The sequence below is a fragment of the Psittacula echo genome (genome assembly GCF_963264785.1).
Source record: "Psittacula echo genome assembly, chromosome: 2".
In the NCBI taxonomy this organism is placed as follows: Eukaryota; Metazoa; Chordata; class Aves; order Psittaciformes; family Psittacidae; genus Psittacula; species Psittacula echo.
Window position 1 is genome coordinate 138962463 of NC_137737.1, and position 119286 is coordinate 139081748.

The following is a 119286-nucleotide window of genomic DNA, read 5'->3' on the forward strand; positions in this document are numbered from 1 at the left end:
ATTCTGACAAAGCTCCTTTTTTTAAAGATAAAGCTTTTAAAATACCCCAGTGCCTTCTTTGCACATGTGATACAAATGTCAAACTCACTGGCACTGCAGAGATAGCAGCACGAATGTTGTTCTAATGAAAATATTTCTCAGGTGTAGATTAACTGAAAAAAAATAAAGGGTTTTTTTTCTTGAAAAGTGTAATACTGGATTCTCTTTCCTGGTTCTACACTCTTAAGGCTTGTAGTCCTGACATGTGGAGTATGGCAGAAGTAGAGTGCCGAGAACAAGGCTTTTAATTCCTAAAACAACTTAGTTTTTTTCTTTTTACATGTCCTCTTTTTATGAGGCTGTCATGTTCAGGAGAGATCAGTCACTCACCTGTCTGTGTGTGACCCATGGTACTTAACCAGCAAAGGGCCAGTTTCAGTTGTGGTGGAAGTTACCTTCACTAATTTCTGTGTTAGTGATTGCAGTCTGCATTTAGTATGTTCAGAGAACATTCATGTGTGCAGCTTACTGACATGATTTAGAAAACTTAATCCATTTTCATTTAGTAGAATTCAAAGTGCTTTTAATAACAGTAAGAAGTTGGAGGATTGTATTAATAATACATGGATTAGGAAAAAGTTACTTTGCCTAAAAGAAAGTATAAAACCCAGCTATGTAGTTCTAATATAGTTTCAGTTGCTTGGAAACTGTAGTTGAGTAAAAGCCAGTGGCAAGAGCCACCACATCAGAAAAGCTCATGTTGAACTTAAGTATTTTTTCATGCCACCCAAACCACCAAGTATTAAAACTCTTCAGATATCTTCTGAGAAGCAGCCCTGACTGCTGAAGTTGGTATCTCATATGTATAGTTCATTTTGATGCTGAAGACAAACATCAGAATGGTTGTAGCAGTAAATCATAATAAATAATTCAGCAAATCTAGGAGACAGACATTATTAGAAATACAAAAGATTTTTAAATAGAGTGTTCTTGATAAATCTTTTATCCATGAAGAAAAAGAAATGTGTTGTCATAGATGGGTGTACAGTATCACAGTAAAGCTTTGGTCAGTCCCTAGCAATTAAACTAGAAACCTAAAAGTAATTCAGGGAAAAGTAGCCCAGTAGTCCAGGAAGATACCTTTTCCTGTAATACCTTTCACTTGAATGTCAGCTGAACCAGAGGTTAACTGAGTTTGAGGTGGAAATGATGGAGATGAGCAGATCAGGAAGCTAAAATTACCCCTTGGTAAGAAGTCCTAAATGAAGAACTGTGGCAGTGCTGGTAGGAAGGAGCTGTTGCCAGCTGCAGGCAGGGCTCTGTACCCACATGTCTTGGATGTGGTCATCAGGAGATTAATAGAAATCCCCTGATTCAAAAAACCAGCACTTTGCTGTGAAGTCAGCCATCTCCTACAGCGAAGAGCTGATCAGGAGCGTGTCTGTCTTCAGTAACAAGAGGGCAGGATTTCCTAGAGAGCTTAAACTTGGCCCTAACAAAACAAATAGGTTTTCATTTTCTGTGTGTGATTAAGCCTGATCTCCTCAGTCTTGAGGCAGGCCATAAGCTTTGGCTGGTTGAGTATTTAGACAACCTCCAGCCTACCCCAACCACTCTATGGTAGATATCCCCTTTCCTAGAGCTTGACACTGATCTCAACCACCATTCCAGTCTGTTCCCAGCCTTTGTTGCATACCGGGAGCTGCTTTTTAAGGTGTTTTTTAAGCTCATTCCAGTCCATGATCCCAAAGGGAGAAGACACATTCTTGAAGTCATGAGGTTTTGAAACTGCCACCAGGCCGGGCGCACACTCGCAGCAGCTCCAGGGCATCAGCTGCAGCTTTGAGAGATGTCTGAATTTCCTCCAGCACCTTATTCCTCACCTCACTCCAAAGTGAACCTCTGACACAGAAGACCTTTAACAGCCACTGATGCAGTAATTATGAATGCCCTGCACTATGAGTAGTAGGCCCTTAAAGTTGTAGCTGTGCTAAACCTTTGCTATGTCTATTCTTAAAGTATCAGGTCAGCTGTATTACCTGCAAGCCTTTTTTGTCTGATGTTCCCCATACCTGTCTCAACCAGAAACTTTTGGTCTCAGCTTCTGAAGTTAAAGAAATACATAAACTACAGGGTAATAAAGAAGAAACTGAAACCTTTCTTATTTTAATAGCAGAAAGACTAAGTCAAATATGTATTTCTTAAATAAGTTAGCAACTCTCAAATATAAGAAAAATGGCTCAGTTTGCCAGTTGAGCTGTTTGTCTGTTAACACCAGCAGTGGGCCAGCTGTGGTTGCAGTCATTTTGGTGATGGTCCTACCTCATTCAGGTTTCATTGAGATTGGCTGCTTAGTTCAGGCTGGGACCAGGAGGGCTGGACTGACAGGCAGAACGATTCTTAGACATAGAATGAGCTTCCAAGAAAAGTCAAACATCTTGTTAGAGCCTGTACTGATTTGGCCTGAACAGAGCAAGCTGAGGCCACCAGGCTTCCAAAGCCTGCCCCTTCTGCAGGGCAGGGTTTGACTGCTGGAAGTCATTCTGAGGGCACAGGGGGTGATAACGAAAACTTTCAGATGCTGATGTCTTAAACCCACTTACTCGGCAGGTAAGGGCTGCCTAAACGTACCTCTCCTGAGGAAACCTCATCAAGGCCAGAGGGAGGAACCTCTGCAGCCCTGAACAGCTGAGGCCTGTTTTGAAGCACTCCTTTGCACGTGGCTACAAACCCTGTTTTTAACACCAGTGGAGGCAGCGAGTTTCTGTAACTACTGGAAAGCCGGGTGGTGTCCAGGGAACAGAGCCTGCTGGAACCAAGGCTTCACTGCTGTGGTTTTGATCCCCTCAAAGCATTTCTGAAATCCACAGGGAAGCAGCTCTGGGTGGAACCGCTGTTGTCACCCAGAGAGGTGCTACAGGGGATGAGCATCATCACAGCACAGTTGTCACTGGCCAGAAAGCTGGTTTACTGCAGTGCCCTCGCCACCACTCCCTTCCACTCTTCCCACACAGCAGGGAGGCAGCAGAGACCTGTGAGAGCCCAGTTACTGGCAAACCACACACTTTGCTCTTGCCTCTTTTTCCACTCACCCGAACCTGCTCTGCTTTATGTAACGCAGCTGCACAACTACAGAGCTACTCCCCGTGGCTGCCAGGCCTTTCATGGGCAAACTGAAGTATTTGCATTTGTTCATTACAATAAACAAAAATAAATATTCGTGAACAGCATGGAACCAGACTCCTTCCCCACTTGTAAATGGAGGTGTGTGACCTGAGTCAGTGTAACTGGTCACTGCCTGCGAGCTGCAGATAGCCAAGGATGAAGGGCAGGCACCTTGGAGCAGGTTCAAACCCCAATGCCTGGCTGAAGGAGCAGTAAACATCACTTCTCCAGGAGTGCTCCCTTGCTCAATGGGGCTCTGCCCATTGGCACTGTTTTCCTACCCACATCCCAGTGCAAGGCACATCCTCCAGCTGCAGCAGTGCAGGGCACTGGTGTCAGTTCCTTGCAGCCCAGTGCTGTTTCTCAGTTGCTGCTTGCTAAATGCCACCCTTGCAAATAAATTCAGCAACATGAGAGTGTTTTTGTTAGGAAGCAAGAGGAGTTATAGGGGAATAAAGTTCTTGGCTCAGAGTGGTGGGTTCAGAAACAACTTGAGCACACAGCCTGTGAGGAAAGGGTAGCTTGAGCCACATAAACCCCATCATGCTGATGGTCTGGTGCCTAAACCCAACCGCTCTAATTTAGGCTGTTCTGAATTTTCATTTCTTTATTGTGGCAAGCAATAACAGTCCTTTTGTCAAGCACACTCACCAGGATCTGGTGACGGGAGAGCCGTGCCTGGTCAGATGGATGGCTTTGCCCACCAGGATGACTGCTGCTAGTACCTGGTGTGCAGGCAGGTGCTGAAGCAATCATGTCTCAAGGATATTCACTGACCCAGCCTGGCCCATGAGCGAGGTGTGACAGCAGCTCCATGTTTGTGGTTGAGCTTCCAGCTGCGGTGAAGTGGCAGGATTCTGTGCCAGGAGAATACCTGTCCCCTCTGCTGCCTCATCCAAATCCAGAACATCTCAGGGGAAGCCGAGTGCAGCAGCTTCATCACTTGTAGGTGTCAGCCCAGAGGCTGGCAATGGAATGCTCTGACCCTCACGTGCTCCCAGGCACTGCACCTCCCCAGTTCCCACAGAGCATACAGTTGGAACATCACATCTGGGAGCTGCTGATGGGGCAGCAGTGTTGGCAGGAGCTTCACACACATCTGCCTGTGACCGAGGAGCAGCAGGACAGACTTCCGCAGCCATACAGTTCACGCACTTCAGGCCTTCCCTGTGTCACTGAAGTGGCAGCTCCACGTTAGTGTTGACACCAGAACGGTGCTCAGCCCTATCCCAATGCTCAGCATCATCAGCACTGGATGAGCACTCCCTGCACGTGGGCACCTCCTGCCTCACTTCCCATTTCTTGAAGCCACAGTGCAGCGAAGGCTGGGAGCCACAGGACACAGACACCAAAGACAGCAGACCGGGGAGTATCAAGCAGTCCCTCGGCTGTGCTCAGACCAGAGCCACTGACACTGTCAAAGCATCGCTATGCAGTGAGGACCAAACCCCCAGTTTCCAAACACTGACAAAGGACAGGGTATTTTACTGGTCTCAGTTTCTGCTCAACACTTTTTGCCCCCTTCTTGGTATGATTTGGCTTAAATATGATTGAATAATTTTAACCAGACAATGCCACAGCATGTGACCTGGTATTTTGGGCCTGGGGTTTTTGTGGTTTTCAGTGATGAAACTGAAATCTCTCCCCACAGCACCTGACTCAAGCAAACTTTTGTTAGGAAATTACATTTCATTTAATTAATTCAGTTCATATTTTTCAGCCATCTGCTCGGTTACCCTTATAAAGCACTGCTATCCACAGGAGTGATGCCATCACTAAATAGGCAACTATTTGAAGATTTGGATTTGCAGATGGAAATGACTGCAAGAGATACAAGTCAAGCAAAAGATGCTTTTATGCCACTAAAAAGTTTCCAGCTCATTCACGGAAAAGTTTGACACTGATTCAATGAAAAGGGATGTAAAACTCCAGATCCTTTACTACCAAAAAAGGCAGCTATTGCATGAGACATCAGATTCAAAACTAAACTGAAAATAAAAGCCAAAGGGGAGGTTCACCTCCTGCTGCATGGCATGGAGCAAAGAACATCTGGCTTAAGACAACAAACGGAAGGTGGTTGTGTGAGACTGAAGTTTGACTTACTTGGAGGTTTAGAAACAGGCCTTGCGGGACATTCAAGCAGCTGGACTGCCTGTCACTGTGCAGACACAGAAGCACAACTGGCTCACCAAGGCACATTTTACTGTGTTCCCTAGCCCCTGGCTAACAATCAGTTAACACTTCAGTTCATGACTAACACACATTTCTGTACAGGCCTGAAAAATCAGTGGAATTCACACACTGGTGCTTCATTAAGTTAATGTTGACCTTAATTCAATACAATTAATCTTCAGTAACAATGTCCTTTTTAAAAGCATTCAGATGGGGGGACATCAATCAAGAACAAAGCCCAAAAAGGAGCTGTTAACACAAACCTCCCCACAGAATAAAGCTTGCATTTGCTTCCAGTTCAGAGTGCCTGATGACATGGCAAAAACTGCCCATGTGCCTTGCTGCCATTTCTAGGGCACACTGTGCCACTTACTTGTTACATCTCTTTTGAGCTTCTGCCATTGGAAATGGAATAGACAATACTCCAACTGTAGCTTCAGACTTGACCCAGCATAACAGTTGTCCTCTTGTTATTCCCTTTGATATAGATCTTACATATGGGTTTGGGATGAGGTAGATTCAGCTGTGTGTTCTGTAATGCATCCCAACCAGTTTTAGTTTCTTACTTTCTAAGCCTGTCACAATGCAGTGAGAAAGTAAGCCTAATGAATAATAGGCTGTTCAGCCAAGCAAGAAGTACCAGTTGTCACCCAGAAACTCTGGCCAGCCTGCAGAGTTTCACATGTAACTTCACACAGCCTATGGAACTGAGAAGAGCATCACTTTAGATGCAGAAAGCAGAGTCTGAGTTTAGTTCCACAATCTCACCACAGCTTGTCTACTTGTGCCAAGGCAGTGCAATTTTGTTTAAAGAGTAATATATTTATGCCTCTCAAAGCCATTCACTGTCCTGCCTGCCACAGAGGCTGCTCAGATTGCTCTTCTGTAAGAAGAAATCAAGTTAAAGTCTTCTACAAAATGCAACCTTAGATCTTGTACTTCAAGGTATCAGAGCATTCAGCTGCCAAAGGACACGTAACAATAAAAACGTTTGAAGGTAACAAGAGATGTCAGCAGTCAGCACCTTACAGGAAAGGAAAAACCTCACAGCTCCTTCTGGGAACAGACACATTCTCATACAGCAAATCAGCACAGCAAGCAAAGGACCACCAGAAGTCAGTATTTAGACATTTATTTCAGATACGCAGTTTACACGCATATTATTGAGGAAATTGAACTGCAAATATACAAATACTGTAACAAGCATTACCAAATAACAGAACTGGCACTAGTGTTATAAGCGTATTACTGAAACTGGTGAGGATAAGTCATGGAAAAGGACTGCAGCTCATGGCATGTTCTTTGTATCCAACCAAACTTCCAGTAGCACCATAATGGCAATACATGAAACACAAGACAGAACATTGTTAACTGTTATTCTGATATTCACAAGGGTTTTTCTTTTTTTTTTTTTTTTTTGTCTTTTTATCTTTTTTTCCTCCATATTAGTGAATTACATAGCAAAAACCAATGTTAATGGTGCGGGCGCTCTGGACAACTTCGGCCTGTGTTCAGCTGTACAGCTTCCAAATGCAAAAGGAAAGTTAAAAGCCAGCATATTTGGAACCTATCTTTGCACTCAAGCAGTCATTGCACTGCACTTTGATGCTGGGACTGAAGGTACATGTCTTGCAAAGAGGTGTCATGTCCACTAAAGCCTGAGTGAGTCTTTGGTAGGCTAATACTTCAGTAGTATTATACATTTATCTACCACAGTCATTTTATTCACTAGAGTTTTCTTTTGAGATCCAAGGTGGCCAGAGAGGACATTCTGGAAAACATTACAGTAACATCCTCAAACGACCAGGCACTTCAAACCCAGTCTTTTCCAAAGGCACCAAGAATGGATGGGGCACTGTTTTTCCCCCTAATGAAAGGTGACTGCACCTGCTTCTCTACAATGCTTATAAATCACTGGATTGGTATTTTACAGTTTTTATACACTATATAGTAGGCCTTATCTGCTGTGTGGTTGGTTGCATGAATAAATAACCCCACTGTTCTTCACAGGCGATGTCTCCGTTGCACCACATAGTTAAGTACCAATTGCTTCTGGTTCAAAATTATGTAAAATGCCATAACCTTGCTCAAAATGTACACACAAACTTGACACAGGCTACATCCATCTGAAGAGACACGGTTCCTTCTACATGCATTCTAAATAGTGTGTCCAGTTATGAAACAAAATTGTCATTACAAGTATTCACTGTAGAAATATGTTTGTTCAGGTCTCTGCAGAACCTTTGCTTCCCTTAAATAAGACTTCACACAAGAATGGTTTTAAGTCACTTGCGCTCAGCTAACACCCATTTAACCCAAACCCCATATTTTCCAAGTGAACAACGCAGGACATATTATTCATTTCATTATTTAACATATTAAGAATTTACCAATTTTTATCTAAATACACCAAGTATATGCTTTCAAGCAAAGTTGTGGCAAAAATACAAAACATGGACGTATTTGTACTGCTGTAATGCACTTGGTTAAAGCCTTCATGTCTCTTCACACAGGTCTAAGATCAATATTAAGTATTTTGCCTTATCAGACAAGTATATATAAAATGCAGTTCTATCAAAACCTCGCTTCTGCTGGTCACCGGAAGCTTACAGAAGTCGCATGTAATTCAACCAGCTTTCAGACAGGGTTCTTTAGTGGTAAGTATATATTTACAGCACTTATAGACTTAAATTTCAGTCTGAATAGCAGTGCTTAATTCCACAACATGTTGTGAATGGTTGTTGTTTGTCTCTTTCAGTGTTTCACCAACACCTAAACCTACATCTGCCGAAGATCCATTGTTAATGCTTTCCTCAGCAATGTAACTCAGCTGTGGAACATCAGTGCTTGGGGCTGTTGGAACAGGCACAGGGATTCCACTTGGCTGTGGAGAGTTTTCCAAGCGATCATTTTCCACCTCTGGGAGAACACTGACTGTGGTAAAGCGAGTGTGATAGTCACTGGAACCATGGCTACAGGAAGTTTTCATACTTTCCATATCTGAGCAACTAAACTCAGAAAAATGACTCGAGTGCGAATCTGCTACAGATGGAATACTATCGCTAAGAGAGGGAGAGTCAAATTCACTGGAGTTTGTGCTTTGCTGTTCCAACAGCTGAGCATCCATGTCCTCTCTTGTCTCGTTTATCTTCATGCTACTCTTCTTTCTCAGCTTACCTTTACTTTTTTTCCCTGCTGTTGTTTCTTTGGACCACTTGGTGGCACTAGATTTACTTTCCGGCAAGCAGGCGGACGAGCAACCGGCATTACTACGACCTGCAGCGCTGCCGTCATCAACACTACTGCTGCCGCTGTTGTGTCTGAATTTGGCTGGCTTTGATTCAATGTCCACTTGCACCTCCATACTGTTGCCTTCCCTAGAACAAGACACACTCGTGAGTTTACGTGTTAATCTAAGACAAGCCAGCTAACACAGAAGAACAAACTCTCACTACTCCAAGGTGCATATCAAAAAAAAGTTAGAGGGCCATTAATTTATTTTAGAAAAGTGTTTAACCAAATAAATAGCCCGAAGAAAAACACAAAGTCTGAAGACCAAACACTTCACTGTGCTGCCGTGACAGCATCTCTCTCTGGAAATAACCTTGGCAAAATGTAAGCAGTCACATGTAATTCAGTTTGTAACAAAATCCGCAGTTTCAAAGGGTCATAATTGAAGCAGAGCAGCTGAGTCACGCTTAGAATATCCTTTAATAAAAGCAAGGCTTATTAATCTGCTGTTTTCATTGCATTTCTTTTACCTGTCCAAAGGGATGTAGGAGTTCAGAATGGATCCTGCCATTGCTTTGGTACTGGCATTGTCACTAACTGTTCCCAAGCTAACAGTGCCAGATTCTCCACTCAGACTGTATCGTTCTTTCTGCACATCTGCTTGTACTTCCAGTCTGGGAGAGAAAGACAAAGACTTGCATATACTGTTACTGCAGTTAAAGCACACTAGGTGAAAATTAGCATCACCTTGTAGAGTTTCTCCACCATTCAGTAGTAAGAGTTTTAGTTACTCCAGTACAGATGCACATATTTACCTTACTGAAACAGGTTCTCTCTTCCCACTGTCAAAAACGACTGGTTTTTGACTAAGAGGCAAACTAAAACAGCTCAAAGTAAAACCAGATTTACCAAAAAGCAAAATACTGTGTGTTAACCAGAGCTCCTGGATTCTTTCCTCCCCAAGCTTTACATGAACAACTACAACTCTTTTACAGGTAAAGCGTCCTGTACTTTAAAGATGGAAAAAAAATCAGAAGGGTGTAAGTTCAAGAAATGACACTACCCATGTTTCTCCAGCTGCAAAATTATTATTAACCAAATAACAGACAGAGAACTTGTGTTCTGTACTCTGCTTTATACTGTACTATTATCAATTGCAACAGGAATAATAGAAACCTGAGCAATCTTACGTTGGGCTGAGCAGATAAGCCAAAAATCTAATCACAAGCTTTTTTCCCCAATGCCTTGTTTATCTATGCTGTCAGTGAACTGGAAGCAACCTTTTGTTCTGTTTTGTTTTCCACTGTCAGCTCTCTAAAGAAAAGGACAGGTATACTTCACTCAGCAGTCAGAGCTTGGAACACTGTCCCAGCATAAGGGATCTCTTGATGCCATCCTGCACTCCTGAGTGTGCCTGGATTTCCAAATTACTCAAAAAAAAATCAGCAGCGTTAGCACCTCATTTAAGGAGCAAAATCCACCCTGAACCATAAATGTTAACAATCCTTTCCAGATACTCCCTTTCTCTCCAGGGTGCAGAACAGCCAACAAACAGGCCCCAATTCACAGGAGGCACTGAGCACATAAGTGACAAGAAGCTGCCACCTCAGCAAGGCCAACTGCCCAATTGTCTCTGTCTATTCTGAACCCACACTCCACCCAGGTGTTCTGAAGGCACAGCTTGGTACTTGCAGACTACTGAACAAGTCAGCAGTTCTGACTTCAGGGCGAGATAGATCAGAAAACACAACTGTGTTACAGACATGAGGTGCTGCCCTCTGACTCCTGGGTAGAGGCTGCTCTCCTGGGAAGCAGGAACAACATCTCACATCCTGCTCACCCTGAAAAAAATGCAAACGCTCTTTTGAGCCCTGTGGTCTGGCAGGATCTCCTGGAAGCCAGCAACTTTATCAGAGATGAACTGTCTCTATCTCCCAGACACAGCTCCTTTTAATAGGAACCAATTTTAAAAAACTAAAACCAAAAAGCCTAGTAATACCATTTTGCCTGCTTCCATGTAGAGAAGGATACTGTACAGTAAGAAGCACGCCTCTTACCTGTTAAAGCAGTTAACCATTGCACTTCCTGAGAGACTCCCAGTTATACTGGCCCCAGCCAGGGCCATGGTACTAGCGGTTTCGCTTAGATTGTCTCGAATGGCTCCGATTCTATCCATGTGGCTACCGCTTGCACTCAAGCTGCCAGTCAGGCCTCCAACACTTCCTTCACCTATACTGGGGTTGTGACGTGCCTCTGCTACTGAAGTGGTATCTAGACAGAAATAAAGGAGGCTTCTCAGTTATGGAAGTAGAACATAGTAGTTTCCAGAATGTGACCATGGAAAGTATTCCTGAAATTATGCTGACAGGAAGGATTTAGTAAACATACTGTCACAAAAGAAGAGCTTGGGGGGGGGGGAAGGGGGGGAGAGGGAGGGAGAGAATTAAAAGAGACTATCACATACTTCAGGTTCCAAACACCAAAATGTTAACCAGGGATATGACAGGTAAAATGCAGTAAAGGAACACAGAGACACCCTATCACAAAGGATATTGCCATATAATTAAAAAATAAGCTATCAGATCATGATTCAGTTCTCTCTATTGTAGCCAAAAAAGCCATCCAGCTTCCACAAAACCAGGATGCTGAAAAAAATCCAGCATTAATTTAACCTTAAAACTTGCCTGTGGAAAAGATTTGAGCCTGGCTTTGATTAAAATGGGCAAGAAAATTCATGATGTTTGTATTAACAGCACAGCGTACCTGAAGACATTCAAGGAGAGGCTGGATGTCGTTCTGGGCAACCTTGTCTAGTTGGAGATGTCCCCGCTCATTGCAGAGGGGTTGGACTGGATGACCTTTGAAGGTCCCTTCCAACATGAACTATTCTATGATTCTATGAACGCAGAGAAGCTACCCTCATCTAGAGGTGATCTTCCAGCAATGAGAAGTAGTAGTCCTAACTGCAAATAAGTACTCTAGTATCTAAGGCCAAATAGAAGCCAAAATCCATATTTATAGAAAATGAAACACTGAATTTTCTTACCTACAGCCGCATTTGTTCCACCAACATTTATATCATTTTCATCATCGAATTCTATCCTGACACCTTTTCCATTGCCTGCTGACACACCACAGCCTCCACTTCGGCAGAGTGAAATTGGAACCACTCCATACACATAAGCCAGCATAATAGGAACACCAATACCTACAGAGTAAAATACAGTCTTTTATTAAATGTGGTATTTTAGAGCCTTTCATAAAAGCAATTCCATTTTCCATGATTACTTAATATTTCACACTTGAAAGAAATCAGGAGGAAGCAAGATTAAGATACATTGGTAAATCACCAAGGTGAAATGACAGAAAAGTACTTCCAGTAGGCAGAATGCCTTCTATCAGCATTGGCAGGTAGAGAAGCTTAATGCTTTATGAATTAATACTGCCAGTACATCCATAACAACTTCTACAAACAAAAGTACTTTAAAGGTTTACATAAAACTCCACTGGTGCCTGTGTAATAATGAGCCACCTGAGAAGCAGAAATAGCAAAGATCTATCATAAAAGTTGTTCAACTAAAAACTTAGTACCTCTACTAATTTAATACGGGGCTTGATTTTGCATCCACTGAAGTCAGACAGGGCTTTGCTATCAATTTACTAGGACTTAACATTAATATTACTGTGGGATCTTTCATATTTATTGTATCAGACTGATTCAATTTGAAATTTAATTATGCAAGTTTTCCTTAAAAGAAAACAATTCTGTGGAGCAAGATGGCAAGAGCTAAGGGAAACCAGTGAAAGTGCACACTGTATACACACACATCCATCCCACCACTGCTAGTCAACTGTCAAAGTTACTCCTTTCGCATATGAATTACAGCGTTCTATGGTTTTGCAGATGGAAGTACACAGAAGGTATGGAAAAATGGCAGACTTTAAACGCCAGGGTGGAGGCAGACTCAATGCAAAGGCTCTGCAGTCTAACCTAAAAGAAGGGTTCCAGTTATAGGGAATCCCCTTCACTAGAAATTCCACAGCGTTCAAGGAGGAAATCCATAGTCTCAAGGCCATTATTTTGGAAGCCATATAATGCCCTGAGACTGGAGGACACATGTTAATGGCAATGGGCCAAGAGCAAAAACTTCACAAAATAAAACACAACTGCTTTCCCTAAGAAGACTTCTGGTCAGGAATAAGAAACAGCTTGAAAGAACAAGGCAAAGCAGAGCCATAAATACATCTGAGACTCTGTGTCCCACTACCTGTTTAACAGGGATCTGACACCACAGCTACATGAGGACAACGCAACCAGAGGCAGTTTTGACTAGCACATCTGCATTTGCACAGCGGTCCACCATTGTTAACAAGCAGTTTAAAGCCACAGTTTCATGGCAATTTAAACTATCGCTTGCTAAAAGAAGCACTGTCTTCCTGAGGCCACTCATTCTTCTCTAAGCATTACTTCTGACACAAGGGGGAACACAACTGCATGATGAATTGGATCAGGGGACTGAGCCAGCTTAAAACTAAATGGTGAATCGTAATGTGAATCAGTCCTCCACGGCAGCTTGCTGTGCAACTGTAAAGACGCCTCTGCTGCAACAAAGGAGGAGCAAGGCAGCGCTGGGCAAGTCCTCAAAAAATCAGGGCTTGTTTACAGTGATCTTGAAATTACATGGTAAGATGAGACAGGTATTTTGTAACATACAGCCACCAGATTTTCCTCAAATGCTATTCTCAACAATATCTATGAGAAAAAGTGTGACAGAATTCAAACTGATCCCTAGGGCATAACAAATAGTTTTTCAACTACTGTAACATTAAGTGTAAGAGACTGTATTTGTCTCCTGCATTGAGAAAAGTTTAATATGAAGCTATTAAAACACAAAGACTCTGTGGCAAGTTTTTTCTTGGTCAATCATTTAAAAAAAAAACAACTTTAAGTACTTCAGTTTTAAAAGCCAGATATGATAATGTGATAACTTCAGTTTGCAAGATAAAAATCATATTTAATATAATTTAATATTATTTTTCTCCAGGAAATGCTGCATTCAAATTAAGTACTGAATCTTCCATTTTCCCTTAATAAATGTTTAGTCTCAGACTCCTCGCTGTCTTGGTTCCTTCACCTGTAAAAGGAAACTACAGGACTTCTCAGCTGTTTTATTCAAAAGTACTTATAGAATTCTGGTTGCAAGGTGTTACCAGTATACAAAATAATATTTGCTTACCTACAGTTACTGCAGCTACAACTGGAGAAACAATTACAGATAAGGTTACACCACCCGCGATAGCCAAGTTTCGCTTGTGCTTTGAAATGTCTTTGCCTTCATATCGATTGTGAATCTTAAGAAAATAGAAAGAGGTTTTAGAGTATTATCATCAGTAACACATTGCTTCAGGTATGGAAGAACTGACATAGTTTGGAACCTGTACCCTGCTCTCTTCCAGAGAGATCACATTCTATGCCACAATTTATTCTTTATCTCAAAGAAAAGAAAATGTCTTCATTTTAGGCAACTTCTTAAAAGCTAGAAGTCCTCCCATCCAGCAATTAAGCATTTACTTTCAGCCTCAAGTTAGAAGAGCCAAATCACTGAACAACTGGTTTTGTTTGTTTAATCATTACTCCAGCTTACGTGGTTGGGAAAAGCAAGCTATTTTCAAGATCAAAGAATTACCATGTCTGATCACATTGACACTTCTTATTCCCAGCCATCTTTCCCCTGAACAATAGAGAGTGAAACTTTCTCAGGTTATGAGATCTATAAAAACAGAGGTTGACATAACAGAGCCACGAAATCCTTGTAGTAACACATCCTTCACCAAACACAGCCTGGGAGGAGGGGAGAGCAAGCACTCCATTGCTTTGGCACCCCTCATGACAACCTATTGACACAAGAAATATTTCAGCAAACCTGTGTCTTTGCTGTGCTACTATTTACCAAGGAATCTGCTAAGTAGCATCCTTACTGATGGCTCAAGCCTGCAGTAACTCTGAAATGTGACTGCCTCAAACTTATCTGCCACAAATCCCACGTGAACCTGGAAGGCCTTCAAAGATCAGTGTTTTGGAGGGATTTCCCACTTTTTGTGAGCTTCATTTACTCTCTCTGAGAACGTGGTTTTCCAGGGATATGCGCTTCATCTGTCATCATTCTTGGTTAAGACATAATTACAAAGGAACAACAGGTTGCTATCTTAATGGATGTCATAAAGCTAAATTAATCCTCACCACATCTCAGGAGGAACATTAAAAAAAAAAAAAGAATAATTACAATATTTTGTATCAATATGCTACTACAAAAAGAATGACATAAAATCAGTGGAAGTCTTAAGTATTGTGCTTTCTAAATTAAAATTTTAATTAGATATTTGGTAGGGTGGTCTTCATTTTGGAATAAATGTAAAGCATTTGTATTTGTTCAGGCAAGACAGTGAAAGAAAGGGCAGAGAAGACACTGCATTCGATATAAAGAGAATGCATTTACTTGCTCTGGGGTATATTATGCAGACTGAACATGGAACATAGCTACTTGTGGATTAAAAAGGAGAAACTGAACAGTACGAGTGTGTAAGAGTTTCAAACCCAGGGAAATGAGGTTTCACGGGGCTCTGAGCAATTAGCAGGATCACCTCAGGCACTGAATTTTACTGTTAGGTACAATTCTAAGTACCAAAACAAAAGGCATACAACTATGTAAAAGGCTACTAGATTCCTTAAATGTAAAGCAATACAAAGGAATGGAAGGGAGAGGTTGCAGAGAAGAAACTGATTGAAAATATTGAGATATAAGGTTACACTGGTAGGAATGATCATGGAATAAGACCTCAGACTTTTTGACTTTTTTTCAAATTTAAAAAAATAAAACTGGGCCAGAAGAAGAGGTATTTTCAATAAACGTAGCAAACTGGTAGGTTACAAGACATATCTATCAGAAGAAAGCACTAGCACTTCCTTAACAAAGCTCCATGAAAGCACAAGCACAAACTCTTCCAATGCAAAGGACAGACAGAATGTTTTAAAAGAACAAGGAAGCTTCCTTTACCAAAGCAGCAGCAGCATTAATAGAAAGTAGGTCAGATTACTATGAATGGATATAAAGGAACAGCATGAAGGTGTCAGGACAAAATCAGAAAGGTTAAAACAGAGGAGACAAAAAGCAAGGGACATCAAAGTCGACAAGAAATTATTCTGCAAGTACACTGCTAGTAAGAGGAAGACCAAAATGGATCAATTCGCCATTTAACAAAAAGGAAAGACAGCCAGCAAATGAAACTGGAGCCCTGTTTAGTTTTTTTCCCCTCTAGTTGTCACTGAAGATCAACTGTGAGCCAAGCAACTAGTGACAAAGGAGTAAGATCTGTAGGAAAACAGCAGGTTAGAGTGTACATACATGAGCTGATCTAAAAGACACCTCAGCAGGCACAATTTCAGAGACATTAATAATAACTTTCAAAAATTATTGTCCACAGAAGATGTCCAAAAGGAAAAGGAAAAAAAAAAAAAATCAGTTAAACTGCAATGAGTCTGTAAAAAGGTGTAAAACAAGAGGCTGGGGAATTAAAGACCAGTGAAATCAACTTTAATTTCCTGAGAACTAAAAACTGAGAACTTGTAGACACCAAAGCAAACACAGGAATAAAGAGGCAAACCGATTTATTTTTTTTCCAAGCAGAAATCATGATGATCTAATTTTCTTCTGTGACAAGAAGCCTTGAGGATGGGGAGAAACAGATGTCATGCACTCACTTGAACAAAATTTTGACATTTTCTTGTATTACACTCAAACATGTTATAATAGTCCAGACTGAAAAACGGATTAGAGAAATCTATTAGCTTCAAGGAAAATTGACAGAAAACATCTGAGTTGTGATTAGTTTCTTTTACTCCCCTGACTGAAACTATTCATTCTGTATTTTTCTTCCCCAAGAAATATACTCTGGATCCAAACACATTAAATGCTTTCATTAACCAGGAATATGGAAGAACACGTGTGTTGAATTTCAGGTCAATACAATCTGGCAAGGTTGCAAGAATGCCAGAGTTCATACTAGCCTTGAGAAGCTGAAAAATGACTAAGATGCAGCACAACGGCAATGAGCTCAAGCCTACGCTTAGGAAGAAACCAACAGCCTAAATTACCAGTATGGTGGGGAAGGGTATGTGTTTTAGAGTACACAAAATTAAAATAGCATGTTGTTGAGAGAGAAAACTGGCAGGATCACCCTTTCCTTTCACTCAGCAGTAGTAATGCTTCAGCTTCACTGCTATATTCAAACTGGACAAAAAAAAAGGCGGTATGAACAACTGGAAGGAAATCCAGAAAAGATGAGAATCGGAAGTCTCAAACCATGTGGTTTCTTGAGAGGTGGTCAAGAAAAACTGAAAGTGCTGTTTGTTTGGACATAAGAATTAAAGTGGACTTAAAAATTATCAAATACGTAATGGGATATTGCAAAACAAAAGGATTCTTTATGTCAACTGAAGATAGAACAATAAGAATTTCATGTAGGAAGACAATGTTAGACCTATCTCAAAAATCTAATGAGCAACAGCAGAACACGCAATAGCAATTTGAAACACGTAACTGCTGCCTTCTTCCTCTTATCCTTTATACAGTTCTAATGACTGTATGTGACTAAGATAAAACAGAATAAAAGGGTCAAAAAACAACCACAGCAGAAGGTAGGAGTACTTGCTTGAAAGTAGAAAATAAAAAGAAAACAAACAAAAAAAAAGCTGCATCTCTGGCCTTTGGCAGCAACAGCTCATATGAGAGAAACACCATCCCCTCCACCCCAAATAAAAGTAGAATTTTATGTGCCTGTGCCAGTCACTGTGAGAATCCATGCTGATACAAGCAGAAACACCAATCTGATTATGCCATCCAGGACATCTAACTGAACACTCAGCACCTATTAAAGTAAGTCATCATTTCAGAAAGTCCATTTCTGAAAGACTTGAATAACTTACTTCTTTATCCTAAATAGGAGATACAATTATCTTTTCTTCTTTTTGCAATCTGTCATTTATTTTATCCTAAAAGCTGTTCTATTTTTTAGGGGAAATACATCAACTACCTTCTGATTAACATGGTCATTCCTAGCTGATTCCCACAAACAGTAAATGAAGATAGATGCAGCCTAGCTACCTGCATGGAACATTGCTCCATACGGCAGACTAGCTCAAGGCAACCAACAAGCTGTTGAGTGTAAATGCTTAAATGTGCACATGCAAACACCTATACTAGCAGAACTTCGTACTAAAATACTGGTAACTACCTGCTTTTAAGAAAAATAAGGATACCTTTTTTGCTTTCCTTCTCCTCTATTGTTTAATTCTAAGGGGCACAAGGGAAAACAGTGATTAAAAACACAGCAACTCTGAAAAAGAAGCATGCAAGAACTTCCATGGCAAGATGGAGAAATTGGAAGTCGTTCAGTGTTTTGCTCTGCCTATTTTAAGAGGAATTGCATTCTTAAACACACTGCTTCTCCTTCCTATACAACTGAAATAAGTTGTACAAGTTGAACAGTTCAGAGGTTGGTTGGTGTATCTTCTGGGGGGTTGGTTTGTTTCTGTTTCCAGGGTTTCTTTTTTAATGCTGGTGAAGACTGCCTAAGTCATACAAAGCAGAAGGTAAAAAAACCTGAAGCATGTTAGGAGTTGTAGTACATTTTACCTTACGTCCCACATACACAGGGATTCCAATAATCATAGCAGGAATAGCAATGCCAGCTATTAAGGCAATTCCTACGGGAGCTCCAACAAGTGTCCCTAGCTGCCACAGTATCTTCTTCTTACGGCTCCATGGTTTCTTTCCCCAAAATGTGCAACCTGAAGGGCTAATAGAAAGAAGCGTAAAGAAATCGTAAAAAAAAAAAAAAAAAAAAAAAAAGAAAAAAAAAGAAAAAAAAAATCAAAATAACTATACACTACTGTTCTTTAGATCCAAAATTATTAGGTTGAAATTACAGATGTTATGGATACCAAACATCAGTTATTTGTGGTTTTTTTTTTTCCTTTACAGCAAGGTGGAAGCAGGGACAGGCAACCACGGAAGAATACAGGGATGCTGTCCGGAAAGCTAGGGACCAGGTGAGGAAAGCTAAGGCCCAGCTAGGATTGAACTTGGCTAGGGATGTTAAGGATAACAGGAAGAGATTCTATAGGTACGTAGCAAGTAAAAGACAGACTAGGGACAACGTAGGCCCCTCCGGAAGATATCAGGAGAACTGGCTACCCAGGATTTGGAGAAGGCTGAGGTTCTTAATGACTTCTTTGCCTCGGTCTTCACTGGCAAAGTCTCTGACCGCACCACCCAAGACTTGGAAGGCGAACACAGGGACTGCGAGAATGAAGACCCTAGGCCCACTGTAGGAGAGGATCTGGTTCGAGACCATCTTAAAAACCTAAATGTACACAAGTCCATGGGACCTGATGAAATCCATCCACGGGTCCTGAAGGAGCTGGTGAATGAAGTTGCTAAGCCACTGGCCATCATATTTGAAAACTCATGGCAGTCAGGTGAAGTTCCCGACAACCGAAAGAAGGGAAATATAACCCCCATTTTCAAGAAGGGGAAAATGGATGACCCGGGGAATTACAGACCAGTCAGTCTCACCTCTGTGCCTGGCAAACTCTTGGAGCAGATTCTCCTGGAAGGCATGCTAAGGCACATGAAAAACAAGGAGGTGGTTGGTGACAGCCAGCATGGCTTCACTGAGGGGAAATCCTGCCTGACCAATTTGGTGGCCTTCTGTGATGGGGCTATGGAACTGATGGACAGGGGCAGAGCAGTTGACGTCATCTACCTGGACTTGTGCAAAGCATTCGACACTGTCCCACACAACATCCTTGTCTCTAAATTGGAGAGATATCAATTTGATGGGTGGACCACTGGGTGGATAAAGAACTCGCTGGATGGCTGCACGCAAAGAGTTGTGGTCAATGGCTCGATGTCCGGCTGGAGACCGGTAACGAGTGGTGTCCCTCAGGGATCGGTGTTGGGACCGGTCTTGTTCAACATCTTTGTCGGTGACATGGACAGTGGGATTGAGTGCGCCCTCAGCAAGTTTGCCGATGACACCAAGCTGTGTGGTTCGGTTGATACGCCGGAGGGAAGGGATGCCATCCAGAGGGACCTCAACACGCTTGTGAGGTGGGCTGATGCCAACCTTATGAACTTTAACCATGCCAAGTGCAAGGTCCTACACCTGGGTTGGAGCAATCCCAGGCACGGCTACAGGTTGGGCAGAGAAGAGATTCAGAGCAGCCCTGCAAAGAAGGACTTGGGGGTGTTGGTCTATGAAAAAATGAACATGAGCCGGCTTCAGTGTGCGCTCGCAGCCCAGAAACCCAACCGTATCCTGGGCTGCATCAAGAGGAGCGTGACCAGCAGGTCGAAGGAGGTGATCCTGCCCCTCTACTCTGCTCTCGGGAGACCTCACTTGGAGTATTGTGTGCAGTTCTGGTGTCCTCAACATAAAAAGGACATGGAACTGTTGGAACAAGTCCAGAGGAGGGCCATGAGGATGATCAGGGGAGTGGAGCATCTCCCGTACGAAGACAGGCTGAGAAAGTTGGGGCTGTTTAGCCTGGAGAAGAGAAGGCTGCGTGGAGACCTCAGAGCAGTCTTCCAGTATCTGAAGGGGGCCTACAAGGATGCTGGGGAGGGACTCTTCATCAGGGACTGTAGTGACAGGACAAGGGGTAACGAGTTAAGACTTAAACAGGGGAAGTTTAGACAGGATATAAGGAAGAAATTCTTTACTGAGAGGGTGGTGAGGCACTGGAATGGGTTGCCCAGGGAGGTTGTGAATGCTCCATCCTTGGCGGTGTTCAAGGCCAGGTTGGATGAGGCCCTGGGTGGCATGGTTTAGTGTGGGGTGTCCCTGCCCATGGCAGGGGTGTTGGAACTAGATGATCTTAAGGTCCTTTCCAACCCTGACTATTCTATGATTCTATGATTCTCTATTTTGTAACATAAAGAGAAGCACTTTGTATATTACTACATGCCAATCTGTGATAGCTTATATAAACAGTTTCTGCATGACTACAAAGACAATACAGCAGTATATACAAACATCAGTGAAAATAGTAGGTATGTTAATCTAAACCCTCATTTGTTCTACTAAGTACACGTTGCATGCATGAAACTTAAGTATTTTAAGATAAAAATGTCACAGCACTAATTTTAATACATGCATTGAAAACTAACTTAATTCTCAGATATGGATACTTAAACTGTGCTTCTCAAACAGAAGAAAGTCATACTTACAGCACCCAAGAATCTACTTTTAAGTATTCTGGAAAACAAATTACCAACAACACAGATATTTTTTTGTTCTACGTACCTTAAATAATGTAAATCTGAGATCTCTTTCATACACAGCCAACAGAATTCACAACCACAGACAGCACAAGTCATATGATTGCAGCTTCCATCATTCATTTTAATTATATAAGCAGCACAGCGGGGGCATGGCTTTATGTCATCAGCTGTTTAAAAATGAGTATTAAGATCATATCAGTTCTTGAACAAGCAGATTTAATCAAAATACAGACATTTGTTTGAGAAAACTGATTGAACCATTATATGAAAAATGGCAGAAATTTATTGTAAGTTTTCTTTACACATCCTGATTTGGCAATGACTTGATAGCTTTTTGTATTTTTAAACCTTGGACTGAGTAGAACTAATGAAAACAAGGCATATCACCTTGCATTCAAGTAATTGAATAGTTAATGCATGCATTCAGTTCAAGGATTTTCTAAGCTTAATGCAACATATATTAGAATCAGACATTAAACATGTATGTTAATACAGGACTGATAATATGGTCTCTTTAAATATAATCCTGTTTTACAGTTTATGCTGTTATCAATGCTTTACTTGAATATTCAGTCTCCATTAGTAGAGAAATTAGTACTAATAAACATAGATGTCAAACATCAGAGCTGGCATCAGACTAACAGTCTATTTTGAAAGCAGAAAATAAGTAGTTTTGAGTTTTATTTTTAACAGTTTTTATTATTGGCAGCCCTGTGAAATTTCACCTACAGTGGAGAAAGTAAGTGTTCCCAGTGTGTGATGTAACTAATAAAAGCAGTGTGCCAAACACAGAGAATGCTTTGCAGAGAGTTCCTTCAACTCTGTATTTTTCAGCTAAGAAGTAAGAATTTAAAATGCCTCTAAGAGTGAAGTCAGGTGCTCTGGTCACAGAGTACTTCAAATTATAACATTTAAAATTTGAATTCAAGCTTAAAATAGCAATCTTATGTTTCTGAAATATAAAGACAAAGCAGCTAGTATCTACCATGCTACTATTTTCTATTTTACTATATTTACTATATTTACTATTTTTTCTATTTTACTATTTATATTTACTATATTCTCTATTTTACTATACTTACTATTTTAAAATACTATTAACTATTTTACTATATTTACTATTTTAAAAGCCCTTCTTTGCTTTTTAGGGTTAATTGTGCAAATGTATGAAAAAAGATATTTTACAGACACAGTATCTTAATCATAAATACCTGCTGCTCCAGATTCCTGGCTGTAACTAATAGATGAAGAACGAATTGTTCTCAGGCGCAGACTCTGAGCTCTCTCCTGGCGAGCAGCATCGCAGGTCTGGTTGGGATGCCAAATCTGCTTGCAGTGGTAGCAAAATTCAGTTCCACAGCCTTCTCGTCCACATGTAAGTTTGGGACAGCTGGCACACCCAAAAGCGATCACAGCATATCTTGAATGATCAAGAGGGGCAAGAGAGAATTTTGTTAATAAAACCAATTTTATCTATAGACCAAAGCAGATAAGACAGCTGCCAGAGCAGCTGAAACAGGTACAGAGGCAGTGCACATCAGGAGCTGACATTAGGTTCCTTACCACCTCCTTCCACAACTACCACAGTAGACTGTGATGGACAGAAATATTACAACCAGTGCAACACTTTGCTATTCCCCACCTTAATAACTTGAATCAGTATTGAAATATTCTGTATTTAAGGCTGAATGTACAACTGTAACCTTCACAGTCACAAAGCACCACAGTTTAGAAGAATGGGACAATAAAACCAGAGAAGGTATTTAAGCAAATAGAAAAAGTTATAGTTTCAAAAGTGTCCCAGTCATTACTAACATGTCTAAGCTTGATCCTTTTTATATCTGTGAGGATCCCTGCTATGTGATCTGTCACAAATAAATTCCTCTATCAGGTTTGCATTTTAAAGTTTACAGGATGAAAATACAGTGTGTATTACAGTTAATATTAATCCTAAATATATATATACACACACAAACACATTAATTCCTACCCACTGTAATTTTTTTCAATTATTTTATGCAATAGCTTTCTTTTAAATAAACTAAGTTCACTGGTATGAACACTTAAAACTTTTCACATGAACAGTCCCCCTGAATAGACTTCAACAGACTTATAAATGCAGTAGGGCTTAAATTTATGGCTATTCAAATGAAAGCATTTCCATTTTAGAAGACTAAATTGTTTTTTTTCTACCCTCTGCCCAATTTATAGCAGTTGTATAAATTAACTCAAAATATTCTTTATCAGTAATACTACTAAAACTATCCCCACTCATATACATATCTTCACATTTAGCTCATTTTACAGTAGCTAGATCTGAAGCTCTAAAGTTAATGCAAATCCTACCCCTTTCGTTGGTGTTTTGAAACAGCGTGTTTGAGCTTCACTCCCCCCAGAAGTTCTGCAAACAAATAGGAGTTTTCAACCTTTAATTTACAGATGGTGCAGTGACAAATAAAAATGAGCTTTGTGCTTGCCTGTTTTCAAATATTTCTTACTTTCCAAGTAAAAATTTGTTTCAGTAATTGCTAGACTCTTCTATATTGTTGCCAAGTTAATCAGCTCTATTATCCCCACTTACTGCAACTGAGAAGATAATTGCTTTGTGTGTACACAAAGAGACACTGATCCAAGTGCTTCTTCAGTAGACAGGGACACATTCAGGAGTCACTAATGTTGTATCAAAGAATCTCAAGGGTAGACCACAGAACAAAGTATCAATTTATATCCTGCCTCCCATTGCTAATAAAGAATGGGCACATCTCTGAAAGCACTCCCCATTTGGGTCTGATTTATTACCTTTAGAAAAGTCACTTTTTAAACCAAAGTTACTCTCAGTTCAAACTGTACAAGATTACAGATTTAATGTCAACATTTTGCATTCATTTTACAGGTGATGTGAAAGCCAAAAGTTCTTGTCAGGCTGAGAGAAGGGACAACCAACCAAATTCAAAGTAATAACAAGCAAAATGAAAACCAGAGACAAAGAGCAATTAATTGAAGAAAGGATGTACAGCGAGAGGAAGAATGAAGGAATTCACACTTTTTTTGCCCAATCTGCTTTTTGCTTGACAAAGATAAACAATAGGAATTGCTGCTCCCTTCTAATACTGTCAGCAATACAACCTCAGAGCAAAATCATTAAATAATTCAGACAGAAGAAATGACAGAGCACATTTGGAACAGTGATTTACTAAGGCTTGCTAAAATGACATTGGAAAACTGATATGAAGAAATAGAATCTAAAAAATGTGGTCTGGAACAAAGCCCAAAAGGGTTCCTTATCCATGCTGCTTCCCCAGGGAATGATCACCTACTTGTCAGCGTCCCTACACAGCCACTACAGGTAGGCTGCAGCAGGTTCAGACTTCTACAATATTTCAGGTACCATCAAGAGTCAGGATGCATTTGAGCTTGCAACAAAAACTAAGGATGAAGCAGCCCAGGATCAGAAAGCCCGTGGTGCCACCAGTATGGACCATTCATGGCATTAAACTGCTTTAGTAAAGAGACCCCATAGCTCTCAAGCAGCTTGTTTGAGGACATTAACTACCACAACAGAGGTTCTCCTCCTAACAAATCTCTAGTTTCTTTCTTGGGGAAGATACGGTATTTTCCACTGAGACAGAATTAGTAGCAATACACTCACTACTCTGTTTCAAGATCTGTTTGGTTCCAGTTTTGCCATCTCTAAGACCTATTTTTACTCCAAATAGAGTGAAAGACATCTGAAAGATATCTACTTCTTAAATAGTCTTTGTTGTTTCATGGGGGCCCATGATGTGAACCAACTCCATTACAACAGAGTAACCTAGCTTCCTTTTTTTTTTTTTTCTTCCCCTTCATCATTTTTTCCCCACCACGGATCAAAGTTTTTAGAATTATTTTCTCTTTATCTGGTCCAGATCTTTGTCCAAGTGTGATGCCCAAACCCTGAAACAGTTATTACATGGGATGTTTCGTCAATGCTGAGGACAGCCTAAGCACTGTCATGCACTATCCACTCAATTCCTCCTTACCTATTTGTGCAGTAGTTTTTTTTCTTCCTGAGATGCTCTACTTTCCACCTATTCCCTACTTATTACAGTACTTATTTTTAATTTTAAAGACAACCTTCAGAAATAACGCTACCCCCTAAAATTACTGCATGTCTCCTACTTTGGGATTAATTGCAAATTCAGTAAATGCATCCATCCAGCTCCTTCATGAAATATTTGACCCATCCTAAAATCAGTTCAGCTACCATCATAACCCCAACGCATTCTGCCAGCCCTATGTATCAAAAACTGATCAGAAAAAAAGCCCTCAATTTTAACTGCGTATTGTACAAATTGATTACAGTTGCCAAAGCAATGAGAAACTGAACTACTATTGTATCACGTAACTGTTAAAGTGAATATCTGCTGATCTGAAGCTTGTGTGTACTATGTGTGATACCTCATCATTAAACAATGCTGGCATAGGCTGTTTAGTGGAATCCTCACACCTATGCTATTCCTTCATCCCGCTCCTACGCTCCACAATGACATTAAGTCCCTGTTACTACATTCTACACCACTGCCACTTCTCCTCACCTCCCTGGGTGCTTTCTCTGATCCCCCCAGCTGATGGTGAGTTGAGAGACAAGTGCTGCAGCAGGCTCCCAGCCAGGCACATACCAGCTTGCAGACACTGCTGCAGTGGCTGCCTGAAAGGCCAAATTAAAAAAGGTCACTGTAGGATATACATGCAGGTATTTACTTCACTTGGAGGCATTACTGATGGCCTTTCACTTGCTCAAGTAATATGCTTGGCTTTTTTCCCCAAAAGTTCTTAGATTAGCTTATGCTGAGTGCTCACCTCCCTCTGCCCAACATATCTGAAGGTGCTAAAGGTTTCAAAAGTGACCAGGATAAGGTTGGAAAAAAGACAAAACATGATCGCACAAGCTCTTGTTTATTTAGGATGACAACCATAATGAACGATCCTGTGGAGAAGTATCCAAGTAGCCAACTTCATCCAACTTTATACTAGTAATGAGAACTCCCCTCACACAAACACTGCATTAGTTTAGCTTTCTGGCAGCATACTGTGTTTTCCACAGGATTCACTCTCAGTAAGGAGCAGGCAGGAGGCAGTTCTGGAGCAACGACTTAAATATTTGCTGTGGTTGCATATGATTGTGCTTAACTTTAACTTCACTCTGAAGATCCACTTTTTATAATGGTATATTACCTACAGCAGTTATCATTACAGCTTCTGACCACTTAAAGATGCTTAGGATTTATTTTTTTAAGATGACTTATGCACAAGAAATAAGCACAGTGAAGAGTCTCTATTAAACAAATCTGACTTTGCCTACTTACTGAAGTACTAAATCAGTATCTGAATCACCAAATCATGGTTTAACAGAAAATGGTTTAACAGTTCTTACATACTTCCCATTACCAGTTTGTCCAAAACACAAACGCTCAGGGAAACTTGGGAAAAGCATACCTGTACCTATTTAATGAAGCCTTCTAGTGGTTGTTTCCTTTTGCAGTATCAAAATATTACAGGCAAGCTATACTGGTTCTGCCCACATGGCTGTTAAATGCTCAGGCAACCAAACCATCTCTCAAGTAATTTTCCTTCTCAAACTATACCACAGGAATGCTATCCACTTTGGACCAGAGGACATAAGGGACTATCACCTTCTCGGCCTCTGCTTTTGACCCGCATTAGCAAATTTTGTTTCATTTAAAGTACGAAAGCAAAACTGCATTTCAAGTAAGTTTCTTAACATACAGTTAAATTTTAAAGCCTCCTAAACATTAGACACCTAAACATTAATATATGAATATTTAATCTACCTAACAGTCTACAATTATATAGTCACCAATTTGCTTTTTAATCTTTCAACATTCTTCCTTTTCTTCTTTCTACTTATTGCTCATCTGTGAGGCTCTGAAACAGAGATGTCACCTTCTTTGTTTGTAGTGTGCACTGCACATCCGGATTGTGGTCATGGCTATAACCTTTAGACATTAGAACAACACACACAACCTCTAAAATAGCAACTTGAAAGGCATTATGAGACACCAACAGCAGAAAAGTGTGATAAGCTGCTCAGTAGCATTCAGCCTACTCACATCAGAATTCAGAATGGTTTCAGAACTGCTGAAGTATTAAAGCAATGATAAAACACTGTGTTCCCCAGATAATAAGCAGGAACAAACTGATTATTATGTTACATTACAATCCTCTTGACAGGCAACAAGCGGTGTCTCAACCACTCAGAGGATGGATGATATCTAAGGCTGGAAAGGCTTTTTTATTGAAGAAAATCTTCAATTGTGTTTCACAGTTAAAACCCACCAAAATACCCACTGTGCTTTGACAAATGGACTAAGTTAAAAGTACACCCACCAAGTTTTCACTTCTCTTTAGCTGGAGATTTGCACTGTTGCCTTGGAAGTGCAACATCTCAATTTTTTTTGCCTGATGTAGGGTACATAGCAACTACCTACCAATAAGTTTCATGACATTGCTGTAATTCCCTCTGTTTAGAAAAAAATCCTACTTGAGGATGAACTTTACATTGGAAAGTGGGCTGTGGCTTAAGGAGGGCTTTTTTGTTGTTCTCATTTTCATTTGTTGTGTTGTTTTGGGTTTTAAGAGAATTCTGCCTACCACCTACTCAAATAATACATAACAGAATGCTAAAGCAAAGCAATTAACTTTTCAAAAAGCATAACGTTATGAACATTATTTATGCTGTCACTTTTTTGCAGATATTGGGAAACAAAGTACATACCCACAATCCGGAGCTGGGCACCACCTACAATCAGGATCCGCAACCAGCCAGCGCCTAAGCATAAACTCTTCATATTTTTCCATCAAGACGTCATCATTTAGTATCAAACGAATATCATGAGGATTAAATCGTTCTGAGCATTCTGGACAGCTAATATTAACTCTGCTCTCAGAGATTTCTATCCGGAGATACTGACGCAAACAATCCACACACGATCTATGGTGACAAGTCATTATCTCCGGGAACCTGTCCTTGGAGTGCCGCAAAAGGCACAAGGGGCATTCCATGAAGTCTCCGCTTGGTTTGCTGCTAGAGGTTGTTCCGTTATCGGAAGAGGTACACGTGGAGAAAATAGAGTTCTTGTCTGTACACATTTCTGAATGAATACTTTCAATACTTGCAATTCCATCAACTCCTCCATTTAAATCCCTAGACTTGCGTTTTGTGTCTTTTTTTCTCCGAAAAAGAGAGCCCAGGGAAATTCTTCTTTTCTTTGGTGCCTTTTTAACTGATGGCAAGCTCACAGAGGAGGCAGAAGACTGGAGGTCCCGATCAGAACCCATTTGCCGATGTAAACTCATGTCTAGGTCACTCATCGGAAATGGGTTAAATTTCATGTACAACACTAATCATTTTTAAGGATCAAAATAACAGAATCAGAAAATACAGGCATATTATTATGTAATCCAGTTTGAGAGTTTTCATGCAGGAAATTCACATGAATTTGCTTCCAGCATATTCTTCAGAGGAATTCCCTGTATTAGGAGGAAAGATGAAAAAAAACAAACAAAAAACCAGATTAGAAACACACCCATCACTTTCGGTTCTGAAAGGCCACAGCACTCTAATAACTTGTTATTCATATTACTACCATCTTGTCACCATCTGACATGATACTTTTCCTGTCAGCTTATTCTAGCCTTTACATCCTTCTCATCTTAACAAGCCTGAAATTTCCCTGTGGTCAAGGAATATCCTTGCAACACTTAAGCAAGTGCTGAGAACAGCATCTTTACTCCCCTGCTCCCTAAGGGAGATGGTGTGTGTGCATGTGTAGAAATTACCATAACCCAAGGTGACAAATAAGTAAGTGTATAACGTTCTTCTACAAAGCCTAGTAATAGGCTTACAGCATTGGAAACTTTTCTGTTTTCTCTATGTTACACTTTCCACACGTCATGTATGAACCCTATATAGTTAACTATAAGAAAGATGTGTCTATTTGGAATCCATTTAGACTGCCAGCAGGAACTGAATCACTGTGGCTAAACAACTCAAGATATTCTCAAAATGTAAGGGTTCCCAGGGAAGTACCCAGATGTATTTTTATCATGCAAGACATCTGAGTATTTCAGAAAGCAGAGCTACATAGTGAGTGACTTGCCCTTCAACTTCCATATTGCTATTCAAGCAATCACTAGTTAAGACGACAACATTTGATTGTCTCATTATACTGACTTTTTTAATAAAAGCCCCAAACCCCCAGATTCTCATCACATATAAAGCTTCAACTATTTCCAACTATTTCCTGTCTTCAGGACACGATCACTGAGATGACTGGGTCATGACTAGGAAGTTTCAGAGGAAGGCTGACCAGCAGCAGGAATAGGAATCCCCCTCTGAAGAGGAAACACAGAAATAGCCCATGGGCTGTCCAGCTCACCAAAGCAACATATGCATCACATCCACTGCTGGGCTCTCTGCAGACTACTGTAGCTTGATATACATATAGTTTTATATACATACCAGCTTTTTTTTTTTATATATATATATAAAAATATATATAAAAATATATATAAATATATATATAAATGTATATATAGTTTTATATACATGTAGCTTTATATACATACCAGCAGGTAGCCAAGTCAACATTACTCTATTTATACTATTATCTAGTACAGTAGTACCCTACCAGAATACTACAGTAGTACCCTACCAGAATACTTCCTTCCTCAAGTGTAAGAATTTAAAAAGAAAAAAACCCAAAACTAACCAAACAAAAAAACCCACTCAAACAAAAAAAGGGAACCAACTCATAAAAAAAAAAAAGTACCCACACCCCCCTCTCATCTGATTTGTAAAATAGAGGTCATGTGTTTTAGACCACTAGACTGTTTGATTTTTAAGCCACTCTAGTCTGTTTTTTTCGAACGCTGAATTAGTGTTACCTCCCTCCCAAAGGAAAATCTTACCTCTGTGGAACACTATCCAAAAAATCGTACTTTATTGAAGCGTATTTTGAGAACATAACACACTCTTCCTTCCCTCCTAAGGGAACATTTTCAGCCTAAAATCTAGTCAAAAAGCATCTTGGATACTTTACCTGCTTCTGTTCCCAAAACAAATCTAATAGCTTTACAGCTGCTGTTTCTCATTAAATGAAGTAAAGTATTCCCTTATTTAAAGAAAAAAGGTGAAACAAATGAAACTGCTCGACAGTGATGACAGAAAGGAACATCCTTCTCTCTTGGACTTTGACATGATGTTCCAGATACATGTAGTTGGTGGACAGTGTCCAATACGCATATCCTATAGCCCATGGCTGGTGATAAATTATGTCTGCGTGTCTTAGAAGTACAAGAATAACCTTGAAAGCATTATTATAACTACATTCTTACTAACATCTGTATGTTTACACAGATCCTACCAGGACAGTGGAAATTGCCATCCTCCCCAAGCATTAATTTCAGGCAAGACAGTGTTTGGTTGGTTGGTTGTGGGTTGCCTTTTTTGGTTGTTTTTTTTTTGTTTTTTTTTTTTTTGTTTTTTTTTTTTTTTTTTTGTTTGTTTGTTTTGTTTTGTTTTGGTTTGGTTTTTGTTTTAAGAAAAAATAGAAAAAAAGTAGGAAATAAACACAATAACACAGCCAAGCCTGTGACCACAAGCCTTCCCCTCCTCCCTTTCTCTGGAGAGGAAAGAATGCGTATTACAGCATTTTTGCCAGTTCCAACAGATGTACAAAATCAAGAAATAGCAGCTCTGGTGATGAACCAGTTGTAATTTTTTTTTTTTTTTAAACAAAGATTCTCCCATGTTCTAAAGAAAGGGACAATTAGTTCTATAGTTCTCTCTGTGTAATGGGATCTGATAAGTAGTCTTTCAGAAACAGCAGACTGCTCTTCTAAAGAAAATGGTTAAAACTTTGTCAGGGTTTTGAACAGGGAAGTTGCCAGTTATTTCAGACAATCATCAATTATGCTCTCTAGATTTAAATGCATAAAGCTAGTTTTAAAAGCCATACTCTTCCTTATATAGTAATTTTGGATTGCCATTTTAGTGACATTCAAAGATGACTTTGCTGAAGTGAAAAGATTCAGCAGGTGATTTATTACAGGAAAAAATGAAGACAAATATTACATGCTAAAAAAACCATAAAAGCCTTACTAGCACAATCTGGAGCACTGGCCGGTTTTTATGTTGCCCAACCCAACATAGCATCTGCATGATTTTACTGACAAAAAGAAGGAAAAAAATTATCTGATTCTGTACAGCCAAAGAACACAGGGCCTGTATTATTCCACTAACAGTGTGTCCGCATGAAATACACTGTGTGAAAAATGAAACTCTAAATCAAGTCTTGAAACAAGCCGAGACACACAATTATGGGAATAACAACAAAAAAACTGTTTTTGACCAGCAACATTCTGCAAGTTCTGTCCCATCTGACTAGTATAACCTCCATCAACATACAAAGGAAACTAACATGGGCAACAGCAAAGGGATAGGAAAACCGCACACAGTATCTAAAAATGTAAATTCACCACTGTCCTCAACATTTCCTCAAAAGCACTTACCGAATAGATAAAAAAAACATGTTTCTGGCTTCCTGCCATCCCTAAAGCCCTACCACAAATCCAAATTCCAGGCACGCTTTGCATTCTGCTCATGCCACAGACTACCACAAAACATCAGTTGCCAAAGCACAAACACACCTTGTCATTTGAAGAGCTCCAAAAGCACAAAATGACATTTAAAGATGTAACTCTTATAAAGCTCAATACTTAACTGCAATCTGTTCCTTCAGAAATCCTTCCTAAACTGTTTGCTGGGGAAAGTTAACTAACATCCAGTTAATTTCCTTCTAGAATTCTTCTTGACCATGCTGCTTTAAGTACGTGCTATTGCTGACCATATAAAGGAGGGGGAGAGAATGGAAAATCAGAATAATCTTGTAAAGGGAGAAATTTTCAACTGACAAAATCACTGGGGTAAAAAGTATCTTCTGCTATAGTTCTCCATGACAGACCTTTTCCTTGTCTCACCTTACAAATTTCCAAACATTTCTGAAAATTTCCAAACTTTTTTGGGCAGCCAAGTACAACCCTACAGATTTCACAAGAAAAAGCCCTACACTTCTATAAGCCAGCTGCTGGGGAAGACTAACTCCCTCATGCTCCAAACTGTCCTCCAAACACACCAGAGGCACAAGTTCAGTGCGCTGCCTGCTCTTTTATTACACCTTCAACCGAGCATACCGGATCAACAAATGTGGGAGTCTGCCATCAGGCCAAGCAGCTGCATACACATTTCCAAAATGAAGGCAGGCTTAAACATTTGTGCAGCAAAGCAGAAAAATCACCATTAACATAGATACAGCTACATCCTCACTAAAACCCTCCAACATTCCCTCATGTCATTGGTGCTTAAATGGCAAATGAGGACTTTCTGTATTGCAAAAAAACAAACACCCCAAAACCCACTCTTCATTTCAGGCATTTGCTCCTCCTTACAATTTAACCAAGCACCAACTTTATGCTAGCATACTGAAAGCTACTGCTTTATTAAAACTGACTGCTACCAGCTTCATTCTCTTACATCTCTAATTCCTAACATCTATGCTCTGTAGCTGCTTTCTGAGATGCTTAGAGATGCTTAAACTGCCCCAGCTTAAAGACAGCTGAAAAGGAAAAAAAAAAAAACAGAGCTCAAAGTTCATCCACTGACAATGCATCACAGATCTAAAATACATTTCTGTCTTCCTCTTCCAAGGAGCATCTCCTGTCAATCACATAGTATCCTGGAATTTCTAAGTTATGCAACAGAGAAGGGCTGGTTGGAAATGTGATGCTCCAGGGCAGCCTTGGATGCAGTGACCACGAGATGGTCGAATTCGAGATCCTCGGGACAGCGAGAAGAGCGTGCAGCAAGCTGACTGCCCTGGACTTCAAGAGAGCAGACTTTGGCCTCTTCAGGAACCTCCTTAGTACGGTTCCATGGGATATAGCCCTAGAGGGCACAGGGGCCCAAGGCTCTCGGTTGTTATTCAAGGATCACCAGCTCCAAGCTCAGGAGTGTTGCATCCCAACTAGAAGGAAGTGCAGCAGGAGGGCCAGGAGACCTCCTTGGATGGATAAGGAGCTGCTGAGGAAAATTCAAAGGAGAAAAGAGGCTTATAGAAGGTGAAAGCAGGGACAGGCGGCCTGGGAAGGATACAGGGATGCTGTCCGGAAAGCTAGGGACCAGGTGAGGAAAGCTAAGGCCCAGTTAGAATTGAACTTGGCTAGGGATGTTAAGGATAATAGGAAGGGATTCTATAGGTACGTAGCGAATAAAAGACTAGGGACAACGTAGGCCCCTCCGGAAGATATCAGGAGAACTGGCTACCCAGGATTTGGAGGAGGCTGAGGTTCTTAATGACTTCTTTGCCTCGGTCTTCACTGGCAAAGTCTCTGACCGCACCACCCAAGACTTGGAAGGCGAACACAGGGACTGCGAGAATGAAGACCCTAGGCCCACTGTAGGAGAGGATCTGGTTTGAGACCATCTTAAAAACCTAAACGTACACAAGTCCATGGGACCTGACGACATCCATCCACGGGTCCTGAAGGAGCTGGCGAATGAAGTTGCTAAGCCACTGGCCATCATATTTGAAAAATCATGGCAGTCAGGTGAAGTTCCCGACAACTGAAAGAAGGGAAATATAACCCCCATTTTCAAGAAGGGGAAAATGGATGACCCGGGGAATTACAGACCAGTCAGTCTCACCTCTGTGCCTGGCAAACTCTTGGAGCAGATTCTCCTGGAAGGCATGCTAAGGCACATGAAAAACAAGGAGGTGGTTGGTGACAGCCAGCATGGCTCCACTAAGGGGAAATCCTGCCTGACCAATTTGGTGGCCTTCTGTGATGGGGCTACGGAACTGATGGACAGGGGCAGAGCAGTTGACGTCATCTACCTGGACATGTGCAAAGTGTTTGACACTGTCCCACAAGACATCCTTGTCTCTAAATTGGAGAGACATCAATTTGATGGGTGGACCACTCGGTGGATAAAGAACTCGCTGGATGGCCACACACAAAGAGTTGTGGTCAATGGCTCGATGTCCGGCTGGAGACGAGTAACGAGTGGTGTCCCTCAGGGATCGGTGTTGGGACCGGTCTTGTTCAACATCTTTGTCGGTGACATGGACAGTGGGATTGAGTGTGCCCTCAGCAAGTTTGCTGATGACACCAAGCTGTGTGGTTCGGTTGATACGCCGGAGGGAAGGGATGCCATCCAGAGGGACCTCGACACGCTTGTGAGGTGGGCTGATGCCAACCTTATGAACTTTAACCATGCCAAGTGCAAGGTCCTACACCTGGGTCGGAGCAATCCCAGGCACAGCCACAGGTTGCTCAGAGAAGAGATTCAGAGCAGCCCTGCAGAGAAGGACTTGGGGGTGTTGGTCGATGAAAAAATTAACATGAGCCGGCAGTGTCCGCTCGCAGCCCAGAAAGCCAACTGTATCCTGGGCTGCATCAAGAGGAGCGTGACCAGCAGGTCGAAGGAGGTGATCCTGCCCCTCTACTCTGCTCTCGGGAGACCTCACTTGGAGTATTGTGTGCAGTTCTGGTGTCCTCAACATAAAAAGGACATGGAACTGTTGGAACAAGTCCAGAGGAGGGCCACGAGGATGATCAGGGGACTGGGGCACCTCCCGTATGGAGACAGGCTGAGAAAGTTGGGGCTGTTCAGCCTGGAGAAGAGAAGGCTGCGTGGAGACCTCATAGCAGCCTTCCAGTATCTGAAGGGGGCCTACAGGGATGCTGGGGAGGGACTCTTCATTAGGGACTGTAGTGACAGGACAAGGGGTAATGGGTTAAGACTTAAACAGGGGAAGTTTAGATTGGAAATAAGGAAGAAATTCTTTACTGAGAGGGTGGTGAGGCACTGGAATGGGTTGCCCAGGGAGGTTGTGAATGCTCCATCCCTGGTGGTGTTCAAGGCCAGGTTGGATGAGGCCTTAGGTGACATGGTTTAGTGTGGGGTGTCCCTGCCCATGGCAGGGGTGTTGGAACTAGATGGTCTTAAGGTCCTTTCCAACCCTAACTATTCTATGATTCTATAACATACCCCTGCTCACTCTACACATGCCTCAGGTTCAGCTAAAAATCTGGCATCACTAAAACAGTGAGGAACAGTTTGAAAGAGCTTAATTTTGACAGCTATGTGCTTCTGTAGCACTATGTCCTGCTGAAAAACCCCACCATACTCATGTCAACGCACATGGTGTCAGAGCATGCTAAGGCTGTTAGGTGGTTTAATCACAGATGATTTAGTACAAGCAGAACCAACGCTTTGCAACTTGGAAGTAAACAAATGGAAATTATGTGGAAACAACAAACGTTCTGGCAGAGCTTTTATACGCACTAAGCTGAAAACTAAAATCCTTTAATGGTAGCATAACACAGTATAAGTGAAATCCTTGATTGCAGTAAGCGCTTTCTGCTAATTATGACTCCTTCAATACATTTCCCCTCAAAAACCAAAATCAAGAATAGCAACATTTTCCATTACATCTTTAGAAGACTGACTTCTAAACATGTTTAATTTCTGTGGCTTTTTTGGATGACTTCTAAGTTTGATTTCTAATAAAAGGTGAAATGAAAGGGTTGATAATATTTGGATTAAATTGAAAAGTCTATTCTATAAAACAAAGTTAACAAATTTGTATCAGCAGATTTCTCAAGCTTTTAAACCAAACTTAAACCTACAGATACTTATCAGACATTTACAGTGATTTGTTAGCGTATGCCAGGATGCAAAAAACATAAAGTTGATGTAACTTGAGTCATTTAACTCAAACTGAGCTGTGTAAAATGACTTCAAAAATATACTCATGTAAATTTCACTTCATTATGGCTTTCCTCTTTTGACTGGTATGGTAGTTCACATTTTATGAAGTTTATCTAAGCAAAAAGTAATTTTAATATCTCAGACACTTTTTCAGGAAGATATCTTTACTCTCCTGCCCTGCTTTATTCTAGGAGCCACATAGGTAAATGCTTCTCTTAAAGCAAGAAGACTATCCATTATGGAAGTTACCAGAGTTGCTTCTACTTCTAGTAAATCTTTTTCAGAGTTAAAATTAAAATTGATCATTTAGTTAATAAGGCTCTCATTTCTTTATGCTTACTATAGACTATTGATAGCTGCACAGGGACCATTATTTCAAAAACAGGACTCCCCTCTTGTCAAAGGCAAGTTTTTGAAAGCCCTTAGAAATCTGCCGTGTCAAGTCTCAAACTTTACGTATCTTCAAACAACAGACGAACAGGTTCAGTGAACTAATTTTACATTTTTAATTTATGCAAATTCCAAACACTAGGAGTTAAGTTGCCCACACTTACTGTACCAAGCATTCACTGTCCAGTTTCACACTGGAGTTTGCAGCAGGCTCAGCAAAGGTGCTGACAACATCTGGGACATACCCATACCAGCACAGAACTGATAAGCAGAACAGAGTAGGGCCCATATCCCTAATCTGAAAAGAAGTTAAACTCTCTTGGACAAGCCAGCTTGACACATGAAGACCACTAGACCAGTGCCAAGTGAGAAACATGAGGTCTTCCAGCAGCAAAAGGACATTCTTTGGTGTTCCTATAACCAGACTCTGCATTACTTTTGGGAAGTCTTCTAGTAAGTGGGATCAGTTCACAGACACTATGTAATGCCTTGTAAAAATTAAATAAAAGACTATCACTAGATACCAAAAGAAGACAAAAGGGTGGAGTAATTCGCTTATCACACGTAAGCTTTTCTTTTCAGGTGATAATCTACACTTCAACTGGGATGTTCACTAAAGCAAGGAGACTGCTATTTATTCGTAAAGCATCTTTCAATAAACACTGAATTAAAACATTATGGTTTCTCTAATCAACTTTCTGTCCAGATTGTTACTTCATATTCCAAATCATGTTATAAGAAAATCTGCTATTCAGAGATACTGTTATACAAGAATTTAAGAGAAAAGCACTTGCGAGACAGAGATATTTTAATCTCTTAAAAATCTACATACTGCACTGTTACCATGTCCCAATTTATTCTGACTGCACTTTATTTTTCCTTAAAGTCCTGTGTCAATTATCTGGAAATTCTACTTTCACTTCCAGGACAAAGCAATATTGTTTGTAAAACAATAAAGCAAGCAGACAGACTATGAAACCACTTAGCATTCAAAGCCTGAGACAGCCAGACTGACTGGACACTAAAGTCAAAAGATTGACCGTATTTAAAAGACACAGAAGCCTGCAGAGTACACACTGCAGAATTGCCAAACGTTAACTGAGATACAGTGTTCTATTTTAAAAGTCACAGTGACATGACAAACCAATCCTGAAGCTAGAAAAATCTTCAACAGCTTATTAATAAAACAAGTTATGCTTCTTCCTTAGAAATTTGTGTGCAATACATTCTGTATCATGTGTTCATGACAGCTGCTATTAGGAAAGGAAGTCTCACAAGCTGCTCAACTCATTCCGAAAGTCTCCGAATGACTGATTGCCAACTCCAGCAAAACTGTTCCTCTTGCACATAACGCGTGTAAAGAAGAGAGTTCACTTCAAGCACTTCCCCTCAGTCTGGTGACAAACAAGAAAAAATTCCTTAAATTGTAAAAACATTAATTTTCCAAGCCAGCAGCATTAAATCTGGGTATATTGAGTGCAATGGTTGACCAAAACTAAGAACTCACTGGAGAGACGCTTCTTCTTTGTGAATCTTCAGGCCTACATCTTTTTCAAATAAGACCACTAGGCTCAATTTTCCCTTATCTAACTCAGCAGAGCAGTCTTAGTTCAACCATGCACTTGCTTGCTGTGTTGAAAAGCTTCTCCTATGCACTGTAGTGCATTACTGAAAGCAAATGTACACCAAACTCAGCCAACAGAAACCAAAGTCTTGGAAACACAGGGAGAGGAAGGAAGGAAAACAAAACATCACCAGAACTTTTAACTATGTTAATCCTTTAATCATTAAAATCCTCACAATAGCATAATTATTTTCTTGCCTCAGTGATGGGAATATATTCTCTGTGCAATGTTGAGCACGTACTTTCATTTCTAAATATTGTGGGGAGATTGATTTTTTTTTATGTATACACTGAAGTAATGTTCTAGAATATCTGACAATTCCAAAATATAGCTAGAGGTTTGGAAAGTTGAAGCAGCACTCCAGGATTAAAAACTGCACAAGCTGCCTATGCACAAAAAAAGTTTTAATCTAACTGTATTAGTACTTTCATTTAAACTGAGCATTCTTTATGACCATCAGCTGAAAATTAGCCAGTATGAACACATCATTCAAAAGATTGACAAATTACTTTGGCTGAGACAAATAAAAAAATTCAAAACCCAAAGTCTTCCCCACCCCTAAAGTGAAAATATATTGTAAATTCTGCTTTTAAAATCCTAATCATCTGTAAGAGCAGTCAATATAAAAGAGCTAAGGAACTTAATTCTGAATTATGTCTTCTGAGAATGCTTATATGGTATGAACAGACATTCACCAATGCAGCCTGAAACTATAAATAAAACAAAGCACATTATCTGGCAACTACTATAGCAAAATAATCCCAAAGCAAACGTTCAGGTTTTCAGCTCTGTATTTATTCTAGTTAAAAGCAAGTATTCACCACTTTGGGTTTTACTCTTTACTACTGCTGAATGATACCTTGGAATTTCCTGCAGTTGCTTTTCATGCTCAACTATACATTGCAAAATAACTGGAATAAATATATACACCAGTGAAACAACTTCAGAAAGTTTTGTTTCCAGTAGTGTCACCAATCCTGCAAGTGGAAAACACTGCAACACTCCCGAATGCTGAGATCATTCCTACAGAAAAGCATTCCCAAATGTCATTTCAGATCTGTAGTTTTGCCCAATCAAACAGTAATGGCTATATACTGAATTCTGACAAGCTTTTGTTTTCAACCAGGCTTTAAAGTTTGTCCTACTAGAAAAAACAAACTGAATATAAGCATATCAAGATACAAGGTGAGACATATATTGTAGTAGAGGGATCTGAAATCAAGAACAGAATTTCCAGAGACAGCACAGAGAGAATCTGAACAGTATGCCAGAGAGACGGCAGTCTGGAAGGATATATAAGAGGTAACAGATCTCAGTTCCTGGCCCCTATTGATTCTTGAATTCAGCAAGGGCCAGAAGTTAGTCTTGAACTGAAGATATTCTTGATCAGCTGACTGGCAGCATCTTCCAGCTCTGTCTTTTCTCTGGCATAAAACTAACCTCTATTTTCAGGGTGGGGGAGAAAGAAAGAAAAAATATTAAAAAAAACCCAAACAAAGCCACCCCACACACTGATCTTGAAACAGCTTTGCTTCAACATAAGAAGTGCTGGAAACTATTAATGGATTACTTTTTTAATCCTCTGGTGCTATTTTCCCAGTTTTATCAACAAAACAGATACACAGACATACTTCGGATAAAACTTACAAACTAACTAGAACAGTTAAATAGGAGCAAGTTAGTAAGCGTTCTGAATTCTTCCAGCAAGATTAAGTTTGGCTGTGTTACCTTACCATGGGCTAAGAACTCGGTCAGCTTCTGAAAGCCACTGTTATGACTTACAGCAATTTACTAAACCACTGCAGACTGACAATATCTCGGCCTTTGAGAACTGAATAGCCACTGTGTATTGATCTCGGCTGATGTCTCTTTACAGAGAAACTACTAATTCTGGTAAATATAATTCAATACAAAATTTTCAGAAAGACGTGGGTGACTGTGTGTCTATTCTAGCAGCATCAAGCCCAGGATACAGACAAGAACTATGAGTTTTCTGAACTCTGCTATGGCTAATGCCATAACTGCTGCAACTGCCCTCAGGTCAGGTACAAAAGTACACCAGTGTAACTAACTGCTCCTGTTCACCCAAGAAATGAGATTAGTGCAAAGCCTAATATAATATGCCCAATCCTACTGCTGCCTGGCCTGTGAATTTATTCCATTAGTATGTTACTGAAAAACTCTGCATGGATGTATTTCAAATCACCAAGTCCATTTTTTGTTTAATGATAGCTCTGGTTAAACTGGTGCAATTTCAAATACAGGCCAAAATAAAAACAAAACAAAAAGTAAAACAAAGCAAAACAAAACAAAAAAAAACACAAAACAAAAAAAACACAAAACAAAAAAAAAAAACCACAAAACAAAACAAAAGAAAGAACAGAGAGAGACAAAAACAAAGACAGAGAAAGATCTAGCCAGTGAAACAAAAATACTTCACCGTGCCAGGAACACTGCCTCTAGCTTCCAGACAGGAAACGCTCACTGCTTCCAGAAAAACCATTGGCGTCAGGAAATGGCAAAAGTACCACAAAACTTATCTCAATGCCAAACCTAACGTAGAACAAAAGGAGAACATTACAAGAGGAATGTAAAGACAAACTGACTAGGCATCAAACACGGCTATATTTGCTTGTGAATACAGGAGGTGAAAATTTCAATGTTACTGATGTTTCTTTGGGGGTATGTTAGTGGAAAGGATTCTTCCAGTCCTGCTGAAAATAAATAAATAAAAAAGACCAGGCTGAAAAGATAGAGCCGATTCAGCATAGACAGCGCAAGAGAAGAGGAGTGATCTGGCAGCCTTTACAGACAGACTCTACTAGCACTATAAATAGTATAAACAGTAGTTACAAAGCACAAAGCAAGAGAAAGCTGAATGAGTGACATTTAAAGTATACCTGATGCTGTACCTATGCTGGAAATACAATATATGTCAACCAGAGGAGTTATTCTGCCAGCACAGTTATTCCACCTACAACAACATAATTTTCAATGCCAAAAAAATACGCTATGTCAGCACACAGCAAGGCTTAGCCAGTTTTAATGCAAGTTTTTCCAAACATTTTTCACTGACAGCAACACAGTGTAACTGCAACAAACTGGAGAGTAAGCAGTTTCTCTATGCACAAAAACCTGCTATATCAAATGGCTAGAAAATTCTGTGCAAAAACACCCACTCTTGGCTTTAAAGACTTACTCTTGTGAAACTTTCAGTCTTCGTTGCCTTGTAAATGGCACCCAAGCACAAAGCAACACAGGAGAGTTTGTGAATCCTCTCCAAGCCACTGCACATTAGCCAGCAGTCTGACAGTTTTGCATGTCAGAAGACACCACATCACACAGTGGTGATGAAACCCTGGCAATGCTGTGATATTCTGGATTGTCAGAATGCTTCACAACAAACTTGTAAAAAAAACCCCAGCATTCCAAGGTTCCCTGCTGTGCTCAATACATTTAACAACAGAATACAAAGAAGAAAATGCACAGGACCTGCAGTGATTCCACTCCGCCGGTTGAGGAGTGCAGCAGCAGCACTTGCTGGCACACTGAGTGAGCAGCTGCCGGAAAGGAAAAAAGTAAGTGTGGGTCAAGATGTATTTGCACTATTCCACTTACTCCATGACTTTTAAATTAGCAAGCTGCATCTCCACTGCCAGGTCCCATAACACAGGGAGTATTTCTGAAATACAACTCCCCTGCACTCATGCTTTTGAGCAGAGAGCCTTTTTCCCTAATACTTTCTCCCTCCATATTTACACATGCAAGCTCACATATGCTAACACATCTTTAAATACACTTTTGTTGGATGTTACTCTTTTCTTCCACACAGCATCATCTTAAACAGCTCTTTCTACACAATTACGGAATCATCATTAGTTAGGCCCCTTCATTGGACAGCCTGTGAGACATCATCCATTTCAAAGAATTACAGGCACAAAAGTCCCCACATAAATCAAGCATCAGGCAATTCCTAAAAAAGCAACTGTGCTTTTCTCCATTATTGTGAACAGCTAAACACTTTCTAATTACAGTCTCCAAGCCAACCTGTGCTATTTCAGGCTCTGAGGTAAAAACCATACTTTGCGGTTTTCAAACAGCAACACTGGTAATACGCCTTCAACGATACCCTTTTTAGTAAAACTTAAAAAAAACCAAAAAAAACAAAACCAAAAAACATCTAACACCTTAAGTCAGATACAAAAGCTTCCTAGACCACAGAAACATAACATTTGGTAAACTGAATTAGTACAGAAGATGCTGCCTCTGGCCAGGAGTACTTGTTACCCTAAACCTGAGATAGTCCTCAAATGTTGGGATGATTTTTTCCCCTTTAAAAAGCAGAGTAAGTAATCTGTAAGCACTACAAAAGCTTCTTGCTTAATTTTTTAAATCAGCTGCAGTCCTCCAGCCAGACTTTGAATCCCATCACAGTGACACACACAATTCTGCTCTGGCCTTAAATATAGCTCTCCTGAACTGTTTGCAGCCAGATAAATCCCAAATGAAACAAGTATCTTAAACTGAATATAAAGCACAGGCTTTTATATTTAAACCAATCTCATTGACTTGGAAATAATCAGCAATAACAAAAGTAAATTCCTTGTTCATCTTAAAAATAAAATATTGCTTTCTCTGGCAGCTCATTAATTCACAGTTTTTAAGTCTTTGCTTTCTTTCTACTTGGAAGCCAACCACTAGGAATTTCAAATCGCAGTAGATGAATACTGATTTTTTTTTTTCTGCTTATCTAAACCTCATGTTAACACTGGGGAAAAAAACCCAAAACAACAAAAACAAAACCAACAAAATCTTTAGCAATACATATAGTTTGCTGCTGAAAAATATTTTTGCTTGGAACACCAGCAAAGAACTGCTACTGTAATCCCAGTTTAAAGAGCTAAAAGCAATATCCCGCAAGCAGAGCATCAGGCATAAATATTTACAAAACCACCTGAAATGTCTGTAACAAACAAATGGGACAACATATCGTTTGTCAAGTACATTTTCTACCCACAAAATACACCTAGAAGTATGCTACAAACACCATTCACAATGATTCCTCCCACCCACTCACTCCAAATCCTGCTTCAATTCCTACATGCCATTATCCACACCAGCCGGAGCAGCTGCATGTGCGCAATGCAAACCTCACCCTGACTCTGCTGACGTCAAAGTTTTCTTGCCAACAGATGCTTCTGAAGTAGTTACATTAAGCCTTCATTGTGCTGTGTAACTCAGAGGTTAGATTCCTGAATCAGGAAACGAATGCAGAAGAGCCTGAAGTGAGAGAGGACAATTCAATTTTTCAGTCTGAGACTGCGGCTGTATTGGGTACAGTCTCTTCATCTGACTGGCTCATTTTCCAGGCTTCAGGTAATTCTCTGTAACAATCAAAGGCAGAGGGAGAACAAAGCAGTGGCCATAAAAACTGAAGAGGTCAGCTGAAGCAACCAGCTAAGCAGTGAACAGAGAGTAGGCAAGGCAAAAGCACAGCCTGCTGCCCTGTTTGTGTCCTCCAGTCCCATCACAGCAGCTCAGCAGGAACCAGCACAAGCTCTCAACTAGCACACCTTGTCCCTTCGAGCCAGGCAGCCTGACCCAGACAGAGGGAGAGCAGACAGCAGTGCATTTGTCTTCTTTTCCATCTTCAAAAACAAAGCAGATGTCTCAAGTAAGATCATCTGAAATACTCTAAAAGCAGAAATTGGAGCCAAAGCTAACAGTCTGTATGCTCTGCAGATCACTTTAAGACGAAAAGATTCCTGAAACTGCCTGCAGACACTGTGTCTATGACAGTGGCAGAATACCTCGCACTAGCTATCTGGGAAATGAACAATATTACTAAAAAGATCGCAGAAATTAACTCAAAAGCCTCCTCTATGCACTCAAGCTTTTCACGCTACCAGGGATCACCTCTGCACCAATCCAACACTGACAACATTCTGAATTTTTACTCAGAAACGTAGCAAGCCCCACAGATGTGAAGGCACATTCACAAGTGGGACTGCGCACGTCTCAAGCTCAAGTCTGTACACAAAAGAACACCTGCAGTCCGCTAATGGCACTAGGACCTTGCAAACCATCTTGACGCCTCACTCTCTGCTACCCCCATACATTTAAAATTAAAGGCTCCTCATTTCTATCAGAGCTTCTGTCTGACCTATTGAGAGTCCCACACAAAAGAGAAGACGACCCTTCACAGAGGACAGCAGTAGCTGAAGCAGACTTTAAATGTGGATTTTACGCTTGAATGTTTGTGTGCAGGTTTGTAACAGCACTCAGCTTCCCCAGCCACTGACAACATGACTGTTCTCGAATGAAAATCTGGGAGAAAAATGTGCATCTGACAGGGAAACCAGACAAACCAGAGATGATGTTGACATTTGAACAAAAAACAAACCCAGAGAGCTTCAGGTTTCATGTTCACAAAGGGCCACGTCTGCCTCCAGATAACCTGGTGACACTATCAAACATGACCTGGAGTTAACAGTGGTCAGCTGTTCCAGCTCAATGGACTGTGATCTGGACAAACCTGAATTTGTGTTTGCCATCTCCCAGCAAGACTGGATAAATACAAAATACCTGGACTCGATGCCAGCTGCTCCTTGCAAAGTCCAGCTATCACACCTTACTTCCCCTCAGCTGCAAGAACCACTATACAGGTATGAATCCTAGGCTCTAGTCTCAACCCAGACCTTTCCTCTGGCTATCAAAACCAATTCAACCAACACTTATGTTTATTCAGGAGGGTGGTGACAGGGGGAGGAAACAGCCAGAGTAAACAAACTCCAAAACTATTTGAGGCTTCAAGAATGGAGTATTATCACCAGCTCCATTCTTCAGGCAGCACACAATTGCCTACAGCAAACGTAAAACATCTGTGCAAGAGATTTCATTTTCCCCCAGATCTGCTTTATAACACAGGACAAAAGTTCCACAGAATTAATAAATATCCTTGATGACTGTTTCGTATTTGATTTGAAATATACTTCTCTAACCTTGTTATGCTGCAATAGGCTTGTGGTTTCCTTGCTAGCATGAGACAAAAATGAATCATACACTGTACCAGTGCCAAAACAGAATAATACAGGCCCAATAATTGTTATTGAGGAACTAAAGTCCCCTGCAAAAACCTCAGCTGCACAACTGTTTCCACTGTAGGATTAACTTTTTAAGTAATTTTGAAATTTAACAATTTTGCCCACAAAAAAGACACAAGATGTCAAAGTTCTAGTAGTCTAGAAGTGAGACATTTTAATCAGATCACTTTAACATAAGTTGTTAAAATACGAAATTTTATGATTTATTATTTAGAAGCTTCAAGTCTGTGATTATACTGTGGAAAGAGTAGATACTTCCACAAATTTTACTTACTTAAAAAAAAAAAAGTCAAGTTTTTCCATTTCTAGTATATTAAGGTATTTCAGTAAGGAGGATTTATAGACTATTCTCTAACCAGTTATTCAACACTGTACTAAAAAAAAAAAAAGTAATCAAAAGCTGTAACTGAAATGTTATTCAGAAATTAATTCTGAGGTTTTAGCAGCTCTTTTTCCTGCTTATATCTTTTAAGAATACCATTATTAAGAAAGGTATTAATGACAATTCCCTTTCTGTCCCTGTTTTTCACCTTTTTCATGTGCAATCCCACTGTTTAGCAGTCATCCTCAAATCATTCTACTGACTGGAAGCTATCAAATACTGGATTGAAGGAACATAAATGATTCCTCACTCTGAAACGGCATGCAACTACAAAAGTACTCTGCTGCATATTTTTAACCATTATTATTAAAGAATCCTCCTTAGAAGAGCAAAACTGTTGCCACCCAGCAAAAGGAAGTTGTCACCTTGTAGTATCACAGTTGGATACCTGTGAGAGCTGGGCAATGGAATTTAAGGAAGCAGGAAGACCAAAGCACATTCAAAAGGATTCTAACATGACAGCAGGTAGAGAATGTGAAAAATAAATGCAAATAAACAAGAAAACCAATCTTCCAAGCCAACTCTCATGTCACAACACTAAATGCAAACAGGAATCATTCCAGCTTGCAATGTAAGACTTCCAGTATTTACGTATACTAGCAAGCCTTAACTCAAATTGAAATGTACTGAGTGCAGCCTTTATAAATAACCGCTGGTCAGGATGACGTTGTTCTGTACAGGGAAGATAACAGCTACATCTAAAAAGATACCACTTTGCTCAGATTCAATTTTTTATATAACTGGAGCAGTTTATATCTGCCCACACTTCCCCGTTAGAGCAGTTACAGCAGCTTCAGCTGCATTTGCGGCTTTCCAACGGAACGGCAAAGAGTTTGTGTCAGACGCGACTAACAAGTTGTTAAAGCCTTCCCTGTCTGAATACAATCCCTCTCCTTTCCATTTAATGTCCTCCAAATGTCCAGTCACATAGTCACCTCTAGAATCACAATCCTAGAGAGAGGATTGTGCTCCTAAGACAGAAGGAGGGCGAGGCAAAGGAGAAGAAATACAAAATAAGTGAAAGACAAGCTATCAGTGAAATCACAAGTGTCTACAACTGGCACACTGCTGCAGCATTATTTGTTCATCAGTTTCACTTCACAATAACAATATGGACTACAGATTACTGAGAAGAGGGAAAGAGGGGTGGGGAAGATGTGACACGAATTGATCTCAAGGCAGTAAGAAAAAAAAAGTACAGGTTTTTAGAAGCTGCCCTTTTTTTCATTAGGTACTCTCTTACACAATTATTTTACACTAGGCTAAGCAACACCTTCGACTCCCTCCTTAAGTCTGGCTTGATGACAAAGATAAAAATTAATTATACAAGTCTGGATCATGCCTGTGTTTCAGCATCTGTGACGACTTTAACTTTCTATCCCAATGACATATTTTCTAATCCTTTTACGTTTGTCTGGAGTACCAAAATACACCAAGAAAACTGAGACAGAGTCTTTTTCAAGCAACCAGGGCAATAAAACTGTTATATTAAGATGATGTTTTTCATGTAGAATCGAGTATTTCCCATTGTGTACTGAACCATATTACATAAAGTCCAATGCAGCCATGCCGTATCCAGCCAGAATTGCATAGCAAGGCTACCATAATCTTATTGCAAGTGCTAATGTGGTTAAAAGAGAGACAATCTTATCCTCCTTCCACCCCCAAAAAAGTCCTTGCCGCAATAAATACATTATCTGCTTCTGACATACAACATTATCAAATACTCTATGGATAACAGAAGCACACAAAGCTACACTAAGAACTGTCTGGACATTTAACACCGTACACTTGAGTGCTCAAAAATTAAGGGTAACAGAATGCAAGCTGTCCATAAAAACTGAATTCAGCATCCCCTGTCCATCCATTTGATTGTGTAGCCGCTGCACTGGAAGACAATGCAAATGCTGTTGTAGTATCAGCACATATAATGGCTGGATGGGACTATGTGATCCTTGTCACCACTTTCAGGGACATCTCTTCCCCTGTCCTCAGAGATGCAACTGCAAGGGTGCTGTGGCAGATTAATTGTGGCCAGTTGCTTCCCACCCATGCAGCTGGCTGTTTACTAGAGGAACAAGTTGCAAGTATAATACCATGCAGGTGAACTTTAGTGAGAGAAGATGGAAGACTACTGTTCTTTGGATGCCACTTAGTGCTCTAGCAGCCTGTTCCAAGTCTTGGGGAGAAGGGCACGAAGCCAGATGGAAATATCTTAAAGGCTTGGTCTGGCTTCTGAACGTCCTGTAGGATCACACAGACATACTGATTTTTCTGGAGCTAGCCACCCATAGAATAGCATCATTTCTCATTTCTCTGTTAAAGGTCACGTACCTTATATATTGTAAACTTTTTTGCTTTACAACAGCATTATACAACACTGAGCTCACAAATACCACACAAGTCCGCAAGACATATTTACCAGACTAACAGCTTCAAAACCATTAACAAATGAATCTTGAGAGCACTCCTGTGAAATCTTCATGGTAATTCTGCAATGGAAGAGCATGCTTTCAAAATGTGCAAAATGGGAAACAGACACGAAGGCTGAAACTGCCACCTGAAATAAGATTAAGATACTGCAGTCTGCCACAGTTGTAAGGCTGTTTTGTCTCATACAGAAATGTATAGGTTCACAACTTATACTGAGCACTGACAGCAGTAGGTACCTACAGATCAACACCTGAACGTCTAAAGATAGGCATAAAGGAAAAACACCAAACTACTCTATTGGGCCTTGCCCAACACCAGATAAACACTCTACAATTAGGGCTACCACAGACACCTCATTCCAGCATTTCCTATCCTAAGTTTATAACCAAACATGCTCCAAAGAATGTGGCTGTTGTCTATAATGACTTAAATATGAACAATATTTTGTTCTGTTGATATGGCATAAGAATTTCTCTTACAAAATTTTATAGAATTTAGTAATGTGCAGACACAAAATGAGAAGACTTAGCTAGCATTAGCTTCTCTTTTAAACTTTTATCCCCATTACAGATTTTATTAATATTGGCCCATAGGTTTCTAAAGAGAAAAACAAACCTAGAAGAATGCCTTCCCTTATACAGACTACAATCTGCTCCAGTGGTATTCAAACTAGAGGTTGTGGAATACATCTCAGTGGAATAATACAAGAAATTGTGAAATAAATCCATGCACCTGCAACAGCAGACACAGGGTGTTAAGAGAGCTATCCAAGGCTAAGCTTCATTTAACCTTCCCACTCCTCCATCCCCAGGAACCAAATCCACATGACATGCTGGCCCTGATGGTGGCCAGTACTTAGCAGGGGTTAAAAATAATTATCTGTGAACAGTCCCTTCTTTCCTTCTATCATTTTCTTTTGCAGATGCTCAAGTTCGAAAGCTACAAAAATACATGTATGGCAGAAGGGGAACAATAATGGGAAATAGGGAAAGCTATCATAAAAAGGGAGATTTGATCTGAAAAAGATTAAAAGCAGCTGTTTCAGTATTTTCAGTCTTCACAGCTGTTCTATCTCAGCATGCAACCTTTTCTTCCTGATCTTCCTCATGGCCTACACTTACCCCTTTTCTTTCTCCCTCCTCTGCTGCCTCCACTCACTCTACTCACTAACCTTTTCCCCTTCCTCCTCTGAACTGAAGGTAGGCATCTTCCATTTTAAGCCTCTTGACCTGGCAGAGGAAGCATAACCCCTTCTCACTTGGGTCTCTAATGACTCGATGCCTGGGAGCTGGGAGACAAAATTTAAGTATCTCACCAGTTGCTGCAATAGCTGAAAAAGCCTAGTTGTATGTGAAATATTCAGGAATTTAGGTGCACACCAACCAGTGTTTAAAGAAAATACTCAAAACCATTTTCTAAAAATTTGCTATTCTTTCCAAGTTTTCCCAAGGAAAGAATAAATATGGAACAAGGCTTCTCTAAGGAGAAAATTAAAAATAAAAAAGGAAAACAGAATAAAAACACAGCCACCTCTGCTCCCAAACACAGACATTATATGTAACTTTCTCAGAACAGTTGCAAGGGATTATATTTTTAAGCAGTAAGAAAACCTTTTCTCTGCATTCTCAGGAACAATATTTGGTAAGGTTTTTGTTTAAATATCCATGTTGAGCCACAAAATATAGATGCTTCAGACCAACTACATTTTGAATTAAATATAATAAAAACCTGGATGCCTGGCTTCATAATGTAAGTATTAAACAATCTTAAACAATCTTATTTATAGAAAATACTGTCAGTTCCAAGCATTGTATACACATACAGCCATACACTCCTAAATAGATGAATTTTTGCTTACTTGATGATAGCAGCCCTACACCTACCCAGAACATTTCCACTACATCACAGAATCATAGAATAGTCAGGGTTGGAAAGGACCTTAAGATCACCTAGTTCCAACACCCCTGCCATGGGCAGGGACACCCCACACTAAACCATGTCACCTAAGGCCTCATCCAACCTGGCCTTGAACACCACCAGGGATGGAGCATTCACAACCTCCCTGGGCAACCCATTCCAGTGCCTCACCACCCTCTCAGTAAAGAATTTCTTCCTTATATCCAATCTAAACTTCCCCTGTTTAAGTCTTAACCCGTTACCCCTTGTCCTGTCACTACAGTCCCTGATGAAGAGTCCCTCCCCAGCATCCCTGTAGGCCCCCTTCAGATACTGGAAGACTGCTATGAGGTCTCCACGCAGCCTTCTCTTCTCCAGGCTGAACAGCCCCAACTTTCTCAGCCTGTCTCCATACGGGAGGTGCCCCAGTCCCCCGATCATCCTCGTGGCCCTCCTCTGGACTTGTTCCAACAGTTCCATGTCCTTTTTATGTTGAGGACACCAGAACTGCACACAATACTCCAAGTGAGGTCTCCCGAGAGCAGAGTAGAGGGGCAGGATCACCTCCTTCGACCTGCTGGTCACGCTCCTCTTGATGCAGCCCAGGATATGGTTGGCTTTCTGGGCTGCGAGCGCACACTGAAGCCGGCTCATGTTCATTTTCTCATCGACCAACACCCCCAAGTCCTTCTCTGCAGGGCTGCTCTGAATCTCTTCTCTGCCCAACCTGTAGCTGTGCCTGGGATTGCTCCGACCCAGGTGTAGGACGTTGCACATGGCACAGTTAAAGTTCATAAGGTTGGCATCAGCCCACCTTACAAGCGTGTCGAGGTCCCTCTGGATGGCATCCCTTCCCTCTGGTGTACCAACCGAACCACACAGCTTGGTGTCATCGGCAAACTTGCTGAGGGCGCACTCAATCCCACTGTCACACTTAGCATATGTGTTTCTTTTCACATACAGGGTCGATTTTAAACACAAAACACAAAGAGAAAGGATGCATTGCTCTTATTTTACAGGTAGGGGGTTGAGGCAGACAGAAAATGTAACTTCCCAAGCTCTCACATAGACAACACACAGAACAGCCTAATGGCAGACAGAATGTGTCTTGTATCACAGTCAGCCTGGGATCGCACGAGCAGTCAGCCTCCTGTGTCTGAGTTACTAAGCATTAAGCCACAACAACTTCACAACTTGCACTCATTTGACTGTACTCTAAAATATACAGCACACCAGTCCAGTCTCATCACCATGGCTATCCTTAAAACCATTTATAGATCCCACCACCATTTGGAGCACAAATAAAGCATACATATCCCCCATAGTCTCTCTCAAATATCCATTGACTATGTCATTAGAAAAAATGTTCCTCCCTTTTTATTCACTGCTCATTTTGGAGTACAATATCCCCCACATGACTGACATCACTGCAGAAAGAGCCCTTAAATTTTCCTTTGCTCAGCAAAATACATGGTCTGTAATGGTAGCCTGGAGATATTTGATGTCATTCAAGAGTACATCTTTCTCATCCTTGAAGGACCCACATATCTAGAAGGAAGACAAATACCTGATAAAAAAAGGGCAAAAACAATCCCAAAGAACTTAGTGACATTTCCAGTACTAACTTCATAAACCAAAACAGAAAAACGTCAGTACTTTTAGATAAAATTTTTTGTAGTTAAACACCTAATAAAACACAAAAGTTCACTATAAAAAGAATCTGAAAGCTTGAAGGTCTTGCCTTTGCTTCTCCAAAGTGAAGCAGCCTTCCCCAGCTGAGAAATAAATACAAGACCAAGCCTGCTCTACCATCACTCAAACTAATTCTGAAATACAAATTCAAAAGGACTTTAAATACTATACTACTGTAATTCCAAATTTAATTTTAAAAAGCCAATTAAGCAATTACTTCATTTGATTATGTTTTGTAGAAGAAACTGTAAACTTTCAACAGTCTCGTAATTCAGAAATTTGTGAATTACAGCATGAACTACAGAATCATATATATACCCTACTGGAAGCGCTTATCTTTTCCCAAGCCTTTGCTAGAAAAGGGATGAGATTTAGCCTTTATGTAAGACAATCTTTTGATACACCTTTAACATAACGCATATCTATATTTTACTCAAACAGCGTAAATTTTACAATTTATTAAAATATTACAATTTTAGTATAGTTCTAGGTATCAGTAACGATAAAAAAAATCACTTATTTCAATAATCACTGACATTTCCAACTATCCACAAAGGTCACTAGAACATAAGAACACAAGTTGCACAAGTACAGGATCCTGTTTCCAGAGCATGCAGGACTCTACAGTACAGATGAAAGGTGAAAGACATCTCCCATTGGGCTTATGCCCTAAACATGAACTCTTAACCTCAGACTGCTTTCAAATCCAAAAAGTTTATCTCCATGTCAGTATGTTCTAGCACTTTCTATATTGCCATCCATATAAATATCAAATTTCAATGCAGTGAATCCCCAAGAAGGTCTATGGCAAGGAGCTCAAAAACCTAATGAAACACAGCTCAAAAATAAAATTACTCCTTTAAAATCAGTACTTATTTACTACTAATATTACTGCATATCTTCTTATTCTCATGAGAAAATTCTAACTTGTCCTCATCCTTCTCATATCTGAACAGAATTGTCACCTAGAGAGATGCGAAACCTTGGAGCAGCAGGGTTAGCCAGGGAAGCAAGTGCATGACCAGAGACTGGCAGAGGGAACTACTGTATTAATTTCTGCATCATTTGCAGCTACACACAGCCACTTGCAATACAGTAGGTTACATATTTTCTAGATTTACAAAATATTGAAGGGTGTTCGTTTCTGATTTGTCAGTGCATTAACAAAAAACCAGGAAATGAATCAGACTGCAGTAATAAACCTTTAGAAGAAACACCATGAAATTTTTTGGTCTTACATAAAATGAATTCTCTTTTAAAGTGACAGGAACTTCGACAAGCTGATCTAAAAAATCAGTTTTAACAGATAGTAACAATGGATTGTTCAGAGAAGAAAAACAAATTTTTTATTATGGGTCTTTTTCTTTATTATGACATACACAGGTTTCTTCCACAGTCTGATGCATCACATTTCCAGCTGGCTGTGGAATAAATGGGACTTAAGTGATCCACATATAAGTGCACTGACTGAGGGAATAGCAGCCAAGATAAGAAAAGACAGGAGGGCTGCCAAACAAACATGAGTGCCAAATTACAGTGAACCCTTCATTTTCCTTCCAGCTTTGCACATGATAGGCTTTATTCTGTACTCCGGGCCTCTGTTTTACAGATATGCTAGTGATACAGCATTTGCATTCCACTGAGACTTCCTTCAATGAACTTTGTTAAGAAATAAGATGACAACAACTGAAATAAACCTCAAGTTCTGAAATCACTTTCTCATTCAAGTGCAAAATCCTGTTATCCTTGAGCACCACTTCAAGACTGTCCCATCTGTTATTTAAGAGTAAAAAATAACTGTAAAAAAATATACAGAAAAGCAAATTTCTCATAAAATGTCTTTTCACAAAAATTAAAATGGCAGTCAAAAGCCAGATTGACTCAGGATGTCATAATAGATTTTAAGATGACTGTATAATTGCATATACAGAGGAACAGAATCAGGCTATAACCACAACGAGGTATCACACCACTTTAATTTCAATTTTGGACTAAAATATTTTTCCCCCATAATCCAAACTAGTATACAAGGGGGAAAAAAGCAGAACTTTATCCTAAGCAGATACGCTTTTTGTGAGGCATTATTAAACTTGTAATAGAATCCCCTTGGAACATGCTGGATGTCTTTCAGCTGACACTGGTATCCGATTCAGTGATTTAATCCCAGGCTGCAAAGCTTTCACCAGCCACCTGCAGGGGTCAGAAATCACTGTGTCTCCCCAACCCAGTGCCTAACTTCTGTCCTCTCCCAATCTGGACTGGGGAAGGAACTTGGATTTGGTTTGGTTTTGCTGTAAAGGCAAAGGGAAATCTGACTTCCTGTCAATCACTGTATCAGCTACATAAAAAAAAAAATAAGAGATACAGCAGGAGCATTCTGATACTCTGCATATTGCTACCAGGTAATGCACAGTCAAACAAGGTACCATACTGTAGCTCAGAGGTGAATTCCCTTCCTTTGTTTCTTTTACAGCACAGGGTGAAGTAACTCCCTGCTATTTGCATATTCCCCTCTGATTACATTTAACACCTAAAATAGGCCACATTTTATCAAAAATTACTGAATTGAAGAAAAATATCTAATATTGTAATAGCAACCTAATTATGCAAAACAATTATTTTTACTCTAAATCTTATTTTTTTTAATCATTATTTTAAATGCCTCAGATGTCTTAATCAGCCATAAACTAGTCTGCAACCACAACTGGCAAGAGAGAAAATTCTTCAAACTGATGCCTTGGATTTCAGATGCTCCAGTAATTCAAAATTCTGCCTTTTAAAAGAGTATTAGTATATAACTTTTGGGGAGGAATATGAGCTCATTCAGAGTTAACTGTTAACGCTTAAGAGTGTTAAATCAAACATATAGCCTTGAAGCTAAAATTTTAGGGCCACCTAAATATACATTATTAATATTTCAGTTTTCTAACAAATGTTTTCTTAAAAAACACCCTTCCAAAAATACCAAATACAGGATGGAAAGCAATGGACTTTATGACAATTTAAGCATACTAACCTACTCTAACCAATACTAAGCTTGTGAAGAAAAGCTTCCTTTGAAAAAAAAAAAAAAAAAAAGTAACTTTATTCTAAGGTAACAAAGTACATTTTTATCTACTGTGACAGGGATTTTTTCCCAATGATTAAAAAACTCTGCTGTTATGACATTTAGTAATATGCCGTAATTAAAAGCAAGAAGTAGTCAGACCAATTACTGAGCTAGGGACAGTATTTGGTATATAAAACACACTCCTTGTATTCATATGTGATTTACAGCTGGTCTGGGTTGTCAAGAATAATAAAATATTACTCATCATGGAGTCAGAAAATGTTTCTCCCATCTACCAAAAAACTGCTGTGAAGTAAAGCTGAACTGATAGAAATCTTAAAAATGATGTTATTTCCAGGAGATGAAAGCACTGTATTACAGAGCGTAGGATTAAAGGAGCACACTTTAATAAAAAGTTTGGGTAACAGGCCAGAACAAAAAAAGGAAAAAAAAAAAAGCATCAAGTTTTTGAAAATGTTAAACATACACTTACAAACACAGTAAGAGCACACACACTCAGCAACTTAAGAGAACGAGGGAAGTGGTCCCTACAGGTCACATCTGCAGAAAAAAAAAAAAATCTAATCAAGACAGAATTTCAGAAGCATTCAATACTGTAATTATAATAAGGATAATGAAAAGAAATGGGTGTTCAACACTTCTGAACACTTGATCTGTGTGTATATATAAGCTTATTTGAAGATCAAATATCTTGCAGGCATTCTAATTAAGCAGCCTTTGCCAGTAAAAACTATTATGTTTTAATTATATTCCTTAAGTAATGTGCTGGTTAAGCAGAGCATGAGAACAGATGCTATCTAGTCTATTTTTGGGATACTCTAGGTAAGGAGTCACTGAAGAGACACTGCCCTGCAGCCTCACTGCAGAAAAAATTATCTGTATTGCCTCTTCTCATCCGGGGAGCTCATCTCCAAGGAGAACTTTTCTTTTTGCATCACTGTAATAAAGATAGGCAACAGATGAGAATAAATGCAGTAAATATTTTCCAACACTAATTCACAGAAGCATTTTGGTTGGAAAAGACCCTCAAGATTATTTAGTCCAACCACTATAGAAGCACAGAATCAACCAGGTTGGAAAAGCTGCACATCAAATCCTGTGTTCAGTTCTGGGCCCATCACTACAAGAGGGACATGGAGGTGCTGGAGCAGGTCCAGAGAAAGGCAACAGACCTAGTGAAGGGTCTGGAGCACAAGTGTGATGAGGAATGACTGAGGGAACTGGGGCGTTTAGTCTGGAGAAGGGAAGGCTCAGGGAGGACCTTACCGCTCTCTACAACTACCTGAAAGGTAGTTTTCTTCACAAAGAGGGTGGTCAGGCATTGGAACAGGCTGCCCAGGGCAGTGGTGGAGTCACCGCTCCTGGAAGTGTTCATAAACTGCGTAGACGAGGCCCTCAGTGACATGGTTTAATGGTAGCCTTGGCTGTGCTGGCGAACAGTTGGACTTGATCTTAAAGGTTAACCTAACACTACCAAGCCATATCTTCCATGTAACCTAATTCAAGGTGTCTTATACTAATAATTCTTTTCTTACAAAAGACCCAAGATGAAAATCCCTTTAGATTTATACACATTAATGAAACATGTAACAAGGTAAGTTGCATTTGGGTTTTATTCATTTAAGAAAGGAAAGTGAAGTTATTTCACTTTTGAAGGAAGTTCTTTGAAGTCAGGAGCTTTGCTGTTTATTTGAAACCCTTTACTTCCTCCTACAGTTCCAAAGAAAACAGTTACACAAATACATTAGAGGAAGCAGGTGTGTAATTTCATTGAAAAGCTATTTAAGTTTCTTAAAAAAGAAACTTCATGTCAGCACAGGAGATCCTTCAAACATTTCTTTATGTTACCTGCTAGAACATACGCTTTAATATTTATCTTACTACTTTACAAAAGGAAAGCAACACCACAGTTATTCCACAGTACTAGCAAGCATTCTGCTGTATGGCCCTAAGCACAAAATTAAACAACAGTACCAGGAAAACACCAATGTCACTTCAAGTTGTAAATACATGGAGAAAATCCTGAACATCACTACAATTAAACAGTAAAATACCTAGGGACATGACAGTTATAAACAAAATGCAAAACCTTTAAGCTTGACTGCAGAATTCCGTAAGACACTACACTTTTTTCCAGATGCCCTCAGTTTTAGTTCAAACTTACTTATTGTATAAACCAGTTAGCACTTAAGTTTCAGTAACACTTGGAGTTAAAACTAATTAAGATATATATAACTTTAAGAAGCTTACTTTAGTGGGAAAAATACATTTAACAATTATATTAATGTGCAGGTAGGCAACTTGCAGAGGTTTAATATTTTAATATAACTTCCTCCAACAATGCACACAGCAACTTGATGTGGACAGAAACATGGCAGACAAGTCCTACAGGAATGCAGATAGATAAGAAGTTGTTTTCTTGCATTTTAAAATGTTGAATACTGAAGGGAATGAGTCTTCTCCAATGCTCAGAGCAAGATGCTCTGGTATACAGGGACCGTACGTTCAGGAAGCTTCACTACATAGTTTGAGTCTTACAAATGAAGCCCTAGTTAACTAGCCGAAAGGGTTTAAATTAGTACAGGTAGTTGCCCATGCTGTCTCAGTTGTAGGTTAACCTACCCTGCAACAGAAATTGAGAACAGGGACACCTTGCACTTTTCTGATGTTCAGTTTAAAGTACCTATAAAATAGGTTTAAGCCATATCTCCATATCTGAATGGAAGCAGGGGCCATTCATTTCATTATAGATGGCTGTAGGTTAGTAAATTCCAAGACATTAATAAATAGGAAGTGACAACAGGTTTAACATTTTAAACCACTGTGGCTATTTGTGAAATTAACAACCTCTTTCCGATAGCAGCTAAGCTTCTAAAGTAGCTTCTTACACTACTCCGTGGGACTAACTCTCAAAAGGCAATCATTTACCAGAACTTATTCTACAGGCCAGATACGAGCAGCATAAAAGAGTGCAGCATGCCTACAAAAAGCACCAGCAGGCTTAAAGCAAGGATGGATATAGCACTTCACAGTTAAACAGCAGATGTTATGGGGGAGGAGAATATAAGCAGACAGTCAGATTAAGTCAAATTGGAAAATATAACCATGCTATTGAAAACAAAAGCTAAAGTAATAAGAAGTTAAATTCACTGTGACTCACCTAATTTTTACAGTTAAGTAATTCATTTATTTCAAAAGACAATCATTTCTTGTTAAAAGAAAGGCTAGCAACTCTTATCATTATGATTGAGTGACGCTTCCAACTATTTCCAAAGCTGCTCAGAATCTTTTCAAGCAAACTGGGCTGAAAGTTGTGTACTATGATCTTCTTCAGCATTCTCATTTCAACCAAACTACTTAAGCCAGTAACAAATAAAACCCCACACATCTTAAACACAACATTTTAGTAAAGAAAATCTTACAAAAGACATAAACTTTCATTATTTCCTTTGAAAAGGTTTAGCACAAGCACACTTCAAAGCTGGAATTTGAATTCTGGCCTGTGTATCTAGGATGTACATTTTATCAGCCTTCCAGCAATGCAAATATAGTGAATATTGCAAGTTTCAGGGAACGGGAGAGGAAGATATATGGTTTTCAGCAAAAAGCATATATTCTAATCTGCTAAAATCTCTCCCAAACTTGATCCAGCCTGGAAAAAAACAGACTCTCCCTTTCACTTCCAGGCATACAATATACTGGGTCAAAATACCAGAAAATAAAGCTAAGAAGCTGATTTATCCTTTCTAAGATCCCACTACAAAGTAGCAGCAATGTAGAAAATAATCTAATGGCAGGAGGAGGCCCAAGATTCAAGTCATGGAGAGAGGAGGGGCTGGGGGGGAAATAAGCAAATAAAACAAAAATGGATATAGTCCAAACTTGCTTAGACACAATCCTGAGCTACCTGACCAGGAATAGCCCTGCTTTGAGCAAGGGCTGTGCTCCAAAAGCCTCTTTCAACCCAAACCATGCTGCAATTCTAACAACAGTGGAAGTGGTGGCTGCCAGAAGGGCAACTGAAGTCTGCACCAGAACAGGAACAGGATGGCTGAACTCCACCAGTGCTAGAAAGAATTTAAATTAAAAAAAAACAAAAACAAAAACAAAAACAAACAAAAAAACCAAACACCACACACACACACACAAAAAAAAAAACCAAGCACCCAAACACAGACCACAGAGTGAGGAGAGGGACAGGAACTGTTCAAGGGAAGTAACCTGGGAACTCTAGCACAGGTAAAAAACACAACATATCTCATAAAAAAAAAAAAACAATGAGGCAGGAGAACTGACTATCTGATCACACACTAGAAGAAAATGAGCTATCAATTACAGAGGAAAGGTAAGAGAGACCCTAAAAGAGTAACTGAACTGGAAACAGGGAGCATCTTCAAATGACAAGAAAGACAGAGACATCAGATTAGGCACTGAAAAGGATATGAGTTTAGGTTGGCTGAGATATCTTCCTAACAAAAATCCTAACTGACTACACACAAATAGGATTTGGATAAAACACTATGAAGTATGTAGAAAGCAAAAGGTATGCTGTTAGTAACAAATAAAAAAAAGCAGCCAAAGCAGCTTGTACTGTCAAGGCATGGCTTCCTCTAGTGCTCATCCTTCACAGTCCAAAGACATCCATAAAACCCTCTGCATAAGCACATGGATCATACTGTCTAGGGTTGATCCCTACAAAGCATGAAAGAGTATTATTAGATACCACTAGCTCAAATAGCAGCAGTCTGCCTAGTAAGTAGCTTCTAAACCTGCTGATATGATTGCAATTATTATTTTTAACAGCTAGGAAACAGCACACAAACTACATTAGAAGTAACCTCAAAGTAAACAGAATTGAGCCCTGGAGTGTGGAAATGAGTGCTGAAGTACATGATGACAGTGTAACTGTATGGCTCTTACCCCTTTCACCCCACAGAATCTTTGCCAGGTTCACATTTAATCAGGTCACTACTCAGTATTTTATTTGTTCTTAACCATCATGCCCCCTATCTAATAAAAAACCAAAAACACAAAAACCAAAAAACCCAACATATATATATATATGTGTGTATATATAAACAAACCTGCATATAAATGGGCCACTGCAGAGCACGGATATGTTAGATTAATACTGCCGAAATAGTCAAATAGCATATTCATCACACTGAAGTAGCATGGGTATTATTCCTATTAACAGACACAATATTAAAGCGCATGATTAAGAATGAATTTATTTACCAAGCTCAGGTGCCTGATCCAAGATACCCAAGAACTTAAATTTTTTAGGCTATGCTACACAGCAAATTATGTGTTCAAAGACACCTTCGGTATCAATTCTGTACACACACACACCACCCCAACCAAACCAGTAACTACCACAATACATAGCCAGGATTCAGATAGCTCCATCAGGCATGAAGAAAATCTTTCAAGTTTTCTGCTTTATTTTCATTGTATCTCCAAGCTTATTCAAAGGAAACAACTGCCCTAGAGACTAGGTTTATTGCTGCCCAACCTAGATGGACTCATCAGCGGACAGGGGAAATGTATTCTAAAGAATGCTTCTGCAAAGAAGAAGAAGAAACCAGAAAGCCACAGCTGTGTAATTGAGGACTACAACTTATTAAAAGCAGGCACAAAAAGCAAGCAAACTACGGTTGCTTCTTTGGCCTTAATTCTGGCATTTCTTAACATTTGAGAATTTGACCTGAAACCTTAAAATGACAATAAACTGTACGCAATGGCAGAATCAGTTTCACTTTGACATGTACAATCCTTCACATTACAAAAACAGGGCAAATAAGTCATCTAATCACTACTGAAGCCATGCCTACCTGTTTCTAGTATTTCTAGTGCATCCATCATCATGTTTTCTGAGAAACAAAGTTGAACTACCAGCATCCTAAGGCATCTTCCTTGTCGTTACACTAGAAAAAGTTCTTGCATGCCACACACCATTAAAACCTGAGCCACTCTTCACCTTCAAAATGCAGTTTTGCAGAATGCCTATTACAGAAGTTAAAATTACTGCACGTATGCACACAGACAATATTTACTCAAAGCCATACTCTAGTCAACTCCTTTGATGACTTGACAATTACATGATAATGAAGGTATATCTAATCTCCCTTTTTGAAGGAAATCAAATCAAACCAAGGTTTTATTTTCCTCACCAAATAATCCAAAGCCAGCCATATTCTGTTACTAGTCTGCAGTAATACTGTACAAACGAAGCACACATTTCAGACAGCTGAACTTTAAAGGTGAATAGTTTTAACTTCAGAAGGACTACATTTTACAGAGAGCTTCAGTACCTACATTGCTTTTTTACAGATGAAAGCACTGATCTACCGAAGCTTTCCATAAAGTGTTGTATTTTTGCTCATTGTATGGCCAACTGGAAGCTCCCTCCTTTCAGAGTTCTAATTTGTTCTTGCACTGAATGACTTTCAGCACATAAAACTGTTCTGCATACTCTGAAGAGGTACATTTCATGTGTGTCAGGAGGTACACCAACCATATCAAAATATGTAATTTTTTTTTTTAAACTTTCAGCCAGAGATGAACAAAGACAAATTTACAGAAGGTTTAGAAAAAAAATCTGTTCCACAAATGCAGCATACTGTGGCTCTACATTTATTGTGCATATGCCATTTTCCATGTAATGGCTTTGAAAGCTATACAGTGCAAATATCCCCACAGCTTGCAGGAGATAATCCAGGTTGAAACTGACTTAGAAATTATTTGTTACCCTTAAAACAGAAAGGTAATATAGCATGAACTTTGAGATGAGGATATGATTATATAGCCCTTAAAAAAATAGGGCAGTACTTCACACATCAAACAACAGAGGGGAAAAAAAACCAAAACAGAATCAAAAAAAAAAAAAAAAAACCACACCAACAAAAAACCCACCCAAACAATGAAAACAAAACCATGTCACTGTCTTCATACTTTACTGAAACAACACTTCTTGGCCTAGATCCAGCCACAATATTATGTTGATTAGGGCAGGGTGTAGGAGGTGGAAAGAAACCATTTTCACTGCTTACAGTTTCAGAGAAAAAGCTGGGCAGGACTGAACAGGATGCTTCTTTTTCTTAACCCATTCCCCAGTAAACACCACCTCCTTGCAAAGCTTCAATTCAACAGCGAAAGATAAGGTATAGTATGTGCCAGATATACCTTATCTACTAACTAAATTAACACTGAAAACAGGAGAGCTTGTACCACCTTTTTCAGACAGGCTGGCAGCATGTAATCCTAATAATCAGGATCTTTCTCTTTGTTTATCCTTGTTCTCTTTTCATTAGTTAGTTACTCCATTACCTAATTCATCTTGGAATCATTTTTAATTGTTAATAATGGAAAGACTGAGGACTCCTGTGTTGAGCTTACAGGGCCCTCTTCTATTCTTACCCTGGCTGAGTTTCTGTCTGGTGTCAGGTCACAGAAGGCAAAGTCTACTTTTCTGCAGCTACACACCCCCACCAAAGATAAAGTCTGAACAAAAGCAAACTGCCACATAAAGGGGTAAAAAAATAAAAAGCAACAGCAAATAGGAACAGGAAGCAGAAGAAATGAAGAAAAAAGTAACTAGTTAGGTAGGAACTTAAAGATGAAAATACTTTTGGTCACTAGTTAAAAAATTCCTCAGTCTAAATGGAGATGGCTTAAAACCATGATATTGTAAAATTAAGAAAAACAATGAGCACAATAGCTCTTTGCAGGTTCTTTCTTTATGTTGTCCCGAAGATAAACTTATACTGACTGCAGAATCTTACACTTCAGGAAAGCAGCAGCCTGGCTTCATAGACTATAAGCACTAAAGATCCCTTTGCTTAAAAAGGACCTAGAAGTTTGATACCTCCGTCTCTGACCCTCAGTAAAAGGGCTTCTGCTCTCCCAAGATGTATTTTTAGCTGTGTCATATAATGGAAAGCTTGACTCCTTTTTTTGAAAATGCAAAGTCAATCAAAAAGAAGTATCAGATACAGCTTCACAGTACAATGAAACTGAGAAGGTAACTGCTCTTCTCAGGAAACTGAAGCAAGGTTTTTAATTAAAAATAAAAAAAAAAAAAAAAAGTAATTTTAAAGGCTTTATTCTGTCTATATTTGACTTAAGACAAAGGAACACAAAGTCAGAACACCTCCATCAGGACACACAGTGGAGAAATCTTTGATAAGAGTTATTTTTCCAGTACACATTCTAAAAATAAAGTCTTAACCTTGAATACGCTTCATCTGACAATCACATTTCTTTGCATTGATCAACATAGTATATTGCTTATTATGAAAATATGAAAGGTAAACCGAAAGTAAGATAGTTCCCTGTGGCTGACCTGAAAAAAAGTTCCTCAGCAAGCTCCACCTTTACTAGTTGGGTGGTCTCACTTACAGCCACTATTTATTGCCATCCAACTGTTCTTCCACTATCAGATGTTTGAGGGACAACTGGATGCTCACTACAGGAAACACTTTGATACGAAGGAGAAAAGCCAAAACAGTATGCAGCAGCAACCACTGTCAGCTTCTTCATTTATATACAGTTCCCTTACAGGTGTTAATACTTACAAAAACATATACTGTCAAGGTACAATTAGAGCTTAATACAAGGAAGAGCTGCAGCACCAAATATAGACTGAGCATATGGCCTCCAATTTTCAGGGCATAAAAAGCCCAAAGCATTCATGAACTATTTAATTCACAGAATAAAAACCTTTTATTTCCTAAAAAAGGTATAAATGTTTATTCTGCAGATTGATACTGTACTAGGTCTGCCAGAACATCCCTCCCCTTGTCCAGTTTCACTGAAACATACTGCAAGTTCTGTGCACCATGTACTTTCTGCAAAGGAAATATGACGCATGTAGGCATAGCACCATCGGTAGTCTCTTCCTCTGGAATGCAATCATTATGGTGCCAAGACAGACTCTTATTTGTCTAAAAGCAGACAGTTAAGTAGGCTATTTTATATAAATATTTAAAAACAAAACCAAGGTGCAGCAACACTACTGCTGTGATGTCATATCGAAAATGCTAGCCAGGCAGTGCTGCAAAATCTTCATGCCTCAACTACAACCTTCAGCCTCACCTGAACCTCTGCTATTCAGCAGATCTCTCAAGGTGCAGGACCACTTCACACTCCCTACAAACCATTTCTTGAAACTATAGATGGTGTAAATTTGTCTCACCGGAAGTCTAACACAGGGCACTAAACAGTACAGCTGGAACTGTCTTACAGATTAAGTATTTTCAGATAAAAATAGAACTTAACTCTGTGGCTTGCAGAGTCTGGTTTTATGTGAAAAACCTGACCACTAACTGGGGAATTTAAAAGTGATACTGTGATTTATTAAGGATATGCAGCATCAGTGAAACACAACGAGAACAAAGCAACATGATTCTTACTGTAGACAGTTTCTCCAGTTAGTTCTTTTGCTGAAGCAGTTCTTCATTCACTAAATGGAACAACTGAAGGGGACAGCCAGGGGCTCCAATTTAGAATATGAGCTCTAATCTGCCTTATGGGAGTAGCTAAAGAACCTATGGAAAAACATTTAACGGTAATTTGTCTCAACTATAAATGGAAACAGAACTGACACAGTCCCACAATGACAGTTTGGGCTGAACAATAACAGGATACTTGCATCAACAAGAGTTGTGTTCTACTTAGGAAGCAAAAACAAGCGACTATACCAAACTGAATTGGTACACACATTTATTTCTGCAAGATGCCCTTCAAATGTCTTGCTGAAGATATCATTAGGGGATATGCTGGCCTCTAAAGAGAGGAAGTTTTAATGCTTGAGGAAACACCTGTGTATATGTAACTTTTATTTAAGCTCATTTCATTAGGTCTCTTTGCTAAGCTGCTTTAGGTTAATGCAACCCTTATATCAACTTTCTAGGTTGGTGCAATATGAAGTGAACCTGATGGAAACTTGCCCTTTAGGAAAAAAAAGAAAAAGCTACAGCTGATCTTGTCTTGTAAATGGCAATTACAGCTGCAGTGTTCTGACTACCTGTCCAACAAGATGCTAGTAAGTCACCCAGCAGGTAACTGACTTCAATCCACACAGTTCAAGAGTGGAAAAGCCCAGAGCAAACTTCCCACTGGAAAAAAAAAAAAAAAAAAAAGTAACCTAAAATGGGAGTACTCCTTCTTATTTCATGGATAAACGTATAGGTAGGGTTAATTATGCCACAACTTCCATGAAAGTGAAGCAAACCACAGTCAAGACCCTCCTAACCTACCTTAATGAGGAAAGATCTAAGGGTGACATCATAAATGACATCTCTCGACTTTTTTTTCCTTCTCTGAATTCTACTTTGAAGAACTCAAAGACTATCCAAAGCTGGTATAAGCCACATTTACAATAGGAAGAAAACTTCTAGTACAGCCCTGTAATATTCTAGTCCCACATAAAATTTACAGCTCTTTTTAGATAGCCATTGCTTTATTTTGGATCCTTGAGTACCTGCATTAAAGAAAAAAGAAGCAACTCACCACACCAGAGAAGGACCAGCAATCAAAACCAAGATAAAGCATAGTTCTGCAGTGCTTGAAAAGTGCCAGAAATGTACATGAAACAAGCAGAGATCACTGAAGACTAAGCTGCCTTATGACTCAGAGGAGCAAAGGCTCTTCACACACTCTTCTCATCAATTAAAGAATAAACTTATAACAAAATCTGAGATAATGAGGTGAACATTAGTTAACATAAGTTTGGAAAAAAATCCATCAATCCATAAGTATCAGCAATAGACCAAATACCTACTTACACAGTAACTTATCACAAAGCACTAAGAAATAGAATTAAAAAATGAGTGCCTGAAGAAATCTTTTGAACTAACTTTCATAGGGAAGACTGAAATTCTACTCTAAATTCTACTCTTTAGTTCAAACTCACAGTTGTTTATCTGAATTTTTATTTATTTCTGAGTTGAAGCAGATCACACAATGTCTGAAAACTAATCTATATACAACACAAAAAGGTTTTGATTTTTCCTTAAATATTTCATTGAAGATTTAAAAGACAAACTACCAGAAATGAACTATCAACTAAATCACAGATAAAACTTCCACTTCAGAAACTCAGAAATAAAAGGAAGTCTCCTCTTGTGAAAAAAATAGGAACATTCAAGGAAAAAAAAATAAAAAATAACATTTTTGAGGTATTAATACACCCTCTTCCACATTCTTCCTATGGAGTAGGGGGGATCATATACTGCAACAATACTTACAGCAACCAGTTCTCCAAAGATGAATGTAACTTCTTACCTTCTTGGTGGAAGTCTACCTCCAGGTGCTTTTAGCAATGTGAGATCCAACACAATTCTCAGTATCTTGAAGCTAGATTCCTTCAGCTACACATCTTCCATCAGTTAACACAGAAGGGACAATGGAAACTTAGAGCTAAGACAAATGTAAAAAGAGAAACATCTTAAATCAACTTTATGGATAAGCCAGTGTTAGAATATTTTTACTAGTCCTTCAAAGAATCTTTTCTCATCTTAAGAAAGAATCAGACTGACTCACAACTCAGCTGGAAGTCAGAAATCACTTTAAGAAGAGTAGAGCCTAAACATGTATCCATCAACTCAGTTAAGTCAGGTGGTATAATTTATTCTACTAGGCTGGTATGTGGTATTTACATACAATTCAAAAAACAAACCACAACACTAACTATGATGTCTGACTATGGGCCAGAATAAACTGACCCCACAGTGAATATAGATTTTTGAATGCTGAAATACAACTTTCTTAGCACCTCCAAACTGGGATTCAGAAGTCCAGTGAAAAAATTTAGGCATCCTACTTTGTTTCCCTGGAAGGGGGGGTGGGGGAAATCTTTGTGAGAAATACTGTAGCATGACTAAATAAGGATCAAAAAAGCCCAAGCAAACAGGAAAAAACAAAACCTGGACTGGTTAGGAAGAATCCCCTGCCCACTGAACAAAATCAGTCTGAAGTTTTTGTCAGGGAGAGTAGCACCTAAATGCTGGTAACTAATAATAGGAAAAAAAAAAAAAAAAAAAAAGGTATATTTAAGGGCTTGTGTTCTTTCACACATTGATAATGTTCACATAAACCGAGTTTTCCTAACGCATATATTAATGCTGGCTGTGAATCCCATAGCTGAGGTAGTGTTAATGATTCATTTACTAATGGAGAGACCAGGATTTGTACACACTACAAAGGTAAACAAATACATCTGTCAAGTGTCTTCCTCCTGAGGCTCAGCAAGCATAATTAATCAAAATCTGATGATTGCTCTATGTAAGAAATGCCATTTGTCTGACAGATTTAAAGAGAAGGTGGAGAAAAGAAAACCACACATACACCTTTCAACTCCCTCTTTTAGAAACAATGATTTGATGCCCTCAAACTTAAAACCAGCTGATAACAGCTAGAATTCAGCACTTTACTGCATAAAACAGTTGAAACTCTGGCACACTTCAAGAAATATGCATACAGTTACACGTGTGGAAGCCTTTTACTGGACTCACTTTTAAGAGTTGTATTATTGCCATTATGCAAAAGTAAAGCTTTCATTTTCGTTTTCTGACCCAAACAGGCCTCATTCACGTGCAATTAAAATAAGTGCTCTCTCAAAGCTTAAACAGCAAGCATTTAAACGTTTACAGATAATAACGGCAAGATTTTGGAAACTTAAGTAATGTTACACTGCCATCATTTCTAAGCATGCAAGTGAATTCTATTAGGTAGGCAATTCAGAATTTATACTTCAGTTTAACCTTGGTATTAAAGTGAAAACCTTCTTTTCCAATTAACCTGGTAAATAACATTTCATCAGATACTGAAATGTGGTTCTTTGGCTGGGGGAAAAAAAAAAAAAAAAACAAACACAAAAATATACACACACACGCAAAAAAACCCACCAACACTTTGAAGGAAAAAAATATTTTTAAAAATTATCAGTAGTTTTGTCTACAGTGCGAGACACATCTCCCAAACTGCCCTTTGCTTTTTATAAATAACGCTGTCCTTGATGGCAATTGAGATAAAACACTAATCAGTACTAGTGCCAACTACGGTATTTTAACAGAAACAAGATTTGTTGTGCTCCTCACAGGGAAACACAGGCACATTTCCAGTAAGCAACCACAAGGGCATGAAGGCTTCAAATTTTGATTTCTGTGCTCAGCAATAACTGCATTCTACTGCTGTCCCTTTGGCACATCCCCATAACTCTGCTCCACTACTATCCCTTTGGTAAAGCCCCATTTCCTTCTGTCAGGGAGCACTGGAGCAGAAGGGGAGAGGCAGAAGGACACCTCCCTTTTGCCAGCCATCACCTCCTCAGCTCACGTACACACACGCTGGATTTCAAACTGTTACCCTTTTTTCCCTATCACTCCAAGATGCGCCTGCAATAGTACACTGCTAGGTGAAAAACTCCCAGCTCCGCAGAAGGACCTGGGCAAGGAAAACACTCGGCAAGACGCTGGCTACCGCAACTGCTTGTGTCCCCAGCGCCTTTGCAGCCGAGATGCAACACCCGCAGCCACTCGAAACGCCTCCACTCCCCCGATTCACTAGACCCGAGATGGACTGCAGAGCAGAGAGATATAAACTAGAAACTCTCGGAGGCGAGCGTGCGAACCCTGACCCGTTCTGCGCCGAAGGCTCGGGAGTGGCGAGCACTGCTCTCCCCATGCCCTGCAAGTTCAAGTGCGAGACTTCCCAGGGCCGCTGCCGGGCGGCAGGAGCGAGGCGCCCGCCGAAGGGCCCCCCGCGGCGCCGTGGCCCACCCGGGCGGGAAACAGCTCCCCCCCACAAACCCCCACCCGCCGCGCCGAGGCCAAACAAAACCCACCCGGCAGCTCCTCCACTTCGCCAGCCCCCCGGGCCGGCCATGCCCCCTCCTCTGCCACGGCTCGGGGTGGGACGGCCCCCTCGCTCCGTCCGGGGGGAGCCGAGGGGAGACAATGGGCGCGATGACTTCACCCGCCAGCAATGTGAGGAGCAGCGGCGGACGCCGGCGGCTTCCCCCCAGGCCTCGGGACACCCCCAGGCCGCGGCTCCCCCGGACGCGGCGGAGACCCACCCGCGCCCTCTCCCACCCGAGCTCGGGCCCCCGCCCAGAGGCGGCTCCGGCTCAACGGCTCCGCTCCACCCCTCACCCTCCGCCACGCTCAGGGCGGCGGCTGCCGGCCGCCGGCTGAGGCCCGAGGCGGGGGACGCCTCGCGCTACTGCCGGGCCCCTCCGCACCCGCTGCCCCGCCGCGGGCTAACCCCCGGTACCTGCGAGTCCGCGGGAGGAAGCGTCACCTCTCCGCCCGCCCGGGCCCAGCCCCCCGCAGGAAGCGCCTCTATGTGTGTGTGTGTGTGTATGTGTATGTGAGGAGCGGAGGGGGCGGTGCTGCGCGGGCGGGGCGGGACAGAGGCGGTGCTGCCCGCCGAGGGGAGGTGGCACCCGGGTGGTTGGTTTCCGCGACGCGCTGAGCTCATGCGCACGGTGGTACCGCCCCCTCGCCCTCTCCCGGCGGCCGTTGAGGGCGGGGCACTCTGCTCGTGGCGCTGGGGGTCGGCGGTCCGTGCTCCTGTCTCTGCTCCCCGCCGCGCTTGATCTTGGTGTGGCACTGACCGGCGCGTGCGGTGTCCACTCCCCGGTGTCGCTCAAGTCACTGGGCCGGTGAGTGCGGACTCCGCAGCGCTGCCAACAGAAGCGGCAACGCAAAGTAATTATTTACTGTTCCGTGGGCTCCGTTCCGGTTAAAATGTGAAGGTGCACTGAGAGGAGTGACCTGTCGAGGCGTGTCAATAAGTTATGAGGCTGATTCACTCGCCGAAACGGCAACGCTCTTATTCCGTGCTGTAAAATACAGGCGGATCTTCTTTTTCACCCCCCTTTTTGACATTTGGAATAGATTTTGCCCAGCAGCCCCCAACTTCCCTGCCGTGGCATGTCCCTGCGGTCCGTGTTGAGCTGCAGGCAGACCCGGGTGCCCCGGGCCACGGCCCCCCGCTGCTGTCCCGGTCTGCTCCGGGCGGGGCTGTGTAGCTCCCCCGTCCCTACCGCTCGATTTTACGTCTGTTTTCAATACCGACCTTCACACGGCCTTCCACGGGATCCCCTGTTTTAGCTGCTGCCCCCTCCCACAGTCTGTCTGCTCCTGACCTCTGCTTCTGGGTGAGCCCCGAACCCCTGTTCCCTGTCCTCTGGTACATTGTAAGAACTAGTTGCACACAAAAATACCACGTTGGTTTAAAATAGTGTGGGTTGTTTGTTTTTTTTCTTCTCTAGTTAATCATTCATACTGTCTCATGTCATCTCTGAATTCTCTGGAACTGGAGTTTATCCTGTGGTGCTTCCGTTAAGCTGGTGTGAAACCTGAAAGCTCACTCTGGAAAAAGTTATTGATTACTCAGCCTACATTTGCCAAGTGCAAATATTGTAAAATGAATAAAATGTACCGTGCTTTTCCTGTGCGATTTGTGGTGTACAGTCTGTTAAAAGGCTTGTATGCATACCTACCTTTATTTGTGTGCATAGTTCCATTTAAGTCAATAGGACTACTTCCAGCACATCAAATTAGGAGTGAATACAAATCATTCTATGGTGAGATACTTAATCTGAAATGACAGAATAGGTGATTACAACAAACAGGGTGGAGAAGTGGAAAATGAGGATAACAGCAATGAGATTATACTGACATTTTGGTATGCTGTGTACAAACCACAGCAGTTCCTTTACTTCTAAAAGGCAGTAGCTAGGTGAGTTAGTTAGGCTCCTAAAAGGCGGTAGCTAGCTAAGTTACTTAGACTCCAGTACTGCAAACATGTACATGTAATTCAAGGCATATAAATGGTGCCATTGTATTCAGATAGATAACGCAGAAGAATATACTGTTTAAGCAGGGTGACGTGTTGGCCACTTTCTGACGTATGAGATTCGGTAGAGAGAACTGGAACTGAAGAACTGAAGTTCATAAAATGAGAGGAGAAAAAGGAAAGGCAAGAGTGGAGGTAAATGACGGAAAGAAGATGAAGTGGGGAACAGCAAGATTAGTGTGTAGAATAGCATGATAGGACAGTGAACACATTTGAACTGGAACAGGAACAGCAAACCTTTTTACCCATTCAAGTGTGCCACCACCAATAAAACAAAAGCCAGCAACAAGGAATGCAAAGCAATGCAGTAATGTATTACTTTCTAAATGTGCAAAGGGATTCAGCAAATCAGCACAAATACCCTGAAGTCTCTTGGCTGATGCTGGAAGTCCAGGTGTTTTAAAATTCTGCACCGGGAGATTGAGCAGACACTGTGGTGGTCACTGAGGGACAAAGCAAACCCCCAGGCAGCCACCCTCCTGAGAGCTCTGCCACAGAGAGACTGCAGCCAAGTAGGTGCTTTTCATCAGAAGCATTCAAAATAGTCAACAAAACACAGAAAGCACAAGGAGGAAAGAGAATGTTTTCTGCACAAAGCCGTACACAAAACCTGGCAGTGGTTTGTTATGATATGTAGGGAAGATATGTTTGCTTGCTTGCTTGCTTATTACCCTAGAAGAAGATAGGTATTAAGGAAAAGTAGGTGCTGCTCAAACCCTTTAACAAAGAGGAAAATACCTCATGCACACTGCATTTTGTGAAGTATACAAGATTCATAAATGCAAACAAGCCTGTCTTTCCAATACACTTTTTGGAGAACATCTAGGATTAAAACGTTCTGGTATTTAATTCAGCTGCTGGCACAGAAGTTCAAAATATTGTATCAGAATACAAAAATACTGCCCTTCAAGCAAAACATTTGGTAGTTCTAAGGAGACATAAGTGTACACAACACATGGTCAAACATGGAAGGCAAAAATCCTATAAAGTGAGCAGACAGGGCTGAGAAAAAAAGTGTTTTTTTTCTCAGTGGTAGAGAATGTTGAAAGTGCATGATATGGACAACCTTAATTTAGTATATCCTCTGTCAGTCTCTGCTGATATAGAGTGCTGGCCTCTGTACAGTTTCAGTACTTACAGATGAAACACTGCTATCTCACATGAAAAGGTTAATTCCATTGCCTTGGGTGAGAATTTCATGTGTGTATGGTCTTTTTTTTAAACTTAAGTTGGAAGAGTATCAAATATGATGGGTAAATGTTTCCATGTCTCTGATCCCACATCTGAATCACTCTTAGAAATCTTTATCTGAATATTCAACCATCATCTTCAACGTAAAATTCTCAGTCTTTTTTTCTATAGATAATTGTGTATTTCCTGCAGCCTCTGCCATCGTCTGGTCTCCAGTCCATCTCTTTTAAGGGAAAAAGAGACTTCCTCAACCTTTCGCCTTTTGACACACATTTGTGTCCCTGACCTTTCTTTCATCTTGTTCTGAAGAACACCCTTTGTTTGGGGATTCACCACTCTCCTACATTTTCCAGCTCAACTGTCTTGCCAATTTATTTTTTTCCTGGAGAGTTTATTTTTAGCACCCCTGATTTTAGCAATCTGTCTTACAGTGTTGCCCCACAGATGGCTGCATTTGCACAAAAAGCATAGCAGAAGATTGATGTGGCAGCAGGAACAAGTGGCATAGGGAAGGAAAAGAACTGTCTAGATCAATTTTGCCACTGAAGAAAATATAATATGAAAATGCATTCTGACTTGCAACTAAAGAAGAAAGGAGAAAAGCCTTTGATGAACTAAAACATCTACAATGTCCATTGATAGAGAAACATATCTTTCGACCAGGCATGCAAAAAATGGCAATACTGACAAACACCAGTACGTAACTGATGTCTTGTTAAGTATTAGTATAGCCTAAGATACAAATTGCATGAACAGTAATAAGTGTTGAATTCTGCCAGGCTTCTTGTTTACCCTCTGTGAAAGATTGCAATACACTGATTGTCATCAATTGTGTTGAGCACAGTAGATTAAAACATACATACTTTGTAAGAAATCTAGGTTAGGATTTTCTCAAAAGGCATCGTTAGAATAGAATCATAGAATCATAGAATCATATCCTGAAGATAAAATGAAAGTATATTTAAATAGAGGGTACCATGATCATAGAATCATAGAATAGTTAGGGTTGGAAAGGACCTTAAGATCATGTAGTTCGAACACCCCTGCCATGGGCAGGGACACCCCACACTAAACCATGTCACCCAGGGCCTCATCCAACCTGGCCTTGAACACCGCCAAGGATGGAGCATTCACAGCCTCCCTGGGCAACCCATTCCAGTGCCTCACCACCCTCTCAGTAAAGAATTTCTTCCTTATATCCAATCTAAACTTCCCTTGTTTAAGTCTTAACCCATTACCCCGTGTCCTGTCACTACAGTCCGTGATGAAGAGTCCATCCCCAGTATCCCTGTAGGCCCCCTTCAGATACTGGAAGGCTGCTCTGAGGTCTCCACGCAGCCTTCTCTTCTCCAGGCTGAACAGCCCCAACTTTCTCAGCCTGTCTTCATACGGGAGGTGCTCCAGTCCCCTGATCATCCTCGTGGCCCTCCTCTGGACTTGTTCCAACAGTTCCATGTCCTTTTTATGTTGAGGACACCAGAACTGCACACAATACTCCAAGTGAGGTCTCCCGAGAGCAGAGTAGAGGGGCAGGATCACCTCCTTCGACCTGCTGGTCACGCTCCTCTTGATGCAGCCCAGGATACAGTTGGCTTTCTGGGCTGCGAGCGCACACTGAAGCTGGCTCATGTTCATTTTCTCATCGACCAACACCTCCAAGTCCTTTTCCGCCGGGCTGCTCTGAATCTCTTCTCTGCCCAACCTGTAGCTGTGCCTGGGATTGCTCCGACCCAGGTGTAGGACCTTGCACTTGGCATGGTTAAAGTTCATAAGGTTGGCATCAGCCCACCTCACAAGTGTGTCAAGGTCCCTCTGGATGGCATCCCTTCCCTCCAGCGTATCAACCGAACCACATAGCTTGGTGTCATTGGCAAACTTGCTGCGGGCGCACTCAATCCCACTGTCCATGTCACCGACAAAGATGTTGAACAAGACCGGTCCCAACACCGATCCCTGAGGGACATCACTCATTACCAGTCTCCAGCCGGACATCGAGCCATTGACCACAACTCTTTGTGTGTGGCCATCCAGAGAGTTCTTTATCCACCGAGTGGTCCACCCATCAAATTGATGTCTCTCCAATTTAGAGACTAGGATGTCATATGGGACAGTGTCGAACGCTTTGCACAAGTCCAGGTAGATGATGTCAACATGACGTCAGTGATGACAGACCTAGGATAATAGAGTCAAATATAGCTATCTGATGTATATGCAACCTCACTGATCCAAGTTAGAAAGTGGTAAGATACCAGTAAGCAGTGTGCAGGCTGAGAACTTTCCAAAGTGTCAGCATGTCATAAAACATTAAAGATGAAGACTTCCATAGCCATTTCAAACATCTCAGATATCTTACAGTTACATCATCTGATCCAGTCAGTTTCTGTCATGGTCACTAAAGAAAAAGCAAGGGTAGAAAATTTAGGATATCTACAACTACAGGTTCCAAAACATGTCTATTGCAAGAAAGAAATCTGTTTAAATCAATTAAATAGGTTTATTGACAGCCCCAAAGAGAGAGAATAGAAATAGTTAGAGAAATCTGGATGCCTGAATACAGGAAGTTGCTCCTAAACACGTATCAGTTGTCACCTAACTTAGAAGGCTCCAAAAGGCTGTAAAAGACTGGTTTCTGGTTTATGAGCTTAATATTTTTCTAACACCTAAAACTACACTCCTGCATGTAATATTTAAACTCTGGAAACTATTCTGGAATTCAGGTGCCTAACTGAGGAGCTGCAAGATGCACGTGTGATACCTAAGTAATTTTTTACAGATAGCCCTTTTTTAAGGTCAGTTGCTATAACTGTTTGTATCCTTAGGTAGCTTCAAGTTGTTAGAAAAATTAATGAAAATCAAGTAAGAGTTAGTTCTACTATGAAAAGCAGCAGACTATCATTTCTGTTGCACAACACTCTTTCCATTCTAGTCCCCTGGGCCTTTCTCCTCTGTTACTCAGAAAAGCCTGAAACTTCTGGTTTTCTGGGTTGAGACTTTGTGTGCTTAGTCTCTGCCCAAAGGTGAAATAGTTTCTGGAAAGCTTGAGCAAGAATGTTTTTGCTGTTTTAAGTGTGAAAACAGTGGGTTAGGAGGAAACACTGCATAAAGGTAAAAGTGCTTGAGGGTTTTCTAAATACCTTTTTCATCAGCATCAATAAATGTGAAGAGATTCAAGTCATGGTGGAAATAACCCTGCTCAGGAAAGGCCTATACTTATTCTAAAGTTGGTGTCAACTCAGTCAGAGGGACCTTCACGTAGTTCATCTACAGTCCATCTTTGGCAGAGCCAGAGAACATCTGGACTTGCCCTTCCCTGAGGAGCTAATATAGTCTCAGATTTAGCTGTCTTTTGAGTCACAAACAGTGACTCAAAGGTTTGTCTTTGCCTCCGTATTTTCATGGTGACACAGTGCCCTAAGCCAGGCAGCTGGGGGGCACAAGGGCAGTCCCAGTCCTGGACATCAGGCGCCTCCCTGGGGAGAGGCTGAGGCCAGGCTGCAATGTGAGCCCACAGTTGGGCCTGGCTCAGTGAGACCCATGGACAGGCAGGGCAGCGCTGTGGCCCTGCTGCAGTGTCACTGGGGCAGAGGCTAATGGCCCCAGGGGGCTGAAGTGGGGTCCCTGGGGAGGGACAATCAGGACTGTGAGTGCCCTCAGGGTCCCAGCACAGTCTTAATGGAGAGACTGTACATGGCTTTGACCATTGCTGACTTCAAGAGGTGCTCACACAGGCAGAGCTCTGTCAGGAGCGCTGATGTGTGCAGCCACATTGGTGGTGGAAAGGAGCAGAGGTGGGGGGCAGTGAGGAGTGATTGCCTTTAGTCCCAGCTTAGAGTGTATGTGGTTCTGATACAATGGCTAAGGCTGTGAGAGCCAAAAGACAAGCAGCAGGACACAGGACCTCTGTACAGGGAGAGCTTTCCAGAACAGCATCACCCTTCCTGGCCTCACCAGGGTAGGTAGGCCATTCATGAGGAGAGTGGCCTGCTCTACATGGGGAGCTGCAGACACAGCTCTGCCAGATTGTCTGGCAATTGCTGCTTGCAATAAAGCATCCTGCAGCCCCAGCTGCTGTCCAAGGGCGGAGGACGTGAGCAGGACACTGCAGTAGCCTGATCCTCCCCAGCACCAGCAGGTGAATGGTGCCTGCCATGTACAGCTGCTCTTCTCTACGCCCTGAGGCCACCACCAGGGTGCCAGTTTCACCACAAGCACTGCACTTGTGACCATGCCTGCCTTCCTGCCAACATCTCTGGCAAGTTTGCTGTTTACTGTGGTTACTCTCAGTGTGACCCTCATGAGGCAGCAATTGTGGCTTTTACCTCTTGCCCAGAAGTCTCCTCTGTTGTCTCTCCTTCCTCAGGTTAGCCAGGAACAGGCCCCCCCGACTGCCTCCAGAGTAAGGTGGGAACCTCTTCCTTGCATGAAGCTGACTCCAGATGTAAGGTAGTTACAGAAATTTCCCCAGGTCAGGAGCATCCAACTCCAATAATCCCTCCAAGAGCTCCCAAGACTTCAAGACCCTTTTGGGGAAGTCATTGCACAGAGATAGGGCAATGACTGCAGCGCTGTGAGATTACCCAGGAATGGTATATAGTTAAACCTGTGACAGAGAGCTCTAGTTTTGATTCATGGTAGGCAGCATACCAGAACATGCCTAGTTTGGCCATGATGGAACGTGACTGGAAGATAACTACTGGTCTCAAATGTCTTTTCCACATGCAAAGGAAGTATCTGAAGCAGCCAAAGGTTTTCACTCTAGTCACCACTCAGACCATGCTACAAAGAAGGAGAAATATCAATGAAGACCACTGACATAATGCTCCAAATATTTGGTAGAGATTAGCTTTGTGTATCAAGCTTCTTTCATTCTGCAGTCTAAGCTAGTGCTCACAGAAATGTGCATTGTCTAGGGCTGAGCACCACTTCCTGACACCTCTTCCAGATACTTCCAGATACTCTGTTAGCTTTGGAGAACTACTCCAAATAGCGCTTTGAGGATGCAGATTGCAAAGGGTTGAGCCAAGCCCCTGCATCCATACACAAGGCTGCAGTGCTGGCCTTGAGGGTACAAGTATCTTCAAGAGCTATGTTCCAGTGGGGCCTGGAGAACATTACAACAAAGGAGTGGCAACAGAGCTATCTCCAGCAGTGTTGCCATCAGCTGCAGATCCAGCCCTTACGGTAATCTTTTCTCCTGTGTGTGAAAGGAAGGAAGCTGAGCTGGCAAAGGAACCATGAAGTGTTTGTTCTGAGACTTCAAGAGCTGCCACTGTGAGCTCCAAGCCTGGAGAGAAACAAAGAGACCACTTCTCACAGGCTTCTTCCTTTTAGGTCCATAGCAGTCAGCCTGCACACTGAGAGGGCTTGTGGGGGGTGAGAAGGCCACAGGAGCATTGGGGGAGTCCTTTCTTTTAGTTTGCTTAAAGACCAACTTACTTCATGGTAAAAGGGTATTTTAAATAGCTTTTTTAAAACTATTCATATTTGTTAGAGAATTTGAAGTACTTTTGTCTACTTTCTAGCTTCTCTGCATTCTTGAAGCCTTTGACAGCTCAGTTTGTTGTCTACACTGGGATGAACCAGTGACCTTTATTTAGTGGAAGAACACATGGGTTCTGGACCCGTGAAAGGCAAGAAGTGAATCCTACTGGGTTCATTGAGAAGGCTATTTATTTTGTTATCCATTAGCCATGTAACTACATAGTTGGCAGAACATCCCTGGGCATATACCGGATTGGCTACAGACCATGGTAACTGGGAGAAGATGAGCCGCGTGTTGTTGAGAATGGGCAGTGGGTCTTCATCCGAAACAGCTTTCATGCTAACAGCCTTCTAGATCAGCTGTGGGATAATCTTCTGAACCACATCTTACAGAGTCTTGTTCAGTTCAGTCTATTTATCATGCTTAAAACTATAGGACTAGAAAACATATGCAGTTTGCACACTTCCTGGCAAAGTGAGGAAAATGCTGTGCTGTGTTTTCTTCCCCCTGCTGCCTAACAAAGTCCCCAGGAGCTGGCCCTCCACCTGGCTTCTCCTCTGCCCTGCTACAAATGAGTGATACAGCTCTTGGTTGGTGTGCCAACTTTGCCTGCCCTCAAAAAGAGAACTGAATTGATTTAAAACATATTTAACATATGTTTAAGGCTGCAGTTGTTAACTTCTAGAACCAGGTGTCTTGAGTTAGCCTCTTTCTTTTTTTTCTTTCTTTCATGCTAGAATTTGTCTACTGTCCCAAAGTAATCAAGGCAGGAATCAGTGGATTTGGCTTCTTTGAGGACTGTGTCTGCCTCCAGTCCTGCAGAAAGTGCTCTGTGTGTTGGTGTTGCTTCCTTTTTTTTCCTCTTGGCTTGTCTTCACAGGGTTTCTTTCCCCCGATTCCTTTCTATTTTTGCATTAGATCAGCTAAACATGACACTTAAGACTTCACTCACTCTGCCCCTCTCCACCCCCTGCACTCAGGTCTGGCCAAGATACACGGACAGAGATTTCCTGTCACCCAAGGGTAATGAGTCACAAAGTCTGGACGATGAGAAGGAAGGGTTAGAGTTTCACCTGCCTTCTGGGAGATCATTTTCTCCTTCAGATACCATTCCTAATCCTATACTCACTGCAGATGCAGTCTACCATAAGACCTGCAGAAGTGAGTCCTCTCTGGAGACTGCAGTCGCTTTCTGGAAGGTCTGCAGTGCTACTCATTGCTTTCTGGAAGGTGTTCATGCACCACATTTATTTCTAAAGGTTTAGAACTGACAGTTGACACTGAAACTTGTTCAATTTTTTGTTTTGTTTCAAGTTTTGAGTAAGTTTAACCACTGAGATAGACCAGGTTTCTATTTGAAGCAATGAAAGGGCAGCCATACTGCTCAGCAAGCAGGCTCTCAGACATTGTTGTGGGTTTATCTATAATGCAAGGGATGAAGATGCATTTGGGCTAGTTCCACGTGGGTTCAGCCAGCCATGCAACCACAGACACAGAGCCCAATGATGAGCAACAGCTCACCAGCCTTCCAAGCAGAGACGTGCTCTGTGTTATTGCAGCATTAATGCTGAAATAACTGAGTCAGTTGAGATCTTGATAACCTACTCTTGCTATTGCTGCATGATTGTTTTCTCCTTCACTTCAGTAGGGAATGATGAGTTAGAACAAAGCAAAGATTATGAGATTTGGTACAAATTTATCTCCTGGAACATTAACTGGAAACACAAATCTTTGCTCATGTGCAGGTCTTTCTGCAATGCCTGGAGTGTGTGTGTTTTAAGCTTTAGGTCACCCCAGTTCACCACGTATTTAGCTGTCAGATCTGAGCCATGCAATCTGGAGTATTGGTGACTGGAAATCAGTATTACACCCAGATACTTAGCTGGCATTTGCAAAAGGCTGGGTGAGTTTACGATTGATAAGAAATTCACGTGACTGCAGGGATGAAGACAACAATTAGCAAATGATGCAACCTGCTAACCATCAACCACGAAAAAATTTGCCCTCCACAAGTGCCTTCAGTCTTCATAGTAGAACAGTTCCTCTGAAGCCTTTGATATTGTCCATTGCTAGAGACAGGGCTCAATGAAGCAATTACTTTAGTCATAATGACAGATACTCCAATGCCATCAATGTAAATCCTGTTTGTAGTGCTGAATTACAGATTAACAGCAGAGATTTCGTGATACACTCCTGCTTCTGATTCCCTACCTGCCTTGTGACAACTGTATTGCTTGGTTACACGAAAAAACATCACTGCCTAAGAAATGACAATAAACTTACTTTTATGAAATCTTTAGGTTCTTTGCCATTTACTATTTTCTTTTTGCATTTTTTGTTTTTCCTTTTTGCAGGATTTTGCATTTATCAGGACTGAATCTTTTCATTGCTTTGTAACTTCCTATTGCTCTGAAGTGGTCACTTTCCAGTTTGCAGTTTCTTTCTCTGTGCTGCTAGAAGTTAAGAGTCCAGTGTCACCATTGGTGTTTTACTAGGTTGTAATTTACACCAGTGAAACACCTCCCCACCCTAAAAGTGAGGTTAATGTAGCTGTCAAAGCATGGAGGGATGCTTGCTTATTTTAATTTTGTTGACAAAAAGGGAAAAATATCTCCAACTCACAAACTGTGTTCCTATAATCTGATAATAGGAATGCAGGAAGACTGATATGTTTAGTTTTATTAATTTTTTTTTACTTATCATGATAAGAAAAAACACTTGGAGCCTGAGCACCTGAAATTAGGATATGAAGGATATACCATGCTGTTCTGAAGGCTGGAGGTACTGAAATAGTTTATATTCTGACACTGAAGCCATAGGTTAATGTAAACATTTTATCATATATGTAAGTCATGCCATTTTCCCATGACATACTGTAACCTCATGTAAACTAGTTGTCTATGAATCACCTTCTGGCTCCGTCTGTCTCTCTTCTTCCAGCATAGAGAAAGCACAGATTATGATCTTAGATTCATGCTTACCACTTGAACAGTTACTGTTAGGTAAGATGAATTCTGCCCTCAGACCAGTCAAATGACAGAAGATATCAAATATTCCCTTCTTCCTTCTCCCCCAGTGTTACTAAAAATCTAGATAGTGATTCTTGCAGAGTTATTTGATATAATAAATGCTTGTACTTAAAAGCAAAGTGCTGTAATTAGTCAGTGATGATAGCTTACATAGTTTAATTTGCAAATAAACTCTTATCCCATTTCTAAGACCCTTAAACCAATTTTTCCACAGCTGGAGGATTCTGTCAGCCAGATCACAGCAGGCAACTGGAGGGAGGCAATGAGGGCTCTTCAAAGGATTTATTTTTTTTGCTAAGGAAGGATGTGAGCAAACAAGTTGGTGGCTTTTATTCCTTTTTATTACACATGAAACCTTGATGTAGTGCTTGTACAATACCAGAGATGTGTAAAGGACACTATAGCCAAGTAAAAGCCATTGAGAGTGCCCTGTTTGATATTAAAGCATGTCAGGGCTAATGGGGAGTTAGAAAGACCAGAAGGAGAAAGTACAAGATCACAGGTATTTCTCACTGTCATTTTTACCCTTTCAGAGTCCCTTTTTCCTGAAGGGTCCAGGCTGAGCTATCAAGCTTACTAAAGGAGGTAGGAATCCCCAAAAGACCATTTGTGTCTCCTGCTTGAAGAGAGGGAAGGGGCTGGCATGTGTGATGCAGCTGGCATGAGCACCCAGACCCAACAGCTCACAGGCATTAGTTCTGCCTTTGTAGCTCTTAGCCATCCTTGAAGAGAAGTGGTAGGCTGTTCAGCAGTGAACAAACTGACAATAGGAGGTTTTCTGCAACTCCCTTCAGTTATAGCTGAGGCTTCAACTGGTATAAAACCAGGAGACAGAATGCTACTCTGGAGCATCTGCTCTTGAGCCTCATTGCATTTCTGAGTCCAAGCCCATGTTCCTTCCACAGAAGCAGAAAACATGTTGCTAAAAACAAGAATCAACCTCAATACTGATAAGTTAGGATGAGCTCAGAGACAAGAGTGCGAACATCCTCATAACACATGATGGCCTGCTTTCTTTTAGTCCTTACTGCTAAGCGAAATACAGGATGCATAAATAGAAACACTGAATATAGCATGCTGGAGATTATTTTAGCACACTATGAAGACATGATGCCAGTAAACCTGTAATTTGAATATATATTTTTGTTGCAAGATATAGTGTTCTGTTTTACACACAGACACATATATATAACAAGAGAAATGAAGCTGTCAATTCTGGCCATCTCAGTAGTATTGCAGAATTCTGAAGATGACAAAATGTTGCATTCAGTTGAGAAATCAATTTATGCAAAATACTTAGAGAAAAGATTGTTGCCTATAGAAAAGGAGAAATTAAGGACAAGTGGAACCTCACTAAAGTATGTCCTGTTTTGGAGAAAACAGAGGAATTCTAAACCACAACTGGAGTTGAGCAAGTTGACAAGTTGAGCAAGTTGACAAGTTAAACAAGTTGAGCAATTAAACTTGTTGAGCTAGTTTAATTACAAGAAGAATAATCCATAATATCTAAATATTATGTTTTCTAAAACTGAAATGGACACTAGCAGAGTATATGGTACTTCTATACCAACTGTCAAAGAAATATTCAGAATAATTTGTCTATGGAATGAAGTAGCAGAGCAACAAGAAAACCAGATGTAATGTTTTAACAGGAGTTAGGCAAATCTTTGGGCATCCAAACTGACTAGTGATCCTGTTGCTAAAGAAAAGTAGCTAGATATACCTTCTGGACATTTTCCATTTCCAAGTTCCTTCATCCCTATTGCTCAAGAATCTCTCCACATTAGAATATACACTCTGGGGGGAGAAGGGTTTGATTGATAAATAAAACTGATCATCGGTATATCTCTAATCCTGTTGCCGTTCTTTGGAGCCAAGTAAATGAAAGACAGTTTGAAAATAGCTGTATGGAAAGAAGACTCTTTCCTTCCCTTCTTTCATGCTCACAAATATGCTTGGAGGAGAGTATTGATGACATTTTCTTTCCTTTGGGAAATACAGGGAGCTGTTCCAACTGGCTTGGCCAGTTTGACAGAGCACAGCCCTGCCATGCACCCCCAGTTCTCTGAAGCTTGGTCACTTTCCCAACTCTTATATCCTTACCAATTTAATGAGATTATTTTCCCTTAGTATTTTGCAGGTTTTTCCTGTCCCTTTTTTGTTTTTCAAATTAATAATCGTGCTTAGTAACACCTTACCCAAAAGGCCAAGACTTCAATACAGCTTTGGAAATGCTGCATGCTGTGAGCTTTCATTTGCCTGCTCTTTGCGCCTGACTTCAGATTATTAGTAGAAAAATTCAGAAAAATCATAACTTAACCCATATAATACTCTACTAAATATCCTTCTTGGCACAACTAAAGATAGTGTTGGTGCACAGAGGAACAGTGAGACCAGTTCTTTTCAACCTGTCTAGAAATTTCCAACTGCAATCTATGGAGAGCTGCCTGGCGGTCCCCACAGACTCTTCTGATCACATGTTGCTGGCTCCTCATCTTTTCCAGCTGCTAGCTTCTAATAAAAGCAGGGGGAAAACGGTATTCCACAGAAGTAATGAATATGACTGCCCCAGGAGTATTGTGAATGTGTACTGGAGAAAAAATGGTCTCCACAACCCTGAAAGCAGGGGAGACAGGGTTTGCAAGACAGTCTGTTTGTTGACCTGTGATCTACCATACAGAAAAGCTGGATATTTGAGTGGCCTATTAAGTCCTAGTTTGATTAGCCTCTCTGGGGCCATTCTTTAACCTCATCTTCTTCCCTACAGTTGCAATACACTGTTATAAAGCACTTTTCCTCTAAACCTAGATTCCTGGAAACTACATGTACAATAAGATCCTTAGCTGCTGAGGCAGAGCCATTTCTCTGCCAACACAAGACTTTTTAATAGCCCTGCTTTTAATCTAATTACTTCTCCAGTCTAGTTTAAAATTTTCTCAGTCAGTGCAGAATTCAAACAAAATTGTATGCTGTATGAATAAGCCCAGCCAAATGGGAATTTTATCTGACTAAAAGGTCAGGTTTGGCCTCTGAAGAACAGCCTGTGTAGTAATGAGTGTTGGGCTCCCTTGAAAATTGCAATTGTATGGAAATGTCACAAGAATACATGTATCTTCATTTAAAGAACTTTTTTTCTTTTCCTGTCTGGGTTGCTTAAAACCATGACTGAGGTATTTTACAATGCAGCTTTTACAGATGATCAGTGTAAGAGTCATAGAATGGTTTGGGTTGGAAGGGACCTTAAAGATCATCTAGTTCCACCCCTGTCACATGGGCAGGGACACCTTCCGCTAGACTAAGTTGCTCCAAGCCCCATCCAACCTGGCCTTGAGCGCTGCCAAGGATGGGGTAGACACAGCTTCTCTGGGTAACCTGTTCCAAGTGCTTCAGCACCCTCATAGTGACAAATTTATTCCTAATAACTACTCTAAATCTACTCTCTTTCAGTTTAACATCTCTTTTACAGAGGGCGGCATTGAAAGTAACAGATCGTCAGATACAAGAAAAATCAGTTGTAGCTGTGCTTAGGCTTGTCACTTACTTTTCTTTTCAGAAGATGATGTGGATCAAATCCTGCCTTCTCACCCACGGGACCTCACTGCAGGCTGGAGAGTGGAGGGGCTCAGCCTGGCTCCACACACCACCCGCTGAGGGGCTGCCTGGAATTGAGCCTCCTAAGATGCCACTCACCTCTGAGCACTGAAGCTGGGGAGAGCCCCTTTCATTTCAGATCCTTGGGACAGTGAGAAGAGCGTGCAGCAAGCTGACTGCCCTGGACTTCAAGAGAGCAGACTTTGGCCTCTTCAGGAACCTCCTTAGTAAGGTTCCATGGGATATAGCCCTAGAGGGCACGGGGGCCCAAGACTGTTGGTTGATATTCAAGGATCACCTACTGCAAGCTCAGGAGTGTTGCATCCCAACTAGAAGGAAGTGCAGCAGGAGGGCCAGGAGACCTCCTTGGATGGATAAGCTGCTGCTCAGGAAAATTTGAAGGAAAAAAGAGGCTTATAAAAGGTGGAAGCAAGGACAGGTGGCCTGGGAAGAATTACAGGGATGTTGTCTGGGAAGCTAGGGACCAGGTTAGGAAAGACAAGGCCCAGTTAGAATTAAACTTGGCTAGGGATGTTAAAGATAACAGGAAGGGATTCTATAGCTACATAGCGAATAAAAGACAGACTGGGGACAATGTAGGCCCCCTCCAGAAGCTATCAGGAGAACTGGCTACCCTGGATTTGGAGAAGGCTGAGGTTCTTAATGACTTATTTGCCTTGGTCTTCACTGGCAAAGTCTCTGACCACACCACCCAAGACTTGGAAGGCAGACGCAGGGACTGTGAGAATGAAGACCTTGGGCCCACTGTAGGAGAGGATCTGGTTTGAGACCATCTTAAGAACTTGAACGTACACAAGACGAAATCCATCCACGGGTCCTGAAGGAGCTGGCGAATGAAGTTGCTAAGCCACTGGCCATCATATTTGAAAAATCATGGCAGTCAGGTGAAGTTCCCGACAACTGGAAAAAGGGAAATATAACCCCCATTTTCAAGAAGGGGAAAATGGATGACCTGGGGAATTACAGACCAGTCAGTCTCACTTCTGTGCCTGGCAAACTCTTGGAGCAGATTCTCCTGGAAGGCATGCTAAGGCACATGAAAAACAAGGAGGTGGTTGGTGACAGCCAGCATGGCTTCACTGAGGGGAAATCCTGCCTGACCAATTTGGTGGCCTTCTATGATGGGGCTACGAAACTGATGGATAGGGGCAGAGCAGTTGACGTCATCTACCTGGACTTGTGCAAAGCATTCGACACTGTCCCATATGACATCCTAGTCTCTAAATTGGAGAGATATCAATTTGATGGGTGGACCACTCGGTGGATAAAGAACTCGCTGGATGGCCACACACAAAGAGTTGTGGTCAATTGCTCGATGTCCAGCTGGAGACCGGTAACGAGTGATGTCCCTCAGGGATCGGTGTTGGGACCAGTCTTGTTCAACATCTTTGTCGGTGACGTAGACAGTGGGATTGAGTGCGCCCTCAGCAAGTTTGCCGATGACACCAAGCTGTGTGGTTCGGTTGATACGCCGGAGGGAAGGGATGCCATCCAGAGGGACCTCGACACGCTTGTGAGGTGGGCTGATGCCAACCTTATGAAGTTTAACCATGCCAAGTGCAAGGTCCTACACCTGGGTCGGAGCAATCCCAGGCACAGCTACAGGTTGCTCAGAGAAGAGATTCAGAGCAGCCCGGCGGAAAAGGACTTGGGGGTTTTCGTCGATGAGAAAATGAACGTGAGCCAGCAGTGTGCGCTCGCAGCCCAGAAAGCCAACCGTATCCTGGGCTGCATCAAGAGGAGCGTGACCAGCAGGTCGAAGGAGGTGATCCTGCCCCTCTACTCTGCTCTCGGGAGACCTCACTTGGAGTACTGTGTGCAGTTCTGGTGTCCTCAACATAAAAAGGACATGGAACTGTTGGAACAAGTCCAGAGGAGGGCCACGAGGATGATCAGGGGAGTGGAGCACCTCCCGTATGGAGACAGGCTGAGAAAGTTGGGGCTGTTTAGCCTGGAGAAAAGAAGGCTGCGTGGAGACCTCATAGCAGCCTTCCAGTATCTGAAGGGGGCCTACAAGGATGCTGGGGATGGACTCTTCATTAGGGACTGTAGTGATAGGACAAGGGGTAATGGGTTAAGACTTAAACAGGGGAAATTTAGATTGGATATAAGGAAGAAATTCTTTACTGAGAGGGTGATGAGGCACTGGAATGGGTTGCCCAGGGAGGTTGTGAATGCTCCATCCCTGGCAGTGTTCAAGGCCAGGCTGGACAGAGCCTTGGGTGACATGGTTTAGTGTGGGGTGTCCCTGCCCATGGCAGGGGTGTTGGAACTAGGTGATCTTAAGGTCCTTTCCAACCCTAAGTATTCTATGAGTCTATGAGTCTATACTACAATCCCTTTCACATAACTCAGTCAGTCTCCCACACTAAATTCAAGGTCCTATTTAATTGTATTCTCTCTGTACCTGTCTTCCTCTCCTGTTTCATGCCTTCCTCTCTAGAACAAATTGTGATCCTGGTATGTCCTTAGGGCTACAAGAGATTTATTTTAGCTAAAAGAAAACACAGAAGAGAGTCTCAAGTAGCTACTACTGATGAGCAAATAGGTTTTATTCCAAAAGAAAACATGATGCTAAGAAGTATCCTTCAGACAGAGGATTGTGGAGACATATCAGTGGATGTTCACACTCAGCATGGCACTTACATGGCACTCTTTCAACAATTATCACCTCCTGGGTGTAACTCGGGGTGCTGAGCTGATAGAGCTGGCTCTCTCACCACAGAGGGTGCCAGTGAGGTTAAACATATCACTGAAGGCACAATGTCTTTCTGATGTGCCCCTGGAGCAGAGCCGTGGCCATTCTCAGCCTCATCTCAGGCAGCTGCAGAGCACCACTCTTCCCTCTCACCTCAGTGCCCTTCTTTCCCCAAAGCACAAGCCCCACTTTTTGCTAGTTCTGAGCATCATGTACTAATGATGCTAGCCCAAAAGCTTGCTAACAGCATGGCAGGTCCTATGAAGCAGTGCTAGCCACAGTCTAGTTATAGTTTCTCCTTGTAAGTGACTGCATAGAGAAAGAGAACTTTCTGGAAAGGAAATGAAAGCAGCAAGGTGGATAGCCAGGCAGAGATGCAGGGGTCAGACAGGGCCTAAACATTCAATATTCACATTTTGAAATATTCTTTCAATTCCACAGCCAGAAAGATTAGACATTTACAGTTTTGTAAATGAAAGTGAACTATACAGTAGCTTGCAGAGGCATATAATAGCTTTTTACAGGAGGCATAGACAATTTTCTGACTATTGCTAAGCTGTAATGAATGTAAAAAAACTCACACCAGCACACAAGAAAGGGAGGAGGAATACAAAAGAAAGCCTGTTTGCTTTTAAAGGCATGTTGGCAGCTAACATAAGATAAAAATTTAGGTTTTGAAAAACAGTACATTTTACCAGGCAAAATCTAATGAGGCTGATTTTTAAACAACTTAGCACAATTACATTGATTGCAAGAGAAATTTGGGTAATTATATGTGGAAATAACCATAATTAGCCAAAAGTAAGCAAGAACCTTGCAAATGTTCCTATATAGAAGAGTTTCTTCATCTTTCCATGAGATGTTCTGTGCTCAGTACAAGCTTCTGTCTTTAAGCCAATAAAAAGGTGTGGTTAGATTAAAGACAACATCTATTGTCTGTTCATAAACGGTGTATCATAATCCAGACACCCAAAAGCACCAAAGTTTTGGGGACATTTCTGAATTGTTACACATTACTGGGATTTTTTGGGGAAGACTGAGTGTCCATTGTTACAGTAGCAGTGTCCAGTGGCACATGGAGCAGCACTGAGGTATGCAAATGTGGAGGGGGAGGAATTGTGCATTTTGTATTGAAGTTCTGCCTGGCATCATGTCAAAAAGTTAATTTGAGTGTGTTAAGAAGAACAAAGAACAATTTTAGGAAGGGTTTGATATTTTATTCATATTTAGATTAGGTCCAGAGAGATGATGAGAATGTTAATTGGTCTCTCTGAAGAGACAGATGTCCTCACCAAGAAGAAAAATCATCTTAAGCAATTGGGTCTTTTTTTCTTCATTATTCTTTTCTCTGTTTTAATCTCCTCTGTACAAAGCTGAAGAGAAGCTGAAGAAAGCCAGGCCAAATGGCAAGAAAATGAGCACAGGAACAGAAGACACTTCAACTTATGAAGGGAACCGTGGACAGCAGGGACAATAGTCAAAGCAGGTTCTATCTTTATGGATGGAAATGAGTTGGCTAGGACCTTTCATAATCGTTTATGATATATTATTATTGTTATTATCATTATAGATCTCTAAAGAGAGAGGGAAGTAGCTGATGGAAATTTATGGTAACTTCAGAGATAAAACAGTGACTGTAGAAATTTCATTGCTAAAAAGCCACATTGTGTGGTTGTAAGAATCTTCTCTGTTCAAACAAGTGATCCTGGTGATAAAGCAGAATGTTCAAAATAAGAGTCTGCAGTGACTATCACTATAAAACTCAACATACTGCTAGCAGAGTTGTTTTTTTCTGGCAAGATTCACCCCAGTGTTGATCAACATAGTGAACTTTCTCTGTAAAACTCATCCATGACCCAGCTGGACAAGATTCATAAAGTAAATACAACAAAGTAGCTTAGCTGTAAATATCGAACTGAGAGGTAGCAAAACCAGGGAGGACTGTGCCGAAGCCCTGTTTTTCGGTTCTGACAGGCTATCTCCTAGATTAATAGCAATTTTCCAATGTTCACTGTTATTTCAGTTGGCTAGAGTACTCTTGTTTCCTGGTGGTGTTCCATCTCTGTTAATGTTTTATATCTGCCTTTGGACTATTTTTTCCACTGAACTCTTCTGCTTCCTTAGTGTTCCTACTAAACATGACGCATGAGCCTGGTAGATGTTTCTGGGGCAGTTGACTTTGCTAGGACCTGATGCCCAGCTCAGTCTCACCACGTCTGGCTTGACCAAGCTCTGGTAGCCTGAGAAAGAACAGCAACCATGTCATAACTAATGTGAAATACATCCTTTTGTTATGATAGCAAAGGGCAAACCAGCCCTACATGACTAGGGTGAGTAGAAACACTACCTGCTTTTGGAATCTTTGGGTAAAGAAATTACAGACAAGGAGTGAAAATGAGAAACTGTTTGCAGGCCTTCCTCCCCAGCAGGGGACTCACTGCTCTCCCTGCCACTGCCAAATCCTTGAACAGTGGGAGTCAAAACTGAGCAATTTGCAGGGGACTGAGGAGAAGGACATCTCTGTTTGTCCAGCCAGAAGCAGGGGAGGGTTGCAGCAATCCAGCCTAACAGGTCTCCCCCAAGAGTCAAGCTGTGGGCTGACTGCTTGTCTTTGGGGAGCTTTTTCTGTTCTTCAGCTTTCCTGCCCAATAAACTCCTGTTTGGTCAAGTCCATCTGTTTGATTTTCTTCTGGAGAGGTGACATTCCAGGCATTTGGGTAGGAAGAGGATGGTTTCCCTCAGAGGCTGGCTGGGAGCTTGAGCTGATGTTTCCTTTCTCTCACTCCCGAGAATGAGCCTGGCAGTGGGGTGACGTGTGTCTCTAAGCTGGAAACATCTCCAAAAATAAGTATATGTAGTGGGAGACTGGGCTTGATGGCCTCACAAGCTCAAGGCAGTCATATCCTTGTCCTCTCCTTCCCTTTCCTACCCTTCTTCTTCTGTTGTAGTTAACACTACAGTTTCTGAAGGGGCAGAAAATGCAGCATTCAATTACATTTTTCCACCTGGGTAGGATACAATACCTGATGAGAGTTGTCTGTTTATGGATACTACTTAAATGTATAGTAAGCTGGAATATAGCATTCTGATTTAAGTAAGAAAAATGTTAATTTAAAAGAAAATGCTTAGTTTGCCATTTCAGGGAGTGAGTGGATCAGAGCTTCATCTGGTCCATGACTGCATGACTCCATCAAAGAGCTATTAATGTATGTACCAACAAAGGGGCTGTCTTCAAGACTATGATTACTTTTGGCCCATATTCTCTTTTCTTACTTTGCAAATGAAGTGAGTCTGCTTGTAAAGTAAACACCCATAATGCTGCATGAAAGACTTGGGAAGCAGCAATGCCTGCCTGAAATGCGCACCCATGTAGCTCAGTTTCATATGTAGGTGTCAATGACTGTTTTATGGGCTGCTTGGGACACATTAGATGTATATTATATCCTCTTTTGTTAAAGTGCCACTAGGTCTGGCCCAGCTGTCTGAAGCGCAGCCCCATAGTCTATGGTGATCCTTTTCATCACTTGTTTTGGCAAACTTTCATAACCTGGAGAGGTTCAACTGCAGAAGCTTCAGAAGTGTAAAATTAATTACTTTTGTATATTCCTGTGCTGTAAGTACTGGGTGCAGCTACTGTGCTGCAGTATTAGATTAAACTGAGTACATTATTAGCTTTATCAATGATTCATTACAATCTTAATGCCAACCGAAAGGACACAGAGTACCCATTTACCAGTGTGCCTCTAGCAAACACTGCCACACATACAGGCACTTTTTTTGGAAGTACCTTTATCAAGAAATATGAAGTAGTAGAAGTTTCCTGAGTCAAGTACATGTTTTTTAAGTAGCTTATATCAGAAATAGGAAAAAACTCCCTCTGTTTAACTTCAGACTTAAGGCAAGGTGCTCAAAATGGGACTCCGAGCCATCAGGATTAATGTGAAATCTCTGTGACAGCAGACAACTGCAGACTGACAGCTAGACCATTTGTAACACTGATTGACAATTGTGCTCATGTAAGTCTGGAGCAACTGAATGCAGCTGTGAAATAAGGTTGAATGAAAAAGAAGAGGTTTGCAAAGACTCGCAGAAGCATGCGGCATGTGAGTGATTGCCTCTTCTCAGCCCTCTCTTCCTTGTCTTTTCCCCACATTTTGGAAAGCACTGTCTCCTAGATTCATAGGTCCATCAGTTTCCTCCTCTGAAAAATTATTCCTCTTTCAGTCATATCTGCATAGCAGGCCTGGAAGGAAGGGTGGGCACTTTAAGTGCTATGAATGTGTAGAGAAGTGCTAACTAATAACAAAAACAACAGGGTAATTTTTCTCTTCCCTTTTGGGTCAGAATGAGAAGGGGTATTTCAAAGAGCAGAGTTTAGCTGGTACAGACGCAATACACAATTTCAAGGCTTCCCAGTCTTTTTGAAAGCTGAGACGTTGGCCTGAGATATGCACACTTGTCAACAACTGTATATTCACCCCTGTGGGCTTGAATCAGGTCCTACTACACCCCAGTTTGTCACTGGTATAACCACTGATTTCAGTTAAATTAGCCTTTATTTACACTGGTGAGTATGAAGAAAGGCGGGTTTGCTAAGTACAGCAGATCACACCAAACCAGTCTTTTTCTTCAAGGGAGGCATTAGTCACCACTGCAGGCACTTTGATTTGTTAGTCTGTACACAGCAAAAGAAGGCTTTTGAGAAAGCTAAAGTGTGTTTGTGTGGGTTTCCTGGTACGTTCAGTGCTTTCATAAACCCTCATGTTGGGTTTGGTAAGGTTGGTTAAAATAGATAATTGTTCACTTCAAAAATGAATCAATGAAACTCCAGAAACAAACTACACTGGAGGTTAGAAGCAAGGGCTGCTGTGTGTGAGATTGACATGGAAATACATGTCCTAAGAATAGCCCACAGGTGTTTACAGGACATCTCTATTAGGACCTGAAGGATGGGAGTAGTGCATGTGTCTCAATGTGAATGTATGATAAATATTACTCACTGGTAACCATTTGAATGTGCCTCACAGAGCTCACAGTCCTTCCAAGAAAATAAATAGTTATTAACGATAAAAATTACATTACTGGGGTCTTTGGAGCCCTTCTGGGGTCCTCTGACCCAGAATGAGGAGATTCAGTAAGCCATGAATGAGAAAATTGCACTTCCTGTGATTATGTTTCATTTCACTGTAGATGAATCTGCATTTCCACTGGAAAACCCTTAGGGTTTAATGACTCAAAAGTAACTGAAAACTACTGAGTACCACTTTTGCCATTTGCAGATGAGAGCAAATGATAAATTAGAAATCTAAATCATAAGAGTTCTATATTTAGCCCAAATGAACAGAATCACAGAGTAGTTGAGGTTGGAAAGGACTTCTAGAGGTTATCTGGTCCAACCTGCTCAAGCAGGGGCATTTACAGCCAGCTGTCCAGGACTGTGTCCAAGCAGGTTTTGAATGTCTCCAAGGATGGAGACTCTACAAATTCCCTGGGCAGCCTGCACCAGTGCTTGTTCACCCTCACAGTGGAAAAGTGTTTCTTTATGTTACAACTCATATATTAAGTTTGAGTTTTCATGTGATGCACACACAAATAATTTTGGAAACTAAAAAATCAAGGTTTGCTCTCTCTCCTTCAAAACTGAATAATCAAAATGAATGATTTCTACAAAAAGACAAGTAAGTAGAAGAAATCTAAAAATCATTTCCCATTGAAATGCTTCTTCAAAACATTTTCAGCCAAACCTAATTATAAATGTAATTTCCTAGAAGCTTTCAGAAAATTTGCCCATTCTTTTCTTATACACTTTTTGCAGTATCACCGCACTTGACCTTATGCATGGAACATCTCCCTGTAAATCTGGAAGGCTGTGTCTTTGATATGCCTCTTGCAGCTCGCTGATGCTATGATGCTAGCAGGAAAACCAGCCACTGTATGTTAGCAAGGCTACGAGGCAGCTGGGGAAAGGCAGTGCTTCCGTAAATACTCAAGCCATATACACATATAATTATATATATTCTGCAGATACCCATGCATATACATATCTAAATGAGTACATATGTAACATATATGTATATATACATGCATTTTTGTGTATATGCATGTGCATATATATATACACACACACACAACAATATGTATTTAAGCCTATTTTATTTCCCCTACATAGTCTTCCTTCTACACTAGTCTCTTCAGATTATAAACTTGCTGGATCAGATGCTGTGCCTGTACTGGTGCATCTTATCTCACCCTTATCTTGTAAGGGGGGAATTAGGGTATTCCTGTAATACAAATACTCATTTATGACTCAAAATCTCTTTTCAAAGAACACTAAGGCTGCAGAGTCAAGCAGCCAGAGATAGGAAAGACCAGGATTAGGGAGTCCTGTGCCACTTCAATTCAGTCTTTTTTGCACACTGCTGATTACCTGATCATATATTCTACTTTTTCCTTTTTCCTTGCCTCATTCACTGTATGCAATGTGCAGTACTAACTTATTGAGCAATGAGGCAAGATTGGTTTTTCTCAGCTGTTCCACTTGTGAATTTACTGCATGCTGTTCAAACCCTACTTCCGAGGAGAAATTATTTTCTCATTTCTTTATTATCATTGCTGCTCGTCTCTATCACCTGAGAGTGCCTCATGAGTTTCTGTGCATAACACCCTGTCTTCTGTGGGAGTGATGTCCATCGCTGATGGCAAACTGAGCTAGCTTTTAAGGTAAGGTAGATTTGATTAGGTGAAACTAAGATAGATTAAGGTGAGAAATTAAAAAGCTTGGGGGATACAGTTTAAGATATGCCTCATTTTTCACACTATCCGTCACCAAATAATACTTATAATTTCAAAGCTCGGCTCCCAAAAACTTCAGTTTGGTGCTCATCCCTTCTGAAAAATGAGCCCAAGGAGCACCAAGACAGACCTTTAACTCCAGATCACAGGCCCAAGCCACAGAGCCATGGGAACCCAGGCATGTGCCTCACAGTTATGTTCAAGACACCCAGAAAGTGGAAGAGTGCTCTTCAAGCTCTTCCCATCCTGTGGTGAGAATCCTTGATTCTGTGCTGCACCGGGTCAGCACACATCACAGGATCGACAAATGGAGATTTGGAATGAATTAAATATGAAAATGAATAATGAACCTGTGCAGTGCTCCTGGGGAGACATAGTTTGAGACCACATTTAATTTCATGATCCTTTTCAATATTACATTGTTGTTGCACTACAGAATGCTAAAGCAAAAATGCTGGGCTACGTCCCAGGAGTGAAAGCAGAAGTTTTAGCAGCCAGTCGGGGGGAACAGAGCCACCAGCTCTTGGGAAGGTAGCAGGGACACTATGAGTGGTGGAACAGGTGAGCTGCCTGGATGCTTCATGAAAGTCATCCCCTTGACACCATTCCTGGTGTTCAGGTCGGACTTGTCGTGACTAAGTTTCAAAGTCAATCTTGGGTATATTTCTGTGGGGCTGCCATTTCCCATAAAGATTCTCTAGCTTTTCACAGGCTCTGACATACTCACATCTGTTTGCATTCACTTTGGGCTCAGAAGCATTTCTCCAGAGCAGGAGCAAGTCAGGTGAATTTCTCTAAGAAGAGGTGGACTTCTCGAGCACTATTTGTTAGCATTGCAGAAAAAGTGCGGTTTGTAAGAAATTTGTCTCTTTTCAAGCCTTTAGGCTGATTTTATTTTCACAGGCTCTTTGGCTCTGCTGTCTGCTCCCTGTGAGCTGTTCATGGCTCAACTGATACAGCCACCCTTCGTGCATGACTGTGAGAGCCTCTGCAGCTCTTGTGACCTTTGCATTCGTGCCTACGCACAGAGCGGTCCCCAAGCTGCTGCATACTGCTTCAGATCCAGCCTTTAAGGACTACCTGAGGTGCAGCACCAGCTGAAGAACATCACCAGGGCTGTTTTTTGGACACTACCCACAACCACCCCATAAGTTTTTCCTTCTTGTAATTCACAGAAGAGATATGAGCTGTGTCTGGATGGTGCCCCATGCCTGCACCTTTATGGTACCAATCAGCCTCATAGGACAGCACAAGCAGAGAGAGGAAGTAGATAGGCTTCAATGTCACAGGTCTTGCTTTCTTCTCACCTCTTTTGGATCAGCTGTTGGCTGTGGAGCTGACACTGCAGCCAAATGCTCAGCAGGTAACAGGGAAGGTAGAAGTCTGAAGTGCAGAAGATTGCTGGGGAAGGAGCATACCGGGTGACAGTGTGAGTGGCCAGAGATGTGAGGATCAGAGAGGCTCAGGTGTGTAGCAGAGAGATGAGGGAGAACTGAGTCCTTGGCATGGGTCAGGCTGTGAAGGATGTGAAGGAGGTCCAGTGTAGGAAACTGGCAATTAAGGATTTAAACAGGGATCAGAGGGGATCACAGGCCTGGCTGCAGGAGCAACAAGGGGTACAACCTTATGTAGCTAAGGTTTAAGGCTAGGGAACAAGACTGCTAGGGAATTTGGAGACTTTTCAGGGACACATGAAAACCTTAGGGGCTCTGACAAATGGATGTATGGTGAAAATCCAGCTCCCGCACACACAGAGGGGCTGAGCAGCCTAGCCACTGTGTGATGTGTGGTGTCACAGGGCTGGGGTGCATGGGGAAGATCCTGTCTGAAAATTCACACTGGGAATGAAGACACAATGCTTGTGGCAGCGAGAGGCTCTGCTTCATGAACCCAAGAGCTCCTTCTAGTCCTTTTTCTCTAGTTCAGACATACATATTGCTGTCTGACACCTCATATGGGTGCATTAGGTTCATACAGCAAACATATGGTCTCTGCCAAGCCCAGAAGCAGCACTGACCTCTACATATGCCCTTTCTGTGTCTTTTGCTAAAGCAGAGGTGTGGAGGGAGGTATACAGTTTTCCTATGTACTTCACCTTTCTGATGCCTGTACACCTGATCAGGGTCTGCACTGGAGCTAGTTCTCCTACTGACCATCAACAAAACTCCTATTGGCTTTAGGAAGAGCAAGAGTGGTCTGAGGAATCTGTGAAATTCTGATTTGAGGTAAGAGGGACTTATGTACCACTAAATGTGAAAATTAAAATATATCCAAGAAAACACTAGGAGGGAAGCAGCTGCCTTGGAACTGGGCTTTTTCCTGTGCTTACGTAATTCAGGGCTCTTCATTTTGTTTGTCAATGGATAAGAGAAAATAACCCTTCATAATGGAGTTACCTGACTCCACAGCCACTGCAGTAAATCATTGCTTTTTTTTTCCTACTGTGTCTGGTAGGAAATGAAAATCTGTTACCTGGGCTTCAAGAACAAGCCAGGAGCATGGCATTTAGGCACCTGCTTCTCCAGTTTGTGTGTGTTGTAAATCAGTAGTGTGGACCACTGTGAATTAATTGCTCTTCTCTTTTATGTACTTTATCTGGCTACAGCCGCTCAGGACACTTTTAAATATCCCAACAACTCCAGTGTTGTTTGCAGACACTTTCTAAATTCTTTGCTCAGCATTTGGTTGTCTTGACAGCACCAAATGCTCTGTTCCACTTGGAGTCAGCCACAGGCTTTGGTTAAGGGCCTGTACAGGTGTTGCGGAAATAATCCAGGGCAATTGCAGTAGCATCTAAAAGCCATACTGTTTATTCTTCTGTACACACGGGCTGCTTATCACTGCCACCTGGAAAATTACACACATGCAATTGCCCCAGAATGGATGGGGCTTTGTGACATGGCAAGAGAAATGTTTTTTTCATCTTATTCACTGGCATTAAGTCTCCAGTAGGTAAAAGGATGTTTGGTTTAGAGTAGGAAGGTGGAAGGATGAGAGAGCACTTTAAATTAAATTAAAAAGGAAACTTTGTTGGCATAAAAGATTAACCCAAATTTCTGCTGTTAGTGGCCAGAAACCTGCTCTCTTGCCGTGACCCCAGCTCCCATCATCAGTGTATGCTTGTCTGGAGTTTTGTTGTGTGTAGGTTACAGCGTTGTGCGTTTGTGCCAGGGCTGTGTGTCAGTACAACTCGGTATATTGACAGAATTTCTTACACAGAAACACCCTCTCATGGGTGCAAAGCCCTTGCTTTCTCTGCTGCTTATTCCTCAGCCCAGCAAAGGTGGTAGCCTTGGGACACAGAAGAAGAGCAGGGTGTTGGTGCGGCTGGGAAAGGAAAGGCAGAGCACACCAAGTGCCCAGGGCAGGCCTTACCTGTGGACGGCCACAGTACCTAAAGGGCCCAAGGGTGTCCCAGGCTGAGCTGCCAGGTTTGCCCTCTCCAGCTCTTTCACAGTAATGAACTGGAACCCAGGGCAATAGATGAGGCTGAGGCTGGGGTCGAGTGGCCTGTTCTGTGCCTGACGCATTGTGTGGGGCCACTGTCTCAGAAGCAGCATAAGCAAGAAATCATGAGCCAGGAAAGCAGGAGCTCTTCCATGTGCCTTGCCTTCTTCTGAGGTACAGGTGATGTGCTCTTCACTCCTACTACATACACAGAGAGTGAGTAATGTGCTCTTCACCTTTTGGTTCTGCTGAGAGATGCTTTGGGATGGCTGAGATGGCATTGTAAAACCTGTCCTGACTTTCACCTACTCTCTTTGATAGGGCAGCCTATTACTCTATTCACAGCCATTCCCTTCCTCCTCCACCTCAGCCTTCAGCCCTTTCTTGTGCAAACACATGTAGGGTTGGAAACAGCTGTAAACTGAGTGACAGGAGCTGTATGTCCATGAGAAACGAGTTTCTCATCGTTTGATCAATGAGAAGCTGCACATGAGCCAGCAGTGAATGCTCGCAGCCCAGAAAGCCAGCTGTATCCTGGGCTGCATCAAAAGGAGCATGACCAGCAGGTCAAAGGAGGTGATCCTGCCCCTCTACTCTGCTCTCAGGAGACCTCACTTGGAGTATTGTGTGCAGTTCTGGTGTCCTCAACGTAAAAAGAACGTTGGAACAAGTCCAGAGGAGGGCCACGAGGATGATCAGGGGACTGGAGCACCTCCCATATGAAGACAGGCTGAGAAAGTTGGGGCTGTTTAGCCTGGAGAAGAGAAGGCTGCGTGGAGACCTCATAGCAGCCTTCCAGTATCTGAAGGGGGCCTACAAGAATGCTGGGGATGGACTATTCATCAGGGACTGTAGTGATAGAACAAGGGGTAATGGGTTAAGACTTAAACAGCGGAAGTTTAGATTGGATATAAGGAAGAAATTCTTTACTGAGAGGGTGGTGAGGCACTGGAATGGGTTGCCCAGGGAGGTTGTGAATGCTCCATCCCTGGCAGTGTTCAAGGCCAGGCTGGACAGAGCCTTGGGTGGCATGGTTTAGTGTGAGGTGTTCCTGCCCATGGCAAGAGGCTCAGAACTTGATGATCTTAAGGTCCTTTCCAACCCAAACCATTCTATGAGTCTATGATTCCTGGGTGACCTGGAGCATGTGTGCCACAGCAGCCAATGCTAATAAGGAACAGGAAAGCTGTGGCTCTTTTGTTTATCCTTGTAATCCTGCAAATGGTGTGTGTGTGGACTTCCTCTCCCTGCTATATCCCTGATCTGCTGCATAACCACAGTGTTACAGAGCTAAACTGTTTAAGGATACATGCCACCACCACTCAGAGATGGTTCAGCTAGATAGATGTCCAGGCTGAAAATCAGTATGCCAGGGAATGCAATGCAACACATGAATGCAATAAAATCACAAGTGTCTCTGGAAGTTATCCCAAAACCATCCAGATGGCATAAGAGGGTGACTTTCCCACAGATGTTTCAAGCCCTCCCATAATGACTGGTGTACTCATAGTAAAGTTTTCTGTGGCAGCACCCAGATTTGACTTTTCCTGTGCAGTGTAAACCTCTTTACTCTGTTTTGGCTCTGCTTCCTCCTTTAATGTATTCTTCATTATACAACTGGTTTAGCATGTCCCCTATGATCAATCACATCACTATCATCTTCCTTGTTAATCACATCTGACTTTCAATTGGCATATTTTAACAACCTTATCAGTAAGATCTGTGTCCTCATTTGACCTCAGCCTGTTGGGTATGGGAGGACAGGGAGTCCTTGAACAAGCCTCAGCCGTAATGATAAATACTGAACAGAAGAGACATCTTTCTTTGTGATGTCTTGCCATGCTCTGTAGGAAATAATGGGTCAGCCTATTACTAGGCTGAGTGCCTGCACTAAATGCCTCAGGACCCCTTGCCTTCACTGGGTTCACTGGGCACAGCCAGAACACACAGAGTACTACACCATGTAGTACTTAATCATCTAATTTAGTGCAAGGAATCCCATCCCTGTTCTTTCCCATCTCTCTCTCTGTCCCACGAGTATGATTGAGTCAGCGCCTGCCATCACTTTATGAACATCAGAGCATGAACTCCTCTGAAGCTGCCCTGCCATTGCTCCTGTCAAGTCTCACCAGTAAACATGGAAGAGTGGTCTGGTACCTTAGCTTTCTGAAGGGATTCACAACAACTCTGGATTTCTGGTGAGAGAAAGCAGGACACCCAGTCTCAAAGTGCTTAGCCACTGTTTCGATTCCAGAAAAATTACTGAGCAAGGCCTTCAGGACTTAGCCCATGAATTGTGATTCTTGTAGCACACACAGATCCTGATTTAATTTGAACTAAAATCATGTCAGGGAGGTCTCCTCCTGCTCCTGTTCCTGGTGGGGCAATAGTCTTAATATCTGTAGCTCTCGCATTAGTTGCAAGTTGCTGCACAGGAAGCAATTACAAACAAGGCCTGAACTGCCCAGCCTCATGGCTGCCTTCCTGGGTCTTGTTGAGCATCTGAGGACAATTGGATGGATGGAATGTGCTAACAAACATATTCCCCTCACCTGGCTTGTCCTACTGCTTACATCAGTTACATGCTGGGGCCAGGGCAAACCAGGTGAGTCAGGTAAAGGTCTCAGTGAGGGATTGTCTTCAAGCAGCAAATGCTGAGGTGCATGTGTACTTCAGCCCTGCACAGAGCAACCTGAGGAGGGAGGTCTGGAATATAAGGACTTTTCCTATAGCTGTCCTGTGAAAGGCTGCCTTGCAAAGGAAGCTCCTGGAAAGAGGAGGCTATGTCTCCTTACATTTTCCTAAATCATCAGATGACACTAGAGAATATGCAAGATCAGGCAAAATTGTCTGGGTGTCCTGCAAGAGAGAAGCCAGCTGAACTAGCTGTAATGTGGTATAGACTGCAAACGCAGACCATGCACATGAGCTTGGTTTTGGTCTGGGGCACGTTGTACCCTCTTTTCTCAAGCCCACTGCCAATGTGCCAGGCTGCCAGTGAGGGTTACACAAATCTCACATGGGGTGTCTGTACCAAACAGGTTATCCTTTATCCAGTAATAAGCTGTCCTGAAAGAGGTTCCCATTATTTTTACCCTCCCTCTGATGACACATTTTCTACAGCACAAAGCTGCTTTGATCTGGGCAACTCAAGAGTCATGCTGTGCTGCGGGCTTTCACTTTAAAACTCTTGTCAATTTCTCACACTAGCAGCTATACCTCCCCTGTGGGCCACTGCTCAGAGGTCCTCCAAACCTCTGAGCAGTGGAATGGGTGCTTTCGTATAGTTATGGACCTTTTTAATTCCCATGGCCTTCATCTGCTTGTTCTTGAGTCTTGGCTGCCTTAATGGCTGCCACTAGTAGCATACTTGAGTCCAAACCTTCCATGTATACAGGAACTTAACCTGATGTAAGCTTCGCACTGCTGACTCCTTCCTCGCATTCATCCTCTGCAGCCAGATCAGCACACAGAGATTTTGCAGTGTGGCGCTGCTGTTTCATGACCCACATGGATTAGGCACAATTGAACAGACCTATCCATGATTCTTTGAAAAGCTGCCTCTGACTTAGGGTTTAGGGCAGGAGAAAGGCTAGTTCGATCTTGTGTGGTGCTGCCATGTGTGTCAGAGAAATAATACTTGGAGATCTGCTTATTTAAATGGAGACTTTGGCTTCATCCGACCTGGGTTTAGTCATGTTGCTGACTGAAGGGCTGCTGCTTTGGGTTTTGATTCCAGTTTCTGGAGCAGATGGTGTACAGGAGGCTGTGTGCTAGCTTTCTGCCTGTTTCTGCCTGTAGCTGGATGTGGTCCTGGAATATCCTTTTGGTAATAACCATGAGGCACCAGCGGAGCCAAACCATTCAGCCTGGCAGCCTATCTGGGAAGGCTGTCCATGCTGTCCAGCAAGGATTTTGGAACTACTGTTTAAAGATATCCTGCCACCAGGACAGCATTGCAGAAGCCAACGTGGGTTTCAGGCACAGAAAATGCAGCTTTTCGTGGTTTTGTTCTTGACCTCACTGGAAAAGAGGGAAAGTTTTCAGCTGCCACGTGGTCTTCAAATGTGTAATTGGTGGTGTCCATCCATTTCCCCAAGGGCACTCATCCATGCAAAAGCTGCCACCAGCCACCTCCGCAACTAGGCTATGTGACAGCAGTCCCGGCTCCTGATGGCAGGAGGCTGCCTGAGCACCCAGGGTATGGTGTGCCTCACTGCCTCTTTTAGAGGCACACCAGGGCCCTCTGTGCCAATTAGAGGTCTAATTGAGCCAGACAGCAGCTTTCTGCCTGGGCCGGTGGCCTACCCCCTTACCTTTATCATCAGCCATGAAGTGTCAATGGACTCTACTAACAAGGACTTCAGCTCACTCTAAGAGCATGCAGTCACTTCATGCAACGCTAATCCTGCAGGACTTTCCAGCTGTACCCTTCCTCTCTTCACTTTCTCTGTTGCAGCAGTGTGTAGAGGCAAAGTGAATGAGATTCCTCTCTTTCTCCTATCCTCCATTTGGTCCTGCTCACACTCCCAAACATGCCTCCTCTTCCCTGTTAGTCTGATTTATAAAGGGTTCCAGTTTCTCCAAGCTCAGCTGATTTCCCACCTGCTCCTCGCCTGATTTCTGGGCCATGTTCGGCAACAAGTGTGAGCTGTGCAAAACGCTTGTCTCCCATCAGGTGTAACAGATATTACGATCACTTCTGCCCAGCTCCACTGCCAGTAATAAGGATGTAAATAATGCATGAGATGCTAGAGGAGGATCAAATATGTGCAGCTGTGAGTTATTATGTGGCACTGTGCTTTAAGGTTGGTGAAAGGAGCCACTTTACAGCTACTTAGGAATTTTGTATTCTCTTCCCAGGAGCTTTCATCTGAATGTGCTCACAAGATAACATCTTAATTAGTCACAGTCCTTCATTTCAGTTTTTGCTTGGCTCTTGGTTAAACAGCAGGAGTCTCCCTGGATCAGGGTCACAGCAAAGCCTGTGGGAGATGGGTGATAATGGCTGTGGAGACTTTTTCACTGCAGAAGGACAAACAGAAAGGTGAAAGGGGATGATTGTTCCAAGTCTTTTCCCTCACGCAGAAGTGCCCTGCAGATACAACCTAAACCATCCCTACCTTGAGGCCTATGGATGCCTCCCATCTTTGACTGCAGGATGGAGAAAGTTCACCCTGGGCAGGATGTTAGCACTGGGGAAATGAAGCAACCATTTATCTCTCCAGAACATTTTGACTGTGCCTCCTGTTCAAGTTTTCATCTTCTGTGAAATGATGGGCAAATCAGGCACAACACAAAGCAAATCGTCTCCAAAGCTATCAAAATTGTCACTTTTGGGCACTTTTTTTTCAGTTATTACAAGTACGCTTTTCTAAATCTTTTTCTGTCTTTGTTGATGTCACTGCTTGCTTGCTGAGACACATCAGAAGGCTTGCAATGCTCCTTTTTTCTCCAGTGCAAAAGGCACCTGTGCCTCATGCTGATCTGTTTCCAGCACTCTTGACATGGTTTAGTGTGAGGTGTCCCTGGCATGGCAGGGGGGTTGGAACTTGGTGATCTTAACATGCTTTCCAACCCTAACTATTCTGAGTCTATGATTCTATGACACACACAAGTCAAATGATTTCTCTTCTGCTTCTGAGTTTGTGCATCATGAACCAGCTTACACATATGAGTATTCTTTCCACAGCCCAGGGCAGGCAGGCAGGCAGCATGACAAGGCAGCATGGCCAAAAAACGAGCTCAGGTCAGGAAGGCTTTGCTTTGCAAATCATCTCACCGGGGCAACCCAACCCCAACACAGGCATGTGCTTAGATGGGGTTGGCACCATCATGAGATTTCCACCCTGCCCAGATGGGAAACTGCAGGCAGCCAGAGTGAATGTCAGAGGGTCAGAGTGGAGATGCCACGTTCCCAGGATGTTTTAATATTATAAAGAATGTTTTAGGGTTATACATAAGGTACTCTGGGAGCAGAGGAGGCTGAAAGGCCTATCCTTCTAGCTGGTTCCCATTCTCCCCAGAACCGGGATGGTGTCTGCGGAACAAAGTGGGGTCCTTGCTTCAGAATGCTTCTTCTCATGTGCGAGCAGAGGGCAAGGTTGGGACTGCCCAGGGGCAAGGACCTAGGCCTTAAACTGTAGGGAGAAGCTTGGGCACAGCACTTCATTCATGGCCTATCACAGTGTGCTGGGGTCTTGATGAAGACAGTGTGTGCAGTGATGTGGGGAAAGACTATTGCAATGCACAACATTAAGCTCAGGAGGTTCAGCATTTACTTGAGCTTTTTGGGTTATGTCACTTTGCAGTTTCTAACAATTTTTCATCTCATCTTGTACATGGCATTTCTGTCCCCAGCCAAGCTGTTGCTTTGTTCCTAGCGATAGCTCCAGCATATTGTTCTCTCAAGAACTGTAATTAAATCAAGTGTCTTAAATGAACCTTCCTTTAGGCGGACAGAGTCATTGGTACCCATGTTATGCTGTTCTTCGCTGGAGTACCAAGTGCAGGCTAACACAAGGCATCAACTCGGGGCACAGGAAGGACAGTCTCCATGATGGAGGGCGGAGGGGCAGCTGCCCAGCAGCATTTCTGCCCCAAGACATGGACACCACCATTTGCCAGTGTGTGAGCAGGGGTGGGCAGAAGGGACCTGTGTGTCTCTGGTGATGACTCTGCAAAGGAAAGTGTGTTTTCTTTAGCTTTGTCACGGGGAGAGGCTTCTGGCCTGGCCATCTGCATCCAGGCCGCCTCTCAGCACTGTGGAGGGCACTGCCTGGAAAAATCAAGACCAATAAAAAAAAACAGTTGGAAAGATTGTGACTTGTCAGTGCCCAAAGCCTAGGCAGGAGCAGAGGACACCAGCAGCAGTGCTCTGGCAGCGACTCCGGGAGATGAAGTGAGAATCCATTAGAGGAGCCTGGAAATTCCTGTCTCTCTGTGGCTCAGAACCAAGCACATGAGAGTGGGAGAGAGATTTCAGAAAGACCTGAGAACTGCAGGGAGTGCTGCTGGTGCTGGCCATTTGTTTGGCTCATCTTCCTCTGTAACACCCTATTACACCATCTCAGAGGCGAGACGCCTGGATCCTATTTATCTGTGGTCATTATAAATCCCTTTTTAACTTTGCTGAGAAAAAATGGTCCATCCAGCACCCTCCAGTTATGTTTTGTCTAATGGCATACTTTTGGCTGAAGGATTTTCAGTGGTGTTTAAAACTGTTACACGTCCAGCACTTCCATAGCTTCCTGGGTGATGCACACCAGATTATTGCATTGGGAATATCTGGAAATCCTGCTGGGATCCTTCCTAGTTTTCCTCTGCTCCATGGTGCTGCAGTAAGCATTCCCAACTGCACCCACAGACAAGGTCACATCCCTCTCCCATTTGCTGACATATGGAATGAATAGCTAGCAGCTTTATTGACATTTCTATACAGGGTGCAACTGTCATAACAAAAAGATACCCGGGCATCCAATTTAGCTGCAAATTTAGCTCTGTCACACAGCCCTTAGACCTGCAATTCTGAAACACACTGCCATAGCAAATACCAGGTTTTTCCATTATGGATACTGAGAAGTTCAAATATTCCCACACACTGTCATCCTTTCTGAATCTTTCTTTTCTTTTATATTTTGAGTCTGAAGTAATACAGCAAATCAGTAGTAAAGCACTTGGATAACTTCTATGTCAATGCTTAAGAAAACAGTGTCAGAACTCGTGAAGAAGGGAGGGGAGCTCAAAAAGAAGAGGTTTTTAATTTCATTTAATGATGTCTACTAATATTTGCAACGTCAGAAGATGAAGCAACATCATCTACATCTGGAGAAAAGGAAATAGTCGTAGTTCCAGTTTCAAATCCTAAAGCTTATGAAGTGACAAATGGCGTTTATCCTATCTGGAAAAAATGTTATTCTTAATTGTTATACTGTCACCGCTGCCAGCTCTCACAGCTTCAGTGTGTGGCTCATGGCGAATGGTGTCTTTTCAAGCCCTGTTTTGGGTGTATAGGAATCTCAACAATGCTTCTTTTTTAAGCTTGAAAGTGTATTCCAGAGCAGAACCTGAAGGCTGAAAAAGTGGAAGACAGAGAATTCCCTATATATCGACTTTTTAAAATCTCATAATTTTTAAGAAAGTGTGATCATTTTGTCTTATTTTTTAGTTTTCCAAGCTAGTAACACCACGGGACAGGAATGCACAATATGCACATGTGAGCATACATACATGTCACTTCATTTGCAGCTGCCATGGCTCTCTGCAGAGAATATCCTTTGGTTTTGCATTTATCATGTTTCTACATGCAAGCCTTGTAGCTTTACATACCTATTGGACCTTTACATGTATAGGAGGTGCAAGAATATGTAATTATACTTCTGTTTGTTCACCTGGGTACATTTCCTCAGCTAGTCTAGGAAGATGCATGCCATAATACCTTGAAGAGTATTCATACCATAGGATCATGAGGATAAACTTTCTGGGAGACATCTAATAATGTGGTTTAAAAACCCAAAAAGAACCTGAAAAAAAAAAAAACCACCAGCTCGTCAGACACTAGATTTTCACATGGAGATACAGAGAAACTAGAAATGAAGGAGATTCCAGGAGGTGTTTTTCTGCTGCTGAAGATTGGTGGGAACATGCAGGTAAGTCAGATGCTTAGATCAAGGCAGCTGGTACACATATTTTAGCATATATATTTTTATTGGACATCAGAGAGCATTAAAAAGTGGAACTGCCCCTCTCATAGCTTCCTGGAAGTGCTGGCCACTCATTCATGTGCAGAGCAGCAATGCTTCTTAGGCACTGAGCCACCACTGATTGTCCCTGTGCAGAGAGAATGCTGTTGTAGGATGCAGGAATGCCTGGCTGCGAGGTTTTGACTTGAAATAGACCTTGGTCCAGTCTGAGCAAACATTTTCATGCTTAGCCACAGAAAGAAGTTGTCAAGACGATGGTTTCACACACTGAAATTAGAATATTTCTTGTAAATAGTAGCCCGACTTTGTTCCTTTGAATGTGGAGGAGCCTCGCCACAGGAGAACACAGAGTTTATGGTCACACTGGCACTCTTCCTGTGGCAAACAGAAAGAGCAGCAAAAGCAGCAAACCCAGGAAGATAAAGCCAGGCAGAGAGGAGAGGAGCTACGGGAGCCGGGGGAGCAGGACAGAGAACAGGCTCTGTTTCAGTCACCCCAGCCCTGCTAGCTGCTCCTTCAGAGAAGGGACAGGTATCCGCAGGTGATGAAGTTTGCCTGTGGACACTTTTGTGGGAGTATAACCTGTGAGATGATTTTAACAGGTTGGCTGGATTTTGCCCTTTGTTTTCTCCCTGCCAGGCTGGGAGCCCATTCTGCCACTGTGCTGAGTGCCCTCAGCTCTTTCTGCCACTGGCTGTAGCTGAGGTGTTCCATCATTGGCGGGAGGTACAGCAGTGCATCCTTGGACCAAAAGAAATAGCTCCATTACTATGGCTGCAAGCTGAGGCTTTTGATGGTACCCCTCTTGGAACGTTGCTGGTGAGATGGTGCTCATTTGCATCTATGAAGACCTTTGAGATCCTTGCTTGGACCATGATGTGGAAGCATAACGTCTTGTAGATAACAGTGCCCTGAATGGAAAATTCAGCAGGAGCCTGGCCAGAGGCAGCTTTTGGAGTCACTTGGAAGGAGTACCTCAAACATGCTGTCTGGCACTCAGCAGCAGGGAGCATGAGAGCAAGAACTTGGCTGCTCAGCCCCCCTGCACTAGCAAACTGCTAGGGCAGGCATTCGTTTGGGCTATCCTTCACCTTTCGGGGTCAAAGAGAGTTAAATTATCAAGCCAACAGATGATTTAAACTGCCTGATCTCACCCAGCTCATTCTGACAGAAGGACATTTGGGAGCAGCGTCAGCGTGTTGAAGAGACACCAGTCTCCACCAGAGATGAGCAGTTTGTATCTATTTGGTTTGAACTACTTGGTTTGAAGATGGCAGGGTGAAACATGTCCTTCTAGAAACAACCACAGGATATGTAGAGGATGGGGCAGCTAGTTTCTGTCTGGGATTTCAAGCAAAGGCTTGGTGGTGGCTGTATTTACCAGGCAGCTGTCTACTGTGAAATAGACAACATCAGTTTTACAAACTTTCAAAACACAAGGGTGCTGGGACACTGCTGAGGTGTGGGATTCAGACCAACACCCTTCGTGGCACTGTACTTCATACTCCTAGCAGAGCCCAGCCGTACCTAGAGCAATTCATGGAAATCAATAGACTCTGTTTACATTTACACCAGAATAGGACAGCAAAAGCCCCTGAGAAGTTCATGTCCCCAGAAGAGCCATGTGCTTTAGTACAAAGCACGCCCACTCTTTTCTCTGGCCTCTGTCTTGAGGATGACTCATGCAGACTTCTGCTTGCTGTTGCCTTCTGTCATTCCAGTGAGTCTGCTGTGATTCAGCCGTTCTCATTTTGAACTCCCTCAGAGCATTCAGTCAATTCCAGCTTACCAAGGTTGGAAACTAATGAAAACAACATGATACAATTTCCAGAGATGCTTGATACCCTTGGTGCTCAGCCACCTTTCTCTGCTGAATCGTCAGGCAGCTTCTCTGCAGGAGCATGATTAACTCCCACACTGGGTGGGACAGCAGACATGGGGATGTTTGCCACCATCTTCAGTGGATAGTACATGTTCCAACCAAGTGCTTTTTGCCACATGTTATGAAGAAAATATGACATACTATACGCACAGAAGTATTTGGGAATATTGTTTTAATGGGCCAGATGGTATAGGGCTGTCACTGGTGGCCTTGAGAGGCATGGCTTTCCATTAAAAAGCAGATGTCCTGTCTGAAACAGGAAGATGCAAAGTTAAGAAAGATAAAAGGTTCAGCATCTCCAAAGGTGCTCAGTATGTGGGAGCAGATGTGGTGGAAACTCCTTTGAGTAGACCTGGAAAGTTGAGAGAGGGTCACGTCTAGGAGCTCAAGTACAAGCTTGAGTGGAAAAATACGTATGAAGGAGATCCTGAGAGAAGGAGATCCTGAGAAGAACAGAGCTGATAGGGAGAACCAGGGAAACGTGTCTACAAATCAGCCTGGCATTTTTGCAGTAAGCAGCATAAATGGATACTTGAATAGGCAACAAGTTACTTTAAATGGGAAGAGATGAAGGAAAAGAAAAAACAGGCTTTGTTGTTTAGAAAGTTCCACTGCATTTAGCAAAGGGCTGAACAAAGTATGGGATGAGGAAAGACTTGTTTTGGGGAAAGTCGCCAACTGAGCTGTGATGTTATTGTAAAAACCTATTTTGGGGCTTGCGCAAGTATTGGGAGGCAGTTTTTAAAGATTCCAGGGAAAAAGGAAACCAAAGCAACAAGTTCTGGTGAAATCTCTTTTCTGCCTGCTTTTGTGAGGAATAACAGCTCAAGTTACAACTGAAGATTATTCGTATTTGAGGTTCAGCACACTACCTTTTCATTTCCAGTGAGAGAATTTCCAGTGCACATCTGTGAACCATCTAATGAGTCCTACAGCAAAAACAGGAAAGATGAATGATGACATTAACCAGTAAAACAAAACAAGGCAAAAAATCCAAAGACAACCAAAAAAATCCTGTTTGGAAGGAAACTCAAAAAAAAGGACTCCTTCTGTCATCGTCGTGTCGTGTGCCCCCCCCCCCCCCCTTTTTTTATATCCTATAAAGATCATAAAGGGCACACATATAACTTCTTTTCCTTTGGGACACAACTACAAACCACTTAATGGCAAAAGACACTCAAAACAAGTTGGCCAGAAGACTGAAGCAAATGCCTTGCTCTAATGGAAATGCCTCAGCACTGATGCTGATCGCAGAACGTCTGCTTCTTCTCAAGTGAAAGCTCCATCACTACTGCACACCCATGGACTGGGTCAGTCCTTGGCTCAAGGGTGACAGAACAAAAACTTGACTTCCTGCAGAACTCATGACGTTGCTTAGCCATCTGCAGAGCCTCCTGGGCACAGAGTGTGATGAGATCAGAGGAACAACCCTGGTCCCTGTGGCAACAAGTTCCTTTGGGGGACTACCAACACCATCAACAAACCCCTTTGACTTCCTGGAAACAATTGCTTTTCTTTTTAGCAAGTTGATCCCTCACTGCCAGGTGACCAGATTCCACACCCAGCTCTATACTTTGAAAGGTAAGGGTACAAAGAAGTCTTGATCACACCCCAGCCATCTCCTCTCTAATGTGAACAATCCTGGCTTTCCAGTCTTTTCTCTTAAGGAAGCTGACCCTCCCCTTGGCACTTCTGGTTGCCCCTCTATAACCTGCTGTATCCTATAGATGCAAAGACCAGAACTACACACCCTACCTCAGATGTGGGTGCACCAAGCTGGAGCAGCAAAATGGTGCCCTCCATCTTCTTCTCAGCAGATTCCCTGAGGATGCTCACCGTTTTCCTGGCTTTCTGGCTGCCACCAACCACTGAGCCAAGGTTTTCAGGGAACAGTCAACGGTGACTCCAAGAGCTGTAACTCGAATAATGGCTGCCAGCTGTGAATTCAGCACCAGGTGAGCATGATTTAGATTATTCTCCCCAAAACATTGTCTTGCCTTTGTGTGACCTGAAAAGTCAGTGTTGAGCCTTAACCTTTCCTTTCCACTTTCAGATTACAAAAGGACCCTTTTTCCTGTCCATGGTGACTTAGTATCTTCATAGCCTTTGTTGAGAAACTGTCAAAGCTATCTGAAAATCCAAATACATTATGTCCAACTTATCTATGTACTTGTTATCCCACCAAGAAGTTCCAGCAGACTGATGAGGCAGGATTGTCCCTTAAAGCAATCATGTTGACTGCTTCCCTTGACATCACCTTTCTCTGTGTGTACAGTGGTCTTACGGCTCTGCTGTCACAGGAGGGATGGAAGTCAGACTCATTGGTCTGTTGTTCCCCGAGACCCCTCTAGCTGAGAGCTACACTGGCAACTCTGCCCTCCTCTGGCACAGGGGCTATCTGTAATGACAGTTTATACACCTACAGCTTCACATGGGAACTATCTTGTAAATGGTGCCTGGTCCTGCTGGTTTACTGACTTCCAGCTCTCTGGGCTGATATTTCCTGTAAATTAAGTTCAGATTGGTCTAGCTCTTCTGATGAAATGCTATCAAGTATATGTTGGGTTTGGGGCTCTCCCAGGGGCTCTTTACATACCAGGAAAGACTGGTACATAAAACTCACTGAGCATTTCTGCTGATTCCTTGTCTTCCCTGAGTGCCCTTTTACATATTTGTCATCAAATTAGCTGGCTTCCTGCCTTTGCTATAAAAAGAACTATTTACTATCAGCCTTTGCAAGGCTCAACTCATTCTTTTTTAGCCCTTTTAATTTCTGGTATCTGGTTGGCTTGCCATATTTTATGGGCTTTCCTGTTCTTCTAATTCAGGTAAGCTTCTAATTTTTTAAACATTAACTTATTGCCTGTGATACCATCCTTAATGTTCCTGCTGAGCCATGAAGTGGCCTTTTTGGACCACATTGTTTTCTTTTCAAATTGTGGCATGACTTTTACCTGGGATTTTAATGTAAGAATTTTTAACAGCAGCTCAGCTGCCTGTCCTCTTCTTGCTTTTTCACTGCTTTTTAAGGTTTGCTTTCTTTCTCTTTTTTCTTTTTTTTTTTTACTTCATATTTTATTCAATCTCATTTTGAAATATTCTTGAAATTCGATATTGAGTCATTCTTTCCCATTGCAACACTGATCTAACTGTACTGTGATTATTACCACAGAACTGCTCTCCCATTAACATCTGAAGGAGGTTCTGTGTGCCGTCTCACATTAAATCCAGAATAGCATCTTTTTGTGCGTTCTAGGATAGGTTTTTTAGGAAATGATATTTTATTGTATCTGTGCATCTCATGTTGATGAGGCATTGATCCAAATGTGGGTAATAGAAATTCCCTCCTCCTATAACCTGCCTTAAACATATAGCTTCTTTAATCCCACTTAGCAGTTCACAGGATCACAGAATAGGTGAGGTTGAAAGACATCTCTGGAGACCCATGCATTAGCCTACCCCTGCTCAAAGAAGGGTCAGCCACAGCAGGTTGCTCAGGGCCATGTTCAGCTGGGATTTGAGCATCTCCAAAGATGGAGGCTTCACAACCCCTCTGGCAAACTGAACAGTATTAGACCATCTGCACAGTATGATGTCATTTTCCTTACATTTAAATGGAATTTCCTGTATTTCAGTTTGTGTCCATTGTCTCTTGTCCTTTCACTAAGTATCACTGACAAGAATCTGGTTCTGTCTTCTTTTCCTTGGCTTTCTCAGAAAGGTAAGAGAAAGGGTTAGTAGCATGCTAATTAAATCATAGAATCATAGAATAGTTTAGATTGGAAGGGACATCTAATTAACCTCCCCTCGAAGTGAGCAGGGACATCTTAAATTAGATTGAGTTGCTCAGAGCCCTGTCCAATTTGACCTTGAATGTTTCCAAGGATGGGGCATCTACCACCTCTCTGGGCAGCCTGTTCCAGTGTTTCACCACCCTCATCATAAAGAATGTCTTCCTTATATCTAGTCTAAATCTCTTTCAGTTTAAAACCACTATTGCTTGTCCTATTGCAACAGGCCTTACTAAAAAGTCTTTCCCCATCTTTCTTATAAGCCCTCTTTTAAGTAATTGCAGTGATGGAGTTCTCAGAGAGTTCAGCACAGCCTGGTCATGTTTGTAATTCATGATAGTCCTTTTTCTTGTAGGGATCCATGTAAAGATCCCCTCTGTTTTGTACTCGTGGGACTACATTTGGAGTACTGTGTTCAATTTGGGCCTCCTAATAAAAGAAGGACATCGACAGATTAGAAACAGTCCAGCAGAGGGTCACCACCCAAGATGGTCATGGTGCTGCACACGCTGCGGGAGGAGGGACTGCAAAAACTGGATTTGTTAACCCTGGAGAAGAGAAGGCTGAGGGAGGGTCTTCATGCTGCCTACATCTACTGAATAGGAAGTTACAGCAAAGACTGAGTTACGTGCTTCTTGGACACGCACAGCAAAAGGAGAGTAGATGTGGTTACAATTTGCAAGAGAAATTCCAGCCAGACATGCAGAAAAGATTTTCACCAGAGTACTTAACCAGTGCAACAGGTTTCCCAGAAAGGTGGTGGGATCTCCATACTTAGAGATACTCAGGTATGGCTGAACTAGGCCCTGAGAAACATTAAGTCATTTTGAAATGAGTTATACTTCGAGCAGTAATTCTTCCTCCTCCCTTAGCTGTTGGCATCCCTTTCCCTGAAAACTCACCTATAACTTACGGCAAGATAATTGCCTTCTCTGGGCAGAAGCATTTGTGAATGCCAGGCTTCATTACCAGTCAGTGCAAAGAGCACATTTAATGATACAGCTGTCTGGTAATAGAACGAGTTTGACATCTCATAGTGCCTCACAGTGCCTTAGAACATAAAGCTGAGTGCCCTCAAGGGTAGAGAGGGCAAGGCTGAAATGAATAACTCATCCATGCGAGGCAAGATGGAAAAGACTCCAGAACAGACAGAGAGACATTGCTCTTTTGCAGGCAAACTTATCCCTGCTTTCCCATCCTTCCATGTAATCCACCCACCACAGAAAGTTGCTAACTAGGACTTGGAAAGTAAAATGTGCCTTAAATGAATGGGTTTGGGAACATCTGTTTGTGAGTAACTTCTTGTTCTCTACATATGATAATGGTTATGAATTAGTGTGCAGAATACTGAACTTGTTTACAGCTCCTAGGAACTGTATGTTTTGAATCATTAATAAGGAGTGGTTTTAAATGCTGAATTTCTCATCAATATGAGCATTGCTGTTTTCCCCCTCCCTAAATAGGTGCAACTCAGTTTGAAAATTAAATATCAGTGAGATTCACTTACTGCCACTATTTCAGCAGCTACAGAGATCAACACTTTTATTATCACAGTCTGTTCTACTTGGTGTGTTGATATTCATGACAGTTACCCAGCAAAAATGGAACCATCTTCACATGATCTGTAAAAGATAGTTCAGGTTTAATCCGACATGACACCAAAGGAAGCAGGAAATATTTAGTGGGAGGTGGTGGGTCTGCTTGCTTAAAGTATACCTGGGAAACAACCTAAAATGAAATTATCCCTAGCTCAGAATATATGTATTTACCCTTTTTCTCCATACAGCGGGGTAGTCCTTTCTAAGGGAGATGGGCTAACCAGAAGATTCAGGAAGAGGACTCTGTGTCAAATGCTCTGCCTCAAAGAGTTTTCTATGATCTAATTCTCACCTGACTCAGCTCAGATGCTTCTTTCTCTCTTTGCTTTTCAATCTATGCTTTAGGCAGCCATTCTGTTGTGGGGCTGCCACCTTTAAAAGCAATAAAAATAAGTTCTTAGTAGAAGTACGTATGTGCAAATCCCAGCTAATCATTACACTGACTTAAGCTCTGGCTAGTGTTAAGCGCAGATTTGTGGAGCTGTGGATTTGCTGAGTTCCCCACACACAGCACATGGTTTTTGCTTCTTCCTTCCTGTCACTTTCATCTGATATTGCCCCTGCCTTGATGCTTATTTTCTCTAGGTTGCAACGTGAGCCCCACGAATGCTGCCACTCCTGTGTGTGACTGGGAGGTCTGCATTCCAGCTCCCCATCTGAAGCCCGTCAGAGCTGGGAGCGAGAATAGTCCGTGACATATTCCAGCAGGAATGCCTTTTTAAAAGAGTTTTTCTGGCAGCCCTCCAAACACAGCAAGTGCGGGATGGGGATCTGGTTTCACCTCTAATGCAAGAAATATTCATGTGAAAACTTCTCTTCCACAGAAGAGATTGCAACAGCAGTTAAAAGTTGTAATTAGTTTCCTGGTGTTACCTGGTTTTGATGAGCATACCCATGCACCGCACCCACATAACCACACTCACACCCTCTCATAGCTAAATTAACCTGAAGGGAATCAATAGTGTGGTTTTTCTTATGTCAGAAAAGACACTCAAAATGGCTTGGGGATGGCTGCACAAGTTTATCAGACAAGTTGAGATGACAGGAAAAAATACCAAATAATGAGAAAATTCACTTTATGAATATATAGACTATATTTTGGATTTCTTATTACTTATTTGGATTTTATTATTACTTTCCCTGGTGCAGTATTTGAGGGGGGAAGACTCTAGCTATGATGTGCTACAGTCTCTGAGGGAGCAAGCCCACGATCACTGCCCACCAGGATGACCTCTCCCAGACAGCCTTTAAACCAGCTTCCCATGAGAGAGTATTTTTCATGAACCCACCTCTGCCCACCATTCTTGAGAAAAACCTACCAAAAATAAACCTAGGAAACAATATCCACCTCTGCTAGCCACTGAAAATCAGCGCAGATGTGTGCTTCACATCATCCTGCACTGTTTCACCCACTAATCCCTCTCAGTTCTCAGGTGCTCCCTTGCTGTTGCTGGACCGCCCAAGCATATCCACCTCTCCCCTTGCCAACTACCTCTGTGGTCTGTGGGTGTCGTTACCTTAGTCTATTAAAAGTATTTTATTGAAAGTGAATTGATCTCAAAGTGATCCTTCCCAACCAGTACCATGAAAACTGCAGCTTCTAGCTCAGACCTGTTGAAAAGATCTTGGTTGTCCAAAGATTTTTGTATAGTTTTTGATGGCATAGATTGGTCTTATGAAAAATTAAACCTACAGTCCTCTCCTTGTTTGTGTCCGTACACCTTCAGACCTATTACAATGATAAGTGACATTATGGGCTAGACATAGCTGCTTCCCGGCATTACAGAAAGGCTTAGGCTTAGGCTCCCTTCTGGAACCAAATCATTCCAACAACAGAGATTTCTCCTCATAACAAAGGCAGAGTGTCCCCTTTGCTATCTCTGGTGGTTTGTGTGAGCGTAAAAGACATGCAGACACAGCAGAGAAAAAATAAAAGATAGCAGCTAAGTGCAGACAAACACGGAAGTCTTCATAGCAGGAAAAATCCTCCCATCCTAGCACAGACTTTTGGCTGAAAGATGATGCCTTTGTTCCCAGCTCCAAGATGCTGTCACTCCTATTTCATTTCTTCTGCTCTAAAAGAAACAGATTTCTGCACATGCTTTGTAAATGAAAGGGGTTGTGTTAAAAACTTTATTGTTATTTTTTCTTCTTAACAGACACTGCCTGCAGGGTCCCTCCTTTCAGCCAACAGCTTGTCAGAATGCAGCAATAGTATGCTGAAGGAGTTTGATGTGGTACCTTCATCCTTCTTAGCCATTATTGATCTGAAGGAAGGAGAAGCAAGTTGTACTGAGTGGATGTTGGAGCATCTGAGTAGAGGCTGTCTATATAGAAACTGATCAGGTATTTGAGCTTTGATATCTTTGTAGATAAATCTTCCAAGACACTGTTAAAGGGTCCCCATAGAGGGTACAGCCTGTGGTTGTTACAAGCCTGAGAGGTCCTCTTAAAAAGATTAAATCTACCTCCTCCTCTAGAGAGATTTGCACATTCCAACCCATCTTCCAGAAACAAGACCATGTATCAGTATGTTATAATCCAGTCATGCATATTTTAAAAAGCTCAAGAACAGTAGTCCATCCAGATAGGCATCAAGTTGATATATAATACATATATTATACAAAATACACTAGAACAGGATGGACTCGGTTGGCAAATAAAAAATTCTGAAGCTTCAAGAGTTAAACACCTTTAAACAGTTTAAACACCATCTTCTACAACGCTGGACACTGGATAATTCAGAAATACAATTAAGAAACTCAAATATCTTAAACTCTGCCTTGCTTCTCACTGTATCATGTCTACTTTTTCTGGTGAAGACTCCAGGGTTACAGAGATGTGAAATGAGGCCACAGGAGAGAATAACAGTATGTAACATCGACCCCTGATGATGCCTACCACACTAGCACAGTTGTACAAATTTGAGGTGCCATGGCAGTTAGGTTCCTGACCTTGTCCCCTGGCTCCAGGCTGCAAGAAACTTGTTATTTAACTGTAATTATGGGACTTCTTATGTCTGTTGCCACAGGCTTATCAGAAATACTAGTCTTTTCACTATGAGCTAAAACTACTTAAGGCTAATAGATTAACAACACCCCCCTGCCAAACTGTGCATAACCTCTCACACACATGACTTTATAAACCTAGAGATTTATTAAAAGAGAAAGAAGAAATGAAAATATCAGAGTGATGGAAAGAAACTGAAACCCCTTTAACTGTCACCTCTCTGAATGGGTCAGGCAGCATGTTTTCTGCCGCCAGCCGTAGCACGCAGATCTGGAGCAGGCTGTACACTGACAGTATAAACATGAGATAAGACCTGCTCCAGAAAGGACAGCTGCGTCACTGCATGCTGCCAGCATCTTTCGCTTTCAGCAGCCACCCCAGAGCAGAGGGGCAAAGGATGGGAGCCTGCTGGTAAGCAGGATTGTGTGGCTGGGACATGGGCCTGTGTGGAACTCTTGAAGACAAAAGACTTTCCTGTACATGAGGAGCATTTTAAAAGCTCCCTCTCATGGCCTGGGAGCTGGTAAACAGGCTGTGCTAAGGCTATTTAAAAACTTTCCTTGCCTGATTTGGACACAGTGGCCCTGTTCAAGAAAGCAGTGTTTTTCTCTGGAGATACATCCTGGCTTTGGATGTGGTGAAGCATTTTCTGAGGAAGACTTTGTTAGCGGTCTAGCAAGGATATTTTCCCCCTCCGCACCAAGAGAAGATGTGGGGCAAGCAGGGCCAGTGTGAATGGCTGGGGCAGGAAACAGACGACAGGGGAGGGGAGTGGGATCCAGGAGTAAAAGGAAGGATCCAGGATCTGTGTTTGAACAGAACCAGAATGAAGACTGTAACAAGACTCCCTGGGATTCCTAGGGTGGTTGTGGGAAGCCAAGTATTCACAGGTTCCTTGGGAACTCCCAAATGTGCCTGTAATGGCAAAGGGCATCTTTAAGCATCCTTGGGCCTCACCCAAGTGCCAGCCTGATGCAAGTCAGGATGGTCAACTTTTGACCATCAAATCCATTCAGAATAACCTTCCCTGCATTCACCAAGCAATTTGGGAACTGGATAAAAAGTCTTCATAATATTCAAGACAACATAGTATATAACACTGCTGGCTAACATGCAGCATGGCAGCATGGTTTTGCTGTTCTACATGCTCTCCCCAAATGCCCTGTTACCAACAGCACAAAAATAACTTCCTCCTGCTTCTCATTTTGCTACCACCATTATCCACAGTACCCACAATGGATAGCTGGGGATACGTATTCTCTATTGTGGTAGTGGCTGTGGTAGACACTGGTCACTCAGGCAGAGGCAATGCCTGCCCTGAAGAGCTCAAGACTGCAACAGAAGATTAAAATTGAAAGATAGAATATCAAATTTTCAACTGAATTCAGCTGAAAGAGAGGCAATAAAAATCATAAGGGCCAGTTTTTCCCCATGTTCCCCTCTTCAGACTTGGCTGAAGTCGGGGACGCTATCATGCAGGTGAGAGCATTTTCCAGCTCTCACCAACATCTCCGGCAAAAGGAGTGATGAAAAAGCAGTGAGGAAAGATTTCGTCTGACACTTAGGACAGATTTACATCTCTTTGCACTGTTTGAGTGATGCAGTAAGATAAAGGCCGCAGCCTTTATCACTGAAAGTATTTTTATTTTGTAGTTGCTCACGAAGTCTGCTCCCAAACTGTAGTTACCGCTGCCCCTCTTGCCACACACAGAAGCACCACAGTCACAAGGTGCCTGATGACCACATGAATTCTTACTGGTTTTTCTGTGAGAAATCACTGCTCAGATCAAATAAATCATTACTGCATGAGACACAAAAGCAAAGCTCTGTCATTATGATTATAATCTGTCCTGGCACATATTTCACATTTCAGAGGTGTTAATCCCAAACTACCGGCCAACTTCTTTGTCCCCAGTTTCCTTCTGTGCCAGAAATAGAGCGGTTGCAATGTGAGCAAGTTTTTTCTTCACTGTTTGTTCTGAAGCTGCTGCGTGGTTCTGCACTGCAGGCACCAGGTAGGCCTGGTCAGAAATTTCTTACTAAAGTATTTTCCTCACTTACCCTTTTCAGAGCTACTTTTCCAGATGGAGTATGTGCTGTGCCAGGGAAAGAGTGGAGAGAGGTTGGCACTTCCTGGCCTGAAGATCAGGGCACTCTTCTTGGATGAAAGAACTCCAGGTTCAGGTTCAATTACTATTTTATTACCAGACAAATAGCTTATCTTTTCTCATGTCCTTTTAGAGAAACAAAACCCAGACTAGATAAAACCTAGACAAAACCTAGAAAGGCTCTGTCTGCCTCTCTTCAAACATCACGTTTGGTGATCCTGCCCCCACATCATCCTGGTGAGCCCCTGCTGCTCTTGCTCCAGTTTGTCAATGAATTTGTTGAACTGGGGAACCCCACAATGGACACAGTACTCCAGCTGTGGTTTCACAAGTGTGGAATAACAGAGAAGAATGACCTCTGCTGACCTGCTGGCTATACTCTTGCTAATACAGCCCAACACGGTTGGTCTTTACCACAGTGGCATTGCTGCCACATGCTCAGCTTGATGCCCACCAGAGCACCCATTCTAAAAAGCTGCTTTCTAGACAGTTGGCCAGATTGAACCATTGCACAAGGTTATTCCATCCCATGTGAAGGGCCTGGCATTTGTCTTTGCTGATTGTCATGAGGCTCCTGTCAGTCCATTCCTTCCACTGCTAGGGTCCCTCTAGATAGCAGCCCTGCCCTCCAACATGTCACCCACATCCCTGCAATTTGGTATCATACAAAGGTTCCAGTCATTAATAAATGCATTTGGCAGTGTTGGCACCAGTATCCATTCCAGAGGAGCACCACTAGTAGTAACCTGCCACTAGATGGATTTTATACTGCTGATCCCAACCTTTTGAGTCAGGCAGTCCAGCCAATTTTCCATCCACTTTACTGACAATTATTCCACCTATATCTCACCTTCTTACAGAGGTGTAGTGAAGATTTTGGGGTGTTAGTAAGACGTTTTGAGAGCTGCAGCCCCTGTATAAAAAAATGCAATCAATTTCAACAGAAATATATTTGTAACATTGAGTGCTTGACTTCACAAATTAACTGAGGTTTTATTTATATAATTTATTTATATTTATACAAAGTGGGAATTGTTGATTTGGGGCTCAAAATCTTTTACATCTTGGGGGTTTGATAGTGGCTTCTGTTTGTTTGCTTGTTTTTCTGGTAGATGCTTTGAAATCCCATGCTTAAAAGATGCTGCAGGAATAACTGTGAGTGATTGTTCCTAATGAATCTCACTAACTGCAACTATAGTGACCAATACTCTTAATGTACTAATTTTCCACAAGACCACTGCCCGCTGTAGTGGATGATGTAGTTATTCAGGTTTCTCTCCCTTTGCCTGTCTAGCTCCATGCCCGTTGCTCTTCTCTGTGTTACCTGTGGTTCATGAAGACAGCCCAGCCGGCTGCAGCAAGTCACTACTATGTCCTCTTCCCATTGCATTGGCAATGGCAGAAGCAGCACATCTAACTGCAGGCCCACCCCAGTCGTTCACTCTGTCCTTTCAGTTCTCACATCAGGCCAGGCCATTCTTGCAACGGCAAAAATCAGTTTCATTTGCTCTGCTGAGAAACTTAGAGCTCAATTTGAACAGATGATTAATTTACTTCACAACCATGACTCATTCCTACCACTGAATGGGACAGCAGGGGGGATGGAAAAACTGTGCTAGAAGGGGTATGGCTTTTTGCAAAGAAACTGAAGAAATCTCACTGAGGAAACTGAGATCTTTACTGTGCCAAAAAGGCAGACAGGGCTCTTGGTGACACTGTTAGTTGTTGTCTTCCAAAGACAAAACATCCACTTCTGAAGAAGAGGC

At 41.9% G+C, this 119286-nt stretch overlaps 1 protein-coding gene across 6 annotated transcripts; it reads right to left on the minus strand.

The window, feature by feature from the left end:
• Positions 1-6333: 6333 nt before the first annotated feature.
• On the minus strand, positions 6334-68733 carry RNF19A (ring finger protein 19A, RBR E3 ubiquitin protein ligase). 6 transcript variants are annotated; one of them, XM_080611332.1, is made up of 12 exons: positions 68590-68733; positions 65602-65736; positions 40180-40292; positions 27667-28421; positions 22103-22311; positions 20914-21058; positions 18240-18402; positions 13785-13899; positions 11594-11755; positions 10605-10818; positions 9078-9221; positions 6334-8693 (listed from the first exon to the last, which is right to left on the minus strand). In XM_080611332.1, the coding sequence occupies exons 4-12, from the start codon at positions 28281-28283 to the stop codon at positions 8003-8005; spliced, it is 2460 nt and encodes an 819-aa protein (XP_080467458.1). In that variant the 5' UTR covers positions 28284-28421; positions 40180-40292; positions 65602-65736; positions 68590-68733; the 3' UTR covers positions 6334-8002. The 6 variants fall into 6 exon arrangements, with proteins under 6 accessions (XP_080467458.1, XP_080467459.1, XP_080467457.1 ...); XM_080611333.1 differs by lacking the exon at positions 40180-40292 and adding an exon at positions 54788-54855; XM_080611331.1 differs by lacking the exon at positions 40180-40292.
• Positions 68734-119286: the final 50553 nt, after the last annotated feature.

Bases quoted from the DNA above. Each gene is read 5' to 3' on its own strand.
- RNF19A (XM_080611331.1), bottom strand. From the start codon at position 28,283: ATGAAATTTAACCCATTTCCGATGAGTGACCTAGACATGAGTTTACAT. The intron at 21,059-22,102 runs GTATTTATGATT...ATTTTTAAACAG, and splicing joins CCAGGAATCTGGAGCAGCAG to CTGATGACATAAAGCCATGC. The intron at 11,756-13,784 runs GTAAGCAAATAT...TTTACTCTGTAG, and splicing joins TGTAGCTGCAGTAACTGTAG to GTATTGGTGTTCCTATTATG.